This window comes from Mus musculus, chromosome 13 (assembly GCF_000001635.26).
Source record: "Mus musculus strain C57BL/6J chromosome 13, GRCm38.p6 C57BL/6J".
In the NCBI taxonomy this organism is placed as follows: Eukaryota; Metazoa; Chordata; class Mammalia; order Rodentia; family Muridae; genus Mus; species Mus musculus.
Window position 1 is genome coordinate 3,858,626 of NC_000079.6, and position 144,179 is coordinate 4,002,804.

At 43.0% G+C, this 144,179-nt stretch overlaps 3 protein-coding genes across 8 annotated transcripts; 1 reads left to right on the forward strand and 2 right to left on the reverse strand.

Annotated features, from left to right (window-relative positions):
* Window positions 1–23,392: 23,392 nt before the first annotated feature.
* Window positions 23,393–59,595, reverse strand: Net1 (neuroepithelial cell transforming gene 1). 3 transcript variants are annotated; one of them, NM_019671.3, is made up of 12 exons: window positions 59,313–59,595; window positions 54,243–54,309; window positions 49,172–49,231; window positions 30,246–30,353; window positions 29,730–29,897; window positions 29,353–29,415; window positions 28,946–29,042; window positions 28,746–28,822; window positions 27,913–28,170; window positions 27,423–27,593; window positions 26,178–26,364; window positions 23,393–25,848 (listed from the first exon to the last, which is right to left on the reverse strand). In NM_019671.3, exons 1-12 carry the CDS (start codon window positions 59,438–59,440, stop codon window positions 25,445–25,447), a joined length of 1,788 nt encoding a protein of 595 aa, NP_062645.2. In that variant the 5' UTR covers window positions 59,441–59,595; the 3' UTR covers window positions 23,393–25,444. The 3 variants fall into 3 exon arrangements, with proteins under 3 accessions (NP_062645.2, NP_001040624.1, XP_030103192.1); NM_001047159.2 differs by lacking the exons at window positions 49,172–49,231; window positions 54,243–54,309; window positions 59,313–59,595 and adding an exon at window positions 34,668–34,956; XM_030247332.1 differs by lacking the exons at window positions 49,172–49,231; window positions 54,243–54,309; window positions 59,313–59,595 and adding an exon at window positions 30,717–30,821 and having other exon boundaries at window positions 23,936–25,848.
* Window positions 59,596–66,028: 6,433 nt separating this feature from the next.
* On the forward strand, window positions 66,029–76,652 carry Tubal3 (tubulin, alpha-like 3). Of its 4 annotated transcripts, NM_001033879.3 has the most exons (4): window positions 66,070–66,112; window positions 69,464–69,707; window positions 71,912–72,060; window positions 73,993–76,652. In NM_001033879.3, exons 1-4 carry the CDS (start codon window positions 66,110–66,112, stop codon window positions 74,935–74,937), a joined length of 1,341 nt encoding a protein of 446 aa, NP_001029051.2. In that variant the 5' UTR covers window positions 66,070–66,109; the 3' UTR covers window positions 74,938–76,652. The 4 variants fall into 4 exon arrangements, with proteins under 4 accessions (XP_006516542.1, XP_006516544.1, NP_001029051.2 ...); XM_006516479.2 differs by lacking the exon at window positions 69,464–69,707 and having other exon boundaries at window positions 66,029–66,112; window positions 71,912–72,001; window positions 73,993–75,105; XM_030247255.1 differs by lacking the exon at window positions 69,464–69,707 and having other exon boundaries at window positions 66,076–66,112; window positions 73,993–75,105.
* A 5,410-nt stretch (window positions 76,653–82,062) lies between these two features.
* Window positions 82,063–86,724, reverse strand: Ucn3 (urocortin 3). The gene is made up of 2 exons (NM_031250.5): window positions 86,216–86,724; window positions 82,063–83,031 (listed from the first exon to the last, which is right to left on the reverse strand). Exon 2 carries the CDS (start codon window positions 83,023–83,025, stop codon window positions 82,531–82,533), a length of 495 nt encoding a protein of 164 aa, NP_112540.2. The 5' UTR covers window positions 83,026–83,031; window positions 86,216–86,724; the 3' UTR covers window positions 82,063–82,530.
* Window positions 86,725–144,179: the final 57,455 nt, after the last annotated feature.

Below are 144,179 nucleotides of genomic sequence, written 5' to 3' on the forward strand. Positions count from 1 at the left end.
AGATGAGCAATGGTAAGTGTTCCCTCACATGCCTGGAATGAAACACAAGTGGCCTAGCAATATCCCTGCCTTTTGTAAGTGAATGTTAAGTACTAGTGGGTGTTTATGGGGAGCCATTCAATTCCTTAATACTGCCTTGGGTGTGAGGGCGTTAGTCAGCCTTCCAGGACTATAACAAAAGACCTGTTGACAATCAACTTAATAGAGACAATCAAATTAGAAGAGAAACAGCTTATGTTAGTTTATAGTTTCAGGGTTTTTAGTCCGAGTTCTCTGGGCCTCAGCCCTGTGGGCCTGGGGATGCACTGTACCTCTTGGCAAAGCTACTTACCTTCCTGCAGCCTGGGAGCAAAGAACAGATGAGGAGAAGGTGAGATGCCCCTGGGGGGACAGGGGGTGAGGCACATTCCCAATGACCTAATTTCCTTCCACTAAGCCCCACCTCTTAAAGAGACAACCACCTCCCATATGGTGCCTTTAGGGCATGGATATTTAGGGAAGCCATTGAAGATTTAAACCATAAGAGAGTAGAAGTGGGGTGTGCATAAGTCTCTGGAGTGAGTTTGGGGTCTCTCTGGCCCTATCATAGATATCATATATATGATCATAGATCATTTCTTAGGAGTTAATTTGACTTCCCAAAACCCTTCCTCTGGCCCTGTAACGTACCTGGTCCTAGAGAGGTCCAGTGCTCACATCGCATCCCTGTGGCCTTGCCGCTGGAGCTGAGGAGACCTAAGAGCTCTGTTGTACCTGCTAGCACTCAGGAGAATCAAAGAGTGGCGTAAGCCTTAGGTACACAGTGTCTTCAAGGCCATCCTGGGCTGTAAAAAATAAAATCCTCTCTCTTTCTCTCTCTCTCTCTCTCTCTCTCTCTCTCTCTCTCTCTCTCTCTCTCCACACACACACCAAAGAAATGATAAAATGTATCTTAGAGGACTTATTTTTGACAGTATTTGTAAACTTCTTTGAAGTTTTATTTATCCAGTTTAGAGTTTTGGTTTGAGTGTAGCAAATTATTTTAATCATAGTCAACTCACCTAACAATTGTAGTATGACCGGACAGACTAAAGTTCTCTGGGTTTCTGTTGTTTGGCTTTGTATTTTGAATCTCTGATTTGGGAGCGCTTTGGGCTTGTTTTGACTGACTTGCAATCTTCCTGCTGAATGCTGGAATTGCAGGTGTGTGCCTAACCAGCCTACCCAGCTCTGAGTGCCTCTCTCAATTCACAGCTGCTTTTTAGGCTGCTTGGTCATTATCTGATGGGTTCTTAGGGTCTAAGATCTGAATCACACACAGGCACCACTGACCTTTAGCTGATCAGAACTGACCTTAACAATCTACTGGAACTGTCTCTGGTGAAACAGCTGTGATGAAAATGAAACATATTAAACCAAAACAAAATTTCCCCTCATCTTCCAAGTCACTAACTAGCAAACTGATTTAAGATGAACTATTCTGTGTGTTCTGAAAGCTATGTCTTAAATAACAAATGGTTTTTGTTGGCTTGCCCCGAGATTATTTAATCCTCATTACAGGATTATGGGTGTGCTCCACCACACCTAGTTTATGCAGGGTTGAGATGAGCCCAGGGCTTTGTGCATGCTAGGCAAGCACTCTAACAGCGAACCGCGTGTCTACTCGTAGTGTCTACCCCTCGGGTCTACACCCATTCTTGACGGCCTGGGGAGCCAATCCCCCACTCAAAGTCCCTGTCTCGAATCTCCTCCCCGAAGCCTTTCCAAGCAGAGCCCTGGCACTCAGTTGGTCCGGAGGGAGGCCTTTCTCTCTCTCTTTCTTTCTTTCTTTCTTTCTTTCTTTCTTTCTTTCTTTCTTTCTTTCTTTCTTTCTTTCTTTCTTTCCTTCCTTCCTTCCTTCCTTCCTTCCTTCCTTCCTTCCCTTCCTCCCTTTTTCTTTTTTTTTTTTTTTTTTTTTTTTTTTTTTTTTTTTTTTGGTTTTTTGAGACAGGGTTTCTCTGTGTAGCTCTGGCTGTCCTGGAACTCACTTTGTAGACCAGGCTGGCTTCGAACTAGGAAATCCACCTGCCTCTGCCTCCTGAGAGGGAGGCCTTTCTGATTGAATTCTCTTGTCCTTTGCACATTTCTTGGCCCAGTTGTTCCCGTGTCATTATCCCTGGTTACAGGGCCTGTTCTTTCCAGAACTCCACATAAGAAAAGGAACCTCACTGAACCTCATCAAGCCTGACCTAGATCGTGAACTCTCCAGGCTGTAAGGCACAACCTTCCTGGTGCATGCTCCGTGATGGCAGGCCAGCCTGAGTTCCAGTACCTCCAGGCACACGCTCCAGTCTTGAGGAGGAATGGTTTTTATAATGTTGTCAAGGTAAAAAGGGATTGAAACATGGCTGTACTCAACAAGAAGGAGAGTGTGAGGTGACGCTGGAAAGAGGGGCTTCTTCTTGGACTCTGCTGCCTGAGAACCATGACTATGTACTTGTGGAAGCCTCCATATCCAGCCAGTCACGCCTTGGTTTAGCGATGTGGAAGAGTCTACACTAGGTGGGCTAGGTAAAATGAAGACATCAGACCAGCAGGGTGTGGTTGTGGGAGCCTGAATTCCAGCACGCTGGTGGTTGAGGCAGGAGGACCGAGAGTCTGGGGTTAGCCTGAGAGGACACAGAGGGAGTATCTAAAACATTATAGAAAACCAGGGGGTGGGGATGGGCAGCCAGACGGCACAGCTGAGAAAGATGCCTGCCGGCAAGCCTGAAGACCTGAGGTAGAGTCCTGGCATCGCCGGTGTGAAGAGGAAGAGCAGCCTCCTGTAAGTCGTCCTCTGGCTGCATTGCCCAGGCCCTGACACGGGGACACTATCTCAAAAAACACATGTGAAATACAAACACATATGTGATAACTCATACAGACTGGACTCCTTGGACCTAGTGGTAGAATTGTGGGTTGCTGGTTTCACTCCTCATTTGTGCTCGTGTGTGTGTGTGTGTGTGTGTGTGTGTGTGTGTTACATATGTGTGTCATGTATGTGCATATGTGTTAATGGACGTGAGGACCTGTGTGCAGAGGCCAGAGGAAGCTACCAGGAACCCTCACCTCTCATTTTCCATCTTGTCTCTCTGAGATAGAGTCCCTCACAGAACGAGGATCCCCCCCCCCCAGGCTGGCAGCCAGCAGGCCCCAGTGATCTTGTCTCCACCACCCTTACTGTTAAGGTTGCAGGCATGAGGGGGATCATGTTCAGCCTTCATGTTGATGCTGGAATCTGAACTCTGGTCTTCAGAGTTGGATGTCAAGCACTGTTAACCGTTGAGACACTTCTCCAGCCTCCAAATTATTATTTTAAATATTTTATCTCTTTGTGTGTGTATGTGCCGCATGTCTGCGGGTGCCTGTGGGAGCCAACAGAGGATGGTGGATGCTCTGAAGATGGAGTTACAGGCCATTGTGAGCCACCCACTGTGGGTGCTGGGAACTCAGTTGTGCTTCTGCTCCTCTGGAGCAAGCAATATAACCAGAGTGATCTCTCCAGCCCTCAATCCTGGTAGATGTTCTAGAGTCTTAGGAACAATTTAGATAACTTCATCTGCCTTTGCACGCAGGCCCTCACACTCATTTACACATACACACACACACACACACACACACACAGAGAGAGAGAGAGAGAGAGAGAGAGAGAGAGAGAGAGAGAGAGAGAACAAGTGCACGTGCAAAGAACTTCATGCTATTTGGGAATGAAACAACAGCCTAAAATTCTATTCTATTTTCTCAGAAATTGGAAGGCCATTAACTGAGGCTCTCAATTCATACTCTCAGTTTCACTAAGAACAGACTCAGTTGTCCTGTAGAGGGCGAAGAGGGAGTCTTTTTTAGTGACTTCACCCTGCTCAGCCCACAGGTGACCTCACCTTGCCCCTCCCTGGGTTTCTCTCTGGCTTGCTGAAGATCTGGGAAAGGGTCCAAAGGCCACTTTTGCAAGCTGGTTCTTGCTCATCTACAGGTGTTTGCTGTCTCCAGGGATGAGCAGCTGCTCCCTTACCCCAGCTGCTCCCATCTCTACACTGGGGGTGGTGGCCGAGTCCCACCTCAGCTCAGCCTTTCCCAGTGATCCCGCCATTGTGCTCCACTGACTTAACAGCATACCATCAACCTTGGTGGTCAGGAAAAGAAACCTGACTGACTTAACAGCATACCATCAACCTTGGTGGTCAGGAAAAGAAACCTGAAGTTCTCAGGTCTTGACGAAGCTGGTCCCTAGCTGGCAACTTTGAGTAAGACTGTAAGACTCACATGCCTCGGTTTACTCAACTGTAAAATGGGATGAAGGTTATCAGTTTTAATGCTGTAAGGTCAGCGGGAGGATTTTAAGACCTGTCCTTATTTAATACACAGAAACACCCAGAAGCTTTGGAAAATGCCACCCATGTGTTCCCTCCTATGCTGACTCTCCCTCAAACCGTAGGTACTGGGAGACGCCTGGGTGTGGTTGCTCAGCCAAGATTGAGAAGGCAAGATTAAGAACCTCTGCTCTAACTTGCCTCTGGAAACTATGACTATATGAGGCACACCCAACACCCAGCCTCTCTTTGGCCCCCTAGGCGAGTTGCTTCCGAGGGGAGGGGAAGAAAGTAGGGGCAAGCATTCAGCTCCATGGATCTCCACTAGTGGGAGATCTGTGGGCTGGCCAAATAAGTTTGAATCACATTGGGAGCACGGGGTGTTGCCTTGGCGGCCCACTGCCAAAGCCCACTCACCACCTGGAGACAGATTTCTGCCTGGTGCTTTTACTGATTGATGCTGGAGCTCTGTCTTCACATTCCAGCTGGCTTTCCATCTAAACGGGCACTGGCTCTAAGTGCTCCCAAGGAGCCACCTTCAGCCGCACTTCCCTGCATTTTTGGAGCCCTGTATCGGGGCAGGGTTGCAGAAGTGGTGATGGTCCTCATTCACCCATTTGGTGATTTCTTAGATGCTCCTCATTCCTGTGGCACTTGGAGGAAGGTCCTATACTCACCTGTGCCTTGTAAGGGAGCCGCGATGAGATGTAGCCATGAAGGAACATATACAGAGAGAGGCAAGCACCTGCTTATAGAGTCCAGGCCTAGGAGATGGCTCAGCAGACAGCAGAGACCTGGGGGATGTGACAGCACTCCTGCGCAGTAGAGGTAGCTTTGACCAGGCACGGGGTACTCTTGGAAGGGTCCTGGGCTGAAAGCAAACAGCTTTGTGTGTAGTGGTGGGAGTGGAGTTACAGGCCTGGAGAAATGAGTCCCAGAGTGCGAACTACTATGGAGAGTCTCCTTGGTCAGACAAAGGAATATGGGATTCTTAAATCTTGATAAAGCCATTCACTGCCTCTGTAACCTTGTGCAGGCCAGTGATATACTCATGTGCCTTAGTTTACTGGAATCTAACACAAGGGGTAAAAATCATAGCCACCTTGACTTTGCCAAGAGGAACTGAGCAAAGGAAAGGGAGGACACACACTGCGGTGTCTCGGTGCTGTGAGATGAGATGTCTCAGCCATTATAAAAATGTAATGCTTTCATGGGTATTTTGTTCCCAATTCTAAGGAGGAATGAAGTATCCACCCATTGGGCTTCCCTCTTCTTAATTTTCTTGTGATTTGCAAATTGTATCTTGGGTGTTCTATGTTTTTTGGGCTAATATCCACTTATCAGTGAGTGGATATCTAATGACTTCTTTTGTGACTGGGTTACCACCAAACCCAGACACTATTGCATATGCCAGAAAGATTTTGCTGAAGGGACCCTGTTAAAGCTGTCTCGTATGAGACTATGCCAGTGCCTGGCAAATACAGAAGTGGATGCTCACAGCCATCTATAAGATGGAACACAGGGCCCCCAATGGAGAAGCTAGAGAAAGCACCCAAGGAGCTGAAGGGGTATGCAACTCTATAAGTGGAACAACAATATGAACTACCCAGTACCCCACAGAACTCGTGACTCTAGCTGCATATGTAGCAGAAGATGGCCTAGTCGGCCATCACTGGGAAGAGAGGTCCCTCGGTATTGCAAACTTTATATGCCCCAGTACAGGGGAACGCCAGGGCCAAGAAGTGTGAGTGGGTGGGTAGGGGAGCAGGGTGGAGGGAGGATATAGGGAAATTTCGGGATAGCATTTGAAATGTATATAAAGGAAATATCTAATAAAACATAAATAAATAAAAATGTAATGCAAACTTATAAGCCGATTAAGAAGCACAGCACTGACATCTCTACATTTCTCATCTTTCTGACCCAATACAGAAAAGAACCAATGTGAAAGTGGCTGAGGATGGGCTGGGCTCAGGCTTGAGGAGGGTTTCCGTTCATTACGGAGGGGAAGGAGGGAGAAGATTCTCTCAAGCGGCAAGAGCCTAAGGCAGGACGGGGCAGCAAAGAACGCAGGTGGGAAGCAGGGGCGTGTAACCCTCCCGAGGCTTGTCCCTAAAGTCTTACCTCCTAAGGGCTCCCCAACTTTCAAAATAATGCTAGAAATCAGAGCCCGGGGTTCAGAACATTCACTTTGGTGGATGGTCTAGATCCAAGCCACATAAAACTCAGAACCTCCTGCATGCTAGGTAAGTATACAGTCGTTGAGCTCTATCATCAGGCCTCTGCTGAGGTTTTGTTTGTTTGTTTGTTTTTGGTTTTTTTGAGACAGGGTTTCTCTGTGTAGCCCTGGCTGTCCTGGAACTCACTTTGTAGACCAGGCTGGCCTCATACTCAGAAATCTGCCTGCCTCTGCCTCCCAAGTGCTGGGATTAAAGGTGTGCGCCACCACTGCTGGCCTCTGCTGAGGTTTTAAGAATGCCTTTGTATTACATTTGTTTCTTGTGTGTGTGTGTGTGTGTGTGTGTGTGTGTGTGTATGTATGAACATATGTGTCACAGTGCTCACGTGGAGGTCTGAGAACAACTTGGAGGAATCAGTTTTCTCTGTCTGTGTGGGTCCTGTCAATCCAGGTTGACAGTAAGCAACTCTAACCACTGGGCAGTTTTGCTAGCCCTCAGATAAGATTTTTAGTCAGAGATGTGTGGCCACATTTGTGCTTTAGGGAAATGATTCAGGATGAAGTAAGGAGTGGCGCGAAGACCATCTCCCCCTCCCCCACCCCAGGGTGTGGGGTGAATGTGGTCACTGGAATCTGAGCAGATGAACACCCACCTGGAGGCTAGAGGAAGCAGAATGTAGCATGAAGCTAGCCCAGGGAGGGCGTGGCTTCAAATCGGTGTCTGTGAGAGGTGAGAGCTGAGTCAGAGGAAGGGCTTCTAGGAACGGCCTGAGTTAATAATCATCTGCACCTAAGCCTTTGGAGTTTGGGAGGAGGTGAGTGTGAACTAGGCATTACAGGGACTAGGCTGAGCCTCACCCCTGCACCCACCACTGGGCAGGTCAGGTGTTCCTGCTGTGCTGGCCAGGACGGTGGCTTCTTGCCTCATCCGATGGTGAAAGCCCATTAGAGTTCTCAGAATCCTTTAGCTACTGAGAAGCCAACGGGTGTCTCTGTTCAGCTTTTTGATAGAAAACAGGGCAGAAGGTGCTGTTTCTAAGCCTTTGAGGCGAGCCCAGGATTTCCCTGGGGCCTGGCCAATGTTGGCCAACAGCTGGGAGTGTGGGAGGCACCCGTTTCCTCATCCTCAGCTCCTGGCTATGGGGCCTAGCCTGCCTCATTCCTCCCTGCAAACCGAGGCCTTTCCGCCTCTCCGTCACTGCGGACCTGAGACAAGTTCTGAATATCACACTTTTGCCCTCCCCTAAGCTAACATCTTTAGAGGGAAAAGGGAATTTCTGAGATACTGCCCACAACTGTCCCGTGGCAGGCCGACCAAAGAGAGCTATGATTAGGGAGCGTTTCCAAACACGAGGACAAAATGGACGCTCAGGCCAGAGAGGAAGTCTGGTGTGGGAGTGGCAGGGAGCTCTCCTCTTTCTTCCTCCCTCTCTGCCTTTCCTCTACTTCTTTGTTTTTCTTCTTTATCAAAGAAGCACCACTACCCGCCACCCTGGTCTTATCACAAAGAGTGCTTCGCCCAGCCCTGGGGATTCAGGAAGAACTCTCCATGGGGTAGCTGGACAGAGAACAAATGACTGGAGCTAGGGAAAACTACCAAGATTAGAGTTTCAAACTGATTCTGCTGTTGGGCTGTTGGAGGTTTCAGGTGGTTCTAGGTTGGCCTCAAACTTGTTAGGCAGTCAAGGGTGGCTCCGAGCTCCCCACCTCTGCCTCTGAAGAGCTGGCATTAATGTATCACCATGCCTAGTTTATGCAGTACTGGGGATTGTACCCAGGACCTTATGTATGCTAGGCAACACTCTAGCAACTGAAATATATATCTCCAACCCCTTGGCTGGTTTTTAAAGCATCCAGTAGTTTTAGAGACCAACTGTGCATGGTAGGCTTAGGGCAGCCTGGAGTTTCTTAGAGATTTGGGGCTGCACTGTACTTTATTTCTAAACTGTCTCACAGGGAAGTAGACAAAGTAGAGCGGTGGTGACTCTGAGAAGATCATCTGTTTGCATGTAAGTGGAAAAGGGATTACACTGCCTTTAAGCTATCTAATCCTTTCTTCAAGCTCATTGGAATTCTAGGCTGAAATTACTATTATTAATGGTATCCGGAGGGCTTGTAAAAGATGTACCTCCTTTCCAGTGTGATTATCAGGGCGGGTTTGTACCTAGCCGTTCAGCCACACCCTTCTGGGTTGGTCCTGTTTGGGGAGAGTCCACCCGGCCTGATAGTCTGGAGGGATCTCAACCAGGCTGGCTCAGAGCCCTGGGAGATAAGTCATCAGGAGGGGAGAGGATGGGGTGTTCCTCCATGCCTTGCGGGCTCTCTGTTTTAACTGGCATTACCACCAGGCTCTTTACCTCAAAGATCTCAGCATAACTGTCAGCCTCTTAGATTGGCCGGACAGACCCTTTAATAAGAGCTGTCATCTTGCTACTCTTTATTGTAAGGCCAGACTTAACACTGCCAGGGCCTCCTCTGCCTTTTTTTTTTTTTCTTGTTTCTCTATGACTTTGTCACTCCCACTGGCACATGAGCAACGGGATGGCTTGTCTTTGCTCTGTCAGCTTATCCCAATGCCCAAGATTCGGCTCTATTTGACAAAAAACCTTGGAGATCTCCTTTGCTCTCCTTCTGAGTCTACCCAGACAAGAATGTCAAGAAGACCTATTGTGTGTGTGGTAGTGGAGATATTGGGAAAGGATTCAGCTAGCCTGGAGAAGACCTGTACAACAGTAATGGGACTGAATGAAGAGCAGCTGCCTTGGGAGGCAATTCCTACCTGCGTCCCGTAGCCTGCAGGCTAAAATCAGGACTGTTTGTGGAAGTTTCTTCTGGGTGCTGTGTACTAAGTCAGCACAAGGATAGGGGTGCATGGTCCCTTAGGCAGTGGGTAGGTAGGAGGGACCATGATAAGGAGGGACCCAAACATCTGTCCTTCTTCTGAGATTCATAGATTATTTCAAGAGCCTTATTTTACTGAAAATAATGAGTGTGCTCTAAATCTCAACATTGAGTTGAGTCTTTGCAGCTACTATAGTTTCTCAGACATATTCTTCTTCACAATTAATGGATGTTAGGATGGGACTTTTGTAATTGAGAGCAATAGGTTCCCCTTTTAATGAACACAAAGTCAAAGATCTGCACAGTCAAGAGAAGTAGAGACTTTTGCAGGAGGTAAGCAAAGCATGGGGCCTGTTTTCAAAGTAATTTTCTCCCTCACCCCATTATGTAAGCTAGGCTGCCAAGTGGACCTGAAGATGACCTTAAAGGTCTGATCCTCTCACCTCTAACTTCCTAGGAAACCAGGCTGAAGTCACCATGCCTTGTTCATGTAGTGTTGGGGCCTGAACTCAGCCAGAGCTTTGTGCATGCTAGGCAAACACTCTACCAACAGAGCTACATCCCCAACTGCTATTCTTATGTTAGAATGCACAACAGATATACTATGTACTCTTTCCATTGGGACTGAAAAGTCCACACCGCCTTTGAGAAAATTCAAGATGTCTGTAAACACCACTTAGTGGAATTCTCACACTTGAGATTTTTTTTTTTTTTTTTTTCCGAGACAGGGTTTCTCTGTGTAGCCCTGGCTGTCCTGGAACTCACTTTGTAGACCAGGCTGGCCTCGAACTCAGAAATCCACCTGCCTCTGCCTCCCAAGTGCTGGGATTAAAGGCGAGTGCCACCACTGACCGGCTGAGAATTTAACAAAAATAAAAAAATAAATAAATAAAAATGAGTTTTCAGTTTGCAGGGAATCTTTGTCAAAATCACTTGTTTGTATAAGATGTTAGTTACTTTCCATGTTGCTATGGTTGCTCTGTTCTTTCTTACATAACATCTGCTTTCCCCTGTCTAGCTGAGAAGTCAGCCACAGCTCCACCATGTGCCCCTTGATTTGTTGCATTAAGGATCCAGCCTGGTGTGGGCAGGAAGGTAACAGAAGGAAGTGAAGAGAAAGGAAAATATTGGTTATGGGGTGGAATTCAATGAGGTGTCACCCACCGACTTCAGTTCAGGAACCAGTTACCTAGAGTGCCCAGCACTTGATACACTCCAATAAACACTCTCATGCAAACATTCCCAGAAAATGGGAAAAAAAAAACCAAGAATGTGGTATATTGTGTATGATATACAATGTAGGGTGAAGTTTGGGGAGAAATAACGAAGGGCAAGCAAGTATGTTCCTTCATCCACACTAGCTTCAAGACAGTCAAGATCACCATCATTACTAGCATGAACAAACTGGACATGTTGCATGGTCAGGCTCATGTTGCCCAGACCCTGTGGTCCAGATGAGGTGGGCGATGTTCTCATTCCTGTGACAGATCATTACTATATTCTTTATGTGAGGGCACAGATGGCTGGATAGATATTTATTCTGAGTCCCTTTACAAACAACTTTGTGGTTCTCAACTTTCTGGTAGTGAGACTCTCAGAGAGTCTCTACATTTCAGCTGCTATTTTGGAGTCTCTTAGTTCATTTGATGTTGCTATCACAAAGTACATGAGTGGCAGGTACTATAAAAAATATGAGGTTTCTTCCATTCACAAATTTGATGGTTGAAGAGGCCACACTAGGCAGCTATTTCTTCTGGTGAGTGCCTTGTGGCCTCTATGATAGCATGGTAGATGGCATCGTGTGGTAGGAGCCTGTGGGAAAGCAGTTAGGGATGCCTAAGAAAGACACTGAACATTTTGTGAGGTGGCCTTGTTTCATAACAACTCACTCCCAGCAACGAATCCAACCCTAAGAGACATAACCCACTCCTTTAGGATGTGCATTAATTCCTACTGTGAATGGTAGCCCTTGACCAAATCAGGCCTCAGGGTTTTGGGAATTGGTTTTTGTATATAAGTGGAATGTATATATGTGTGTATATATGTTGGCATGAGTATGAACCCAGGTGTGTATGGAGGCCTGAAGTTGATGTTAAGTATGTTTGTCATTGCTCTCTACTGTGCTTACTGAAGTAGGCCTCTCACTGAACCTCACTGGGCCTCATTGTGAGTCAGCTTGCCCTAGGAATCCTCCAGCTCTGTTTTTTAAGTGTTGGGATTCCAAGAAGTCCTTGAGCCTGCCTAGTTCTATGCAGATTCTGGGGTTCCAAATTGAGGTCCTCACACTTGTACAGCAAGAACTTTAGCCACTGGTCTGCTAGATATCTCCACCTTTTAAAGGGTCCATCACCTCTCCAGATCATTACATTGGGGCTATGCTTCTACCACAGGCTCTCAGGGGCATAAACTATATCTAAACCATAGTAGAAATTACAGCAGCAACTTCCTGCAGCCAAATAGGATTCTAGCCTGTGCTGCTGGAAAATGTTCACTTATGGAAGCCTGGGTGGAGGCTAGTTACCTTCACGGGGCTGCTCCATTTCTTTCTCTAGGTTTTCCATAAGGCAGAAGGGGATTTCCTATCGGGAACCACTATGATATCTGTCTCAGCCAGCAGGAGGGGATTTTGGAAACAGGGTCCTTTATCTCACTCAAAACACAGTGCTGGTCTCTTCTTGTATGGGCTGGCTGTGGAAAAAAAAAAATAAAGGTCATTTAAAGCATCTATACTTGTAGACCAGGGAATTGTGGTTTTTGTGTATGTTATAATTATTGCAGGAAAGTGCCAAGAGCAGTTGGGAAGGAGACATGAGGTTTGTAATCAAGATGGCAGCCCCAGAAAGACTGCAGAGATGTTCAGATGCAGTTTTCTCCAAACTGGGGACAGTAGTGGCCTCTAAGGTGATTTGAGGGCTCACGTGGGCAAACAGAAAAGAGGCGTGCGGATCTTACAGTATGAAATCAGCAAATGTAGCCAGATCTTATTAGCATGATTTTGTCTGCAGTAGGTTATTGTTGCTTGCTGTAGGTTATTGTTACTCTTTTCTTCTATTTTTAGTAAAGGAAACTAGCTTTTCACTTATAACAATGACATACAGCGTTCTTTTAAAAATACATTTCTTAAAAACGGGAAGTGTAGATGAAAAAATGTCAAGGAGATAATGTATTTTAAAGGTGAAAGTGTAATTGTGCTACTCCAATGAATGTGCTTTTAAAAATAAATAATCCCAATCTCTCCTGCTCCTGAGAAAGGTTAAGGCCAGGGCCACAGAAGGAGGGCTGAGGGTGGCTGGCCAGGGTCTCCTGGAGAGAGACAGGATGTAAGGGATGTGGAACAGCTAAGGTCATGAGTTTCCCACTTCTGACTTTGGTCCTTCACACTGTACCCCAACTTGGCTCCTGGCACACCTCCAGGAAGGTGTCTCAAAGGGGTCACAGAAATACTTGTTTCCTGTCCATTGCTCAAATCCAGTCAGAGGTCATGACCTGTCTCACTAGTGGTACAGATCTGTGGCCCCAGCCACGGAAGGGACTTCATGAAGCATCTATTGCAAACTTTCTGATTCATTTCACCTAAGCTTTCCCAGAATTCTTTGATACCTCAAAATTGCTTTGTGTTGCTCATCAAAAAAGGTATAGCAAGTCACTTTTTATGTGTGACCTGCCAATTTTCAGCATACCCAAGGGGACTCAGGGATAAGGGGCCTTTGGAGCTTGACACTGTTTGGCCTGAATAAAAAAAGGAGAGATACTTTTGTCCTTCAGGTCCAGGGAAATTTGACTTGAAGAACAATTTAATGAAAAGAAGAACCTGGGGTAGATATCCAACCAATCTCAACAGCAGCTGAGTCATCTGGTAACATGTGTGAATTCTGAGGGCAGGTGACTGGAATAATGCCTTCTAGAAGTATTATTATGCCCTAGAAGTTGCTCAGGATAGACGTTTCTGAGGGAGGTGGCTGGGGAGATCTCTCAGTCAGTAAGGCGCTGGCCATGTAAGTACGGAAGATATGAGTTCAATCCCCAGCAACTACACAGGTAAAAGGCTGAGTGTGATAGGGTGCACCTGTAATTTATGCTAGACAAAGGGTAGACAAATGGATGCCTGGGGCTCAATGTCCCAAAGAAAGAACCTGTCTCAAAAAACAAGGTGGGTGGTTACTAAAGAACAATACCTATGGTTGATTAGTTGGTTGGTTGAGTGTTCTCCCTCTCCTCCCTCTCCCTCTCCCCCCTCTCCCCACCCCACACCTCCCTTGAAGGATGTGATTTTTCCAAGGCCAGTCCTTCTCTCTGCATCTTATATTTTTTGCAGGTGTGAGACCCAGTATGAGTGTAGATAAGACAGGCTATCTAAATGTATGGGCTCCCCAGGGCCTCAACAGACATTTGTAGAGGACTAATAGCCACTCAAGGTGTGAGGCCAACATACTTCTGAAATCCTGAGCCTAGGACCAAGTGAACTGTATGCTTTCTTGGAGGGATCCTGGAGGACAGGCAAACATGGGGGGCCATGACCACCCCTGGAGGCCTAAGATCTTCAGATCACAGGAGTCTACAGCCAAGCCAATGATTTAGCCCATGTTTAGTTGTATGGATTAATATCTGTATGGAAGAGGTCTCTTGGTTAGGGAGGTGGGATCAGGAAGGGTGTGTGAGGTAGAGAGAAATCAGTGAGCCTGAAGAGGAGATGAAACTGAACTCACCCCAGGTGATCTGGAAGATCCAGTGCCCAGGAAAAGGGGACTTGACTGAAATTCTTGCTGCCTCATCATTTCTCATGTTACCTGAGTACAAAAGAAGTTTGCTTACGTTTTGTGAGTTCCCTTAGTGTCTTCGTTAGGGTTTTACTGCTGTGAATAGACACCATGATCAAGGCAACTCTTATAAGGACAACATTTAATTGGGACTAGCTTATAGGTTCAGAGGTTCAGCCCATTATCATCAAGGCAAGGAGAACATGGCAGCATGTAGGCAGGCAGGTGAAAGAAGAGCTGAGAGCTCTACATCTTCATCTGAAGGCTTTTAGCAGAATACTGACTTCCAGGCAACTAGGCGGAGGGTCTTATAGCCCACACTCACAGGGACACACCCACTCCAACAAGGCCACACCTACTCCAATGGGGCCACACCTTCTAATAGTGCCACTCCCTCGGCCGAACATATACAAGCCATAACACTTAGTTTTCGTTATACAATTCCCTCCTTCAGATATTAAATATTTTAGCATTGGTGTACCTTAAAAAATTTAAATAGGGTCTGGTGAGATTGCTCAGTGGATAAAGGCAACCATTGGCAAACCTGATGACCAGAGTCCAATTTTTAGGACCCACGTGGTGGAGGAGAGAACCAGTTCCTGAGAGTTGACTACTCACTGCTGTATATGTGCCCCCTACCTCAAGGGATAAATCATTATTTATACAATAATAAGCAATAAGCAAATGTGCTTATAAATAATGAACATAAATAATAATAAAAAATAAGCAAAGCATGTTAAAAATCAAATCATGCATGGAAGGATGCAGGGAGAAATGGTTAGGGATTGGTATAAACTTATTCTTAAGAGCTAATCTGTAATGTAAGCTTGGGATGAGCTGGCTTCCCTGGCCCTTTCAAGGAGAGTCATCAGATGACACTCACGAGGTTTGCCCATTGCTTCTCACCTTGAGGAAGCATTGAGTGCTCAGTGCTATCTTTTTTTTTTTTTTTTTTTTTTTTTTTTTTTTTGGTTTTTCGAGACAGGGTTTCTCTGTGTAGCCCTGGCTGTCCTGGAACTCACTTTGTAGGCCAGGCTGGCCTGGAACTCAGAGATCCACCTGCCTCTGCCTCCCGAGTGCTGGGATTAAAGGCGTGCACCACCACATCTGGCGGGGTGCTTAGTTTTAATTTTCAACTTGATACAGCCTAGAATCATCTAGGAAGAGAGTCTCCAGAGACAAAATTCAGATCAGGTTGACCTGTGAGCATGTCTGTGGTGGATTGTCTTGATGATGGTGATGGTGATGATGATGATGATTTTGGATTTTTGAGGCAGGATTTCTCTGTGTAGCCCTGACTGTCTTGAAATTCCCTCTGTAGACCAGGCTGGCCTCAAACTCAGAGCTCCACCTGCCTCAGCTTCCCAAGTGCTGGGGTTAAAGGTATGAGACACCCCAAGCCCCAGCTGTCTTGATTATTTTAATTGATGTGGGAAGACAACTCTTTGCAACTAGAAGTTACCAGTCCCAAGTTTGGGACCTAGATTGGACAAGAGTAAAGCAAGCCAATCAAAAACTAATTATGGGCCCAGTGTGGTGGTGCACACCTTTAATCCCAGAACTTGGGAGGCAGAGGCAGGTGGATTTCTGAGTGAGGCCAGCCTGGTCTATAGAGTGAGTTCCAGGACAGCCAGGACTACACAGAGAAACCCTGTCTCGAAAAAACAAAACAAAACAAAACAAAACAAAACAAAACCCCCAAAACAAAAAACAAAAAAAACTAGTTATGGAACTAGAGTCCCTGAGTTTCGGTCTTGAGTTCCCCACTATTGCAGAATATAACCTGAAACTGTAAGTCCAATAAACCTTTCTCCCCAAAGTTGCTTTTTTAGGGTATTTTATCACAACCACAGAACTGAAACTGGAACACATGGCTTAGTCAGGAGGGAGGAGGGGTTGATGACAGGGGATTTCAGGACCTGAAGATGAATGTCAAGGATGTTTCACCGAAGAGGCTCTTCAGTCTTCCAGCGTGGATATGTGGCTGCCCCTTGCATGATGAGAAGGACTTTGTATTGTTGCTGTGCATTGAGGGTTAGGAGGACCAGAATGATCCCCTTTTGGAGAGAGGTAGGCAGAAAAGAAACAGGGTAGGGAAGGAAAAGAGAGAGGGGAGGCAGGGAAAAAGCTCTCTCTAATAGGTAGCCACCTTGGCTTCAGTAGCCAACTTGACACACAAGTGAGCTATTGTCTTCACCAGATTGGTCTGTGAGCATGTCTGAGGGGCATTTTCTCAATTGCTAATTGATGTGGATGGCCTAGCACACTATGGGTAATACCATGCCTGGGCAGGTGGGCCTGGGGTGTGTAAGAAAGGTAGCCAGAGGGAGCAAGTCACTAAGCAACATTCCTCCATTTCCTCTGCTCCAGTGTCTGCTTCTAGGTTCCTGTCTTGAGTTCTCGCCCTGACTTTCTTTCATGATGGACTGTAAACTATATGCTAAAATAGACCCTTTCCTCTTTAAGTTGCATTGGAAATAGCAACAGAAAATAGGCTAGGGACATCCACTCAGCAAGAACCAGAGGCAGGACTACTGGGGCCATATGTTCAGGAACAAACTGACTCCCTTCAAGGTCTGTTCCCATTATAACATGAAGACAGAATGATTGGGAAATTTTAGCTCAGGTTAATTGCCTGTGTTCCCTGAGACACAGGATTTGGCTACCGAGGATTTGGGCCTCAGGCTTTAGGCCATGAGCAATACCCAGCAGATATGTGGCCTGTTCCTCTGTTTCAGGCCTCAGGGTCTCATCCTGAAATTTTCTTCTTATTCATTTTCTCTCACTTGGCCTGGATGTTACAGGGTTTTCTACAGTTCAGTTACCACAGGTACAGCCTGGTATGGTCTTTAGGATATATATTTATCCAACATCACGAAAGATTCATGGCTCAAAGAAATAAGAAACACATAATCTGTTTATCTAATGCAACTTAGAGCTGTTCTATTCTGTCTTAGTTTGGGCATATTCAATCCACCACACATTTCAACAGCTTCCATTAGCAGCTGAGACACCAGTGGGTGGAGTGACATTGGCCTAAAGGCTTGACTGGGCTTCTTTGCTGTCTGTCTGCTGTAGGCCTTGGTTTCTCCTAGCACAGACCTGGCAGCTTGAGTGTCTTCAACAACACAAAGGTTTTCTTCAAAGTAGAGATTTAAAACAAGAATATCAACTTTTTTTTTTTTTTTTTTTTTAATGATCTGGCTTCAGGAATCATACTGCCACTTCACCATGTGCTACTGGTCTTATTCTGATGTGTTCACCGCAGTGCATTGTGGGTATGCATACGTCTCTGGAGATGGGATCCTTGGAGGCCATTGTGAAGACTAGCTCCACAGGGTGGTCTCAGGTATAAAAGCTTAAGTCTCTAATCAGCTTGCTACTTATGATATAAACTCCTGTTAAAGCTACAGCTAAAAATCATGCAGCCTTTGCAGTTTGTTCAGGGAACAACTCTGAGCGCATTCGCTACATCAGGAAAAATGTTGAGTTGGAGATTCAGAAAGACCTATAAACTTGTAGATCAGCAGAAGCAAAGCCTAGCCTGAAAAGAAAGATTGATGGAGACTGTGGCAGGGTAAGGCGGGACCAGCATTGGCAGTGGCCAGCTCTGCAGAGCACACAAGGAAGGCTGTTTTAAAGAGAAAGGCTCAGTTGGATGCTGAAGCTGGGCAGGAGATCACTGGCCAGTGGGAAGCAGAGAAGACACATAGATGGTTTACCAGGCTGGAGCAACAGAATGAGAAAAACTATAGAACCATCACCGCCCCACCCCAAGCCTTGCTGGAGTTAGCAATCGCTAACTCTAGAATCATCTCCAACAATAAATATCTCATCCTGCGAAGCCAGCAGCTGCTCTTGTCTTTTATGGCAAACAAGAAATTCATCAGAAAGTCCTGGAGCTATTCCATGGTGTTGGGCCTGCCGCCTGTCATGTTAGCACAACAGGGGATGACAGAAACAGTTTCCATTGTGGAAATGACTGTCTCATGCTCCTTGGCTGGAGGCAAATGTAGTTCCATCATTTGGGACCCCTCCCCACTTGCCCTCAGACAGGGAGTGCATGTATGTGTATTTATAGGCCTACGTATTATTTTCCTTTGTTTTGGAAGAGGGCTCTACCGGCTGGGATCACTGGAGGTCTGAAAAGAACACATGGCACTCACAGACCCACTGGACTGGAGAGCTGAAAAACTGTTTTGGGTTTCAGCCACCTCAGAAATGCAATTCTACATGACTTTGCTTGGACCAAAAAATGACCTGTGCTCTCCTTCTAATATTTACTCTGTAAGCCTTGCAAGGCTTTCCCTGTGACCTGCTTCGTTGCTGCCTTAGCTTATATATTCTGTCAGGGCAGTATCTCCACTAAACATCTTCCTTCTGACCTGTGTACTGAGGGCCCTTAACACACATGTGAGACAGGACAGAAAAGGAGAAGAAAATGCAGGCCAGGGTCCACCCTATCTATGCCTCCTTCCCTAATATCTGCAGTCATTACGCTCACTTGCTTCCCTCTCCCTCATCACTTGTTTACACTGCTCCTCTATCTCTTATTCTATACTGAATATCCATGGCCCCCAGGGTGGGGAGCTGAGGAGCTGAGCACTGAGCTCACACCTGGCAGTGCCCCAGGATAGACTTGTTCAGGCCTGAGACTTGGGTAGGGAGATGTGAGGACCAGCAGGCCTGTACTCCACGGTTGGCAGCAACGTCAGATAACAGAGGCCCCTTTCCAGCCCTGAAGCACTCACTTTGCAGGTGTGCAGAGAGGCTGGATCCTCATGTCAACCTCCCAAGTCACATTCAACTGACAGATGAGGTTTGCAGTGTTGAGAGGCCTGGTGGGAAGAGAGAGACGTCCGACCACGGACAAGTGGCCTGACGGCCCATGACCCCACCATGCAGGCCTTCTATGGTGGGAGAGGTGGTATCAAGTCCAGTCCCAAAGGGTGCTTGTGACCTCAGAGAGATGACTGCTTCCCTCTCCCCTCACAGGCAGGAAAGAGACAGGACACACAAAAACAGACATAGAAGCCGAGAGAACAAGTCAGCCAGAAACAGATTAACTCCTGTCAGACTTGACTGGAGGAGGTTAAAAGGGGTCACGAGTCTCCTCATCCAGATGGGGTGCTGCTCTGAGATTCAGGAAATCTGTTGTCTCTCTTCCCCTGGTTGTTCTGCCCTCTCCCTTGAAGAACAAGCCCAGGCAGATTTCTGCACATGGAAGGAATCCGGCACCCGCAGGCTACTGCTCTTTCAAATGCTGTGCTTGGCCTTGGTTAGGCACCAGGGTCCCTGATCCTCTGGATAGAGAGTTCTCTCAGGATCCATGGGAGAGTGAAGGCTGTGACCCAGATAACCAGGGGGAACAAGCTCACCCAGATATCCAGAAGGACAAGCTCAGACAACCTTGCTGTGAACTGACATTCAGTTTCTGCCTATAGAGCTTAGATAGTGTTATTCCAGCACATGGATAGTAGCTGAAGGAAATACAGACATGGTCCTTGAGTCTGGGTCATTTCTTTTGTTAAAAAGAGACTGTCTTTTGGAGGCTGAGGAGGTAGCTCAGTGGGTAAAATACTTATGCAAGTATGAAGACATAAGTTCAAGCCCAATACCAGTGTAAAGGAAATGGTGGTACATGTCAGAAATCTTGTGCCAGAGGGGCAGGGACAGCCAGACCAGTGAGTCAGTGAGCTTCTGGTTCAATGAAAAGATCATTCTCAGAAAATCAGGTGGAACGACAGAAGGAAGACATTCAGCATCAGTCTCTGGACACACACACACACACACACACACACACACACACACACGCAACACAGTTGGAAGGAGTTGCTTTGTTCACTTGTCACTCTTGCTGTATGAAGATACCCATACGTATTCCGATGTGGACACATCTTGAAAGCAAATGGCAACCCTCTTAAGCAGCAGATCTGTTTGCACGTTGTAAACAGACTCCAGAATGATAAGAAATGAATTTGTGTTCTTTATAAATTATCCAGTCTCTGGAGTTTTGTAACAGCAGTACAAATGATCTAGCAAGGTAAGACAGCACACATAGAAGCAGACCAAAGCTAACAGAAAAGATTACTGATAGATTTCAAATATATCACATAGAAGAAGAAGCAAAACTATGGAGGCAATAGATTAGTGATGGTTGGGAAAGGGAAGAGGGCCAAGCAGAAAAGGGGGAGTTATGGGACAGTGGCAGTGTTCTACACGATTTCTTGAATTTGTCAAAGGACATACAATGCTCTTCACAGAGTCAACTGTCCTGTAAACCACGGCTTCTAGGCAATGGTGAAGTATGATCTATTGGAGAGGGAAAGCAAACATACCTCCATGGTGCACAGAGCGCTGTGCCTGTGTGTGAACAGGAGCGTATGGAACTCCTCTTCTTGTGAGTGCATGGCTGTGTGTGGGCTAGAGTCATCTTCCAGTGTTGTCTCTCAGGAATGGTTCACCTCTTTACAAAGTAGACTCTTTCACCAGGACCTGGGAATCACCAGGCAGGACCCTCCCATCTCCTCCTCCCCAGGACTCATTGCATACCACCACACCTGGCTCTTTTACATGGGGATTGGAGATAGAAATGCAGGTATCCCTTGTGGGAGTGGGTTTTCTCCATCTACCATGTCGGTCTCAGGGATCAAATTCAGCTCACTAAGCTTGGCAGCAGGAGCCTTTGCCAACTGAGCCAGCTCACTGGCCCACAAGCTTTTAAGTAATGACCTGACTCACCTTGTAAAGGCCCTTTCCTTCCCTTAATGCTATCAAACTGGCCATTAAGTTTCAGCATATGAATACTAGGAGATAAGTTCATAAAAGGGGCTAAGAAAAGGTGCTGAGGAGGAAGGAGAACTCAGAGAATACCAGGAACAAAAGACAAGAACACCCCCACCCACCCTCCCAACAACAGAGCAAAGCATACACAGCAGCCCAGCCCAGCAAACGGCTTTGGGAGGTGTGAGCTTCAGGCGTGGAAGGCACATTAGGTTACCACTTGCAGGTAGCAGGCAAGTTGAGATGCAGGAGTCCGGGAACACGGACACCAGTGGGATGGAAGGGTAGTTGTGAAAGCTCAACATGGTGGGGACTGAAGGAGATGGAAGAGAAAGCAGCAGTGACTTAGGAAGCCAATCGCGGAGTTCTGGGTGGTGGCAGCAGAGGTAGGAAGTATGCTTGCTATTTAGGGCATTTGCCTAGAATGGGGCTCACTGAGTAGGGTATTTGCTGGTTGTCTATCTGGATACCACAGAATAGGGTAGGGAGGAGACCCCACAACGGAAGGGAATGTTGGCAAAGACTACACAGCAGGATAGCCTATGGAGAGGACAGGGTCTGGAGGAGAGACAGGCAGCACAACTCAGGGGCCTGAATCTTCAGTTTGGTCTCTGCCAGTGGCCAGTGTATAAAGGGACCTGGAAACCTCATCTTACCAGACTTGTTGGCTGATAAAGACCCTCTAAACAGCCAAATGGGAAAGGAAAGCACAGGGCCTTACTAAAACCCCTCATTTTCAAGATTTTGATTTAGCTCCAAATGGGGTTAATGTACTGTAACTGTTCGACAGATCTTAAGACTTCCATTTCCTGCCCATTTCCCTCTTACCTACCCACCTCCACCTCTATTTTGTTGAAGAAAGTTTGTTTTAGCTTTCTTGGAACTCAACACAGGCTTGGCCTCGGCAGGCCCGCCACAGATTCAGTGGCCCCTGTTTACCTGTGTCATGTCCTTTATGAGCTACAGTGAGGTCCATTATCCATGAAAGTTACTAGATGGTGATATATTACTTCTTCACTTAACGAGCTAGGCTCCTGCTGTGTAAAACCTTCCCTTCCTTACCCACTGGCTGCCCTGAATACTTGTATAGGAAAAGGTAGGAGAGACGCTTGATTATTTTCTTTCATTAAACAGTTATGAAACCAACAAATTGGTCCATTGAAATACTCAATAGTGAATAAGACATTTAACTAAAACAGATTTATTTTTCTTGTATGTGTGCATGTGTGTATTTGAGCATACATAGGCCATGGTGCATGTGTGGAGATCAGATGACAACTTGTGGGAGTCGGCTTTCTCCTCGGTCACAAGGCTTCTATCACAACCACTAGGTTGTTAGGCTTGGTAGCTCGTGCCTCTCTAGCCACTGAGCCACTTCCTTGGCCCCAAATTCATTTTTTAAGACTCATAAAGCTATGGGCTTTGAAGTGTTGTAATTCATTGTAAGTTTATCCTGATACTCAGTTGTTTCAAGATCTTTTAAATCAGTTCCTGTTTTCCATGGCAGTTACGCTCTTGGAAGTTACCAGACTGTGGCTCATCAGGGCCAGGGAGAGAATTAGGCTCTCTTCAGATCCACATCTATCACCTTCTGGCAGCCCATCTTCTGTAAAAGCAGAGGGAGGACACTTTGACAAGGCTCAGAAAGCCACCATTTTGAAGCTATGACTTGTCGCATCAACTTCAGTTTTACACAATAAGAAAAATACTACTTCTGTTTTTTTTATGGTATCTTGGAGAAAATTACATCTACAACAGTCAAAACATGTCACAAATGTGTAACAGTTCACAGGTTTGACCGTGGAAGATGATACATTTCAAACAATCATTTGAAAGTGAGGGTAGAGTGATGCTTTGAGAACCCATGGGAAAAACAAATTCTTACTCTCTAGGCTGTAGGGCCCTACTAGGACAGACATGCGCAGATCTGACATGGGCAGGGTTCAGAGGGATTCTGGAGAATGCCTAAGGCTCTTAAGTTGTGTGGATGTGTAAGCATGGCTACACTTCTTCCTGGAGGAAGGGTCCATGACTTTGACTAGAGTTAAACAGTGTGATGGCATACACCTATAATCCCAGCACTTGGGAGGTAGAGGCAAGAGGAATGACCCACCATGAACTTGAAAGCAGTGTGGGCTATAGAGTGAGTTCTTAGCCAGGCAGGGATACTTAAAAGGAAGACGGCTCAGAAAACCATTGCACACACATAAATGTAGTGGCCTTATGTAACCATAAAAATTCAAGGTCAGCTCTCTGTTCCCTTCCAACGTCTGGATACAGTGAGATGGCGACGTCTGGCTACAGTGAGATGGTGACGTCTGGCTACAGTGAGATGGTGACGTCTGGCTACAGTGAGATGGTGACATCTGGCTACAGTGAGATGGTGACGTCTGGCTACAGTGAGATGGTGACGTCTGGATACAGTGAGATGGCACACACGTCACTCACTGGTGGTGATGCCCAAACAAGTCTGAGAACCGAGACTGTGTTCCTGAGTGCTGTCCAACAGAAATGCTGCTCTTGAAGAACGTCATGACTGTTTATTTTCTCCCGAGAGAAACCAAGCAAGATACCTTTAGATCAAACATCATTCCATTACCACATCTGAACCATTTGTTCCCATTAACTCTAGAAGCTGAACAGAGCCACTCTGAGAGAAATTAAACTCCACATGACAGCCCTAGACAAGACCACTGTCTTGCTTTCCTAAGCTGCAGATCACAGCACTGGATAAGGCGCCCTTCTGAATTTGAATTTCCAAAATAACAAGGCTCAGGTACCTACCTCAGACTTTGGATTTAACCACATTAATGAAGATGTTTGCTATTTGCTCTACTACTGTATCCAGAAGATGAGCATGGTCAGCTGTCTGCAATACAATGGTGACTTCAGATGACATCATGTCCTTAAAAGATCACATGACTCCTAAGAACTAAACTATGGACTTTTCTTATCAACAAATTTCAAAAGGGTAAATTATTTGGGATTTCCTTAACCATTAAAGGTTTAGCTAAGCCCTCATGGCCCAGTGGATGGCCCCCCAAATAACCACCAGGAGAGAAATGTTTTGGGTTATTATGTGTGTGCTTTTTTTTTAATTATATAATTCTTTTATACAAAGAAATCATTTCATTGATCTATTTACAGCCTTTTCCAATTTTCATTTCCACTGGAGATATATTTCACATATAATGGTTAACAATGACTTGAACTGATTGCCAGTATAACCCTGGGCTGACATGGGGTCTCTGTCCTTCTCCCCCCTGTAAAGAGCATGACCCCATTTTTAACACAAACATTTTGTAGTCAAGAATCACGGGTTTTTTTTTAAATGAAGAAAACCAACCAGAATTAACCTAATATAGTCAAATTTCCAACACACTGTACAGTTCTTTTCAAATGTAGCATTTGCAGGTATGAGAAACCAAAGCAAACACAGTTCACATCCCCTCTGCCTTCTACAACTTTCTACATCCCTCAGGCCAGGCTGCTCCTGGCTCCTCCTCTGGTTCAGCCAGACAATTTACTTTAGACAAGCTACTCTTCTCTTCTCTTCCCTTCCCTTCCCTATCCCAGACTCCTGCCTTCTCTCTTGCTTTTCAGACAACACAAAAACTTCCACCCAACCCTTCCTGTGGTTCCTTTCAGTAGTCTAAAATACACTAAGTCATTTCATGGGACTTTACCACACATGATACACTGTAAAAACTGCACTTTTCTTAATTGGCTCAAACAATATGGCTTGGTTTCACTTGATAAAATTAATGATTCACACACAAACACACACACACACACACACACACACACACACACACACACAATTAGGAGGAAAAACTTCAAGGACATGCCACTTTAAAAAGGCATCAATGTAAAAAAATAAAAGCAAATACTAAAAACTACTTTACAATAAAAAAAAAATTAAATAGTTGGCAGAATAAATGAATGCAGAAGGCGAACCGTGCAGTGAGACTGCCACGGGTGTTTGTTCATTCCAGTTGAGACAAAGGGGGAAGACATCCAGCTTCACGCTTGTTCTCAAGGAAGCGGGACTTCACTGTCAATACAAAAGATTTCAATCTCAAATCTGTTCCATGCGGATCGTAGGTGTCACTATTACAATTCCATGCTCCCTCTGAGGTTTCACAGAGAACACTGATGGAGTCTCAGCATTTGCAAGCGTTTAAGCCTGGCAAACACTGTGACATTTGCTCAGTCATGGGGAACCAGGTGAGGACAGCACCGGCTCCACACACACTGCTTCTGATAAAATACACCAAGTTGGCATGTTCCAAATAATCCATGAAAATACCTTTTTAAAGTCTCCAATTTAACAGTAATCTGTGTATCTGTAGCTGCCATTAATAACAACGATGACGATGACAACGAGGACGACAAGGACAACATCAATGACATGACGACGATTGGGGGCGGGGGGAAGGGAGAGGGAGAGGATGAGAGAGAGACCCAAACCATGAACACATTACTTCTGGTACAGAGTAACCCTTGATGCTCCCATTATAAGAAAAACTGTACACATTTATAAATAAACAGCTCCCCATCAGGGAATACACACTTTACACCAAAGTCTCTTTCTTTTTGCCACCTGACTGTGCTTTGTCCCTTGCTCTTCGTAAGCCAGGCTGAGGCCGCTGTGCCTTCATGTTCCTGGTGTCTTCCACTGTCTGTACACTGGAGCCACAATCCAGGGCGCTTTCCTCGTCTATCTGCATGACACCAGGAACCACGCATGACCGTCGCTGGGCTCTGAGGTTCCCAGCAGAAGGGTTGTTCTCTTCACACTCTTCGTGGAGGTCTGGCAAGCCCTGAAGCTCTAAGGGGCTGGCGGCCCGCTGGAAGGGGGCAATGGCCGCGCGAATACAGTTGAACCACTGCTGCTTATGGAACACATCATTGGCTTGCAGTGTGTGGGAGTGGCCTGGAGAAGGGTCTTGGAAGCGGACCCTAAAGATATTTTTAGCTGAAGGGAGGAAAAAAGAAATCAAGACTGAGAAAGTGGTCATGCAGTAAGGAAAGTTCCAGTACTTATGAGACACACACTGTTAAAGACAGCTGCTAGTTAGAGGTTGTTGACCAACTCCATGCTGTGCCAGCATATGACTGGGGAATGGTTGTATTTTCAAAATGCTAAGGGTTGAGTCTAATTTCATTTAGGGACATTTGTTTCTTCTTTTCAGTGTTGTTTGTTAAGATGGGGTCTCACTCTGTAGCCCAGGTTAGCTTCAAATGTGTGGCCATTCTGGTCCACTCCCTTCCTCCCCGTCTAACCTGGCCCCCTTTAGTAACTACCTTTGTCTGAGTTGCCGAAGGCCCCTCGGAAGGAGCCACCCATGCGCACATCCCCGTCCTGCAGGTCTTCCAGCACCAGCTCCTGGACTGGGATGGGCTGCCGGTAAACCTGGTACAAGTGGCGCTCATTTCGGGTGACAGGCCGAGTCAAAACCAAGATGTCTTGAAATAGGAAAATGTACAGTTTCTGCAGAAATGAAGGAAAAAAAAAAAAACCTAAAACTTCCTAAATAAAAGATTTAATTGCTAAAGAACTGGATTTGAGATTTAGATTTTTCTAATTTCTCCTTTATTCACGGCATAGAATAGTGATCTCATGGCTTTCCAGGTCTAACTTGGAGCAGTCAAGCCCAGGCTACCTAGAGCTCTTCTCTTTCTTTCATCAGGCCACACTACCAGGCTAGGTGACAGCTGAGCAAATGCCACCTATCTGAGAGACCTGGTATCAGCAGAAACAGTTTCAACTCCAGTATTGTTCACTGCAGTTTCCAAAGACACAGGGATCCCAAGTGCGTGCTGCTACAATGTTGTTCATGGGTCAGTTGTGTCTACACAGGTCTAAGCCTTCACAGAACAATCAGGCTCTGTGACAGAAATCAGATAGGCTGCATTTCAACTTTTTCTTGAACAACCCCCAACTTACAAATGGAGCTGTTGGAAAGCACATATAAAGCAAAAATAGCATTCATGACTCCTTAATTCCAGGAGGTTCTTTTGTAATAAATATTAAAAAAAAATAAAATTGTTCTTGTTTAATCTGCTGCAAAACTTGAGTGGTGCTAAAACCTCTGGCCCTGCTAGAAGACACCATTCTCACAGGAAGCGCTCATGAAACACTGTGGAAACACAGGAGACTCATCACACACAGGCTGACAGTTCACAAGCGGAAAGGACTGCTAGTTGAGATGTTTAAGTCTTCCTACCTGCTTTATTAAAGCTGGTCACACACAAAAGTGCTAACCTTCCTGCTGCAAGCTGCAGGCTTATTTATTTGTTTGTTTGTTTGTTTTCCAGACAGGGTTTCTCTGTGTAGCCCTGGCTGTCCTGGAACTCACTTTGTAGACCAGACTGGCCTCAAACTCAGAAATCCACCTGCCTCTGCCTCCCAAGAACTGGGATTAAAGGCGTGTGCCACCACCACCCGGCTGCAGGCTTATTTTTAAAAACCTGTCTCATAATTTGCAAAACTTGAGGTGGGAATGAGGAAGCAATGGCCTCCTTCCTGTTCACACTGGAAGCACTCACATGGCCGCTTTTATTCTTCAGCTCCCCATGGCACAGCAGCACTTTGCTCGCTTCGATCCTAGGGTCCTTCTGCTTCTCGTCCAGGTACTCCAGCTTGTTGATGTAATACTGACACTCAGATTCGCCTTTCTTCAAGTTGATATCAGAAAGAACTCCTTGTATTATCAATATCTAGAAATGATAAAGACAGAAGAATAAAGCCATATGGGGCACCTGCTGTCTATCAGCCTGTCCTTCCTCCCTCCAGAGCAAGCATTCACACAAAAAGGCAGAATCTAAAGCTTGAATTGGCTCCAGAGGTCAGTCCAGTCAGTCTCTTCATTATACATGTGAACAGCCATACTGGGCAACTAGTTCAAGGCTACCAGCCAGTGGAAGGGACTAGACGAAAGCCCAGTCTCTTGATGGCACGAGACTTGAAAGTACCACTGTATGCTTTTCTAAGGTCACCCATGCTAGACTTGCGAGCCTGCTCTATGGGTTTACTTACTGCCTCTTCTAGAAGCTGAACATCACGGTGGTCTTTGGGAGTGTGTCTAAGGATTTCTTTTAACAGTAAGGGGTACTTGACGAGGCGACTTCGAGGGATATCTAGGAAACTCCAAAGATCTAGTTTTCGACTGAAAGGAGACTCCAGACAGCGCTGGAGGAAGTCTTGGACTCTTGGGTCTTGTTTCTTCTGATCCAGAAGAGCCTTGGCCGCCAGCTGGTTACTGCAGTAGCCTCTGTAGGCATTCAGGCCTGGTAACTGCAGAGCAGAGACAGGGCATGACATAGCCTACATGACTGGGTGCATGAGTAAGCCATGAGCACAAACCACAAAAGAGAGCATGAGGCCACACGTTTACCCGGCTGTGGAAATCTTCCTGGCTCTACTAAGGCACATGGCCTCACTAAGATGTTAGGTATCTGTGTGCCCAGGACACCGAGTTGCTTCTATCACATGACACAACCATGACGCTGTGGGCCTGTTCATTCTCTTGTTTGAGGTCATAAACACAGAAGTAGCCTTCATTACCCCATGAATCCTCCTTCAACAGGGCCTGGCATACAGCAAGTACTTAAGCATTTATTTACATGAAAGGTTGCATAAGTACCATAGCATTATGGAAAGCCTGCTCAAGCAGGGACATTACTTATAAGCAGATCTATAACTCAATGAAGTTCTGAACTTTATTGAGTTACAGATCTTTCTGTATTTACAAGGCTGTAAGTTCTTATCACCATAACTTTGCTGGACTTTAAGGTTTCATTGCTCTTAAGAGTCTGTGGCAGACAAAGCTGCTATGAGTGACATTGCAGGCCACATCACTGCTCACGTACCCAGTTCACGAGAATGTGACCGATCTGCTCCACAGTCCCATCAGGCTTGGTTGCTTCTCCAATTCTTGCTAACAGATCTGAAGGGCACAAGAGTAGAGAGAGAGCAGTGACACACTGACTGGAAAGAAGCGGTGAGTGTGACATCATCGTTAATTTAAATGGCTGCTCAGAGACAAATGGAAGCGAAGAGCAAAGCTGACCTTCGTGCAGAGGTATATAAGCATCCAAGTCTCCAAATATGTGCGTGAGTTCCTCTTCTGACATGATAGACAGCTTTAACATGGGGTCATGGTAGGCCTGTCAGAGGGGAAGAGAAACATCACACAAAGAATGAGCAAGGAAAGCCCTTGGGCACCCCGTCCTCGAGCACACCCTAGTAAATCCATATCAGGGACACAGCTTTGGGAGAAATGCTACAGTTTACACTCACTCCAAAAAGTTTACTAGTGGTCACATTTGAAAAGCTGTGCTTCATTCAATCTCAAGTCAAAGATGCAGCCATCAGTAAAACTCTGCTGCTTTCCACTTCCAAGGTTAAGGAGCCACCCTTTAGAAGCTGTGAGGTGTCCTTTGAAGGGCTGGCACTTTGTGGTAAAGTGACACTGACCTTTCTAGCGAGCTTGAGATCCTCAATCAAGTCCTGTTCCCCTCGGGACAATTCATATATGGCCTAAAAACATGCAGCAACACCACAAGTCAGACATGGGAATCAGGTAAGTGATATTCACAGTGCTTGACTAAGAGACCTGGTCTGAAAATTCTCATTCAGCTTGAAATGTTTTTCCATCCTTTTGCCCACTAGAGCTGCTCAATCTCATGGCGACCACCACGCACTATAAACTGTTGCAGACTGGGTGGATGTTACCCAAATAAAAAGCATCAGATATTAGTTTTCCATTCCTCTGGCAAGACATATATGTAAAAGCATTTCTTCTTCCTTGGTCTAACTCAATAAATACAGTCCAGGTACTAAGTGTTGCATACCTCCTGACGTTTGATCTCTCGAGTGGTCAAGGACTCCTTCATATTGATGTCTAGCATTTCCGACCATAGTGCACTGCTTCTTCTCTTGGTGGGTGTGGGGACGGTGGACCTGCTGAATGACTTCTGGGCAGAGGCTGGGGATCTGTGGTCACCACGAAGGGTAAACGACTAAAGAGGCAAGCAAATGAGAAGGTGAGATTTGAAGGCAGCAACAGCTATCCTGCATTTATTTAAACAATGCATTTCTGAGGATTTCTCAATATATAAAGCAATCACTTGAGTTCTAACCTAACAGTAGTTGTGGGGAATGTAAAGGGTCTTAGAGGAGCCTGACAAAGGATCCTAATGCACACGGCTTATAAAAACGCTACTCTACTAAAGTACTCCCCACAAGCAGACTCCAAACCAAACACCATGTATAACAACGCAAACATGTTTGTACAGCTCAAAGGAAAACACATCTTAGGTGTCCATAAAACATGCTCTCCCTTCCTTCTTCCCTCCCTCTTTTTTTACCTGTATGGTCTGACCGAAGCGCCTGACTGCTCCATTTCTTACGGGAGAGATTAAGTTTGCCAAAGATGTGACCCGAGCTAGAGGCCGAACTCTCTTATTGCTTGGCTCCTGGGAAAACAAAACCAGATTATAATAAATATGTGTTGAGGTGTAATGATTTCATACAAGCCCAGACAACATTAAACTGCTTACAAAACAGTGCTTGTACAAGACAGGGAGACAGGGAACTAAAAAAAAAAATGATTGTTGTTTTTTACGCTAAACTAGAACACCACCAAGTAACAACAGCTTAAGAAAACCAAGGTTTTGTCTCTGTCCCTGTCCCTGTATTGTGTATTTCCACTTTTAACTACTTTAGTTTGAGAATAACCTTTGAGCATGTCTAATACTGAAATGGGTCAAAAACTGCTCAAGCCAAGGCAGAGGGGAGGTTCAAAGGCCTCCTAGGCTCTGACAGGCCTAGAATCCTACCTCCTGCTCTTGCAATGGCACAGTCAGGGCTAAGAAGCAGCACAGCTTTTAAAGCAGCAATAGCATAGCAAACAAGCACTTAGCATCCTTGGATCTCAAAGCTTCACAAAGCTAGTATGAAGGACGCACTGTCCAAAGACTTTAGAGTTCCTGAGATAACGAACTCCAAATCAAGTGATTCTACAAGAGGAGCATACACTGTTTGTGTCTGGTGCCTTTAACAAGTCTCACACGTGATAAAATGTGAGATAAATGTGATAAAATAAAATGTGAGATAAATGGTGAGAATTTGGAAGGCTGGACAAGGTGGTGTACAGCTTTAATCCGAACACTTTCGAGGCAGAGTCAGGTAGATCTCTTTGAGTTCAAGGCAAAAGGCCGGTCAGGACTACATAGTGACACTGTCTCAAAAATAGATCACCATTAAATTAAAAAGTAACAGAAAAACATTCTTTCCCCTAAAATTTCTGACAAGAACAAATTACTTTAAAAGAGAGGGGTGCAAGGAAACCAAGTAAAAATAACTCTCGTATAATTTAAGAACAAAGTGGGAAAAAAGGACAAAGTTAGAAAGAAGCATAAATGAGTCCACAGCCCACGAAGCATCTAGCTCCTGAGTGTGCACATACACGCACCAGAAGGAACCTCAGAGACTCAAGGACTTCAAAGAGAATCCAAACTCTGGAGGCTTGAAGAGACAGGGTTGTAAACCACTCCCTCCTCCTCCAAATAACTAACTGGGAAGCAAAACTTAAACTACAAACCACAATGAGCTGAACAAGAAGCCTTTGAGCCACGCAGTAAAGTGGCATATGCCGTCTGACAAGGGCCTTCAGCACACATCTGTGCAGACTGAGTGACACACGCGTGTGCAGGGGCAGCTAGAGGCATTCCTTTCCATTTAGTAAAGACGGCACAAAGCGTCTCCTGTTTGAATGGAGATAGAATTACCTCACAAAGCAAGATATGCCACCATGAACTGGAACCAAAGCAGCTGCCTGACTCGTGTGCTTTGGAAGCAGAGGTTAGCACCTCTTCCCTGTTCAAAGCATAAAAGTTTCACTTCCTAGTAAATCACCAAATATTTAAGCTCCGTTTGAAGGTCTTTAGAAAGGTGCACCTCCCAGTGAGTCAGAAAGTAAAAGTCAGTTTACCTAAGAAGACATTTTGATATTATCATACTAAATAAAATTGTCAAATTCTTGCCTTTTAAGATTAGTTAATGTAAAACTTCTAAATTCGTGGCAATTACAAACTATGTTATGCTTGGGAGGCAGAGGCAGGTGGATTTCTGAGTTCGAGGCCAGCCTGGTCTACAGAGTGAGTTCCGGGACAGCCAGGGCTACACAGAGAAACACTGTCTCAAAAAAAAAAAAAAAAAAAAAGAAGCCAACAACCCCCCCCCCCCCCATGTAATGTTTAAAATGAAAAAGAAATGATTCTGATTGACTAAGCAGGTCCTGTGAGTATCAGGCAGGCACCCTCTCACTAGAGAACTACAACATGTAGACTTAGGTAACTAAGTGTCTATCTAAAAGCACTTGTAAGGCACTAATATAAATTTTGTGTATGCATTTCTTCAGACTGCACTTGGTGGCTAAACACATTCACAGTTCTTTAAAAATAACTACAATATCACTTCTTTATAAAGCATATTGCTATTCAATAGTCAAGTCTAACATGTTTGGTAAGAAAGTATAGTGTGTGTACTTGGCAGGTTTAAATAGAGCATTGACAGTAGTTCCAGGCTAGCCTGACCTAGCCTGGGCTACCCAGTGTGAACTCAAAAAAAGCAAAAACCAAACCAAACCAAACTAAACCAAAAAGAACTAAACTAAACTAAACCAAACCAAACCAAACCAAAATGGCAAACATGGTGGAACAACCATTTGGGAACTCCTTTTCAAATAATGAAAAATTTTAATGAAAGGTAAAAACATATCACTGTCAATTTCAGGATACAGACACTAGTTGAAGAAAAGATCAAACATAATTTTATTTTATTTTATTTTTGGTGGAGAAGTGAAATGGATTAGGCACTTAAGAGTCAGCAAAAAGGTAGGGGCAAAATCTATATCTTTGGGAATATGGATTACAATTTGAGCTAGGAAAATTATAAGCAAAGCAGTCCTTCTACAGGTCCAAGAGAACTCCTTCAGTTATCTGATTTATTAAGGACAAGAACATCTGCACCATAAGACTGTTGTTACACCTACACGCACCTCTCCCTGGCAGGACTCAGCAGTGATATTTGGACTTGATGAAAGTACACACCCACACTCCCCCACAGGCACAGACACCCAGCCCCCCAAGGCCAGGCTTAATTATATAATGGTGGTGACTTGCTTATCGAGCTGGAAGGTTGTTACAGTGAACACTAGGATTCATAGACACTGATGCCTGTCTCCCCTAAAGACAAGCAGCAAATCTGGGAGAATAAACATGAATGCTAACAAGGCTAACGTCGAGCAACTTCTATCGCAACAGGCAACCTTTTATGAGGGCTAAGGTTCACTTGGAAGGGGCAAAGCCACTCTCAGGGGTCTACGCTGTTTACTTAGGTTAATCTTTAATCAGACTATCTAGTTCAGCTGGCCAGAGCATCCGTCCTAGTAGGAAAGCTGCCTGACCCTGCTGGGCTTTGAGAACTCAATTTGAGTTCACCTCCCCTACTTAGGGGAGGTGTCCTAAAATATTTCCAAAGTATCTATAAGAAAGTTACGTCTACTTTCATGCTAGCTTTCCTGGGATGTATCTTATTTATAAGCACAGCCGCTTGGGTAACCTTTCCCCCAATGATGTCATGACAAGGCATACTTCAGGGTCAGTCAAATCATGGAACTTTAAAGGGCAGCCTGCGTCTCGGTTTTATTCCTTCCTTCAAACATAATCGCTCACTTGGCAACAACTTTGAAAAACAGAAAAACAAGAATAAAAAAGGCTTTTTGAGAGAGATAAAGGCAAGTTTTGATTACAAACTATTTTTCCTTAGGTCATGAGGGCTGTGTTCTGAAGCAGGGACTCTGACCCTGGTTATTTGGATGCTCCAGGAAAATAGCCCATGTCTCATCCTACGGAAAAGGCTCAACCTTGAGGGCCTTGAAAGATAACTACCTTGGGGATTTTCACTCACAGCCTTGTAGGAAGAAGCATTCTCTTGTTGATTTTATAAAATGTAAGAAAAAGTGAACCCAAACAAATAACAAAATTCAGTATCAACCCCCAATGGCGCCCCAATGATTGTATATAACAAGCTGTCTCCTTGAGGCATGTGATTAAACTGCTCATTTAAAAAATGGACAATTACATATATATTTTTCGTAAAAAACCATCACTATCTTCAAAAGATTTGGTAGGCTGAACCCATAACCATTTCTACTGGCAGCAGGAAACACCGCAGCACCAATCAACTGCCAAGATTACAAAAAAATTGCATGAAATAATTTTTTCCATAAATGTTCATAAAGACTTTAGAAAGCCAGGCAGGCAGTGTTCCCCCGACTCAAATACCCTTTCAGAAGGAAAAAGGGAACGGCAAGCCTAACTACACAGGGAAAGAATGAACACGCATCCCAGGTCGGACTTACTCACTTGTTCACCAGCATCGAGAGGAAAATATTTTTCTTTTTCTTTCCTTTCTTAAAACAGTCTCCATGACTTAGTAATGCAAGTTAGGGGGGGGGGGGGAAGCACAACCATATCGAACATGAGAAATGTTTACCCAGAGACTCATATATTTAAAATCTCCTTTGTATGTAACTTTTCACAATTTTAGCTATGCTATAGTAAAAAAAAATTGCTTAAACTTAGACCACAGTTCTTAAACACATTTCAGCCTTGCTTATAATAGTTGCACATTTTAGGATGTAATACGATTAAAAGTTTGAAAGTGAAGTTTAAAATCTTAGAAGTTCTGCGGAGTTGGAAAGCATTCCTTCGGTCTGCTCTTACCTCCTGCTCCCGGAAGGGCTGGTTATTAACATCTAAGACTCGGATCGTCCTTTTAATGGGCAGGAGACCTCCGATCTCATCATGCGCCACCATGCTTTACAAGTGTCCTTTCAAATCTTTCGGGTTAGTCCACATGCGAGTCAGCCCTGCAGGGCAACGCCGCCAAGGCGCCGGGCTTTTCTTCTGAGAGCTCAGCCTGGCCCGGCAGCCATGCGCCCATGCCTCCGCTCGCGGTGGAGCTCTGCTTCTGCAAAGGCAGCGAGCACGCACGCAGAGCTCAGGAGTCCGGGGCGGGGCCAGGACCCACGTGACTCCCGATAACTGCGGAGGGGCGCGCACCTAGGCTGCTCCGCGAGAGCCCGGAGCTGCCTGAGCTAAGCCGGTCCCTCGCAATAAAAAAGGCACTGGAACTTGCACAGAAAGAGCCGAAGCCCACAGGAGGCCGAGTGAACGCCAGAGGAACCTATCTCAGTTACTTCTCTAGCACTTAGTTACTGACAGAGAACCTCTAAAATTTAGAGATTTCTCTAAAATTAGTGCCTTGGAAAGGGCTGAGTATGTGTTAAAAAACTACGCAGCAAAGACTTGTGGGTTAAAAAATTATGTAGTAAAGAAGAGCCTAGTTACCCAGCAGCACCGGCTTAAGCACAACGGTAAAATTACCTGCCTCTTAAAACAAGGTTCCTATGGGGGCCAAAGGATTCATGGGGGAGAGGCCTATATGAAAATGTCACAGTACATCTGTTACTTTGTGCACAGAAAATCTAAAGTAGTTCCTGCTCCCCCCACCCCCTTTTTTTAAATTCAAGGACTGACAGGGAACCACAGAGGGCACCTTCAGTCCACTCTATTCCTATTGGACCACCTGGTCCTGGGAAAAGCTAGACGGGCCTAGTTCAAATTTCCAGGATCAGTATACCGATCTTGGTGTGAGACATTTATGCCATAAAAACACACAGCAGGATCCTCCCCTAAACTTATCTTGATATGGTCTTCATAGGTCCAACAGTCCAGCTTACAAAGCCTGGCATTTTAAAGGGAAGAACAGCCCCACCCCAGGGAGAGCCACCCAGGAGAGGCCAGCTGCCAACTTGTCCAAAACTTTCCTATATGGAAGGGCACTATTTCTCAAGTTAGGACCTGAGATATAGCGGACTTCCTCCCGGATTTGTTTTGCACAGTAGGTAGGCCCATCTTAATTAACAGTGTGCAGATATTATATGCTGGGAAACTGGAAAGCTACAGTGAAGTATTTACAAGTGTAAAATAAGCCCTGTATGAAAAGGCACAACTCTAGATTCTTGGGTGATAAAGTGTAGGCTTTGTAGCCGAGACCCTAGTGTGTAACGGCGGAAGCAGGCTGTATGGAGAGGCAGGGGTAAAAGCTTTTGCAAGTCCAAGTAAGCCGTGTAGTTAGCAAGTGCCATTCAGGGCTACCCTCCTGCCTGACACGTGGGTGGGAAAGCTCGCAGGGAAACTTCTAAAGGTTGGGCTTCCAGGTTGGGCTTCCGTGAACCTCCAATGCCTCGCTGCTTCACCCAGGACTGAGTAAGAGCACAAGGATGAGGAGACAGACTCCTTCCTACAAGGCCACAGGCTGATGACCTTGCAGGCACCTGGGGCTAGAGGTGTTGAAGGTGATTAAAGGTGACTGGGAAACCAGGCAAATCTCAGAAGGCATAAGGTACCAAGAGCTTGAGGACAAATGCAATGTGTCAACGATTTTAAACATATGAGCAACTGTTTCACAAGTTGAACAATGATTTTGCAAGAAAATACTAAATTTCTTTTGATCCACTGCATCTGAAGGAACAAGAACACACAACTGAAGCCACTCAGTCAGATCTGGAGTCATTTGGGAGGGGTGTGGAGAAGATATCTGCATGGATTTTCTTTGGAAAAATCTGAACTAAAACACAGTCCAAGGGGTAAATACTGGAGGAATGACCACCGGGGAAAAATAATTCTGTAAACGAAAGAGAGAGAAAGCAAGAAGGAGGGGAAGAGGGAAGGGAAAGAGCTACAGATCTTTACTGAGCATCTCAGATCTGTCAGCAGGGACAGAGGTAAATCCTGGCAAGGGGGCGGGAGAATCAGTGGCAAACAGTGAGGTGAGACTAAAGCATGATTTACCAATGTACAGCCTAGCACCACCTTGTCCAGGAAGGGCCATGGCTATGTCTGTATCTACACATTCAGGCCACCACCAGGGTCTCGCAGGGCTCTGCATCTTGCTGTTTGAGTGGTGGAGCCTGCTTTAGAGTTGATGACTATTTGTAAAAGCAGCTGGTACACGGCTTCACTTGGAGGCACGTGAATATCATGGACTTTCAGGTAAGATCAAAGGTCCTTCGAGATAATACAAATAAATAGTGTAGGCCAGCAGGACCCGCTGAGACACTTGGTCCAGTTAGCTTCCTCAGTTAAAAACCAACGCAAGTGAGGCCAACAGCATGGCCACACAGTCCCAGCAGGGAAGAGAAGGAAGTGCAGTGGGGTTAGGAAAGAGGCTGCCAGGGATTCTCATGGGTCTCTTACCCAACGTCTTCTCAAAACTGTTTTTCCACTTAGCTCTGTGTGAAGTATGGCCAAGATAAGGAGGGGAAAGGATAGTTTTCATTTCCGTCTTTCAGCTGGGACCCTAGAGGGAAAGACTGATGTCTCAAGCAGAAAGTCTATGTGAAACAAACTGGATCTAGCATAGTGGACCAGTTAAAACCAAAACAGTTTACAGCAAACAAACGAAAACAACAAACCTTTGGCCAGTAAACTCTTAGTTTCATTTTAATGTGTAGGTTTGTGGTCTAATCTTGAACAAGACAACTAGATAACGTCCCAAAGTCACAACATGGACATGTCCACGTTCAGCTGGCACAGACTAGTGACCCATGCTCTTCAGTTTACTCAAGAGGAAACTTAAAGGGAGGGGTGAAGAACAGGAAGGGAACTCTGTGTTACAGCTCCATGCATGTGACTTTATTTAATAATGCTACAAAGCATCACTGCTGTCACCTTGAAGACGGAGAAAGATGGGAATTTAAGAAACTTATCCAAAGGTGCTGGTGACTCCGTGCCTGGAAAGAGTTGAACGTGTTCAACTTTGTTGTGGTATATCTTCCAGACAAGAGACCAGGCATAAACCCCTCAGCATATGTTCTGGTAACCTACACAGTGCGTAGAAAGCACTAGAACGAGGTTCAGAAGAGCGAGATTTCAAATCTAAACCTCCTGAGTCCTGTGCCGATGTTCATTTAATAATGGCTAATGTCTTAAAGAGGAGACCACAGGCAAAGGCTGGGACTTCAGGTGACTTACAATAACAGGATAGGCACAGAGATAAATTAGTTGGTTAACGTTAGGAGAGGCCTTATTTCAACCAGTGGTCATGCCCAGTGAGGCTCTCAACAGCAAGGTTTTCCCAGTTCTTGACTGATGGTACCATGGAGGTAATCAGCCGGTTGAATTTCCATTGTGTGGGGAATAAGATGTGAAAAATTAAAATTTATCCTTCACTTATCTAAAAATAGCACAGCTTGGTAAACAGAATCAAGTTTCTGATAAAGTTACTGGTTTGCAAGGCCCAGCTTTAGTTAGAGAACCTTGTTCTGCCTGGATGGAAAGGTCACACTGCGTCCTCTGTCTACCAAAAGGGGACTGTTAGGCTATCCTTATGCCTACGGTGAAAACTCAACCTACATTTAGTATGAAGTAAACTCAACCTTGAAAGTAAAAAACACTTTTTGCTGTAGGTACTGCTTCCTTTTATCAGGTAAGTTGGCAAGCAGGCTCAGGACTGCCGAAGACCAACTAAGTTCTCTGCTGCCCTCTACAGGAAATACTGTGAAATGCAGGGGCAGCCTGCTTTTCTCAACATGGTAATCACGTTTGTTTAGGTTACTATATCGATGATTACATAAACAAGTTTTTCATTTGAAGAAAAACATAGATTATTTATACCTCTGACCCTCATGTAAACATTTATTTAAATGTTGTATAGTGCATAAAACACATTCCACAGATCATAAATACTTCAGGACCTTTTCTAAATGCAAGGAACTGTTCTATTTTTAAAACTCTAGACTTAAAAATCACAAATATGTAACATGTATTATTTTTCTACTAAAATAGATAAGTTATAAATAACATTCAAAAGTGTTACTAAAAAAGGAAGCACCAATAAAGAAATGGGAACTTTTGAGAAATCTACTACTAACAAAAAAGTACAGAAACATTATGAAAGAAATGAGTAATGAAGTTATTTGTGGATTTGTTTTTTAAAAAGTCACTGATTTAAAAAGTGTGTGTATTCAAGCTTTAGTAAGTACTTTGGTGTAGAAAAGAGCTTAGCTGAGGTCAATTAAGTGCTATTGAACAAGAGTACAAAAGATGATGTTTGCATCTTGTTCTTTGTAAAGATAACACAAATACCAAGTAAAATGAGTACTGCTGTTTGTGGTGACTTTGTCTCAAATACACAGGATAATAATAATTTCCAGTAGAGTGTATTAGTTCCTATCTTGAGATTTATTATTATTATTATTATTATTATTATTATTATTATGTGTGTGATATGTATGTGTGCAGATATGAATCAGAGGACGGCTTTAGGGCCTGGTTCTCTCCTTCCACTGCGAGTTCTAGGGATCAGACTCTGGGTGTTTGGCTTGTGTGACCAATGCCTTGACCTCCTGTGTCATCTTGCCAGGCCACATCTCTTCTGATACACTAGGATGCTGGTTCCTCCCATTTTCTCTGAACCTAAACTGGTCCAGGTTGCTGCATCTTCAGCACTCTTCCCTCTCCTTACTCTGAGTTCAGCCCCTGCTCCTGCACTGTATCGTGCCTCACCTGCACTGCACAATGCCTCACCTGCACTGCACTGTCCTTCACCTGCACTGCACAATGCCTCACCTGCACTGCACTGTCCTTCACCTGCACAGCATCGTGCCTCACATGCACTGTGTCATGCCTCACATACACTGCACTGTCCTTCACCTGCACTGCACAATGCCTCACATGCACTGCACTGTCCTTCACCTGTACAGCATCGTGCCTCACCTGCACTGTCCTTCACCTGCACAGCATCGTGCCTCACCTGCACTGTATCGTGCCTCACCTGCACTGTATCGTGCCTCACCTGCACTGCACTGTCCTTCACCTGCACTGCACAATGCCTCACCTGCACTGCACAATGCCTCACATGCACTGCACTGTCCTTCACCTGCACTGCACAATGCCTCACCTGCACTGCACAATGCCTCACCTGCACTGCACTGTCCTTCACCTGCACTGCACAATGCCTCACCTGCACTGCACAGTGCCTCACATGCTCTGCACTGTCCTTCACCTGTACAGCATCCTGCCTCACCTGCACTGCACAGTGCCTCACATGCTCTGCACTGTCCTTCACCTGTACAGCATCGTGCCTCACCTGCACTGCATTGCTTGCCTTCCACCGTGCTCGTTAACTGTTGCTGCGTGTGGGACAGGTGACACAGAGGGCATCTCTGACTAAAAGCCCACAGGAGCTGGCAGGTAATAAGCTCCCCTCTTTAGAGTCTCTTGAGGAAACAACTCCACGGTGCATTTTACATGGCTCTTCTGTATGTCCCAGCAAGAACAGCTCTGCCAGGGGTGGAAGTTGGCTTAATTACACACATCACATGTTCAACTCCCATTTCACTGTCCATCTAGTACCTGAGAACACATCTCAAGATAGGCCATCTGTCAGTGAGAGCTCATTCCATGGTGGGATCCCAGGCATCGTCATCTACACTGTGACTGGCCTTACAGACAGGACGCACAGGGTTTCTGCAATCGAATCACTCAGTGTCACAACAGTGGAGAGCATGGTTAGGCTGGATTGAGATAATGCAGGGCAAGGCAGCAGCTTTATAAAAAGTGCCGACAAGTGACTAATAGGGGAAAACTGTAGTTTTAATGAACTGATTTACATTTTAAATTTTAATTAATAAAATTGATTTTTACCATTAATCTTTAAAAGCTCTGAAAAAATATTCAGCAGATTCTTCTTAATGTTTTCTGAATCGTGGTGGCAACAGCCAACTTCAGCGTCCTTGCTGTCTGAGTCATTACATTTACGCTAAGATCTGAAGCAGTACCGCATGCTAGGAAGAGACACTGACAACAGCCATTAGGCAAGGAGCAGACTGGGGCACGGTGGCCTCCTGCATGCACACTCAACTCATGAGAGCTTCTTGTAGGGCAGTGGCGAAGGACAGTGGCTCGTGGTACACGGGAGTGGAGCTTCTTACTCTGTCCACTGGACAGACGCTCACCCTCACTGGATAAGATCCTTTGGCATCTGGTCTATGACTATTTATCTGCTCTGTGTTCTTGGAACCTTCATTGGATGACCACAAGAAGCAGTTAGTTTATGAGGGGAGGATAGCAGTCCATATTCTCTTTCATGTTCTGAGATTAACTGTCTTGTTGCTTGCCACAGACTTTGCAATGACCCCGATAGTCCATAAAACATTATGTTAGTCTTAGGAAACAGGAAGTGTTCTGGATGCCTTAGGAAATAAAAAACATGGCATGAAAATTCAGAGGTTACCACACTGGGGAAGTTTTAATAGAGCTAGTGGCTGGAGGCTTTCTGGACTCTCCTTTGAAGGACAGGCAGCCCTAAATTTCATCCACCAATCCTAGAACACAGCAGTAGGCAGGGCCCAACAGTTTTTGGGGGAGCATTCTGCTGCATCTGGGAACTCTTTGATCCGATAAGGAGACAGCCTGAAAGGGTGACTATCAAGATACTTTCAGAGTCTTGAGGTTTGGGTGGGACTGTGAGCAAGAGAAATCTCTGTGGCAGGCCATGATTTAAGCTACCTGCTTTATACAACTGATCCAGTCTGATGAGTTAATAACAGATAAGAATGCTGTGTGATACCTCTGGCAATGTCAGGAACAGTTTCAGAATGCAGAGCCCTAGGATGTTAGAGCAAGGTTAATGCCTCCCACGATACAAAACTGCTGGTTAAAACAGCTTCGGTGTGCTGGCGAACCAAATAAGGACTTAGCACCCTATTACAAATAGCATGTCATGACATCAGAGCTGCCCATATGAGCAGTGTCAGGCAGAGTGAAATTAAAGATTGGGCAAGTGTCAGAGCAACCTATGATATGACGGAAATGGCCAATTGGAATCATGCTTGAGCGACAGTACAGGACACCAGTAAATTATATTAATTCATGAACCAGACCACCACGTTACCTGGTGTACTGATACTTTAACTATAATTGGTGGTAGGGCAGCCATTCTCGACAACAAATTGACAGAATATAAATGAGCTTCACACATTGCTGTGAGCAGAAAATGGACCACCAGCACATTGTATACATTAAGACAATTTCCTAAGAGATGCGTTAAAACATCTACTTCCAGGAGGCAGATTGAAAAGGTGCACACTCACCGGTTCCTTCCATGGAATGGGGGCAGGGTACGGGGGGGAGACGAGGCACAAGAGCAGATTCTTACAGGCTCTTGAGCAGTAGCAAACACTTTAGCTAATTGGTAAGGGGCCTGAGGAGCCATATTGAAAAGCTAGAAATAGGAATCTGTGAAATAGACACATGGATGAATGCATGACAGTGGTCACAAAGTAAAAAGAGGCTTCTGTTTCATGTTAATCAGAGCTAGGGAAGAGGAGGGTTCTGTAAGAGAAAATGTATCTTTTCTAGGTCCTAGGTCTGATGCAGTGATCCAGGATGCTAACAACTGGACACAGCACCCCTGCAGGCAAGGGCATTAACTCACTCCCGTAGGATAATGTCCTCCTGTCTGCCTGTGCTATAGCGTGTGTCCTAAGTGCCTTCACCTTTAGTTTTGAATAGTGTTCTACTGTGTGTATCTGTCACTTGGCTATCCTCTCTATTGCTCAGTAAGGGGTGGGATCCGTGCTATGGACCCACTCTGTTAGTATCTCCCTGCCACGAATGATATCCATGCTATGGACCCACTCTGTTAGTATCTCCCTGCCACGAATGATATCCATGCTATGGACCCACTCTGTTAGTATCTCCCTGCACGAATGATATCCGTGCTATGGACCCACTCTGTTAGTATCTCCCTGCACGAATGATATCCATGCTATGGACCCACTCTGTTAGTATCTCCCTGCCACGAATGATATCCGTGCTATGGACCCACTCTGTTAGTATCTCCCTGCACGAATGATATCCGTGCTATGGACCCACTCTGTTAGTATCTCCCTGCACGAATGATATCCGTGCTATGGACCCACTCTGTTAGTATCTCCCTGCACGAATGATATCCGTGCTATGGACCCACTCTGTTAGTATCTCCCTGCACGAATGATATCCGTGCTATGGACCCACTCTGTTAGTATCTCCCTGCACGAATGATATCCATGCTATGGACCCACTCTGTTAGTATCTCCCTGCACGAATGATATCCGTGCTATGGACCCACTCTGTTAGTATCTCCCTGCACGAATGATATCCGTGCTATGGACCCACTCTGTTAGTATCTCCCTGCACGAATGATATCCGTGCTATGGACCCACTCTGTTAGTATCTCCCTGCACGAATGATATCCGTGCTATGGACCCACTCTGTTAGTATCTCCCTGCACGAATGATATCCGTGCTATGGACCCACTCTGTTAGTATCTCCCTGCACGAATGATATCCGTGCTATGGACCCACTCTGTTAGTATCTCCCTGCACGAATGATATCCGTGCTATGGACCCACTCTGTTAGTATCTCCCTGCACGAATGATATCCATGCTATGGACCCACTCTGTTAGTATCTCCCTGCACGAATGATATCCGTGCTATGGACCCACTCTGTTAGTATCTCCCTGCACGAATGATATCCGTGCTATGGACCCACTCTGTTAGTATCTCCCTGCACGAATGATATCCGTGCTATGGACCCACTCTGTTAGTATCTCCCTGCACGAATGATATCCGTGCTATGGACCCACTCTGTTAGTATCTCCCTGCACGAATGATATCCGTGCTATGGACCCACTCTGTTAGTATCTCCCTGCACGAATGATATCCATGCTATGGACCCACTCTGTTAGTATCTCCCTGCACGAATGATATCCATGCTATGGACCCACTCTGTTAGTATCTCCCTGCACGAATGATATCCGTGCTATGGACCCAGTCTGTTAGTATCTCCCTGCACGAATGATATCCGTGCAATGACCCACTCTGTTAGTATCTCCCTGCCACGAATGATATCCGTGCTATGGACCCACTCTGTTAGTATCTCCCTGCACGAATGATATCCGTGCTATGGACCCACTCTGTTAGTATCTCCCTGCCACGAATGATATCCATGCTATGGACCCACTCTGTTAGTATCTCCCTGCACGAATGATATCCATGCTATGGACCCACTCTGTTAGTATCTCCCTGCACGAATGATATCCATGCTATGGACCCACTCTGTTAGTATCTCCCTGCCACGAATGATATCCGTGCTATGGACCCACTCTGTTAGTATCTCCCTGCACGAATGATATCCGTGCTATGGACCCACTCTGTTAGTATCTCCCTGCACGAATGATATCCGTGCTATGGACCCACTCTGTTAGTATCTCCCTGCACGAATGATATCCGTGCTATGGACCCACTCTGTTAGTATCTCCCTGCACGAATGATATCCGTGCTATGGACCCACTCTGTTAGTATCTCCCTGCACGAATGATATCCATGCTATGGACCCACTCTGTTAATATCTCCCTGCACGAATGATGTTTATAAGATGCTGGCTTATTGTTTTTCTTGTACTTCTTCAGCTTTGATGTCGAGGTGATTCTGGCTTCAGAACGAATGAGAGAGCAGTCCCTTTTGCTTTCAGTTGTTTGGTTTGGTTTGGTTTGGTTTGGTTTTGTTCCTGGAAAGTTGGAGGACATGGTAATTCTTGAAACATTGAGCATAATTTAACCAGTGAAACTGTCTTGTTCAGGGCTCCTGGCTCAATCAGTCACAGGCGTATCCAGCTTTTCTCACTGCTGTGTGGGTTGGTATGTCACTTGTCTAGGTGGTCCAACATATTGGTGGAGTTTCTCATGGGGTTACTTTAACAATGCTTTACTTTTATACAGTTGGAGGAATGTTCTTTTCCTATATTTATCATTTTCGTCACTTGGGCCTTCCCTTTTCCTTGCTCAAGCTATATAAAAGTCTGTCAGTTCTGTTAAGCTTTTTCAAGAAATGCATTTTGGTTTCACTGATTTTCTCTTGCCCGCCTCTCCATGCCCTCGCTTCCTTTTGCCAGCTTTACGTGGAAACCGATTTTCTTTTGCTAGACCCTTAAAGTGAAGTTAGGTGGTAGCCGTAAACTTGCGATTCTCTTGCCTCTGCTGTTCTGGAGTCCGGGCTGTGCCTCCAGGACCAGATGTGTTCTCCTTCTCCAGTGCCTGCCAGTTTTACACTCTGTCATCTGTCCTTCAATGCACTGCTGTGCTATAAACTCTTTCACATACTTGGTGGATTTTCTATTTTTTCCTTGATAATTGTTTCCTTGTTTTATTTTATTAAGACCAGAAAAAAACAGTCTGTGTTATTTCAGTCTTAATAAACTTCAGTAAAGTTTATTAAGGCTTGTTTTCCAGTCTAACATGGGGGAAAATGTTCTTTGTGCATTTGAGGAAAACGTGAATTCTGTTATTGCTGGGTCAGATCCAAGTGGGTTAAGTGCTGTTTAAGTATTTGATTTCTTTACAGATTTTCTGTTTGGGTACTTATGCCAAAGTTGGGAAAAATCTAAAAAGCCATAAAATTCACAGTAAATAAGAATGCAGTTGTGTGCTTGTTATCAGAAGCTGATGGCAAACTGTGAAGCTATAATGTTTTTGGAAGGTAAATGCACAGAATTAGCAAACTGAAACTTTCAACTTTGTAATTATAGCTTCAATTACCTACACTCCAGACTAAACACACGTCTTCCTGACACAGAGAAGTCAACTGACACAGAATGTTTAGTACAGATATACATACATACATACATACATACATACATACATACAATGGCTCTCTGAAATGGTTAGTTAGTGGATTATGATAGCCTATGTAATCCTATTGTATAAAGGGATTCATACATTGTCAAGTGATATATGAAAAGAAATTGCCTTGGTAACAGATTAAATAGCTGGCTACTTTTAAAGGTTTTCTGTGGTCAGAAAAATGTTCCTGTATATTAAAAAGCACAGTACAAATTAAAAAGGTATAAACATATACCCAGCAGTCTAAGCTAATCTACACTCATACACTGTGGGCACAGCAATGGTTTCTTAGAACATTAGTCTTGGTCTTTGATTTTTATTTTTGACTAAGAACCACAATTTTCTTGTATCTATCTCTGGTTTTCTTTACTTTCATCACTGGCACCAGCAGCTGGCTTTACTTTATGAAACTTGTCACAGGGAAATAATATTTGCTATTTTAGAAGACAGTAGGTAAAGATCAGCTATATCAAAAGGCAGATGGCATGCACAGGCCATTTATCAACCAAGACCTTTTTTTTTTTTTTTTTTTTTTGGTTGTTTTTAGACAGGGTCTCTCTGTGTCGCCCTGGCTGTCCTGGAACTCACTCTGTAGACCAGGCTGGCCTCGAACTTAGAAATCTGCCTGCCTCTGCCTCTCAAGTGCTGGGATTAAAGGCATGCAGCACCACTGCCCAGCAATCACTAGCTTTCTCATGCCAGCCACATACAACTACCTTCAACTGTTCATATGTGTGCCTAGGAAGGTTACCAAATTACTTTCGATGGCTCCAAGAGGTCACTTATCAAAAGAGGTGTTTACAGTATTAAGTTGAAAGCTGCCAAATCATTATTTTCATTCCTGATATCTTAAAAAATTAATCCTGATGCCTTAAAAATAATTTCTCATGTGTGTATTATTTCATTATACTTAATCCAAAAATGGCAGCGTATACCAATACGTAGAATGTAATCTCTGATACACTTGTAAACTGTTCAAAGAGCTGAGCTTCCTACACATGAACATTACAAAAAACCTAAACACACAGGTAAAAATATGTTTGGAAGCCCTCTGTGTTTTTTTAATTACCTCTCTACTTAAAGAACCCTTCCATGGGGCCAGCAGAAAGAATGGAAATAGGCAACCTTGGGAGGTAGAAGGTGGGGTTGGGGGTACCCTCTAGAATGTACCTCAGACCTGGGAGGTGAGAAACTCTTAGAACTCAAAGGGAGGGACGTTAGATGAAATGCCCTACAGTGGGGAGAGCGAACTTGTAGAGTCCATCTCCAGTAGAAAGACAGGACATCAAGTGGAGGGATGGGGTTGCCACCCCACAATCAAAAACTCTGACCCAGAATTGTTCTTGTCTAAAGAACTGCAGGGACACAAATGCAGAAGAGCCTGAGGGAAAGGAGGTGCAGTGACGGGTCCAAATGGGACCCAGCTCAAGGGGAGGCTTCTAGGGCTGACACTATGACTGATGCTGTGATTTGCTTACAGACAGGAGCCTAGCATGGCCGCCCTTGGAGATGCCCAACAAGCAGGTGAAAGAGTCAGATGCAGATACTTACACCCAACCAATGGACAGAAGCCAGGGACCCCTGTGGTTGAATTAGGGAAAAGCTGGAAGAAGCTGAGGAGGAGGGCGACCCCAAAGGATGATTAGCAGTCTCAGCTAACCTAGATCCCCAAGATCTCTCAGACACTGAGCCACCAACCACAGCACACACCAGCTGATATGAGGCCCCTGACACACACACAGCAGAGGACTGCCTGGTCTGGCCTCAGTGGGAGAAGGTGCACCTAACCCTCGGGAGACATGAGTCCCAGGGAGTGGGGAGGTCAGGTGGTGGTGGGGGTTGGGGGAGATGACAACATCCTTTTAGAGACAGGGTGGCGGGTGGAGGGGAGGGAAGTATGGGATGAGGAACAGTTAGAGCATGGACTGGATAAAGACTGGACTGTAAAAAAAGATCAAAGAATAGTATTGTTCTTAATAACAAAATCAATGGCCACTTTTGACATCATGTCAAAAGACAAAGGCAAGTTTATAGCTAGTAGCAATATAGAGGTGAGAAATGCCTTTAAAAAAACAAAACAAAACAGGTACCCCTTATATGAACTATTTTACATATGATACAGAGTAAGTCTCTTTAGCCACACACACACACACACACACACACACACACACACACACACACAAATGTGGTATGATTCTACCTGAAGAAACAACAATCACAGTGATAGGACCAAACAGGCAACAATTTCTAATATGAAAATTCGATTACTATCAGTATGAAATTCTAAATACAAGATGCCCCAAATCAAAACACATAACCCAATGATCACATTATCTACTCAAGGACCCTGGTCTTTTTTCATTCCTCTGACCTTTCTTACTTGATACATTCGCCTGCCAAGTGTTTTTCTGATTACTTATTACACATCAGGGTATGTGGCTAGGTTACTGAATATAAAGATAAATAAAGTAACCAGGTCTCGGCAATGGGAGAGACATAAGTGATACACACTGGCTACATCAGAAAGGCAGTGCGGGAGCTGCTGGAAGAAGAGCAAGTTAGTGTTTCCTAGAGAGCATCTCGAGAATGCCATATTCTAACCCACGGGTTTTCTATTCTGACTACTTACAAAAAATCATGTGGACAGAGAAAAAGGAAGCCCACCCTGTAAAAGTGGATGGATGTTCCCAGGTCCTGTGCCGTGCCACTGCCTACCTTATGCCCCAGCGTTTACCAACTGACAAAACCTGGTTAATTCCAAGGATACTAGTTCTGGCTAAGAACAGTTTTAATAAAAGAGTACCCAAGTATTTTATATAATTTTGAATGCTTTACTACAGGCCACATATTTGAGGCCAGCTGACTTGTAGGCTTGCTTAGTTTTTGTGTTAAAGGAAACAAAACAAAAACCCAATTGACCCAGTACTTAATGTTTGGGAGATTTTACACGTAAGTTTTGACTCCTTTGAGTCTTGAGCACACCAGCAGGCCAGAGTCGTCTGGGAAGGGCGTGGTGCTCTTATGACCAGCCCTTTTTGTTTGCATAGATCATGGCCTTGGCTATTTACTATCACAGCTTATCACTGTTTTGAGAATGGTTTTCCTCTTACTCTCAACAGGAAGTAGAACCACAAAAAGAGGAAAGACACATGACCAAGGCAATCTGTGAGGAACAGAGAGAGAGAGAGAGAGAGAGAGAGAGGGAGAGAGAGAGAGAGAGAGAGAGAACTCAGGACCACAGTACTGGGCCTGGTATGGGGTTTTGAAACTCCGAAGCTCACCTCCTAATCCTTCCAAACTGTTTATCAACTGGGGGCCAAGCGTGAAAATCTGAGACTGTGGGGACTACTCTCATTCACACCATCAGAGGGACTCTGTAGCAATCCCGTTCAGTTTTCTACTTAAAAGAAATGACACCTTTCCCCTCCCAAACTCACACTGTTCCCACAGCATAGGAACGAAACGCTGTTTGTATGCTAACACGGGAGCAGGGCTTACCTTCAAATCAAGGCTGCTAAGGCTTACAGCATCATCATCTTTCTCTCTTCGTTTTCTTTTCTGTAAGGAAAAAAAATGGCTCATACATAAAACTATGTTACTGTATCAAACAAAGATTTCATTCACTGGAAAAACCACTTCAAGGAGCTGGGGCAGTTCCCAGACCTATGTCAGCAGCTCATTCTCTCCTGGGGATCCAATGCCTTCTTCTCACCTCTGTGGGCACCTGTACACACGCAGGTGCATATGTAAATAAGATAAATATTACTTCAAAAGAAAAACGTTATTTTGAATAGGGAAATTCCAAATTGTCTCTGGACTAGGCATGGCTGAGTGCTTTCTTGCAGAAGTGACACTACATTACAAGAAACCTTACTCATGTGGCATTTGCAGACTCTAACTCTTTATTAAGTTATGAGCCATCTGAACTGGTACAAGAAGAAAATATTTTATGCAGAAATGCAGTGGGTTTCTAAAAAGGAACTTAATGTCTATCAAGGGGTGAGGGAAGTCTTTTTTAGGGGGAAATCCTTTTCTCACAGCCTAAACTCATTTATTGCCTAAGCAGGATTTATCAAATGCAAGAGGACCCGCCATGTCCTGGAATAGTTTGAGCAATCACTCAGCTCTGCTTGCTGCCAGGGCAACTATGTAACCTAGTACATAGTTCCTAATCAACACTGAGCAAACACCCTGAAGTAGCATTTTATCTTTCCACACCTCAACATAACAGCACATTCTACTTCTTGCAAATACCCAAAACTGACCATCTACGGCTCTTTTCTGGTTCTTGACGCCAGAAGGGCTTGGGGTGCAATTAGAACTGAGCAGAGTAGTCAAAAGAGGAAGGAAAAACGCCTTGGTAGATGAAGGAGGAATGATAGAGCCAGAAAGCTAAGCAGACAAAGCAATCCACTGTGAAAATAAAAGGAGTTCTGTGTGGTAGAAAAGCTATCTAGCCCCCCTCCCACCTCCCTCACCTGCACAAAGGAGAAACAAAACGTAATTTAAGTGGGGGGAAAAATCTCAAGTTCAAATCCTACAAAAATCACCCCTTGGAAGCTGGAGAGATGGCTCAGCTGTTAAGAGCTCTTGTTGCTCTTGCAGGGACCCAGGTTTGATTCCCAGCACCCACACAATGATTTATAACCACCCATAACTCTATTTCCAGTGAATCCAATACCCTCTTTTGACCTCCATGGGCACCAAGCAGGAATGTGGTACATATACACACATGTAAGCAAAACACACATAAAACGAAATGAATAAATTTATATATATTAAATATATTAAAATAAATTAATATATTAAAAATTATAAACAAACCCCAATCCAAAATTATTCCCAGAAAGAAACAAAAACAAACAAACAAACCCCAAACCCACTACTAGGGAATGAAGGCACACTAGAAAGAAACATTCAAGCAACTACTGCTGCAACACAGCCTTCCCAATTGCACTTAAAAGGCACTGAGAAAGTGATAGAGCAATGAAGGAATACTCTAAGTAGTCCTGAGAAGAAACTCCAAAACCAAAGTGACAGATTGTAAGCAATCTTCACTCATTGGAAAGTCACGGTAACCGGATGGTGGTGGTGCACACCTTTAATCTCTATACTTGGGAGGCAGAGGCAGGCATATCTCTGTGGGTTTGAGGCCAGCCTGGTCTGCAGAGCAAGTTCCAGGACAGCCAATACTACACAGCAAGTTCCAGGACAGCCAATACTACACAGAGAAAACGTACCTTGAAAATCTAGGGGGAAAAAAAAGGGCCTTTTTTTTTTTTTTTTTTTTTTTTTAAAGCATGACTTTGCAAGGCCAGCTAACCCTAACTCCTAAATATTTCTGTGTGGGGAACCTGTGTATTAGCTAGCCAACAACTTGCAATGGAGCGCTGACATGGGTTAGGAGAGACTGCAGATGGATAGACCTGCATAGGAAGGACAGGAGGAATGAGAGGAGGAGAGAACTCCTAAGGAGAGACTGTGGGGAAAGAGCGCACACAAGATCTGTGAGTACACATGACACATGACCGTTTGCACTTGTGCTCACAGGAGTAGAGACAGATGACAGGATATGAGACGGTGGACCACTGCTCCTTTCAAATACATTCAGCCTTCATTTCCATCTCTCTGGAAGTTAGCTGTTAGTATGCAGCATGTGGACACAGACTCAGCATGTGCTCTGACAATCAGCTGTTGGGAACAGAAATAAGGGGGCCCTGCGGGCCCTGGGGAAAAGTGGCCTAACGTCCGGCCAGAGTTCCTGTGCTCTGGGCAGGCGGATGCAGGCAGTGCTGCCGGACGCTTTTCCACATGTCCCCGGGTGGGTGAGCATGCCTGACCCACACGGCAGGGGTGGAAAAGGGGCAGTCCCCGGCCGGGAACCCCAGTGCTACCTTGCTAAAGCCCCAGGGTTGTAGGAGAGAGGAATGAGGGAAGAAGTTCCCAACACCGACCAGAGTGCTCAGCGGGTCTTAATGGAGCAGAGACTCGCTAAGGTTTAAGAGCTTTATTATAGAAATGCAGGGAGAAAAAGAGAAGGTAGAAGGGGGGGGGGGGAGAGAAAGAGGAAAGGCTAGAGAGAAAGAGAGAGAGGAAGAGAGGAGAGGAGAAGACAAAGAGAAATGAGAAGAAGAGAGACAAGTGAGAGGTGAAGGAACAAAGGAGTAAGAGTAAGAGAGCAAGAGTAAGAGACAGAGGTGCGTGCGGGTTGAACAGCCCTTTTTATAGTTTTCACTGTTGCTAGGTAACTGGGGAGGAGTTTAGCCTGAAGGTCAGTCGCTTGGGCCATTGCTTACGTGACTATTGACCATGCTTCTCTTGTGGGAGCTGTGGGAAGTGGTACCATGTTCCAGGAGCATGAGGGAACTCCTACCCTGTCATGTAGGTGAATTATGACCATTGGGGTTCAGACCTCAGCTTGACTGGAGACCAGCTTGCAATTCGCCACTATCAGCTGCTTCCTCCCGCTCTAACCCGATTTGCCAAGAGCTCTGTGCTCTCATCAGACCGGTAGATAGAGTAAATTCTCAAACGTGTGGGTTGTGGTCGGCAGATTGCTCATGAATGGAAGGCTTGGTCCAGAAGCAAGCAGTGTCTGGGGGGCTGGGGGGGGGGGGCTCGAGTGGAAACAGCTGCATCATGAGGGTCCTACCTTCATCAATGACTACTCCAACTATGGAAGGAGGGTCCTAGTTGGAGAAAGGTCTGTGGGAGTGTGCCCTGGAAATGCAGACTGTGTCTGGCCTCTCCTGCCTTTCCTGTTTCCTATTCATCACAAGGTGAGGAGACCTGCTCCTCCAGGTCTTTCTATTCAATATGGCTCAGAAATAATGGAGTTGCCAACACTGGCTGAAACCCTGGAAACTGACAAACAACATTTCCTCCTTTCACGTACCTGTTATAGTAAAGAAAAGGGTCGAAGGCACGGGATCATTTTCTGGATTCTCAGTTTTGTTTCTAGGTCTACTTACCAAATGCCACTCTATCTCATAGCACGTCTTAATCACTTAGAGCAGTTACAGGATTCCTAACTTGTACAGGTGTGGTCTGGGTCTCCTTCCATGAGAATTATAGAACGGGGACCAGGAAACTCTACTCAGATCTCTTTTAAAGCCACACAAAATGTGGAGTAATTTGAAGAAAAGTGACTTTTTTTCCTTTTTTTTTTTTTGTATTTTTTTTGTTTTTTTTTTTTTAAATGACAGTCTTTTCTTGTATGGAGAGAGTATCTCTCCACTCAACCAGGTCCTCTATATTCTTCAACGCTTTCAGGATTTCCCCATAAATGTTGCACACATCTTTTCAAGGACTTATTTCTATTAAATTTGATCCTATTTCCACAATGAAAATATTTCAAATGAGTGTACAAATTGTGCTAAAATCATAAAACTTTCTATGTAACACTGGATAAATGACACATGTAATGGGTAAAAAAGTATTGGAATGCCCAACAGAAAAATGAAATGCAGAATAGAATACAGATTAATCTTGTTTTGTTGAATCCATCTAAATATCCAGACATAACAACAACACTTGGCAAAACTGAAAATGAGTCATTTTTTATTATCTTCCTTATATAAGAAAAACACACAAAAAAAATCATGATTTAATTATATGTGCATTACAGTATACTAAGTTTTAAGTACCAAAAAAAAAATTATCAATTTTCTTCATCGTATCACAGAAATTTAAGTGCCTCTGTAAAATCTTGTCCTAGGTTTGGAGAGATGGCTCAGTGGTTAAGAGCACTACTGGCGCTTTGACATGGCAACTAACAAGCACGTGTAACGCTGGTTACAGGGCATTCTGGTTTCCATGGCAATGTATGTACATGGTACACAGACATGTAGACATGCAGGCAAAACATCCATATACATAAAATAATAAAAAAAATCTTGAGGGAACCAATAGAAGATAATTATTTACTCATACTATGTGTGTGTATATACATATACATGTATATATATATACTTGTATACACACATGTATAAATGTATGTATATATAAATATATAATGTCGTCAAACATTTTTATATTTTTAACATAGTATAAAAACTTGTTGGAGCTGGAGAGATGGCTCAGCAGTTAAGAGGACTGACTGCTCTTCTGGAGGTCCTGAGTTTAATTTCCAGCAACCACATGGTGGCTCACAACCATATGCAGTGGGATCTGATGCCCTCTGCTGGTGTGTCTGAAGACAGCATCAGTGTACTCATAAAATCAATCAATCAATCAATCAATCAATCATTCAGTCAGTCAAAAAGAAGTTGTCAAAGAATATACATAAAGTAGTATCTTACTTTCTAACACTCAAAGGAACAAAAAAGTTCAGTGTTAAAGGTGAATTTATATGAGTACTTTGAGACTATTTTATTTACTCTTAATAAAACTTTCTTCAGCTTGCTGGGAATAAAGGGCTAAGTACAGCTATAGCAGCTCTGCTTCGGAAGTATACGTGAGCTGTGCAGCAGAATGGAAGATAACCCAGGAGTGGATAACCCAGGAGTGGATAACCCAGGAGTGGATAACCCAGGAGTGGTTGGAAATGAAAACTCAGGTAGCTACTCACCAAAGTGAAGTCCCAGTGTGGGCCAGGGGTTAAAAATGTGAAGGAGCTGCCTCTCCGAAGGGAGCATCTACGGACAGAAGCGTCAGACAGAGAGAGTAATTTCAAAAGTTTATACTTGCCAGATAAAGAGCTATCATTTTTACAGTCTTAATCTCAAACCTAGTTAAAATAGTGATCCAGTGTCAGCAGCTGCAGAGAGCAGTCTTTCCTGATAGCATCAAAATATGACAGGGTACATGCCATCCTCAGAATCTTTACACTGAAAGGAGACTATATAATCTATATAATTAGTGGAGAGATTACTATTCAAAATAACTTTCTAAAATAAACACAGTTCATCTCATGAGTAAATATACAACTCAAAAATATAAAATCTACTACTATGACAGCAGCCTTGATAATTATATTACTAATAATGAAAAACCAAATGAACTCATAACTCTATACTTGGTACAATTCAAAACTTATGGCTAATATTTTAATATAAGTAAAAAAAAAATAAAACCCAAATCCTCTTATTTACATTAATGTACATTTCTCCTGATTTGTAAAAACTGGAGTTAAAAGCAAGAGGAACCTGCTTTTACCTTTCTAAAATACAGGCCTGTATATTCACAAAAATGTTAAGTGTGTACATTGACAAAATATATATATATATAAATCAAAACATGACATAGGTGATAACCATGAGCTATACTGTTAATCACTTAAGATGTATAGAATGCAGAACAAAGATATTTTTCCAACATGGATAAATGACAGCCAAAGGAAAGCAGAAACAGTCCCGAGCTTGCAGGAGCAAGGGATCTAGTTATCATCACGTGCCTTTTGGCAGAGGTTCAAATGATAAAGGGAGGATAAGCTTTATAACAGGACAAAGTGGGGAGGTGCAAGCATAACCCGGTTGGAGCTGTCCTGGGGAAGCTATTGGTGGGCTAACCTAAAGAGAACATGACGTGATAACTGTTGTGACTAGAGATAAAGTGTGCATCTGGCCTTTTCTGGTTGATTCTGAGATGTCAGGGTGGGGTTGGAGAGACTCCTGTAGAGGACTTGGGTTCCCAGCACCACGTGGTGGCTCTCAAAAACCTTAACTCTAACTCCAGGGATTCAATGCCCTGTTTTTGGTCTTCATGGGTACTAGTCACACACATAGTGCATATACATACATGAAAGCAAAATAAAATTTTATTAAAAATAAATCTTAATAAACAATTTAAGAAGCAGGCCAAAACTTTAAAGTAGACAGTTGCTAATAAAATTCTAGCTTTTTTACATCAACTTTTATACAAATTATTATTTAGCTTTTTAGCCAGGTCATGGTCCATTTATAAATCTGACTCTTACCTTGACCATACATTATCTTTACCATACATTATACTACAGATGTATGTATGTGTGTATATATCACAATATGAATGTATATATCACAATGCTACAGATGGCAAAAATTACAAGCTTTTCTAAGTTAAAGAGAAAGCAGAAGTGTGTATATTTCAGCAAAGACAATAAAGGAAAGATGGCTACCAGAAAGGCTTCACCAAAGAACAGTAAAACTGACTGTCAGGATAGCCTGTAAAAAGCACCTGCCACCCTGTTTGATCTCTAGGGTCCACATGGTGAAAGAAACACACACATGCCTATACCAGCTTCCCGATCCCCCAAAACCAGCCAAACAAATAAAAATGAAATAGGAATGTTTCTTCCACAGAATATACTTTGATCATACTTTTCCCTTTCCCAGTTCCTTCTGGATCTTTCCCACCTCCTCACCCACCCAACTCATGATCTACCCCCACATCAAAACAAACAGGAAAAACAACAAAACACAGAAAATCCAAAGAAATGAAAAAAAAAAAAGACATTAAGACAAAAAAATACTAAAACAAACTTAATGTGCAGGATTCATATTTCAAAATAACCAACCAATCAGACAAAAACATGGTGTCTGTTTTGTGTGGGCCAACTACCCAAGGTGTGGTGGTCTGAATAAGAATAGCCCCTATATGAAGTGGAAATGCTGGTTTCTTCGAAGACTCATCGTGTCATGTGATATTTTTTCTGGAAACTGTCTTATGAGAGGATGTTTTTGCTGAAGCAGACAGGAGAAGATGTTTTGCTGAGAACAGACACATGGTGTTTTTCTGGAAGCTGCCTGGAAAAAGAACATGTGATGTCTTGCTGGAGCAAATGCTTGAGAGGACACGTGATGCTTGGAAAGTGTATATTTATAATGCAACAGACAGTGGATGACACTCCACCATGGTTTTGTTTTGCTTTCTTCACTGGTTACTGCTTGTCATGACTTTGTAGAGAGAAATTCACCAAAGAACTTCTCATGATATTTCCATGGCTTCTTGCAGCTTCCTTGGACTTGGGCTGACTGGCGACTGGCAAAGCCTCATGGTTTCCTCTGGATCAAACAGCCCTTGTTAATTCGTGAACGGTGTTTGCCAGTGGATCCAGCTACCACTGCTGATTCATGAGAACTGAGCTACAGATATCCTGACATTGAAGATTGGAATCACCCCTTCTAAACAGGTCTACATCTGCCTTTGCCCTATTAACCTTTTCATTACTTCTGGTGGGTGGTAGGTTAGAATGGAGGTTGAAGCATTTAAGAACCCTTATTAAAGTAAGTTTTGAAAATAAGACAACACCTATAGGCTTATATATTTGAATGCAAACTCTTGAAAAGGATTAGAAGGATTAAGAGGTGTGGCCTTGTTGAAGGAGTATGTCACTGGGGATGAATTTTGGGGTTTCAAAAGCCCATGCCAGGCCCTGTCAGACTGTCTTCTGCCTGCAGATGGGGATAAAGCGCTCTGGCTACTTCTCTAGCACCATGTCTGCTTACATGCGTCCCATGATGATGATAATAATGGACTACCCTCTGAAACTGTAAGCCAGGCTCAGTTAAACCTTTTCTTTAAGTTTTGCCTCGATTATGGTGTCTCTTCACAAAAATGGATCAGTGACCAAGACACCTGGGCATGGGCCTTGCTCTGGAGTGTGGTTGATATACCAATACTCCACTGGAACAAAACAAAACAACAATTTTCCTTTTCCCAGGAGGTATCAATTGCAAACAGCTTCTTGGTTCTGAGTGGGATGGTGTGTCAACTCTCCCATTCTCAGTGCTAGGATCTTGTCTGGTTTGAACCTGTTGCAGGTCTTGTGCATTCCTTCAATCTCTGTAAGTTTAGATGTGCATCAGTGCTCTTATGTCTGGAGGATACTGTTTCCTTGGAGTCATCTACCAACTCTGGGCCCTAGAATCTTTCCTCTTCTGCACAGAATCAAAAAGGCTTAAATTCACTGCATGATGTGACCAACGCCTCCCAAGAGAATCTAAGGTTCCTGAGAGCAAGCGCTCCATCTGCTTTTGTTCACCTGAATCCCCATCATCCTCAACAGTGTCTGATGCTAGGGCAGGTGCAACTGTATTACACTGAGCACACGTGGAATGAAGCACTGCTTCTGTTCATCTTCAGGAAGTCCTCCTTTTCTGCTCCTTCACTAGCCCATCCTAATTCTTGTAATTCTCAGTCTCAAAGATGCCTTCTTTCTGCACTCTGACTTCTTAAACACACGGTCTGATTGGAAGAGAGGAAGTTTCAGAAGGCAAGAATTCTGGTAAATATTGCCTTAAACTTCAAACTCATAAAAATCAGTACTAACTGAAAGAATCTAGCTCTTTATAGAGTTACTTAATACAATGGGTTTGCCCATGCCTTGATAATGAAAGTAAGGTGTTTGCTTTTTCCTCAAAACCATTTGTCATGATTAGATTATAAGCTATATAAAAGATTAATTTAACATCCTATCAAATGACCTGGGCGTCGAGGTTCACACTGCAATCCGAGAACAGGGGGAGGCTAAGGAAGAAAGACCAGTTTTTAGGCAGAACGGTTTGGAGCCTGCTTGGTGACAATTCCTCTTCTCACCAATAGTCCTATGGATGTAAGACCACCTACAGTCCACCAGTTTCCATGGAGAACAGCTCTGGTACAGAAGTACAATATGAGTTTGTGGCCAGCGTCTCTACACAGGTAGTGAGTTCTGGGGTAACCAAGTTACACAGTGAGAACTTGTCTCAGAAACAAAACCAAAAAAACCCTGAAATCATGTCAAGTGGACCATGGGGATGTCTGAAAAGATGGAGCAGACACAGCACTGTTACTTTAACAGATTTAAAACTGACAGACAAGATTTCTGCCGAGTTTTCTGCCGAGGCCCATGATAAGTACTGATGTTCACACAGTGCCTTATATGAGGCAGACACTATCATAAACTCACTATGTAGACGTAGATTTGAACAAAGTTACATACTTTGTAACTCAATGTCTAACGTTATAATGGGAAACCATTGCATTCAGTACTTTGAGACCATTTCTCATATTTCGAAGGGCAAAAGAATGACAGAGTAGTCCAGACAAATGCCATTTCAATTTCCTATTTAATAAAAATATTATGACTCCCACAGCCTCTCTTCCAGACACAGATTTCTGAAATCAACCTAGTGTTTGCCTTTCCCAGACACATAGAAATGAAGATACAACACAGAATGTGAAAATGTGCTAATAACTGAAAAGCCAGAAAGAGTCTTTCTCTGATCTCTTCATTCCAGGAGCCTGTCCTGTTCTGGTCTGCAAAGGACATTTCATTTGAACAGCCGCTTTTAGGCTGAAAGGGTTGGTATCTGTTCAGGTGACAATTCCTCTTCTCATCACAGGGTCCACGACAGTCTTGATCTGAGCGCCTGCATCCACAACTAGTTTCTGGTAGAGAACAGCTCTGGTGCAGATGTACGGTTCCCCAGGGACGGGGTTAAAGGAGATTGTCAACAAGTCCAACGAGTCCACCCCTTCTACGCAGGGCCGAGCAGTCGCTGTGCAGCCCTCGGTGCAGCCCGCCGGGCAGCGCACTCTCCTCCCGCGGCATTTCTGCCCGGCCTTCCCCAACCTCCCCTACTGCACTGCCAGTCCTTGGTCACCCACCGTCCAGTCCATCCCGTCCTGAGTCTCCAGACTCGGTCCCCGGCTCTCACCCACCTCCCGCCACCCTCACCTCTCGTTCGCCGCCGGCCCGGGTGTGTCGGCCGGAAGCCCCGCGGCAGGTTCCTCGCTGAGCATTGAGACCCTGCGGCTTCTCCTCCGAGGTCGGGGCTGCTTCTGAGCCGCCGGCTCTGGCTCCATGTCCGGAGAAGGGGGGTTGGTGGGGCGGTGGCCCAGTGCCCAGGAGACCGATCGTGGCGGGCACAATGCCCGCCAGCTTCTGCGAGGCAGCAAGTCGCCTTCTAGCAGAGAGCGGCTACCGCCGTCATCCGGGGATTTGAAAATGGCGGCTGCCCAGAGATCGGCCAATCAGAGAGTGGGAAGCGGTTGCTAGGCTACGTGGAGTCCCGCCCTAATCAGAAGACTTCATACCAAACTTTTAGGAGCTCCAGTGACAAAGGGAAAGTGGTAAGGTGAAAGTTAGGAATTTGGGGATTTATTTTAACTACACACCTTACTCCTGAAAGGCAGTCTCTATTCACTAGAACTTTCACTTGCAGGGCAGGAAAATGGATCGGAAGCTGTTTATCATTTGTTGTTGTTTAGCGTTAGACAGGATGAAGGTATTGACCCCAAAGCAAGAGGCAGTTGGACGTATAAACACTAAGTTATACATGTGGAATATATTCCCAATTGCCAAAGACAATACTTTGTTCTCCAGGATGTCTCTAGAGAACCAGTGAAATCTAGTTATGTACTCCTGTCTTTCAGTAAGTAGGACACAGTCGCTTTACCGAATGGAAAGGGCTGCTTTCTCTGCTTGCAAGACTGCAAAACGTGCAGCATGAAACAAGGGACCCTGCTCAGGTTATTATGTGAAGATTGGTAAATAAAAACGTTCTCTGATTTTAAATATCGCTAATGGTCTTAAATGTAGTCTCTCTTGTATACAGGGAGATATTAATGATGTTGTGTATAATAGAAAAATTAAAGGCAATCTAAATGAATGACTGGGAGATGTCTAAATATAACTGATTAACTGTGAAGACTGCATTCAGCCGATAAAGAAATGGTCTTCTTCAGGGAATACCATTGGTTAGCCAATACTAACAGCTAGCCCTGAAAACATACAAATAACATCATACAGACTGAGCTGGCTGTATTTGTGTATTTAGGAACATATATGTATAACATATTGTTACATATTGACTATGTAACAATAATTAATAAAAAGAGTCCATGAATGTGAAAGATAGCAAGAAGGGGTATAGGAGAGAGTTGGGAAGGAGAAAAGAGAAGGGAGAAAATGGTGTGATTATATTATAATCTTGAAAATAAAAGAAAATTAAAAATAAGAGGTATATAGTAAAACAAAACATTGTGATTTTAACTGAAAGCATAAAATATGAAATATAGAACAATGATGGCTAGTTTTATGTCAATTTAGAAAAATTCTGTTTTAGGGTTTTACTGCTGTGAACAGACACCATGAAAGAGACAGCCCTTATAAGGACAATATTTAATTGGGGCTGGAATACAGATTCAGTCCATTATCATCAAGGCAGGAACATGGCAGCATCCAGGCAGGCATGGTACAGGAAGAGCTGAGAGTTCTATATCTTCATCTGAAGGCTGCTAGCAGAATACTGGCTTCCAGGCAGATAGAACAAGGGTATTCAAGCTCACACCCACAGTGACACACTTACTCCAACAAGGCCATGCCTCCAAACAGTGCCACTCCCTGGGCCAAGCATATTCAAACCATGACAAACCCTCTCTAATATTAGGCGGTAGGTAAGTCTATAGAACATTTTCTTAATTAGTAGTTGATGGGAAATAGGCCAGCCCATCATGGCTATACCATTCTTGGGCTGGTAGTCCTGGGTTCTGTAAGAAAGTAGGGAGAGGAAGACATGACGAACAAGCTAGTAAGCACTCTTCCACGGCCTCTGCGTCAGCTCTTGCCTCCAGGTTCCTGCACTGCTTGGGTTCCTGTCCTGACTTCCCTTGATGATGAACTGTGATATAGAAGTGTAAGCTGAATAAACCCTCCTCAAGTTTTTTTCCCCCTCTGTCACAGTGTTTTATCACAGTAATAGAAACCCTATGACAAATCATGAAGTGATTTGTGAGGGGAGTGTGAGTAAAATAAGCCCTCCCCCCTCCAAGTTGCTTTTGATAATGGTGTTTCATCATAGAATAGTAATCCTACCCACAAAAGAACTATAATTAATTATAAATCACTCTTTGTAATTATACAGAATAGAAAGTTGAGATTAATTAAATTTTTCTAGGTGGTAAGACTTTTGGCACTTAAAAATGCTTTTTATTTTTATTTTCTTGATTTAAGAATTCTTAAACAGAGTGAGATACTGGAGAAAATATTGCGTTTAGCAAATACAATGTAAATACAGAAATGTCATCCAAAACAATTGATCTCTATGCCGAGTTTGGTAGAATGAAGATATTTTAGTGGAACCACACACTTTTACACACAGAAGCAAGTTAGTTTGTCTCTATTCCTGAAGATACTGAAGCTGGTTTTGGTGTTATCACCAGAAGTTATTAGGGAACATTTACTATCAATGTGATAGATAATAAAAGATGCTGATATGGGGACTTCATGGAAGTTGTGCACTGCATGGAAATTGTGCAGGAAAATTCTTTCAATATTCATTCACTTGGGAAGTTGTTACTTTTTTTTTAGCTACTCATACATATCTATTGAATATCTACAATAAAATACTAGACTTTCAGCTAGGTTGTACCATAAGAAAAGGAATTGAAGGCCCATGGTATATTGAAGCACGTGGAAGGAAGCTGGACTTTTTACTTGTTGATGTTCTGTTGTAATAAAACACTCTGACCAAAGCAACTTACCAAAGGATGAGTTTATTTGGGCTTATGGTCTGTTGTTGTTGGGAGATGTGGCAGCAAGCTTCAGGAACAGTGTTAGGAGAAAAAAAATGATCATATCTTTGACTACAACTACAAGGTAGAGAGGGAACTGGAAATGGAGTGTGCTATGAACTCCAAAAGCCAGACCCTAGTGACATACTTTCTTCACCCAAGGGTCCACCCATAAACATTCCTAAATGGCACCACCAACTGGGGACCAGGTGTTTGAAGACTAGAGCCTATGAAGGACATTTGTCACTCAAATCACCATAACTACATATTGAGAGTTGGTCACAAAACCTTGGAAAAGGCCAGTGAAACCCTACAAATGTATAATAGATTGATCTTCTATTGTCTAAATGACCTGTCCCTCTGCTTCCTGGATTCAGTATTTTTCACTGTCTAGGACAGAACTAAATACATGACCTGCGAATCATTGAATCTTCAACTCTGGACAAATGGTTCCTCTGTTATAACATAGTTTTTTCAGGTTAGGGTGGAGAAAATTGGTAGGCCTGTAGGTATTTTCTTAATTAGTGATTGATGGGGGAGGGACCAGTCCATCATAGGTGGTGCCATCCCTGGGCTGGTGGCCTTGGGTTCTATAAGAAAGAAGACTAAGCAAGCCATGAGGAGCAGGCCAATAAGCAGCACTCTTGTGTGACTTCTGCTTCAGCTCTTGCCTCCAGGTTCATATACCGCTTGAGTTCCTGTCCTGACTTCCTTTGATGATGAACCGTGTTGTGGGAGCATAAAATAAACCCTTTCTTCTCCAACTTGATTTTTGGTCATGGTGTCATTGCAGTGTGTGTGTGTGTGCTTGACTATCTTAGTAAAAGACATTGAAGACTTAAAAGTCTGAGTTATGTTCCTAATGGGTGGAAAGGATGGAAGGAGATGGGAAGGATTTGGGTGAAATAAGGGCAGAACGACAATGGCCAGTGATTTCTAGAGCCCATCAATGGAGGATCATCAAACAGTACTTCAAAAATGTTCAGGATATTAGTCAGAATTATTTTTCAGAGCTGAGTGATTTAAACAAACAAACAAACAAACAAACAACCCCAAATCACTAGTTTGTTGCTGAGAGGTTTTTTTTTTCTTAGATAAATAAGGTTTCACAAGCTCGTAATCTCAAGACTTGGGAGGTAGAGGCAGGAAGATGGGGAGCTCAGGTTAAATTGGTCCACATGTTAAGACTTTGTCTTAAAGAGCCAAAACCAGAGCTGGAGAGGTAGCTCAGCAGTTAAGAGAACTTGTTGACCTTGTAGAAGATACAAGTTTGGACTTCAGTATCCACATTGAGTAGCCTACAACTGCCTTTAACTCCAGTTTAATCCAATGCCTTCTTCTTACCTACACTTGTGCCCACGCATATTGGGCCCATGGCCATACACACCCACACACACAAAATAAACATAAATCTCAAAAACAATGAACTCAAACAAAAACAAAACCCAAAGCCAACAGAAATTCAAGGCGGCTCTTTTGGTTGGTTGTATGTGAAGAACTGGCCACTGAAATTACATTTACTAAAAAAAAATACTAAAATAAAAAAACCTTAAGAAACAAATGGTAATGAAAGGGAATCCTAAGAGCAAGCACCATGCTTTTATCAGCTTCATTTTCTTCATTCTTTGAAGACTTAAGCATAGCTACCAAGTGTGTCTAAACCAGTGCTGTATGCATATAGGATTTATTTCAAGGATTTGCTGTATGTGGTTGTAGAAGCTGTGGGATCTGCCATCAGCAGGTGCTCTGTGGGCTGGAACCCTTGACTAGGAGCTGTTGAAGACACAGATGCTGTTATCTACATCAGAATTTTCTTTTTTCTTTGGAAAGTCTCAATGTTGGTCTTGCAGCTTTTCAACTAATTGCACAAGGAAAACATACATTATGGAGAGTTGCTGTAGTTTATGTGAGAGATGCTTCCATAAAGTTTTAGGAATTTGAACTTGCTTACCAAAGAAAATAAGTATAACAAATTAAAATTAAAGTACTATATTAGCAAAGTAATAGCACAAATCTAGAAAATTCGCCCATGTCTGGGAGTGCTGTTGGACAAAGTGCATGTGTGGGAGGTGCTGGTAGAAAGAGTGCATCTGACCAAGCAATGGCAATGCATGGCTGTAGAGGTAGATTTGGGCTACACCACTTTGTGTTCTCCGAGGGTTATGCACTTCCAGCCACCCTCCCAGAAACTCTTTGGATTTATGAATTGAACACACACACACACACACACACACACACACAGCCTGAATTCTCACACGGGTGGTTGGCTTTCTCTCCTGCAGCTTCTGCATCCATCCATCTCCCACCACTTCATGGCGATCTCTCCGTCTCCTCCCCTCTGTGTCCTAGCTCACACAACTCTAAGGGTCCTGCCCCTTCTCCTTTTGCCCAGTCATTAACTGCTGGCATCTTTATTATCTATCAAAAAACAATTGGGGACAAGGACCTTTAGCTTTTGGAATCACAAAGATTCCCCATTGAATCAAAAGCATTAGAACCAATCTCCAACACATGGCTTTAATCCCAGCATGTAAGAGGCCAGTCAGTGTGAGCTGACTGAGAATTGGAATTTCATACAGTCTACATAGTAAGAGCCTGTCTCAAAAAGAGAGGGGAAAAAAAAAAACAAAGAAAAAAAATGATACTGTCTTTGTTCTCTGTAATTCTTTAGGACTGATTTATGTTTACACCCAACTGAATGTGTCTGGTCTTGTCTGTTTTGAGAATGGTCTGAACCTTATTCAAGGAGAAGATACCTATCAAATCCATATGGAGCAAATGGAAAAGGTTGATTTGGGGCTGGAGAGATAGCTCAGTGGGAAGAGCTCTCGCTGCCTTTGCAGAAGACAGGAGTTTGGTTCCCAGCACTTCCAGGCTGATTTGCAAGTGCAGCAAGTGTTACCCATATGCTTTCGTTTTCTTCATGAACATTGACTCAATTCTTAACACCAAAGGAAAAACTTTGGAGGACATTTGTGAGGGTTGTGAAGATAGTCAGAAAAGTGCTTGTTATACAAGCATGAAAGCCTTAGCTGTATCCTTCATTATACCAGTGTGTTGGTATATTAGTATGGTGATTTGAATAAGAATGGCTCCCATAGACTCATAGATTTGATTGGTTGATCGCCAGGGAGTGGCGATGGAAACATTTCAAAGGATTAAGAGGTGTGCCCTCTTGTTAGAGACAGTGTGGCACTGGGTTTATTTCTCTCTGATGCCTGTGGCCTCTGGTGCCTCTCTAGCACTATATCTACCCGCATGCTGCTGTTCTTCCCACCATGATAATGGACTGAGCCTCTGAAGCTATAAACAAGACCTGGCTAAATGCTTTCTTCTATAAGCGTCATCTTGGCCATGGTGTTTCTTCACAGCAATAGAATAGTTACTAAGACAATCTGTGATGTATAGGTGGGGGCAAATGGATCCCTAGGGCACACACACACACACACACACACACACACACACGTTTGCCAGTTAATTTTAAAATGCCTTGGCTACCTCAGCCAACCAGCCTAGCTTAATCAGCAAGTGCCAGGCCAGTGAGAGACCCTGCAACAAAAACCAAGGTGGGTGGCTTTTGGGGACCAACGCTGGAGTCTGTCCTCTGGTCTCCCAAGGCATGCGCATACACATGAATGTGAGCTCTCCTCCCACAAATACACACAATGTAATTTATTATATTCATCATACATATAGTTTAGAAGCAGTTACAGTTAAATAGTCACTAACTTAGAAGACTAAGGTGTAGTTGGCGCAAACTTCATCACACCTTGTTTAGGCCCAGTATGGCTGGCTTGCCATCAGAGAGCTGAAAACCTTAAAACCTGGGTGTGTTGCTTTAAGTGAAGAATGTTTTCAGCCCTCAGGTGGAGTCATTTCCGGGCCCTGTGATAAGGCTGAGCTAGAAATGACTGCTCCTCAATCGTCACCAGAGGGTTGTAGGGGCACCTGCTGATCATCATGGTAAGTGAACATAGGACGCGATTAACAGGGTTGGGATGGTGGCAGATTTTGTAGGTTGTATTTAGGTACATTCCTCCAACCTAAATCCTTAATAAATTGATGAGGTGAGGCAGGATAAAGACACAGCATTTCCTTCTCCCTTTCATTAGTTCTGTTTGAGAGTGAATATAGTTACTTCTTATAGTTCTGTTCTGGGACTACATTTAGAGAATCACTTCCCCTCTAATGCCCCCCTCCCCTTTGTGGAAATCACAGTAGTTCTTAGTATCTTAGAATTTTGAATTTTTCAGTGGATGCAACCTTTAAAACTATTTTTTCTTCTCTGGCTTGCCCCAGTGGGCTTTCTCTCCACCATTAAGTTTGCTTAAGTTGTTTCTACTCTTAACGAATCCTGGCTTCCAGCATGAAAGATACTTGTGGTAGAGGAATGTTCTGTGTCTTGAGTGGACCAGTGTCAGTGTTCTGGATATGATGTTGTCTTGCAAGATCTTTCCCCTGAGAGCAGATGAGTGAAGGGTATGAGGGCCTTTTGCCCTTTTTCTTAGAGTTGCAGGTGAATCTACAGCTATCTTAATATTAAAGGCTTCATTGAAAAATTATGCTTTCTCAGTAACTTAAAATCAGTTTTGGAATGGCATTTATCAGTGTGCTGAGACTTTTTGATGTTGATTTTTAGCAGATAGTTACAATCTTAGACTCTTTAATACTATGATGAGTGTTCTAAGAGAGAACCAAGTAAGGCCACAGAGGCTGAGAGAAAAATAAAATCAATCTAGTCCTCTCTACCCTTGGATCTTCTGAAGCCAGGAACAGGGTAACAGGCCAACTTATTTGTGCTGTTTTGAGAAAGAACAGTACTACTTACCGTGTTGTCTGAGCACCCAAAGAGCAGCAATGTATCTCTGTTGGTGATTGTTTTTACTGTGACTTACAGTCAGCAAATATGCCTCTCAACAGAGTTCCTGAGGTGGTAACTGGCAGCTGGGGAAGGGAGCTTCTCAGAGCTGTCTGCCTGTGAATTTCGTAGGTGAAGAGGTTCTGCGAGGTGCAGACACTATGAACAACCCTCCTTTTGAAATCGTTCTTAAACTTAGAGGACAAAGGTCTGGTTTGGTTAATGCGTTTACAGCTTTTAAAGTTCATGAGGAGGGGAGAGGAATGAAATTGCTCTTTGCAGATAAGGATTTACAAATCTTGTTCGTAATGGAATGTATGGTTTTGATTTTCACATGTCAATAGTTGAAAGGCTATTCGTTCAAAGTAAAGTGAAGTTGATGTTAAGTTCAGAGCTGTTGACGCCAGAAACAGAGTTGCACAAAGAAGAAACGAAGATGAAGTTCTAAGTATTGAACCTGAAATTCTCTTGAAGAGAATACGTCTATGGTGGTAGGACATGTGCGTGGAGACAAAGTACAAGGTTTGGTGCTGCTGAGGGCAGCAGAATCCACATCAGATTGCCTTGACCTCTGCCTCCTCACCCACACTGGAGGCCTGTGGATACCATAGGCCAGTGATTGGTGGGAGGTCGGAGGTCTGTAGTTGAGTTCAGACTTTGAGATAGTGCATGTGCCATTGACATTGCTCCTCAGGTTACAAGGCCAAGCAGCTTGAAGCACCTGAGAATGTAGAAGGTAGTGCAGCCCAGGGCAGACTTGGTCCAGGATGCACACCTGCATGCGTGCGTGTGTGTGTGTGTGTGTGTGTGTGTGTGTGTGTGTGTGTGTGTGTGTGTGTATGTGTGTGTGTGTGTGTGTGTGTGTGTGTGTGTATGTGGGAGTTCATGCATATGGAGGCCCAAGGTTGATGTTAGCAATCACCCTCAATTGTTTTTCCATTTTATTCCTGAGTCTTGGTTTCTCAATCAAACCCAGAGTTGACAGATGCAGCTGCTTTTGCAAACAGCTTGCTTTCTGGGGCTTCTATCTCTGCCTTCCCAGGCTAGAGTTATAGGCAAGTCATTTACCCGCACAGTGATTATCTGGGTTCAGGGGATCTGAATTCCTATGCACATAGACACACATAAGATAATAATAATAAAAAAGTATTTTAAAAAAAGTATTTGAAAAATACTCTTTATATAATTATGCGTATGATAGAACTTTTAAAAAATGATCACATTTATTTTACTTATTGTGTGTAGAGGGTGAGGACATTGGTCTGGGGTCAGAGTGCAACTCGAAGGGCTTGGATCTGGTCCTCTCCTTCCATCATGCTGTTCTGGAGACCAAACCCCTGCTCCTCAGGCTTGATGGCAAACACCTTACCCACTCAGCCACCTCTCTGGCCACCGATTTTTATGCATAGCGACTTTCTTGTTTGGAAAATAAGTGAAGATGTCTAGCAGTTTTAACCTGAGAGTATTCCTCCTTGTGGAGCGCATATATAAATAACAAAATTTCAAGGCATGAAGAGATGATGTCTTTGATTTGTTTGAAGTTGTACTACTTGTTATAGGTGGTTGATTTAAAATTTATTCTCTTCTAATAACCCACTTATCACATCTCCCATTTTACCCTAATTATAGTTATGTGTAGATTATATAAGACTATACATATAGAGTCCTAATTCAATCATTTATCCATTGCACAGTAGTAAGTGCTTTGTTTATATAGTAGACAGATTTTAAAAACATTTTATCCTGTTTATTATGATTGTGTGTATGCATGCATCTATGTGTATGATGTGCATATATGAACACTGTATATCTCCACCCACTTTGTGGAGTCTCTTCTCTCCTTCTGCCTTTACTGGGTTTCAGGGACCCAACTCAGGGCATCTGCCTGTCAAGGCAAATGCTTTACTCATGAGCAGACACACCAGCATGAAGGGATGTAAGCAGCATTTTAGTCCTTGGTTCAGGTTTCCATGAACTGTGGCTGCTCGTTGGAATGTGTTTTTCCTGGGACTCTGCTGTGGAGATGGTTATCTCCTTGCCCCTGTATGTGTGTTCTGTGGATTAAATTTATAGTGTCAGGTTTAAGTGGCCAGCAATTTGCTTTTACCTGCTGAGCTACCTAGCCCCTTTCCTAGAACACTTTAGAGGAGTGTTTTTGTAACCTGGGGCGGGGGCAGGGGAGTGGGAGTCACAAGGGTTGGTTACATTATGATCCATAACAGTAGCAAATTACAGTTATGAAGTAACAACAAAACAATTTTATAGTTGAGGGTACCTGCAACAGGAGGAACTCTATTCTAGGGTCGCAACATTAAAAAGGTTGAGAGCCACTCCCTTCGATGATAAGGAACTTCCTTTGTGATTTCTAAGCTACTTTGGTCTTTGACACTTGTATCCAGTAGTGCTTATGCAGTCTAAGTTTTGACTATGTTTTAACTCCCTGTGGCTTATTCCAGAGGGAGTGTCTCTCCATTCACATTGGTCAAGCTGGTGTCCAGATCGGGGATGCTTGCTGGGAACTGTATTGCCTGGAACATGGGATCCAGCCAGATGGCTTTATTCTGGACCATCAACATGATAATTTGGAAAATCCTAAAGTGGAACATATGAATGCATCTTTAGATACCTTCTTTCATGAGACAAGAGCTGGGAAGCATGTGCCCAGAACACTTTTCATGGACCTAGAACCAACTGTTATAGGTAATCTAAATTTGACTTGCTAGTGCTTTTAACCAAGACCCCAGTCAAAAAAACAAACAAACAAACAAAAAAAAACCCAAGTAAGATTATGAGGTTGTGCTAATCTCTATGAACAGGATCATGTAGACCTTTTCCAAGCCTCAGTCTGTAACATGACAGACATACTCAAATGGGGGACTTAGGTTGGCTTTCTTTCCTGTGGGGTGAAATTATGTAAAGCTCCTATTTTACCCATACCCTTACTTCAGCCAAGCATTGAATCTTTTTCCTGGTTCTGAGGGCAAAGCTAGAAGCTATTGGGAAAGAAGTTGAAAATTTGTCATTATCTTCTATAAAAGAGTAGCGTATTCAAAAAATTATCCCACAGGAAAAAGGTACCATATAAATCTTAAAATTATAGGAGACGCTAATGCTATTTTTTTTGTTTTTGTTTTTTTTTTTGTTTTTTGTTTTGGTTTTTTGAGACAGGGTTTCTCTGTATAGCCCTGGCTGTCCTGGAACTCACTTTGTAGACCAGGTTGGCCTCGAACTCAGGAATCCACCTGCCTCTGCCTCCCAAGTGCTGAGATTAAAGATGTGCGCCACCACGCCCGGCTGCTAATGCTATTTTTAAAAATGTATGTTTATTTATCCTCCCTCTCTCTCCCTTTCCCTCCCCCTCTGTTTCCATGTCCTTCTCCCTGCCCTTCTCTACTCCCTCTCCTGCCTTGTGTGTACGCATTTGAACACATATGGGGCATGGTGGTGCTTGTGTGAAGGGTGGAAGACAACTTGAGTAGTTTTTCTCCTTCTACCATGCAGATTCCAGGGGTCCAGTTCAAGCTAAAAGGCTTGGTAGCAAGTTTGCCATTTTGACAGCCTAAATGCTATTGTATAATTAATAATGACAGATTTTCTAATAGCCTGTCATAAATCTTCTAAAATGCAGCTAGAGAGATATTGGAGGTAGGAATTAAGTATTGTCTTATGATAGCAGCTAGATATGGGAGTAGATTTGGATCTGATATGTGTTATCTATTCCTACAAAACAAACTTCCTTCAAACACAGTAAGTCAGGAATAACCATGATTTTGTTCATACATTTGTAGTCTCTTGTGGGGCTCAGAAGGTATAAATTCTCACTGTTCCACTTAATTCTAGATTTGAAGACTCAGATGGGAGCCAGGGCACTCACTTGGATGGTGGTTCACTCACCTATGGGTCAAGTTGGTGTTCTAAGTCCTGAGACATGGATGTTGGTGGGGCTTTTAGTCCTTGTCACATGGCCTGTCTCTGAAATGCTTAGATCCTTGTCATAGCATGGTAGTCAGGTCTCAAGGACAATTATCCCATGGGTACATTGCCACCTAGCTCTGGAGGTCACCTAGTGCCCTTTCTTCTGTTCTCAGATAGTCAAGGTAGTTATGAAGACACCAGGGATGGGATATGGACCCTACTCCACCTTTTAATGCAAGCACAGAAAGTTTCTAGAATCAAATGTATGATAGGAAGTGTTTTTATGGTCATCTTTGAAAACTAATCTGCCCTACCAGAGAAATACAATCTGCCTATACTAGGTTAGAGTTGCTTTCCTTATTAGATTTGAGTTAGAACACATAACAAATTGGTAGGACAAAATGGATTCATGTCAAAGAATGTTAATGTAATGCAAAGCTTAAACATTTTACTAGTGTATAGGGTCAAAAATGGTAAGGCTGAAGATACTTACATACAGGCTAAGTATTACTCTGCTGGGTGTTATGAAGAATAAAACTAAGAAACTATTGGGGAGTTGTAGTAGAGTGCTCACCTAACATGCACAAATCTTGTAATCAGTTCTTTAATTCAGCGTTAAAGCAGGTAAGGCAGTGCACACCTGTATATTCCAGACTGCAAGGAGCAGAGGCAGGAGGATAAAAAGTCTTTTTGGAATATATAATACCTTGCCTACCAACGCCAACCAGAAAACTTCTTTGGTTTTTTGTTTGTTTGTTTGTTTGTTTGCTTTTGTTTTGTTTTTTTTTGTTTGTTTTTTTTGTTTGTTTTTTAGACCAAGAAAGACCATTTCTACGGGATAAATTCCATTTCTTTTCGATACCATGGGAAAGGGACTTTGCCATACCACAAGAAAGGGATGGGGACCAGAGTATAGAGTTCTATCAGAGTTAGAAAGAGGCCAGCAGGTAAAGTGCATGCAAGCACTGACTACCCCTCCCTCTCTACAGATGGGATCCGTGTGGGGAGGTACCACTCACTCTTCCACCCAGAACAACTTGTGAATGGAAAGGAGGATGCTGCCAACACCTACGCACGAGGTCGCTACTCTGTGGGTTCAGAGGTCATCGAGCTTGTTCTAGAAAGGATCCGGAAGCTGGCAAGTAGCTGCTCTTGCAGCTTGATGGGTCATGCTGGATACTTGTGATCTTGTAGCAGCATCCATCAGCCTTACTTGCTGCCACCCCCCATCCCTAAGCTTCTCACCCTGGGCCTCCTGTAGATGCTTAAGGGGAGGCTTTAGTTGACTGGGAAGCCTTTACAACTGCTGGGTGGCTTTCTGTGTCTGCTATTGTATGATATGTGCTGTGTGTGTTAGCAGACACTTTCAAAGCTCTCTAAAATGTATTCTTTTCCAATTGTCACCACTACTTGTGAAGATGATGATGGGCAGAAAATTTGTGAAGGTTATTTACTGAATTTTCTAATAGTTCTGTAAGGGTTGAAATCTGTAGGTCCTTTGTTAGGTAAGTGGTTTGGTGTAACCACTGGTAGCATATGGCCTATCACAGTATCCTGAATATACTGTATAACTTAAGAGGCACTTTGTCTATTGTGGAGGGGAATTTATCTTGCTTCTGTATTTTGCTGACTTTCCTTTCTTTACTATTGACAAAACCTTCAGATCCTATGTAGATAAATTCATAGAAAACAACAAAAAGTAGCCAAATATTTAAGCTTTGCTTTTATACACTGAGCCTCCCTTATCTGTCATGATTGGGACCAGAACTACTTGGATGGGTATTTTCCAGGCTTTAGAATATTTGCACACATGTATGCGCACACACATGCTCATGCACACACACACACACACACACACACACACACACACACATGAATTTTACGGGACCCAAGTCAAATGTAAAATCTACTTAAGTGGGAGGCTGGAGAGAAGGCTCAGCGGTTAAGAGCATTGATTGCTCTTCTAGAGGTTCTGAGTTCAATTCCCAGCAACCACATGGTAGCTCACAACCCTCTGTAATGGGATCTGATGCCCTCTTCTAGTATGCTTGAAGACAGCTACAGTGTACTCATATACATTAATAAATAAAAAAAATCTTTAAAAAAATTAAATTTCAAATATTCCTTATAGACATAGGCTTCAGACAGCTTTACGAAGTACGTTTAGTGTGCCTGTGTGCTGATTGCCACCCATTTCTGTGAGCTCAGATACAGAGTTTTCATTAGTGGCATCATGTAAGTACTCAAAAAGAAAAAAAAAGACGGGGGGGGGGTTTGGAGCATCTTGGAGTTCGGGATTAGGGCTACTTAAGTGGTAGTAAAACCCTAAAGACTTTCCCAACTCCAGGGGTAATATTCAAGTGTATTTCAAAGTAACTATGTTTGTTGTGTAGCTGAGGTGGCCAAAGAAGACATTCTGAATCATTTTAAAGTGTGTGTATTCCTGTGTGTATTTGTGTACACAGGTGAATGTGGGGACCAGGGGACAAACTTGCCTGTCATCCCTCAGATATCATCTATTTTGTGGTTTGTTTGAGACAGGGTCCCTTAATGACCCGGAACTGGCCAACCAGGATAAGACAGAGTCACCAAGCCCTGGTGATCTGACTACCTTCACCTCTTTAGTCCTGGGAGTGTAATCATCTGGCACCGTGACTGACCAGTTCTGTTCCCTCCTCTTCCCCCTCCTCCTCCTCTTCCTCTTCCTCCTCCTCCCCCTCCTCCTCTTTCTGCCCCTTTTCCTCCTCCTCTTTCTGCCCCCTTTCCTCCCCTTCTCCCTCCTCCTTTCCTCTTCCTTCTCCCCTCCCTCCCTTCCTCCCTCCCTCCTCTCTCTTTCTGAAGATCAAACTCAGACCTGCATGCTTGTAAGGCAAGCACTTTACTGATGGAGCCTTTGCCCTAGCCTCCTTTCTGAGTCCTTTGTTCTTGGGAAGCTATGTTCTACCATTATCATGGTAAACAAACAAGAAGGCACTTTCAGAGTTTGGATATGAGTATTCTTCAAGTAAGAAAGTACTGATTCCTTCTAGTTAACTGACTGTAATTCTCACTCCCCCCCCCCCGCCCCCAGGCAGAACAATGCAGTGGACTTCAGGGATTTTTGATTTACCGAAGCTTTGGAGGAGGCACAGGGTCGGGATTTACATCTCTCTTGATGGAGCGACTCTCCGTAGAGTATTGCAAGAAGATAAAATTGGAGTTCTCTGTCTACCCATCTCCTAGGATCTCCACTGCCGTGGTAGAACCGTACAATGCCATCCTCACCACTCACTCCACCATAGAATACTCAGATTGTGCTTTCATGGTGGACAATGAGGCTCTGTACGACATCTGCCAGCACAAACTTGGCATTGAACGTCCTTCCTATGCTAGTATCAACAGGCTGATTGCTCAGGTGTCGTCTTCCATCACTGCATCACTGCGTTTTGAAGGACCTTTGAATGTAGACTTAATTGAATTCCAGACCAACCTAGTACCTTATCCAAGAATCCATTTCCCCATCACAGCTCTTGCCCCCATCATCTCCGCTGAAAAGGCGTACCAAGAGCAGCTCTCTGTGTCTGACGTCACTGCTTCTTGCTTTGAGGTCTCCAACCAGTTGGTCAAGTGTGATCCCAGGCTTGGGAAGTACATGGCTTGCTGCTTACTGTACAGAGGAGATGTGGTCCCTAAGGATGTAAATGAAGCAATTGCAGCCATGAAATCTAGGACCTCTGTTCAGTTTGTTGATTGGTGTCCAACTGGTTTCAAGGTGGGCATCAATTATCAGCCACCTGCAGTGGTACCAGGAGGGGATCTAGCTAGGGTTCAGCGTGCTGTGTGCATGTTGAGCAACACCACAGCAATTGTGGAAGCCTGGGCCCGCCTGGACCACAAATTTGACCTCATGTATGCCAAGAAGGCATTCCTGCACTGGTACATCACAGAAGGCATGGAGCTTGGGGAGTTTGTAGAGGCCAGGGAAGATCTGGCTGCTCTGGAAAAAGATTATGAAGAAGTGGGTCTGAGTTTCTGATAAGAAGATGACCAGGCAAATGAATGCTGAGTTAAAATCTCATGTTCTGTTTTTTATATATCTAATGAATTAGAGGAAAGCAAAAACCAAATCAGCAAGATGCAAAATTCAACATTAAATTCAATGTATTAATATCAACAATAAAGTAATGTTTTCTTGTGTACAGTAGAATTCACCTTTGCTAACTGAGAGCCTTCTGGGGATTAGGATCATTTGAACTACTGGGTCTCCTCTAGGTAGAGTAATTTTATGTTAGTTCTTATTTCCTAGGACAAGACTGGCTTTATTCTTTCCCCTTCCCTAAAACAACGCATTAAGGGAGTTTGGAACCGTGATGTTTCTGCTTCCTCTTTTTTTGTCCTGAGGCAGAAAATACACAGATTATGAATCCCATTTCTCCATTATTTATGCACTTACTATCAATTAAACCATAAATGCTTTTAGAATATTTCTTTTTCTTTTTCCAAGTGTGGGCTTTAAGTCCCCAGTTTGCTTTTCAAACAAAATAAGGAAGAAAGCCAACAAACAAGAATACTGCTGGTCACTTTTCAGAATTTGGATATGAGTATCCTGCAGGTAAGAAAGTACTGATTCCTTCTCTAGGTGGCCTATTCTGGAGGAAGATGTATTTGTTTTACGTGTGTGTGTGTGTGTGTGTGTGTGTGTGTGTGTGTGTGTGTGTGTGCATGTTTGTATGTCTGCAGGAGTATGGCATGTGGCCATGTCAAGTGGCAGCCAGAAGCTTCTAACAAGTGATTCTCTCAATCTCTTTCCACTTTGTTTGCTGAGGCAGAGTCTCTCCATGAACTGAGGTAGCTAGTCCAGGCAAGTTCTTGCTCTCAGGTCCAGGGATTAGAGGTGGGCAGCCATGCCTTCTTTGAATTTATGTGGATACTAGAGGTCTGAACTCTGTTTTTTTTTTACACTTGTTCACCAAGCACTTTATCCCCTGGACCATTTCTCCAACCTCTGAAGGTTATTGGCAGTTACTTGATTATTGCTATGAGAATGGATTAGACAAAAAACAAAACAAAACAACAGCAACAAAACCAAAAACTTTAACAAAGGTTGTGAGCCACCATGTGGTTCCTGGAAATTGAACTAAGGACCTCTGGAAGAGCAGTTAGTGCCATCTCTCCAGCCTGACTCCCTATTTTTTTAGGCATAAGGTATAAACTTCTGAAAATGATGAGCAGAGTCTTTCCCAACTCATACCAACTACAATCCACTCCTATCTGTCATAATGGTATCATAAAATCCAACCAAGATAGTCTCTCTCGGTTTCCAGAATATACTTGGCCTATGGCCAGTTATGTAATTCCGAGGTCACTTGTTCCCAGAAACCTTGGAACTCTTCTGTCTTGAGTCCTTTTTGAATCACCTGAGCAATGTGGAGCCTCCATTTCTTCCCACCCAGGATTTAGGGATAGCTGAGCTATGGAATTTCTCTGTATTAAATGTGGTATTAAGTAGGAATTGATGATTTTTCCCTGTGCATTTTATTAGGTCCTTTTATTTTTAAAGCTAAAATTTATTACATTCTTTAATGTACCTTTGTTAGCTCTTTTTCTTTAGCCACTAGAGGGCATTAGTAAAGTACACTCTCTCACTCATGCACAAAACATTTGTAGATTTTATTTTATATTAAAAATTAACTTCATAATATTCAAGTGAAAACTGTTTTTTAAACTTTAAAATAAACCTTGTGAATCCCACTCTTTGTAAGTCTGGTTTTTCCTTTATTCATGTGTCTATGTGAGGTGTGTGTGCTTATTTGCATATGTGCACTCATATGTGGGGAAGCACGTGTATGCACAAATGTATGTGCCCATGTGTGCACAAGTGTGTGGAGGGCAGATGCTGAACTGGGTGTGTGCCTTCCTTGATCACTCTCTTCATTGTTTGCTCAGATAAGTTCTCCAAGATGAGCTCAGGGCTTGCTAGTGTAGTACCCAGCTTGCTCTGTGATCTCCATTTTTCTTTTTCTGAATGCTGAGATTACAGGAGCTGCTACATCTGTCCAGCATTTCAGTGAGGCAAACCTATACACTTGTTTGTACAGGATCCACACACATTGTTGGTACTGATTTTATACTTCAGTAAATGGTGTTAAATATTTGAGATTGACTATGAATTTAATATACTCCATTTCTTTTTAAGGACTGTAGTGGTATGACAAACTCTTTCACAAATCCTTAGTTATACTTTTTAAGTTTAAACTATAAGTACACTAATTATCCTTAAACTGTCTGAAGAACGTTCATAAACTAGAAAAATCATTACTCAACATTACAATCTTTAACTTATTTGTGAAATGTTCATAATTCAATTATGAGTTAAAGGGCTTAATGTAATTCTTCTAAGTCAGATGCTCTTAGATGTTGTGAACACTGTAGTTTAAAGTCAAATGTGTGTAACCTTTTTATACTACAAGAAGCTTGAGATGTCTTCATTCAATTTGTTAACCACTTATATACCATATGCTTATCCTTAGTGTAGCTCCTAGGGACATAACACTAAACAACATAACCCTTGTTCTCACAGAGAGCCGACTGTAGTGAAGGTGGAGAGGGAAAGAAATGAGTGGAATATAAAAGTCTGTTAGAGGCCAGCAAGATGGCTCGACTGTCAGAGTGCTTTCTGCCAAGCTGTACGACTTGAGTTCGATCCTCGGGAACTCCACAGGGGAAGAAGAGAAGAGAGTGGCTCTTGTAAGGAAGAAGAGAAGAGAGTGGCTCTTGCAAGTTGTCATTTGCTGTCCACATTTGTGCTCTGTCATCACATGCTTCTGTGTTTGCATGCACACTATCAATAAAATGTAATTTAAATGTGAGTTACGTGGCATAATAAATGTATTCCACCCAATTGGGTGTCCTCAACACCTTCTTGTTTGTCCATGCCACAGTTGCAGGGTTCTGATCCAGACATGGCCCTCCAATATTCCTTAAGACATGATCAACCAAAACCTACTCACAGAGGGGAGGCCTGAAACCTTTGTGCACTTCTGCATTGATCAGTAATTTCCTCCTACTTGATTGTAGGAAACCTAAGTGACTCCTTTGAAACCATTATTCATAAGAGGGCGCATGTCCATTATTAGAGGTGACAGTTTCTCTGCGAGTTCTCAAATACTGGGTGATATGTTAGGCTCCCTCATCAGATAGTCAATTGTTCGTGCACATCTGTGTTACAGAATAATTCAAAACTGTGTCCTAGGAAAATGGCAAATTATTATCTGTCTAGAGCTCATGGAAGTTCCCAGAACAGTGTCTAATTCTTGTGTGCTCATAGCTCCCTTCGTGTCACTTACTGATTACCATGGCTGCTAAAGTAGTTAAACACTCTTTAGTCATAGTAGTTTACCACTGAGCTGAATATCTATGCTATTGTGCTTGGTGAGGCTATTCCTCACCTGTGCGTTAGTTCCCCTCTGATTGGGGGGAACTCAGGCGGACCAGGGGACTTCCTCCAGCGGTGACTGATGGCTGTCCTCCAGTTACCAGCACCAAGTGAATTGGGCATGTTGGATAAAAGTGATGGTGGTCTTTGGATATGGCCATCTCTACCTCCCACACATCCAAGGGATTATGGTTCATTTGTTTAGAGGTTCTATTTAATCTCAAGTCAGAAACGGTGTGTGCAGACAGACAGAGCTGTTGGGTGGAAGCTCTCTGAAAGGAAACCTTTGGTTTTATCTATTCTCAGTGATGAGTTTCAGATTTGGACAACTGTCCTAGTTCATGAGTTATCTGCACATTTTCATTATCTGTGAACTCTCATGCTGGGGACATACTATTAACTCCCTGATTGATATGATGCTTTTTTGTAATGCTTTCACATTTGCAGCTCATTAAGCTCCTAGTTCTACGAATTGGAGGATGGCTGGTGTTTCTAGTGCTCGCAATACTGATTAAAAGAGAGTTCATGAGCAGATGAATGTGACTCTGTAGTTCATAGCAGAGTCACCTTGGTTACCATTTTAATGTCTCTGGTCTTCAATCTCTGACTCCAAAACTGAAAAACCAACCTGCAAACCTTTTAATATACTCATTAGAATTGAGTAAGTTAGTACTTAGATGCTTAGCAGGCCTGGTTTCAGGAACACTAGTGACCTTACAAGATTTTCTCATGCACATGTAATATGCAGAAAAAAATAATTTTCCTGTGCTTTGAGTGTTAATCTAAGGAGATGGTGGCATTTAAAATTTAAAAATATTAAATGTTTAAAATTTCCTGTAATACTTACTAAAATGATTATTAAATCAAAGAATGTAAAACTTTATAATTTCACTGCATATTGCCAAATTCTCTCTCTCTGACTTGCAGGGATGTTGGCAAATAATGCAGAAGAGTGGCTGTTAAAATCACCAGTGTAGTGTGTTGTGAAACTTACAGACACTTGCCCATATGGGATATGAGAACATTATGTGTGGTAGTTGTAATAGTGTGGCTGTTATGAAGTTGAACTTCTCAATAGAGTTAAAGCTCATTTGTCTTTGCACATGTATGTGTGTTCATGTGATCTGTCATGTCCTTGTTTTTCTTTTGGATTCCTTCCTATTAATTTCAGTTTTCTTTCTTTCTTTTTTTTTATTATTATTTTTTTTCCATTTTTTATTAGGTATTTAACTCATTTACATTTCCAATGCTATACCAAAAGTCCCCCATATCCACACACCCCCACTCCCCTGCCCACCCACTCCCCCTTTTTGGCCCTGGTGTTCCCCTGTACTGGGGCATATAAAGTTTGCAAGTCCAATGGGCCTCTCTTTCCAGTGATGGCCGACTAGGCCATCTTTTGATATATATGCAGCTAGAGTCAAGAGCTCCGGGGTACTGGTTAGTTCATAATGTTGTTCCACCTATAGGGTTGCAGATCCCTTTAGCTCCTTGGCTACTTTCTCTAGCTCCTCCATTGGGAGCCTAATTTCAGTTTTCTAAAGTAGCTCTTTATATATCTGATCAGAAAACTGTGTATCTTTTACACAAGTGGCAAACATTTTCCAAATGTTTTCATTCTATCTGCCTCTCTCTCTCTCTCTCTTCCTCTCTCTGTCTTCCTGTCTCCATCTTTCTTTTTCTCAGTGTACTTGATTTTAATTAAGGGCCTTGCAAACAACTAGGCAAATTTCTATCATTGAGCTACACTCCAGCCTCATTTTCATAAGATGGATTTTCTCTGTGTAACAGCTGTGGTTGTCTTGGAACTTGTTTTGTAGTCTATGTTCATTTTTATTTTGACTTTACTTTTTTTTTTTTGGTAGTGATGCTAATGCTCATGGTGTGTGTGTGTGTGTGTGTGTGTGTGTGTGTGTGTGTGTGTGTGTGTGTGTATGGTGTTAGGTTGTGTTTTTAGTGGTTTGTCACTGTGTAGAGGTCAATAGGACCATGTTTTCTTTTCTGGGAATCTGGCCATTGAGTCTTGCTGCCAGGAGGCCACTAGAGTTCTTAGTGTGGTCCAGTTTTAGAAAAATTTTGTTCATATTAAATATTCTTAATTTTGGATTCTTCACATGAATCTATGAATATGTTTGTAATTTTATACAACTGGCCTCCCTCTCAAGTTCATCATTGGTAGCATTGTGGCAGCATTGACTTCTTTCCAGATTTGCTCCTGTTCATTCACTTAGAATATTGGCTTTCAAAAAGCAGAAGCCCCCAACCCCTTGCATCAGACAGACATCAGGATCTGCTGCAGTGCCCTGTACTGTATTGGGTAGGTATGTGGGTTCAAAGAGATTTTAGTGAAGGGGTCAGGGAGATGGTTCAGTGAGTAAAGTACTTGCCAGGTGTGGTGGTTGGATTTATAATGGCTCACATGCTCATATGTTTGAATACTTGATTTCTAGTTAGTGGAACTGTTTGGGAAGGATTAGGAGGCATGTCCTTATTGGAAAAGGTTTGTCATGGGGGTGGGGGGTAGGGGGGGCAAGCTTTGAGGTTTCAAAACCTGCCATTTTGCCATCCTCCTTTCTGGCCGTGTCTCAAGATGTTAACTCTCAGCTACTGCTCCATACCATGTTTTCCTGCCTGCTTGCTGGCATGATCCCCACTATGAGGTCATGGGCTCTAACCCTCCAAAACTGTAAGCAAAAAAATAAATGTTTTCTTTCATAATTCACCATGGCCATAGCGTCTTATCACAGCAAAAATGAGGAAAAAAATTAAGACACCATGCAAGCTTAAGTACAAGTATTTGGATTCCCAGTATCTCTATAAAAATGCTGGGGGGTGGGGTGGGGGATGTTCGTGGTGGGTTTTCTATACTCCTAGATTCTGGGAGGGGGAGACAGAGGATCCCCAGCACAATCTAGATAACTATACTATCTGAATCAGTGAGCTATGGGTTTAAGTAAGAGACCCTGCCTCAATTATAAGGTGTGTGTGTGTCTGGGGGGTTATCCAGGAAGGCGACTACATCAGTCTCCACCTTCAACATGCACACACACGTGCAGGCACACCCATTGTACTGGCTAGTTTTGTGTCAACTTGACACAGCTGGAGTTATCACAGAGACAGGAGCTTCAGTTGAGGAAATGCCTCCACGAGATCCAACTGTAAGGCATTTTCTCAATTAGTGATCAAGGGGGAAAGGCTCCTCCTTGTGGGTGGGACCATCTCTGGGCTGGTAGTCTTGGTTCTATAAGAGAGCAGGCTGAGCAAGCCAGGGGAAGCAAGCCAGTAAGGAACATCCCTCCATGGCCTCTGCATCTGACTAAGACACCCATCAACACACAGGTGCCCCCTACAATTCTAACATGCTTACACATATGCATGTGTAACATACATATATTCGCACACACAGAGAGACTAAAACACACACATACACCAAAGGGGGAAAAATTCGTGGCTCCATATGTGGGAGGTAGTTGAATGTTACAGTTTCCTGCTCTTCCATAGTCCTGATGCCCACTCAGAAACAAACCCTAAATTGAGCTCCTTTTGTGGGACCATATTACAGAGACGCCACGAAAGCCTATTGACCAACTCTCAATTGTTCCTTTCCTCTTTAGCAGATGCTGTTCCCCGGAAGGACTGGGAATTCACCCGACTGCAACATCCCTCATTAGCCTTTCCTATTCTAAGATCAGAGTTTGGTGGAAGAAAAGCAGAGACAAGCACAAGTTCAAGAAGCCACTGACTTTAATCCAGATGAGGAAGTAGGGGAGGTATTTGGTATCAAGAGGGGGAGCTGTGCATCTCTGTGTCTCTGCCGAGGCTCAGACCAATGTGGGACAAGGAGGGAGCCTGAAAGCTCTCTCTGCAGACATGGTGACACCAGGGAGGAGCTTGGGAAGGAGGGGCACCACATGAACTTGTCTGTTGTTACAGGGAACCAGAAAGCAGACACAGGATTCGGGGAGAGACGTTAACCTCCATTGTGGATATGGGCTGAGCAATACTGCGCTTGAGTGTGTATGTACTGAGAAGGGAAACCGGACTGGAAGCAAGAGAGGATCAGAGGGGCACAGTAGTGGAGCAGCCTGGGAAAACAGACTGTCCTTTGAAATTCGAGGGCACGTCCTCAGTTTCCTTTACCCTTTACTCCGGGGCCCTTGTCTTGATGTGCCACCCTCATGCCTGGGCTTTGCTTTACTTCTTCTTCCCAATCTGTGCCATGAGCTGAGCATTGGCAGCTGCCTTGGCTCGCAAATTCTTGGCCTTGTCGATGTTGAAGAGGATGTTCATGATGTTAGTGGGAACATCAAGGGAAAGGGTGAACTTGGTGCCCCGGTCGCTTTTGGGCTTGTCTGGGTACAGCTTCCCCTTGTGCTGTGCCTGGGATTGGTATCTGTACCGGGTGCTCCCAGCTCCATTCCCACCCGCGGCACCTGAGAAAGTTCTTTTGATCTGGAGGTGCGTTTGGTTGTCATCTTCTTCCCCTGAGGGGTCTTGTGTGGGCAGGTGGCCAAAGCTCTTCTTGCTCAGCAAGGGCACATCTTCCAGCTTGTTCTTCTTGACCTCAGATAGGGCTGTGTTGAGGCAGCTGAAGACTGGTCCAGTGTTGTAGAACTTGTGGGAGAGGCTTGTCCTTGGACCTCCTAGGAGCAGCAGAAGTGGCAGCAGGAAGTAGGTGGGCATCAGCATCGCTCCCTGTAGTAGAAAAGAAGGATGTGAAACCAGGTGTGAGAGGGACTTCGGTCTGAGGAGGACACGGGGTATATTGTCCAATAGAGTATTTCTAACGATCACCTGGGAGGTTTCTTTTCCTCTTCTTCTTCTCTCCCCCCACCCACCCCAGAAGAGGTGGCTTGGCTTCTTATTTTATTTTATTTATTTACATTTCAAATGTTGTCCCCCTTTCCAGTTTTCCCTCTACAAACCCCCTATCCCAATACCCCTCCTGCAGATTCTATGAGCAAGGTCCCCAACCTACCCATCCACCCACTCCTGCCTCACCACCCTAGCATTCCCCTACGTTGGGGCAACAAGTCTCCATAGGACCAAGGGCCTCCTTCTCAGAGGTGTCTCAAAGCTGATCCTCAGACAAGCAGCATCAGCATCTCCTGGTAATTTGTTTCAACTACAAACAGTTCTCAGGTCTTTCTCTACAACCAGCGAATCAAAATAAAGAGACCAACAATCTGTGTTTTAACACACCCTTCTGACATTTCTGGATATGTACTGGCTCCTGAAGGCTTGTGGATTTGAATACTTGGTGTGTGGTTAGAGATACTTTTGGGAACTTCTGGAAACTCAGAAGGTGGAGAAACCAAGTCACTGGGGGACATGGGTGTTCCTAGGAGGTATATCACCCCTGGATGCTTCCTGTCTGAATTCTTTCTATCTTGATGAAGCTTCTCTATTCTGCTGTGCCATGATGGGCTAAGACATCTGGGACCGTGAGACAAAATAGCCCTTTCTCCCCTGAAGTTGCCCACGTCAGGTATTTTATCAGAGCAATGCAGAACCGTTAGCCGTCTATTAGTACTGATGATCTTTACAGTCTGAGAGTTTGTCAGTCTGGCATTTCTAGCTTGTTTAATTTAGCATTGCTACTGGCCCCAAAAAGCTAATAACACATGTACTAAGTAAATATGTGGCCACCTTCCTAGTCTTCAAAATTAGTCATCTGTGCTTGTCCTTTAGAACAATTGGCAGAAGTGGGGGGTGGGGCTGGGGGAAGGAGGAGGTGTGTATGGGAAAGCTAGGGGGACTGGAGGGAGGGGAAACTGTGGTTGGCATGTATTGTATGAAAAGAGGATCTATTTTCAATAAAAATGCAAAAAACGTTCTGTAAGTAAATCAACATAGGGATTCTGCTGGGCCTTCAGCAGTGAGAATGGCTGTCTTGTTATCTGAAGGTATGGTATATAGCGAAGACAGGGGACATGTAATCGCAAGCCTGGGTTCTAAACTCACCTTAATGCCTATATGACCTTGACCATGCCCTTTCCCAGTAGATGAGTAGGAATGGCTCAAGGCAATCTCAGACTTCCTTAGGCTGTAAAAATGAACCCTACTCTTTAGTTCAGGTGGGTATGGAACTCAGTATGTAGCCTGGGCTAGTCTCAAACTCCTGCTATAGACCTCCTGCTTCAGACTCCCAAGTACTGGGCAAGTATGCCAAAGTCACCAGACCCAGCTCAGACTGCCTTTGTGCTTGAGTTCAGTTCTCTGAAGAAACCTCTGTGTCCCACACACATTCCTCACAAACACATTCACACATATGCATTTATATAATACACACAGATTCATGCATCCACATTCATATATGCACACATACACACGGACATACATACAACCCCCCTGCACTCATTATAGTTTCCTGTAACAATCCTTCATTCCTAGAGGCATGTTGTAGCTGCCGCCTTTCTTTCCTTTTAAAGTAATTTATTTGCTTCTTTGTTTAGAATCATAAGCATTTTATATTTTATAGTATTTCATGACAAAAATACATGAACCTTGCTTTAAAGAATCCGAATACATACACAGGGCAGCTATGAGTGTGTCACAGGGTTTAGTGACAGCACACACTTCAGAATGAGACAGAAATCTGGTCCTTTGTCTGAAGCCCTCAGACAGATTCCTTAGCCCTGTGAAATTCAATGTCCTTGTTGGGCAAATGGGGTGACCACACTGTCTCACAAAGGCTAAGTGATGAATTAAAGTCAAACAGCCAATGTGTGAGAGTGTATGCTCTAGCCACGCACTCCCCAGGCTGGTTCATCACAGAGCTGGTTCGACTCTAAGTGAGTGTACAGCCGTGAGGAGATTCTAGGGCACACACAGCCTCGATGGCTGGATCCTTCCTACACTCTGATGCTCACTCCACTTGCTCTCCCTAAGACTGCAGGGACCAGCTTAGATTTTTATACGAGAATCACAAATACTGCTGAAAACTCAATGTATTTTGTATCCATGCCCATCTTGGGACTGACCCCACCCCTACTGGTTGCTCCTTCAGTCTGAAGTAAGCCCTGAATTTACAAGCCAGCACCTTAAAGACCTGGGCCACTTCGAATTCTGTATTTCTTTGGCCTTTCCTTCTGCGATGTGCCAGACTTTTGTGATGTGGAGATTTTCTCTCCCTGTGGTTCCTTGGGGCTCTTGAGAACCTCGGTAGCAGCAGAGAGAGCCAACAGAGCCTTAAACTAAATCACATCTTCAATAAATATTTGTTACATAAACTGACATTCAGATTAGCATTTAGGCACTTAAGGAGATTAATTTGCAGGAAACCATAGTTTCCATTCTCCTTTTAGATGTATTGTCTGTGCAGATACATGCTATTACCTGTTACTGAGGGAGAAGCGTGTTCTTTGAGGCACAGGGCTTTTGTTGTTGTTGTTCTTACTTTGAAGCCACACATATGTGTTTCTGCACACATATGTGCAGAAAACAGTGCTGCAAAATTACTGTCTACAGTTTTCCCAGGAAAAATTTTAAAAGTTTCCTCTCTTGCTATGACCTGGCCTCCCTGGAGGCTCCTGCTGTATAGGTTTACCTATGGATTTGTGTCCTGCTCATCTCATGGGCTGAGAGAGAGAGAGAGAGAGAGAGAGAGAGAGAGAGAGAGAGAGAGAGAGAGAGAACAAACTGCATTGGATCTGCCACTTCTTCAGAATGGTCATTTTGCACCCTGAATAATTTCTCCCTGGTGTCTCTGGTACCAATTTCTGCGGATTTAACACAACCCTGGCCATGGAGTTCAGCACTCTTTTCCCATGAGTTCCCACCGGGAACTGCTAACAACTCAGCTGTCTAGTTACCAGCCAGCCCTTGTTGAGAGAAAATACATTTACACTTCATAAATCAGTCCCGAGGACAACCTTACCTGTAAGTGGACTTTGCTCTGGAGTGGAAATGCTCAGGTCGAGGGGCACAGCTTCCGGGCCAGGAGGCTACTCCCTGCAGGTCCTCTGAACTTCTGACTGTTCAGGGTTGCAGCTTTGTCTTCTCTGGTACTGATTGTAGTGGGCTGTGATCGTTCCTCTCTATGGAAACCGCTCCACTCCCCTGTGCATATATGTAAAAGTGGCAGATCACAGGGTGGATCGTAATTCCAGATGTAGTGTCTACATTAGGATGAGATTTCATTTAAAATACAAGAGCCGGCTGTGCACGTCACAGAGATGACAGGTACTCAGGAGACTGTAACCCCTCCTGCCTTCCCCTCCTCTAGTCACCTCCTTCTTCCCCTCCTGCCCTTGCAACTTGCTTCATTAATTAAAGACAAAAGAAAACAAATAACAACAGAACCCAAAACACAGGTAAGCCGAGAAGCAATGTCTTTGGACAGAGTTTCATTACTGATTTTAATTCCAGCTAATTCTAGCCTCTTCTAACCTCTCCCTCCCGCTCACCCTCCCAGTGGAAATCTGGGGCTCCAAACTGCTTTGCAAGCAGAGAAGGTGGTTTGGAGTTCATCTGTTGCCTTGTCCTTTTGTGGGTTCTGACAGCAGTGTTAGCCAGCTACTCATACAGCTCATTATCACTGTGTACTTGGCAAAGACTTCTGTGTCCAGAGATTTTTAATAGGAAACCACTTGAATTTTACCAGTCTGTGAACACACTATTTACTGGACACCTACTGTGTGCCAGGCATGGTTTTCAGTCTCTGAGAGAATTCAATGATAAGGAAGTTGGGAGTTGGGGCTGGTATAGAAAAGAGGTTGAGGTAGATGAGAGAGAGAGAGAGAGAGAGACAGAGACAGAGAGAGAGACAGAGAGAGAGACAGAGAGAGACAGAGACACAGAGAGACACAGAGAGAACAACTATCAATTGGCAAATGCCTTAGTTTAGAAAGGAGCGTATCTAAGCACTTGAGAGCTCCTTATGCTCAGTGAGGGGAGAGCAGGAGGTGTGAACACAGTAGGTCAGTGATCTGGTGTGGACAGAGCTGAGGGGCAGAGGCAGCGGGGAAGGAGCTAGGCAAAAGGAAGTTAGGTCTGGCCCATACTTAGAAGTGCTCTGAAGACCTGTTTAAAGAACAAACATCACTTAATATGTCCTAGAAGATTCGAAGGGGGCAGGGTCCATATAGGTGACCCTTAGTTCATAGATGAGAAATAGTTTGCTGGTGGTACCACATAGGCTTAGGGTAACAGAATAAGGTTAGAACTAGCCTTACTAGGCACAATGCCATTTCTAATCCACTTTAGACTTTGGGCTGAGAAGAATTTTTAAAGAGCCGTGGGACTGACTGGGTCTCTGTAGTCTTCGTGTCAAACCCAGAGTCCCCAGCCCAGGTGATTGTTCCTTTTGTGAAATTCCAGGTGAAGAGCTAGGTGGGCTTCTCAGATGATCAAGGCTCCTTCATGCCCATAAATCTTTTGAAGGAAAAGTAAAGAAGGGGACCAAGGTACCCAGTCTCTTCAAACACTCTATCTTTCTTTATAAGATATGAAACTAAGGGCTGTAGTGTAGCTCAGTGATAGAGCACAAAGCCCTGGGTTCTACCCACCAGTCGGACAAGTTTCAGAGTGATATGAAATTGAACCCCGTTTCTCAAGAGGTGTCTGGGATGGGATTCCCTGGAGGTCAGAGGTAAAGTGCAACTAGATTTGTGTTTGATTCAAATCTGCCAGTTCTATCATCAATTAATTAGTATATACTAGTCTAGGAGAAGGTTTTCTGTTTGTTTGTTTGTTTGTTTGTTTGTTTTTTATTAGACAGCCAGGGAACTCAGGCAGATGGAGAGTAGGTGGTTAGAAACTTGAACTTGAGTATTTCTCTTTCATGAGCTCTGTGTGGCAGGGAGGAGAACTTCTGAAGAGTGTAAGCATGGGCACATGCAGATCAGGATGTCTCTACCTTGGTTGTACTGTCATTTCTGTCAGACAGTCTCATGATGTCTTTACAGAGCCCAGTATTTAGGGGCATCTGTCTCTTCTGTTCTCTGTGGTAACAAAACCACCCATCCACATATCGTTTGTGGTGACCCAAACAGCCTGGGGAGGGGAGACACTAATCCTTAGCTACTTTCCTTTCCTTTGTTTTACTTTATTTTTTTTTGTATGTGAGTACATGGTACCTGTCTTCAGACACACCAGAAGAGGGGATCAGATCCCATTACAGATGGTTGTGAGCCACCATGTAGTTGCTGGGAATTGAACATCAGATCTCTGGAAGAACAGTCAGTGCTCTTAACCACTGAGCCATCTCTCCAGTCCTACTATTTCTTTTTTTTTCTTTTTAAACTTTTTATTGATTCTTTATGAATTTCATCTCATACACATCAGTCCCACTCATCTTCCCATCCCTTTGGTTTTGCCCTTGCTATCACTTCCCTTAAAAGAAAATAAAAAACAAAAATAACTAAAAAAATAAACAAAGCAAACCAACCAACCAATCAACCAAAATCATCTTGCCTTGGAAGTTGTAGTTTGCCACTGTTGCCATGGGAGTTGTAGTGTGTCACTGTTGCCATGGGAGTTGAAGTGTGTTACTGTTGCCATGGACATTGTAGTGTATCACTGTTGCCATGGACGTTGTAGTGTGCCACTGTTGCTATGGACGTTGTAGTGTTCCACTTGCGTGTCCATGCATCCTCACTTGCAAATGTTTATTGCAAGAAGTCATTGGTCTGGTTCAAGACTTCTGGCTTCTGCTACACTATTGTCTTAGTTAAGGTGTTGTGAGCACCCGTGTTGCTTTCTTGAGTACTGCATCGAGCAATGGGTGGAGCCAATTCTCCTGCTCTCTTGACCCTGGGGCTAGCTCTCCTGCCTACCTCAGATAGAGAGAGGCAAGAGAGACTTCTTTTCTTATGAATTTTCCCTATTTCCTATGGACTTCCCAGAAACTCTCCTCTCTTGAAGCCAGACCCCCTCCCCCTCTGTGAAGATTCAGGCATCTTTGTGACTGTTGTTGTCTCTGGAACCTAGGGTTTTGACAATGAGAACAAGCATATCAGTTTCCATTGGCTGACAGGACTTGACTTTCAAATCAACCACTAAGAGTTCAGCTTCTAATGGTACATAGACCTGGGTGGTATGGCACATGTAGTCTTGGTATATACTTCTGTTCGTGATGAAAACATCACTAAGTGATCATTTGCTTTAGAGTTTTAAGGACAGTTCTGAGCAACAAGAGGATGATTAGTGAATAAAAGTTCTCAAGTGTCACTTAGAAGCAAGGAAGCCATGTTTTCCCTCCCCACCCTCTGCTGAAGCCTTAGCAAGGTTTCCTGCTGTGCTCGCGCTTTTCTCTGGCCCCTGTGAGCTGTTAGGATATTTTATGAGTTAGCAGCAGCATTTAGGATGCTGTTTAAGGGTGTAAACACTCCGTTGAGAATATGTGAAGGGCTAAGGTGAGAAGAAAAAAGCTACCTCCCCTCACATAGGAGTTAGAAATGGTTTGTATTTATAAAGTGTGCTCAAAGCTCTTACATTAACAAAATACAACTATTAAAATCTGAGCTTGACAGTGGAGAAAAAGGAGCAAGACTTTAGGGTACTGGAAGAAAGTGTCACTGATACAGAAGGGTTTAACTTGGAACCAGGACTGTGATGGTTCCCTCTCTGCTGAGTCTCAGACCAAGACATAATACTGTAGCATGAAAAGTATGTTGAGTTGAAGACAATTAAGAAGAGGCCCAAGAAAAGCTCTCTATCTCTTTATGTGCCTGTGGCTAATTTTTGTCCACGTAATTTTTGAGTCTCCATTATGAGCACCTGCCTCTAACCGACTGATCTCTTCTTATCAATTGATGGTTTTGCTTTTATAAAATATTCCCTATCTTTGATAACATCCCTACTTCCCTTCCTCTTTCTTTTCTCATCCCTCCTGCCTCTTCTCTTGGGGCAGAGTCTCACTGTTAACAGCTTACAGGATTCCAGGATCAATCCTCAAATCTCCATCTCCAGAGTATTGAAACCGCAGGCGTGTATTGCCATCATAATTTACTTGTATCTCTCTTCAAGTTTGTTTTCACTGATTGTGTGTGTGTGTGTTTGTTGCTGTGTACCAAACCAAGTACCTCATGCATGCCAGTCAAGTGTTCTACCAATTGAGCTACATCCCTGGTCACCAAAATAACTTTTGATCCTCATATGTTGAAAGGAAAATATGATTAAGCTGGGAGTGAGTAGTGACTTACATACATCTTGGGAGGCTGAAGCAGGAGGATTGTCATGAGTTTGAGATGAACCTGAGATACACAGTATGTTCCAGGTGATCTTGGGCTGCAATATGAGACTCTGTCTCAAGAATCAGAAATAAAACAAAGTGAAACCTTTTCCAATGGTAATGAACTTCCCATGAGAACATGCCTGTCGAAAAGGATCTCATTCACCTCTCCCCACTTGGTGTGGAGCCCCAATTCCTTCTCCATGGATATGGAGAACCCAAGATACTATAAACTCACTCTATCTCTATCTCTGCACAAACTGTAGCCCTGTGTGTAGACTTTAGGAACTGACAGAAAGGAAGCAAGGCTTATTGGAGGATGTTCTTCAGGGGAAAGTGGTCCAAACAGCAACATGAATCAAGAGGAATGGCAAACCATCAGAGTAAACATACTTTGAATCTTTTTTAAAGACAAGGTTTCAGGACTGGAGGAGAGATAGCTCAGAAGTTAAGAGCACTGTCTGTTCTCCCAGAGGCCCTGAGTTCAATTCCCAGTAACTGCACGGTAACTCATAACCATCCATAATGAGATCTGGTGCCCCCTTCTGGCACACAGGCATACATGTATGCAGAATACGCTATACATAATAAATAAATAAAAAAGACAAAAGAAAACAAACAAAACACAGCAAAAGCAAGGTTTCTTTGTGTAGCCCAGCTGCTACAGTATTTGCCTTGCAAGTAATCAGGACCCGAGGTCAATCTTCAGAACCTACATCGAAAAACAAACAAACAAACAAACAACAAAATTGAAGTAGGATAAAGTATGCTGGAAAGGCAGAGACAGGTGAATTGTGATGGCTGTTTTGTTAGTCAGCCTACTTGACCAGTTTCAGACCACGGAGAAATGCTTTCAAAAGAAGAAAAAAGAAGAAGATAAAGGAGGAGGAGGAGGAGGAAGAGAAGGAGGAGGAAGAGAAGGAGGAGGAGGAGGAGGAGGAGGAGGAGGAGGAGGAGGAAGAGAAGGAGGAGGAGGAGGAGGAGGAGGAGGAGGAGGAGGAGGAGGAGGAGGAGGAGGAGGAGGAGGAGGAGGAGAACAACTCCTGGCTGGCACTGGTTTTTTTTTTGGGGGGGGGCACTCAGGTATGGGGTGGACAAAAGCCTGTTCTTGTCTACATGGTCACTTCTTTGGAAAGATGTGCTCCATTTTGCCTTCCTTTCCAGCTCACCTCAGTCTTGAGTTGAGTAGAGCCACCTTTTCTCTTGTTTAGTAAAATGAATCTGATACCTGAGGAAAATCAATGATGTTTCTTCCCCACATCTGTGTAGATACATGTGCACCTTACCCACACGCACACCCTCCCCACCCAAGCTGGTAAAGGTAGCATTTGAAGATTTGATCTATTCATTTATTTTGGATGCTGGAAACTGAGCTCAGGTCCTTCTGTGTGTTAGCCAAGGGCTCCATGACTGAACTACCATCCGCAGCTCCACAGGCACTGTGTTTTTTTTTTTTTTTTAGCCCAGGAAGCAAGGGATTGATGACAAATGTGTGGTTCAGAGTAGCAGTGTTGGGGCTTGAGAGGAGGCTGGGACACCAGGGTCTTTTTGCTGTAATGGGCATATCTCGAGTGCCAGCTCCTTTTCACCTTTCTGTCCCACCCCTCCTCCCTGCACACAGCTTCTTCTTGTTTTTTGTTTTTGAGACAGGGTTTCTCTGTATAGCCCTGGCTGTCCTGGAACTCACTCTGTAGACCAGGCTGGCCTCGAACTCAGAAATCCGCCTGCCTCTGCCTCCTGAGTGCTGGGATTAAAGGCAAGTGCCACCACCGTCCGGCGGCTTCTTCTTTTTACCTATTTTTCTCCCAGGGGATGTTTTTAGTTCATGTAAGGGAAGCCTCTTGTGTTGACTTTATCAACCCTCTGTTCTTACCCCTGTACTCTCTTTAATTCTTGAAGGGTTGAAAGCCCAAGCCAGGAAACCTTGGTTTATCTTAATGTCCCATCCACCTCTTGAGAAACTGACAATAAAACTGGCTAATCCATCAGATGGGAGATGGTGATCAAGAAAGTTGTCAAGCTCGGTGTGGTGATGGCACAGGCTTGTAATCTCAGCACTTTGGAGACCAGGATAGGAAGATTACAAGTTTGGGGCTAACCTGGGCTACAGAGTGGAACACAGTTCCTAAGATAAATAGGTAAGTGAGAAAAACGCAGCTACTTCAATATCATCAAAACATTGTCTCTATATTTGTCAAGAATGAGAAGGAACAGACCTTTGCTCAGTAAACCGTCTGTCTCTCAGGCAGCAACACCATATGGCTGCAGGGTAATTAATTCCCTTATTTCATAACTGTGATAAATAAAATGAACTGTCATTCATACCAAACATACTGATCATTTTGTTAACAGGGAGGGATGATAAAGAGAGCAGTCTCATTATGGAAACAGGAATTTTTTTTTCTGAAATAGTCTGCAACTTATTTTCTAAAAATAATTAAATTCGTAGCTGGAGAGATGGCTCTGTGGTTAAGAGCATTAACTGCTCTTGCCAGGGACCAGAATTTGGTCCCTAACATCCATATCAGACAGCTCATAACCACTGGTGACTCCAGCTCCAGGGGATTGGGCGCCCTCTTCTGGTTACCATAGAGACTGCACACACATGACGAGCATACAGTAAGCAGGAACAACACATACAGAAATAAAAATTAAATAAATAAGTAAATTCTAGAGTTCTGATAATGGTGCAGGTGTAAGAAAAGTGTTCTCCCCATCCGTGGGAATTCTAAATTGAGACCACAAACCTATTTCTGCAGTGAATGAAGGAGCATCAGACATTCCTACAAAGATCAAGAGTGGCAGTGAGTATCTGTTCTTAACTGTGTCCACAACAGACACAGAGCTTTACTGGGTTAAGTTTTTCTATTATGTCAATCTTAGGTGCTTTCACTCAGAGTAAAACGTTCTAGACAACAGATAATGAAAAATGAAAAGCTGTTGGTTTTAGAATGTTAGTTAGGCACCTTTGTATTCAGAGTATGGTGTGAGCCTGAGCAGACAAACTGTATGCCAATAAACTTGAACTTGACTTGATGTGGCTAAGATAACAGAGGACTGAAATATGCCATGGGGCCAGGAAGCAGGAGTGGGTGGGTTGGGGAGCAGGGAAGGGGCGGGGATAGGGAGTTTTGGGGATAGCATTTGAAATCTAAATGAAGAAGATATCTAATAAAAATGCCTAAAAAATAAAAATAAAAAGAATATTTTTGTCTGTGGAAGACAGAAGGGTGAGGCCATATTGGAAGGGTTACACGGAGAAAACAAAGTAGACTATTAAAATAACATGACTCCAGTTTATAGAAGTATTTTTTTAAAGTTAGTTTTGGTGGTAGTAAAACAGTTTAGTGAGTAAAAGTGCCGTAGACTGGTGTCTGAGATTGGTTTCTCAGACCCACATGACAGAAGAACAGAACCAACTCCCACAACCTGTTCTTTAACATCCAGCTGTAGGCGATGCACAGATGCGCACACACGTATGCACATATGCATGCGCGTGTGCACATGCTAAAACCAAACCACTAAAATTACCCTGAAGCGCTGGGGTGTAACCTTGGTCTCAAGCATATTAAGCAAGAAGTATGTCAGCGAGCTGCAGCCCTATTCATTGGTTTCCTATTTGAGGCCGTCTTACTAGGTCATTTAGGCTGGTCTCAAGCTCACACTGCAGCCCAAGCAGGCTTTGATTTTGCAATCCTCCTGTCTCGGGTTTCTGAGTAGCTGGAGTTGTGGTCTACTTTATATAGAAATTGTTTTAGTTAAAAGAATCACCAAGGAACAGAATTGTTAGTTTTGAACCAATTAGGCTCATCTCCTCCCCATTTCCTCTCACTGGAAATGAACAATGGTCAGGGGGAGATGGAGGCAGTAGGCTTCCGTGAAATGTTTCTAACAGAGGATCCATTGGGTGCGATTTGGTGTGAGCTGAAGAGGGGACAGAAGGGGCGGGGTTTCAGGCTGCTTTCTGTGCAGTCATTAGGATTCCGGCTTTTCTCTGTTTTATATAATGGAATTCTGTGAAAAATTGTGTTTGCAACCCAGCTTTTATTACTAAATTAAATTGAATGAAACAAGCCCAAGCCAAACCCAAACCCAAATAAACTACTCCAGCCACAATTTTGAAAATACCACAAGAAAATTAGATCAGTGTAGGGGAAATGTGGTATTTGGGGGTGTGTGGTTGTATATGTGTCTCTATATGTATGTCTGCATATATATTGCTGTGTGTGCATGTGTGTATATTTCTCCCTGTGTATGCGCGTGTGTTTATGCATACAACTCTCTCTCTCTGTTTTTTATTTGATTCTCAAAATGGGTATCCATCATCAAGCAGAAAAGGAGGCAGTTCATTTGATCTATGTCTTTGAGGTTTATGTTTTGGCAATCTTGCTATGTAAAATGTGGGCTGGGATAGACTCTAATAAAATTGTATGTTTATTATAATCAAAATATATACCCAAAGAGATATTCTCTAGCAATTTTAAACGTTTTTGAGCTTTGGATAAACTTTTCTATAATCATCAAACACTTGATCCAAACATTGAATTCAATCTTTTTTTATTTTTCAAAAGAGGAAACTGAGGGCTAGATGTGTTAAATCACTTAGGCAGGGTCACACAGACTGTGTTACATCTCAGGCCCTGGACAGAGGCATGCTCTTTTTGGCTTTGTCTTTTGCAGCAGCAGTGACTCTGATCATGGCTTATCTTGAGCATGAGGGAGGAACTGAGCCCTGCTTAGAAGGTAAGTGATTGCTTTAGCCATAGAGCCTATAATTGAAGATAATATTATTGAAATAAGATAAAGACAAGAGATTATTAGATATTTACTCAGCAAGACAAGTGTGGGGAGTCAGATGGCATTGTGGTTATAGTTTATCTCTAACAATCCAGGAAGACCGCAGGAGGTATGGTTTGTTTTGTGAGGACCTGGTACTACACAAGAAAATAGCAATGCCACTAAGAGTTTGCTTTTGATAGTGAAACACCATGAAAAATTAACTTGCGTTGTAAAATTCGAAGGAGACTTTGTGTGTTTGTGAGCATACATGTGCATAGTGTGCATGTTTTGTGTAGAGGATGGATGTTGATGTCTGGTGTTTTCTTTAATCACCCTCCCCTTTATCTTTTGAGACAAGATCTCTTAGCAAACCTGGATCTCATCAATTCAGCTAGACTAGTTAGCTGCCATGTTTTAGGTACCCTGTCTCTCCTTCTCCATAAGGCTGGGATTACAGATGTTTGCCACCATGTCCAGTGTTTCTCTGTGGGTTTTGGGGATCTGATCTAAGGTAGTTATGCTTCTGCAGTCAATGGTTTACCAACTGAGCCATATCTGTGGCCCCAGCACTGCATACTTTTTTTCCATTTTATTTTTCTGTGTATCCGTGTTTTGCCTGCACGAAGGGCAGTGGACCATATGGATGCAGTGCCCATGGAGACTAGAAGAGGGCGCCAAATACCCTGGGATGAGAGTTACAGATGTTTGTGAGCAGCCATGTGGATGCTGGGAATCAAATCTGGGTCCATTGGAAGAGGTCAGTACTCTTACCTGAAGAGCTATCCTTCTAGCCCCTACATACCCTCTGAATGTTAAAAAATCCAATGAGAGGAAAAATAAAGGGTGCAACATCAAATAGCAGCTATGCAATGACTCCAAATACACTTAACTCAGATTTTCACAAGCTCTCCATCTGTATTGCTTATGTTCCTAGAAGTATCAGATCTCCAGTGTTACACTGTTGCAAATGCAGTAGGTTCTTTCTAGCCATCTAATATGAGCTGCTAAGAAGTGTCTTATATGGGCTGGTGAGATGGTTCAGTGGGTAAGAAGACTGCTCTTCCAAAGGTCCTGAGTTCAAATCCCAGCAACCACATGGTGGCTCACAACCACCTTTAATGAGATCTGACACCCTCTTCTGGTGCTGTCTGAAGACAGCTACAGTGTATCTATGTATAATAATAAATAAATCTTTGGGCTGGAGCAAGCAGGGGCTGAGTGAGCAGAATTGACCAGAGAGAGCAGAGGTCATGAAAATTCAATTCCCAACAACCACATGAAGGCTCACAACCATCTGTACAGCTATAGTGTACTCACATACATTTTTTTTTAAAGAAGTGTCTTTATTCTTCCACTTCCACCCACATATACACCATGGTTTCATAGGTGTTTTTTTCCAAAGCTAGAGATGCCTCTGAGACCAAGGAAATTCTCATCACTTTTCGCTGCACTCACCGCATCCAAATAATAATTTTTACTTTCATTACATATTAATATTTTAATAAACTTTATATTAAAAACTTGCAAATGAATAGAAATATCACATGCCCAAATTAAGCAGACCCTAAGCCTATACAAGTCAATGAATAAATATTGATAGATGAAGCATTCAAAATGGAAGCTCTGGAACTTCACACTACATTTTAGACTTTTGATGCAATTATATTTTATGCACTTATCCACTCCCGGCCCCCAAAGTCTGTGACTGAACTGGAAGTATAAAAGCGTTTAGTTTTATATCCTCTGTCCTCTACCTACATTCAGCCCTCCCCATCCCCTTACATTCTGCTGTTCTTGGTCTCTTTTTCTGTTATGTCGTACCCTCATGTGCATTGTTTACGTCTGTATGTGGATTATCGACTAGTTTCTGCATCCAAGAGAGAAGTTCTCTCTCATATAGTTTGCCTTCTGGAATGGTATGACGTCACTGAAAATGATCATTAACCCCCTCTCCACTCAGGCCTGCGATCTCTCAAATCAGTCTTCACAAGGATTCCTGTGATTATGCCTCTCTCCTCTGCTCTCCACTCTGGAGCTTCTCATCGCATTCATACTTCTCTTCAGAAAGGGTGGATTTTGGTTCAGTGGGTCTAAGATGACAGCTTCTGACAAGTGCCCAAGGATGCCCATGTTGCTGGCCTTCCAATCACTCTGAGTAGCCAGATCCAGATACTTAGAACTGATTGCTATAGTGTGCTACACTTCTGCTTTTCATACGTGTAAGTTTCCAATGAACATATTCTAACGGAGGCTTGGATTTGGTGATGGGTTCTATAATGGTAGATAAAAACCAAAGGCCTTACCAAGACATCTGTCCCCATTCTCTTCATGTTTCACTATTTTCTTGCAGTGATTAGACTAGAGCTCTGTTGTGTGGGAGAAGAAACAGCAAAGGTTCCTTTAGCTCTTGGTCTCTGAAAAAAAAAAAAAGAAGAGAAAAAACCAATAACCAAGGACTATCTCATTTTTCCCCTAGAGATCTGACATTCACTTTTCCAAATTATAATAGCTCCCCATTCTATGATCAGTAACTTCTGAAGTTAGTGTCAAATTTTTCAGAATTAGTCACAACTTATAGTCTCCCACTTGCCTATTAAAGAAGACACACGAACAAGCACACATACACACTCATGCAGACATACTTAGATGCACACATACACACTCATCACACATACATACTTAAATGCACATAAGAAACAGTTCTTAATGAAATATCCCCTTTGTGGGCCTGGAGAGACAGCTCAGATGGTGAAGTGTTTGTGGCAGAAGCAGGAGGACTTGAAATCAGATCTCTGAAACTCATGTAAAATGCTAGGAATGAAAGTGTTCCTGTAATCTCAGCCCTGGGGAAATGGAAACAGTTGGACCCCTCCCACTTGCTGACCGTGGGAGCCAGGTCCAGTGAGAGATGCTGTTCCAGAGAAGAAAACTGACACCAATTAGGTCAAAAAACCATCACCTCCCCATACTTGTTTCACACTTTGCATGTCAGGTGGATGGCTCACTGAGCCCCTGGGATCCTTGAGTTGAGTTTTGTTTTGGTCTCCATATACATACCTAAAAATGTGCATGTGTGTGTGTGTGTACATACTTATGTACACACACACACACACACACACACAATAATATAACACAGTGCCATGTCCAGTGGAAACACTTTTTTAATTTTTTGAATTTACATCCTTTTTATTTTTCCTTTCGTTGGGCATGGTGGCGCATGCCTTTAATCCCAGCACTTGGGAGGCAGAGGCAGGTGAATTTCTGAGTTCAAGGCCAGCCTGGTCTACAGAGTGAGTTCCAGGACAGCCAGGGCTACACAGAGAAACCTTGTCTCCAAAAAACCAAAAAACCAAAAAATCAAAACCAAAAAAAACAAAAAAAACAAAAAAAACCCCTTATTTTTCCTTTCATCCCTCTGGTCCATTGTACTCTCTTGATCTCCATAACTTTGTGGCTTCTTTTTCTTTAACTGTTGTTTTACACATGCACACGAACATACACACACACATGCACACACACAATATATATGACAACAATGGAAACATTTTAAAGCCTGCTTTTCTTTTTGCCTGAGTTTTGTTTTTCCACTCAGGGTCAAGAAACCATCACCTCCCCATACTCGTTTCACACTTTGCATGTCAGGTGGATGGCTCACTGAGCCCATGGGATCCTTGAGTTGAGTTTTTTGCTGGAAAAGAAGAAACAACAACCCAGGCAAGCAGCAGGTATGCTAATTGGTCCATACTGTTTGTAGAAGGTCAGCTGACATCATACCTGCACGGGATGCAGAGCAAACTGGGCAGAACTGAGCTGCTAATGAGAACTTCATTCCACTCTCTGGGAAGTTTGGAAGTGAAAATGAGATTTCCCCAAGTGACGCTTCGTTGCTTACCTCTGACTCGCCCATCCTTTGTCCCTTGGCTTGTCTTTCAAACCTCCAATGTTTAGTTTGAAGACAGAGCTATCTGTCAGGGCTCTGCCACAAAAGGTACATTACTTTCTGTTTTGTGAAATGAGGGACTTGACCAAATAACTCCTTACTCAGGATGTTTTTACCTCCAAGGTTTGGTTTCTCTACAACTGTAGAGAGAAGAGTAAGGTGAACGGCACCATGTGTTTCTCAAACCACCACTGCCAATGGGATTCTTTTGTAAAGTGGAAGATACAGGTCAGATATACCCAGATAAATTGAGATTACATATGCCGTTTTCTAACCATATTATTTATGTGTTTATTGGCTGGCATTATGCTGAGAAGATGTTACCTCCCACTTTAAATATTTTTTTTCATCTGCCTTTCTGTATCTCTGTTTCTGAATATTACCATGACATCAGATTTTTAAAAAATCTATCTGTTATTCATTATAATTAATTTTAAAACTCTCTAACAATTCCAAATGTTATGTGGTCTTATGTGGTCTTTGACATGATTTTTCCTTTTAAAAATGACTCTTACAACCACAATAAATGGACTCAGTATACACACTTACATAAATATGTAGCATGTATATGTGTGTATGTGTGTGCGTGTGTTATGTGTGTATTGCATTGCAATTTTCATTGGCCTTATAATCCACTTATCAACACTAAGCCAAAGGATATTGGGCATCTACAGCTCCTTCTCAGTAGGCCATATTTTGACTAATTCTTCAGCCAACCATTCTAACAGACTTTGGCACATTCTTTAACTGTGAACTTTAATCTCCACTCAGAGGGCCCATGTCGATAAACTCAGCCTGACTCAGTTTTATGCTCATTACACCATTATCCCACAATCTTAAAAAAAATTCCCACACGTATCCCCCAATTTCTGCTTAAATGAATTAGCAAACAGTTTAAGCTCTTTAGTGGTGTAGCACATGTCCTCACAGACTATACTTTATCTCTCTCCTTTACGAGTCTGCTTTGCCTTAACTCTGGTTACAGGTCTAGAGGCAGCTCTTGGTTGAGGGACATCAGTATTGTCTTACCTGGAACTTCCTTTGGAGAAGGTCACTGATTCTTTAGCAGACAATGAAGGGTGAATTTTATGCATCAAAGATGAAAAGGAGAATCTTCCAGGGGGTGGGGTGGGAGTACATTCTCTGCTGAGGGTAGAGCTCCTACTTCCTCAGGTGAATTAACCTTGAAAATCTGAGGATTCAAAGTTCTCAGCTTCAATAGGGTTCTCTCTAGCATCTCCCTATCCCAAGTTAGAGGATTCCATTTTATTTTAAACTACATAACACCCTTACTTTAACTGCCAACACCCTCTGAGACTGAGGCTTGAATTTTTGTTGTAATTTAGCCAACATTAAAATGAGCGTTTCAGTTTGATTTTCTGCAACTTGAGCTCTGTGACTGCGAGAGAGAAGATTCTCTCCCAGGGCACATTCAGAAACCTTTAGACTTGATGTGCATCTGGAGCTGGTCAATTTTATCACTATGTTAATTGCTGTCTTTCACTGTATTCTGGGACACTACAAGTTGGTTAATTTTATCACAGAGATTATTCCTACTCTTTGTTAATTTATGTAGCAATGCTAAGAACCGAGTAACCTCGTCGTGTTGTGGGATATTCACTAGAGAAGACTGCTCAGACATGGATTTAAGCCAATAGAAAATCCTTATTATCCGGCTGGTGACTAAACTAGGTGTTTGCTTTTCTCAGGGTGAGCTTTAATTCACTAAGACCCCCACATCCTGAGCGGGCATACTTCAGTTAACAAGAACATTACACAGACGCAGACCTACAGAAGCTAAGAAGCAAGGTTAGTACATTTTGAGACTTTCCCAGAATTATATGGGCTTTGATGGACTAGGTCTTTGCTTTAGTTTTGACAGGTGGTGCTGTCTATGTGCTGAGGTTTACAGCCTGAGTGATACGTTCACCACGGAGCCAGTTGTGCTATGATCCGGGGGCCTGCTAAGGTCTGGGGCTTTGCTGTGTTCCCTGCTGGTCTTAGTAAATGAGTCAAACCATGGACTCATCTTGTTTTAATTTAATATGCAAGTCCCTGCTGCTAATTCAGTCAGAATGAGAATTAAAGGGCCAACAGTGGGGACAGCAGAATAGTTTGCTAGGCAAATCAAGCCAACAATGATTGGTACAAGTATTTCTCCAACCATGGGCAAGATTTTTTTCTAATTACTCTGATCAATTAGCATATAAACAACAGTTTTCTCCCCAAACCATTCATAGTTTCCTTTATTTCATGAGAAGTCTAAGCAACTATATTTTTGTAGAACCATTTCTGCAAGGAATCTAACTTATTTTTAATTCAGAAATGGAAAGTTTTAATAGCTCTAGGTCCTTATCAATCTATCTTCTTAGTTTGAAGAGCATCCGGAGAGGCATATTTACACAAACTATTAGTACATGCCCACCAAGTAGTCTCAGACATCTGGAAATATTGTTATCCGCATGAACAGCACATCCATCAGGCAGAATAGCAGGTATCAGAATAAGGGGGGATGCTTAAGTTAAAAGTTTTGGGTGTTAGGCAATTTTTATCCCCTTATAAGTCTTGTAACATTAATTTGTGCTGCCTCCAGTCATAGTGAGTTTTGCTAGCCAGTGGGCTGACAGTCTGGTTAGTTCCTATCCCTAGGCAGTACAGGGGGTGGCTGGCTAAGTACAACTAGCAGTCTTGGCGGATTTTTGGCTGGGAATGATTAACTCTATTCCCAGGGTCCCTTCCTGGGCATGAAGTCTGATTCCCCAGGGGTTTTGTTTGTTTGTTTGTTTGTTTGTTTGTTTGTTTCATGTTTCCAAAGCCCAGCATCCTTTAAAAAATTTTCTTTAGGAAGCCTCAGTTTTACAAACCCAGTTTTTATAAAGGAAACTCCCTTGTACTCTGCAATTATGGAGCCCAGCCACAGGGCATACTCCGAATTGAAAATTCTGTATTCCTATCTCAAAGGATAAACACCCATATCTTTCTTCTTTCTGGTACAATCAGGCATTTAAAGTGAACATTAGCAAAAAAAGCTCAAGATGGAATAAGACTTGCTAGTTTGTAGTCACACTAGCTAATACATTTCATGTATCTGTCTTCCTCAGTTCCCAGGTCCAGGCCTGAGGTCCATAGGTTGGACCATAATCCTGCATTCATACCAAATACAAGTCTTGGGAGGAGGAAGAGTGGCATGAAGTTGAAAGGCTCAGGGCCCAGTGAAACCTTAATTTCAATGGGTCCATAGTTTGGACACAGCCCATTTGACAGCAGCATCTGTGGCTTCTACTTTCTTGACCCTGGGTATAGGCACATGGTGTAATGCCAGGTATCTTCATAGCCATAGCAGTGGAGAGAATCACCATGTAGAGCCCTTTCCAAGTTAGTTTTAGTGCCCCTTGGGCTACCTGCCTGACCTTGACAGTACATTGGACTGGAATAAGGGGAAACTGGTGGTGGGCTGGAGGTCAGCTGGGTGTCTCGGATAGTTTAGTGAATAGCCTTATGGAGGAGTGGAGTCATCTGTAGTGATTTAAGAGAAGAGTGGTTAGAGAATCCCGCCAGGAATGGTTAGAGAAAACTGCTGGTTTCTGAGCACAGAAAAGAGACTGGGGAGTGCGGGGGTGTCTTTCAAACATAATGTCCTCTACTGGCTGCAGCACTCAGGAGAGCTGGCCATGCCTCGCCTAGGCAACATAGTAGAGCTGGCCCTGGTGACATGGGAGCATGTGAAGTGGTCCCAAGGGCATGACAGCTAGAGAGTTAGTCCAGCTCCTTGGTGGCTGTACCATTGGGTGAGCTAGCTGGGGCAGTACTGGAGAGCTTGTCCTTGATGGTGTGGGCGTGGCAGAACTGTGGGCTGACCAGCTCAGCTACTGTAACCCAGGCTTTGATCCAGGGCTTTGAGCTGGCTAGCTCCAACATCTACCCTATCTATGGACTGCTGGAGGATGTGAAAGGGTCAGTTCTGCAGATCCAAAGCTGCAGGATCTCCACAACACAGGGCAACAACAGAATATTCAAGGAGTTCTACTGAAGATCCAGTAGTGATAGTGTAGCAGAAGCCAGAGGCCTCTAACCATACCAATAACTTATTGAAATGAACATTTACGAGTAAGGCTATGTAGACAAATGGGCATATTGTGGGACACACAGTGACACGCTGCAGCTTCCAGTATGAGATATTTATTTATTTATTTATTTATTTATTTATTTATTTATTTATTTATATTTTGGGGGGTTGCAAGGGTATTGGGTAGATATGAAGGGATGAGATGAGGATTGGGGTGCATAATACAAAATTTACAAAAAAATCAATAAAACAACCCCCTATATCATTGGGATGGGGAAATCCCTCCTTATCTGGGGTGCAGTAAAGTTGAAACAAAGCAAAAGAAGGAGGTCTATCCATCCTTTGGTAGACTCTAGTGAAAGTTTTGTTGAAGTTTCTTTTAATGTCCTGTTTTTTGTTTTTGTTTTTGTTTTTTAACTTATCCAGACCTCTGAGGTCTATAGGCACAATGAATGTCTAGTCATTCTCTAATCTACGTCTAAAGTTTTAGCTAGTAATTGAGAGGTTTTATCTATGAAAGTCAGGTCATTGTCTGACCCCATTGCTAGGAGGAGACCAAAGCAGGGAACCAGTTCCTAGAGGAGCTTTATTGCTACCATTTGAGCAGTTTGAGTCTGTAGGGGGATCACTTCTACTCAGCTGGAAAGGGATCTTTAAACACTAGCAAGTACTTTTATCTTCCCACACGAGGCTAGGTCTTGGGTGAAGTTAGTTTTCCAGTTTGTGGAAATGTTTGTCTCTTTTGGATCCCTTTCTGGGATCTCTGTTTTAAATTCACTCCAGCACAAACCTGCTATCTGGCTGAGACATCCCAAGTTAAGCTGGCCAGTCTAGCTTACCAAGCTAACATACCAAGTCTGAGCAACTCAGAAAGTTCTGCGGACCCCAGATGAGTAGCCTGGTGAAGGTTAATTACCCACCTGTCCTTCCAGTTGTTTCCAGAAGAATGATCTTTCCCTCTGACATCCCCCATCAACCTGTGTGGTTGAGCTGTCCATTTCTTCTTTCTGGCATCTTAGAAATTCGGTGTTCTTCACAGATTTCTGTTTTTTCATAAAGAGTTTTATTTTTAATTCTATGTATCTGAATGGGGTTTTGTGCATGTGAGTACAGGTGCCTCTAGATACAAGAGGGTATTAGCTCCCCTGGAGCTGGAGTTACAGCTGGTTGTAAGTCATCTGATGTAGGTGCTGGAAACGGAAGTCTAGTCCCCTGCAGGAGCAGTATGTGCAGAGCCATCTCTCCAGCTTGCACAGAACTCACATACTCATATTCCAGCTTGTCTTACTGTTTGGATCTTTGTGGGAGGAGTCTGAGTAGCCTAGATTCTAGCCTGCCATCCTCTGCTGTATGACAGTTCATTCTGAGGTTTCAGTTTAGGGCTGTCTACATGGAGAGTCTGAGACTTCATATCTAACATAACTATCTATGTGCATAACTAGCATAATATAGCCATCTACATATAACTATGATTTAAAAACAGGTCAAATTCAGCATTTCTAAAATTGAGTCTCTTATCTTCTCAGAGACTATTAATTTCTTTTTGTTTCTCTTCACAATAGCCATGAATACCATTTCAGTGGGTTTTGAAGGCATTATCTTCAAAGAGTTTCTAGAGAATAGAAACAGAATCACAGGGTGGCTTCTGGGGGCCACCTGACAAGATTATAATTGATGAAGTAAAACTGAATTACAAAGATGTAGGAAGGTAGGAAGCCTTCACTGTAAGCAGAGTCAATGGTCTCATCAAAATAATTTCTTCCTTGGCTCCTCGTACTCTAAATGACATCACAGTATCCTTTCAGTTGCTCAGATATTGGGAGAAACCCTGCATTTGACTCTTTTATTTTCAGCTATGAGCTAAACAATGGTCAAGTTTGATGGACTAAGACATTAGCGTTCCTGTCAACACTAGTTGTATCCCATTTTCAGTGTGAATTTCCTCCCCTGACCTTCCCTGTGGGAGCAAAATAGTTGGGTTGAAATGTAAACCGTGGATTTTGGGATGAACACAAATAGCCTCACTAGCTGATACTGGGTTCTCTTTTAGGAAGAAACAGTGTTTATTTAGCAAAATACTCTGAGGTTTCAGAACAGAATGTCAAAATCACAGGCATGAATTTCAGGAGAGAGCTACTCTATTACTTTGGCATAAAAAAAAAATAAAAATTACACTGGGCACTTGTCCCATTTACTTTGAAGGAGACTGAGTGAGACAGGACCTCTTGAGGTCTATTAGACAGATGTTAATAAGATCACTTACTTCTGAGATATAGTAAGGAAAATGAAAACAATCACAACCACAACAACAATAAAAGGAGCCTAGAGAGGAATCAAAATGTATGTTGCACATACACTAAGTAAAAAAATAAAAAATATTTCCTCACTTAAGTGTGTGTGTGTGTGTGTCTGTGTGAATGTCTGTGTCTGTGTCTGTGTCTGTGCCTGTGTCTGTGCCTGTGCCTGTGCCTGTGCCTGTGCCTGTGCCTGTGCCTGTGCCTGTGCCTGTGCCTGTGCCTGTGCCTGTGTCTGTGTCTGTGTCTGTGTCTGTGTCTGTGTCTGTGTCTGTGTCTGTGTCTGTGTCTGTGTCTGTGTCTGTGTCTGTGCCTGTGCCTGTGCCTGTGCCTGTGCCTGTGCCTGTGCCTGTGCCTGTGTCTGTCGTCTGTGTCTGTGTCTGTGTCTGTGTCTGTGTCTGTGTCTGTGTCTGTGTCTGTGTCTGTGTCTGTGCCTGTGCCTGTGCCTGTGCCTGTGCCTGTGCCTGTGCCTGTGCCTGTGCCTGTGCCTGTGCCTGTGCCTGTGTCTGTGTCTGTGTCTGTGTCTGTGTCTGTGTCTGTGTCTGTGTCTGTGTCTGTGTCTCTGTGTCTCTGTGTCTCTGTGTCTCTGTGTCTGTGTCTGTGTCTGTGTCTGTGTCTGTGTCTGTGTCTGTGTCTGTGTCTGTGTCTGTGCCTGTGCCGTCTGTGTCTGTGTCTGTCGTCTGTGTCTGTGTCTGTGTCTGTGTCTGTGTCTGTGTCTGTGTCTGTGTCTCTGTGTCTCTGTGTCTGTGTCTGTGTCTGTGTCTGTGTCTGTGTCTGTGTCTGTGTCTGTGTCTGTGTCTGTGTCTGTGTCTGTGTCTGTGTCTGTGTTTCTGTACTGGAGCAGGCTTGGAGGCATCCAGGGCTCACCCCAGTCTTTTCATTACATCATTGCCCTCCAGATAATTTTCTCAAGTTTATTTCTGTGCATGTCAATTAGAAGCAAACTTTCTGAACGTCCTAGAGACCTCAGGGCTGTATTAAGCTTTGCATTATGGTTCAACAGAGCATATTTGAAAGCAGTCTTGTTATTCTGGTGCTTACAAATCTCTGCTCCACAGTCAGTAGATCAAAAGTAGATGCTGGAAGAGGATATTAAACTCTACATCAGAGGCCATTGTTTAAGAGAAACCTAACCATTAAGAAAAAATATTTGTTAAGAAAGTGCTCTGTACTTAAGAGAATCATTAAGATCAGAAAAATATTCTCCGGTCTTTGCAGAGGCATAAAAATATCTTAATTCTGTCTAGATCTGTGTGGAGAAAAAAATATCTTATATGAGAATTTACAACTGGAAGCCCAAGTACTGTGGTAATATGGGTTGATAATTCAAACTTTCAAGCTGACCAGAAGTACTCTGAGAAAAAATAGAAAATGGACAATAACACAGCTCCCTACTTGCTTCAGAATACGAACTATGGCAGCTGGGCATGGTGGCTGGATCAGCTTCCATTGCTGTGGGCCAGTCTCTGACAAGAGCTGGTTAAAGGGGAAAGAGCTTAGTCTGTTCATGGTTTGAGAGTTATGTGAAATTATGGCAGGAGACATATAAATCTCCATATTAAAATCATTTTTCTTATCTAGATAATTCATACCTTATCTAATTTTAAGTCATAATTTTAACCAGTCTTGAATTGTTTAGGGGTGGTGGTAGAGAGTGTTGTGAACCTAGCCCTTTGTGGCTGAGCCATCTTTCCAGCCCTACCTAGACTTGGGTGTTTTAATCACAATTAGACTGATAAAGCCATAAGGAATTATACTATTATTTACTCAAAATCTATAATACATGTAATTCCAAATATAAATATACATATATATCTTAATGAGCTCTTCTCATCTGGGCTGATTGTGTCCTCTCCCAAGAGCCAAAGATCACTTAACAAAATCCAAAACTAGATATGAGAAAGGACTCTTTTGAGTTGCTATCCAGGGCTGTCCATGAGGCTTCAGAAATGTACAGCTTATTGCTATTGCGTAGTCACCTCCTAGAGGTGGAAGATAAGTCCCTACTTCTGAAGATACCATGCACTTTAAAAGCAGGGCTCAGAGACCCCTGAGCTGGAACTGCCCTGAATATCTCCTCCCTGAAGATTAGATATCACAGAACCAGAGGCACTATGCAAGCTTCCAAAGGAAAGAGACAGCCACCACCTCTAACTATGATGCTTATGGACCACACCAATGGCTAGCATGCTATGATAACCCCGAGAGTACCATTAGTTTAATGGGTACCTTGGTGGTAGCCAACATCTCTCTAACTTGACATAAGATTTGCTCAACAAGAGGAAGACCATGCCTGGCACTTACAACCTAACAACTGAGTTCTAGTGAAGTCATGGTTATTGTAAGAGAATCTACAACCACTAATTGTTGAACTAGCCTAATCTTCAACAACAATCTAAAGATATTTTTCCTTAATGTCCACAGAGAAATAAAGACTTCACTCCCATAAAGGAAGCTTCCCTTGGCAATGCAGAGACAACTACAGAAAACCATAACCAACCAATATGCAGAGTTGTGGATCCCAGTCCCAACTGATACATCTGCAAAACACCACCACACCTAATGCTCAAGGCATATTGCAGAGGAATGCAAAGATTGTAAGAACAGAAGATTGGGAGGTTTGCTGTCAGAGGATGCTTCTTGGTAGCATCAGGAGCTACATCTTAGCTACACAACTGCCTAAATGTGAGATGAATGAAGAAGACACCAATGGACATGTGAAACTGGGCAGAGAAAGCCCACATGGCTTTAATCCTACACAAAAAACTATAGACAACTGGGAAAGCTGGGAGAGGGAGAGATGGTCTTCCCTAGAGTAGAGCATCCAATTGGTTGTTCAGTATCAAATGGCCAGTCTCCAAAGCATGCAAGTAATGTTATATGGACTGAACAGGTTATATTAACAATTAGTGAAAAAAGAGGCTATGAATTTGAAGGAAAGCAAGGAGGAGTAAAGGAAAGTTCGAGAGGGAGGAAAGAGAAGAGAGAAATGTGACTGTATTATAATCTCAAAAATAAAATAAAATAAAATAAAATAAAGTAAAAGAGAAACAAGCTTTCACTTCTTTCAGGAAGTGAGGTAAAGGTGCAGGAAGGAAAACATTAAGTCTGAAGTGTTAGATCATTTTCCTACCCTTACCTTACTTCCATAGGAAATAGTACTTGGGGCAACATTTCCAAGCTTTTCAGTAAAAAAAAAAAAGTCCCAAATGTTTTCAGGATTGTAGAAATGTGACATCAATTTCTGAGGGTTCACTGCTATTTAACTTCACTAAATATCAACTGATTTTTAAAATTTTCTTTATCCTGTGGGCTCCATGGCAAATCCATTAGTAGTTTATTAGCTTGGATTGTAAGAGCTGAGCTGTTTATAATTAAGGAAAATTAGTTTGTGGAGATTAAGCTAATTGTGGGAATGATCCCTGCCCAGCCTAACAAGAGATTGATAAATGCCATAGCACAGTTAGCAAATGTTGGCAATCAGAAGCAATGAGACCATTAATGGCTTTCAATGCTTCAGCCATAAAAGGTCACACGTTAGTCAGAGATGGGATGAGCAGAAAGAGAGGATGGAGGAGTTAAAACCTAATCTTGTCAGGAATCCATTCTCAGAGTCAGGGAAAGAAAGTGAAATAATATTGAGCACAAAGTTCCAGGGCAAGCAAGAATGCAGTGAAGGATTCTTGCTAGATGGTAAAGAAGCATGTTTGTTCCTTTTAACATTTATGAACTTGGAATCTTCAATTCTAGGATAGGAGTGATTGTTGAGTTTGAATGCATAATAAAGAGTATAGAAAGGGACACTTCATGTTATTGATAAGCTCTGACTTAACTTCAAGGATCGGCTACTTGAGTCTACTCTCTTGCTCTTGTGTCTTTGCTGTCTATCCCCATAACAGGTGTGCTAAAAGAGCCATGCACTATGGATAGAGGAGAGCTCACTCATGTCAGCCAATCATTCCCTAACCCCGTTGCTGAGGACAACATCTACATAACTCTTTAAACACAGAGAAGTAGAGCTAGGGTCTACACAGAGATCTCATTCCTATGTGCTAGGATCTTTAATATATAAATATACTCTGCACTCTACCAAAAGAGAAACACAAACACCAATCCAGCCAAAACTCTTTGATACATAATAGAATCCTGCCTACAAGATACTCTGGTGCCATGGTGGCACAAAGTCTGTGAGTGACCAACCATTGTCTGATTTGACTAAAGAGCTACTTCCTGTGATGGAACTCATAGCTAACACTACTTGGTTGATCCACACAAACTCAGACTAGCCAGTCCAAGAACTTAGGGTAAAACTAAATATTACTGTTCTTAAAAATATAGCAATAAAATAATTGCTAATAACATTCGGCTGTACTCATAGATCAATGCCTTGCTTAGTCACCATCAGAGAAGTTTCCTCCTGTAGCACATGGGAACAAATACAAAGGCCCAAAGCAAGACAATGTGAAAAGAATGAGAGACCTGGAAACATTCAACTCTCAGAGATTGATTTTCCTATGGTCTGCACAGCATACAGTGTCTTCAACAACATCTTATAGTGTAGTTCCAGTGGGCACCTAAGGGAAATGGCAGTAATCTGTGTTGTTTTGACACCTCTGGGCCCCTTTGGAGAATAGCTCATAGTGAGGTGTCCCCTGCCATGTACTGCAATTTTGATTTAATAACTCATATCTTCTGGGAGCAGCATTACCCATCCATGCACGCTAACTCCATTCAAACTCCTCTTTTTTAAAAGTCGTACTTTGAAATTAACTTCCTAACCAGTTGCTTTCTATGAGGGTTTAGCACACTTCCTTAGTTTTGGGTAACTCAGCCACTTCCCCTCCCTCCCATTGAACTTCCTCCTACTTAATTCTTTACTCATCAGCTTACTCCAAGTTCTTCTGTCCTATCACTTGTTTTAAAATATTTTTCTAACTCATGGTTCTCAATCCTTTCTAATGCTGCGATCCTTTAATACAGTTCCTCATGTTGAGGTAACCCACAACCGTAAAGTTATTTTTGTTTCTACTTCATAACTGTCATTTTGCTACTGCTATGACTTGCAATGTAAATATTTTTGGAGGTAGATGTTTGCCAAAGGGGCCATGACCCACAGGTTGAGAACTGCTGCCCCAGCTATACTTTTTAATTGGATTATGAGGGAGTGGGTTTCAATATAAGTTTGCATATACCCTTCCTTCTGATTACCACTCCTATTACCCCCTTAGCTCCCCCATGCCCCATAACTTCTCCTTGCTTAAGCCTTTCCATGCCCATAATTTCCTCTCTTTGCTTTTGATGTAGCTCTGCTTTACTCTAGTCCCTCCCTTACTGAGTTCGCATTTGCTTGGCTAGCTCATTCTTTCTAGTCTTTCCATTTCCCTTCCTGATTTGCATACAGATGTTGAAGTTTCTGGATGAACAGTGGATATTGTAGATATACTGTCAACACAAGATTTAATTTTATTTGCCTGAAAAGTGATTTTTTGTTCTTATATATTATCAGCTGGACTTCAGAAATTTAAAGTATACACACACACACACACACACACACACACACACACACACACACACACACCTGTTTGTTTACCAGGAAGGGAGTCAGCTTTCTTCAGAGCAGGGCTTAGTTTGTCCACTGTGTGCTTTGCACCTAGGATGAATAAGAGATGAATAAGTCTCTTGAGGACTGAGCAGCAAACAAGCAAATAAGCAAACAAACAAATTCAAAATGCCACAAGATCTGTAATTGATCCCAGCAGGGAGTCAGAAGAACCATGAACTCAAATCAATCACCCACAGAATTGTGACCAGAGAATGCTTTGTAGGATAGCACATTCCCAGAGGTACAGAAAAGTGTCTGGCTTTTCTGGATCTCTATTGTGTTCCTGCATAATATCTTTTTTTTTTTATTAATTTGTGCTCTCTTAAACAGTGTTGTTTATACCATAGAACACTCGCTAATCACATAGCATGCAAAACACAAGAAAACAGGCAGTTGTCTTAGCATGTGTTTTATCCAACACATCTGCATTTGCAGTAGTCTGAGGAAGCCATGTAACCTCAGAGAAAGGTCTGTTGGCACATGTGAAATTCTACTTGAGCTGTGGAGTTGACCACACTGTGTATAGAACTGCTCCCAAAATAATGAGGACATTTTCTAAGGGCCCAGGGACGCTAGAGTGAGCGTTCAGAACCACACAAGCTAACACTGGTTAGAGTAGAAGTAGCAGCAAGATAGGAAAAAAAGAGCTTCAAGAGTCAGAAGGGAAAAAGAGGGGGGAGAGGGAGGGAGGGAGGGGAAAGAGAGAGAGAGAAAGAGAGAGAGAGAGAGAGAGAGAGAGAGAGAGAGAGAGAGAGAGAGAGAGAGAGAGAGAGAGAGAGAGAACAGCTCCAAGTTAGATGCAACAAGGGGTATTTATGACCACTGAAAATATATTTGGCTCAGCTTCCATGTGTGGATGCAAAATCTCACGATAATGGGCACAATAAACAGCTTATTCTTGAATAATGTATGAGTAAACATGGTCTGGGAAGAGATTCAGGTGCCCAGAATAACGTTTCAGTGTGGAAGCAGCTTCATGATGTTTATAGTGGCAGAAAAGTATGAAGTCATAAATTAAGACATTTTCCCAGTACAATTGTAGGAATACCAGACAGGTTATATTAGCAATAAAAGTAGAGAAGTCTCTTCCCTAGTCTTCCCTAGGTCTCTGAAGGTTTGTGATGACTTTCTTAGCTTTTTTTTTTTTTTTTTTTTGGCTGAATCGAGTGGCTTGTTAATACAGTCTAATTTATTTTGCTTGATCATTGAAAGGGTTTTAGATCAGACACAGGTGGGTAATGAAAGGTTATTAAAGGAACTAAAGATAGTCCAATATAATTTGGCTCTGGCTCAAGCATCCCAACTTGGAACATTCAAGAAGTTTTAACTAGCTAGTCAGCATTTTTGTCTTTGACATAGCAGTGGTTTTTCTCCCTTGAACTTCAGTTTATCCTTGCATCACCAAGGAAGGCGTGATTCAGGCTCCCTGTCAGGGTGTGGTGGTTTGAATATTCTTGGCCCAGGGAGTGTCATTCTTAGGAGGTGTGGCCTTGTGGGAGTAGGTGTGGCCTTGTTGGAGTAGGTGTGTTACTGTGGATGTGGGCTTTAAGATCCTCATTCTAGCTGCCTGGAAGCCAGTATTCTCCTGTTTGCCTTGAGAATGAGATGCAGAACTCTCAGCTCCACCAGTGCCGTGCCTGCCTGGATGCCACCATGCTCCCAGCCATGATGATGATGGACTGAACTTCAGAACCTGTTAGACAGCCACAATTAAATGTCCTTCATAAGAGTTGCCTTGGTCATGGTGTCTCTTCACAGCAATGAAAACCCTAACTAAGACAATGGGGCTTTTTAAATGAAGGCAGGAAAGCAGATTATTCCTGATCCACCCTGGGGTGACCTCAGGCTAATGTCCAAAGTCTTTGCTCTCTAGTCTATTAGTTTCTGCCTCCTCTCCTACTTTTCTTTTGTTAGAATATGTCCAGAGGACATAGATTTTCTTAAAACCCTGCATGATGATAGATCTGTTTTCTTTGTGTTTGAAATCAAATCAAATCATGGTGGATCAGGAAGACACATTTCAGTCACATTCAGTCCCAGAAGAAAGGAGAGTGGTTCATGGATTCTGGAAAGGAGGTAAAGGTTAGGAAGAAAGACTCACTGTAGAGTCTGAAATAAAACAACGATTAAGCCTGGGTCATAAACAACACTAATGTTGCTTCCTGCATATATATATAATTTGTTTACTTGCTGGGGAAGGACCTAGCATCTCAAATATTGTAGGCAAATATTCTACCACCAAGACACAGCCATCACCAGTTTGGAACGCTTGTTCAGAGATGACCTATATTCCAAACAGTGGGAGCAAGGATTTCCTGAAGTGGTGTTTGAAGTCATCATCAAAGGAGCCATGTCTGTGGCAGTCCTGCTCTACAGAGGCTCACACTAAGATGTATAAGTCTTTTGGGAAGACATTCCCATCTTGTCTTTGCTAAATGTGGAAGCCACTTCCCTGAACTCTCTGAAAATACAAGCTCAGAATTCGGGTATAGTTCAGTTGTAGAGTGCTTGCCTAGCAAGAGTTCAACTTCAACACTGAAAACAGGATATAAGAAAGAGTTAACTTCAGCAGACAATCCTGTATTTTTATTTTTTCACTAAGACTGTGTCTCCAGCACAAGGTTACATGACAGTAAATATGTCAGAAAAAAAAAGTTTGCAGTTTCATTTTTTCAGTCTATAACACCTCTGATAAAACTAGTCCCAATCTTATCCAAGGCAAATGACACTTGAAATCAGTATTGCAAGTTCCAAAGGACAGTTGATTGAATTACAAGTGGTTTTCAGCATTCCATTTCTCCATGTTTACTTTTAAAGTAATGGATCTGTTTTCCCAAATAAAATTTTTCTTAGTCTGTTATCATGATTATACATCTATCTATCTATCTATCTATCTATCTATCTATCTATCTATCTATCTATCTATCTATCTATCTATCTTTATGGCTGTTTGATCAGTTTGTAATGGGAAAGCTCTCCTGCATTTCCTTTTTCAATACAGAAACAGTACTCATCTTTTTTTTCTAGACTTTTTTATTATATATTTTCTTTGTTTACATTTCAAATGTTATCCCCTTTCCTAGTTTCCCCTCTGAAAATCCCCTATCCCCTCCCCCGCTCTCCAACCCACCCACTCCTACTTTCTGGCTCTGGCATTCCTCTATACTGGGGCATAGAACCTTCACAGGACCAAGAGCCTCTCCTCCCATTGATGACCCACTAGGCCATTCTCTGCTACATATGCAGCTAGAGACACAATTCTCACCATGTGTTTTTTTGATTGGTGATTAGCATGCAGACGAATGCAAATTGATCCATTCTTTTTCTTTTATTTTATGCTATCCCAAAGGACCCCCATACCCACCCCCCCAATCCCCTACCCACCCACTCCCCCTTTTTGGCACTGGCGTTCCCCTGTACTGGGGCATATAAAGTTTGCAAGTCCAATGGGCCTCTCTTTGCAGTGATGGCCGACTAAGCCATCTTTTGATACATATGCAGCTAGAGTCAAGAGCTCCGGGGTACTGGTTAGTTCATAATGTTGTTCCGCCTATAGGGTTGCAGTCCCCTATAGCTTCTTGGGTAATTTCTCTAGCTCCTCCATTAGGGGGTGTGTGACCCATCCAATAGCTGACTGTGATCATCCACTTCTGTGTTTGCTAGGCCCCGACATAGTCTCACAAGAGACAGCTATATCTGGGTCCTTTCAGCGAAATCTTGCTAGTGTATGCAATGGTGCCAGCATTTGGAAGCTGATTATGGGATGGATCCCTGCATATGGCAGTCACTAGATGGTCCATCCTTTCGTCACAGCTCCAAATTTTGTCTCTGTAACTCCTTCTATGGGTGTTTTGTTCCCATTTCTAAGAAAGGGTAAAGTGTCCACACTTTGGTCTTCGTTCTTGAATTTCATGTGTTTGGCAAGTTGTATCTTATATCTTGGGTATCCTAAGTTTCTGGGCTATTATCCACTTATCAGTGAGTACATATTGTGCAAGTTCCTTTGTGATTGGGTTACTTCACTCAGGATGATACCCTCCAGGTCCATCCATTTGCCTAGGAATTTCATAAATTCATTTTTTAAATAGCTGAGTAGTACTCCATTGTGCAAATGTACCACATTTTCTGTATCCATTCCTTTGTTGAGGGGCATCTGGGTTCTTTCCAGCTTCTGGTTATTATAAACAAGGCTGCTATGAACATAGTGGAGCATGTGTTCTTCTTACCGGTTGGGACATCTTCTGGATATATGCCCAGGAGAGGTATTGCGGGATCCTCCGGTAGTACTATGTCCAATTTTCTGAGGAACCGCCAGACTGATTTCCAGAGTGGTTGTACAAGCTTGCAATACCACCAACAATGGAGGAGTGTTCCCCTTTCTCCACATCCTCGCCAACATCTGCTGTCACCTGAGTTTTTGATCTTAGCCATTCTGACTGGAGTGAAGTGGAATCTCAGTGTTGTTTTGATTTGCATTTCCCTGATGATTAAGGATGTTGAACATTTTTTCAGGTGTTTCTCTGCCATTCGGTATTCCTCAGGTGAGAATTCTTTGTTCAGCTCTGAGCCCCATTTTTTAATGGGGTTATTTGATTTTCTGGAGTCCACCTTCTTGAGTTCTTTATATATATTGAATATTAGTCACCTATCCGATTTGGGATAGGTAAAGATCCTTTCCCAATCTGTTGGTGGCCTTTTTGTCTTATTGACGGTGTCTTTTGCTTTGCAGAAGCTTTGCAATTTTATGAGGTCCCATTTATCGATTCTTGATCTTACAGCACAAGCCATTGCTGTTCTATTCAGGATTTTTTCCCCTGTACCCATATCTTCGAGGCTTTTCCCTACTTTCTCCTCTATAAGTTTCAGTGTTTCTGGTTTTATGTGGAGTTCCTTAATCCACTTAGATTTGAACTTAGTACAAGGAGATAGAAATGGATCATTTCGCATTCTTCTACATGATAACCGCCAGTTGTGCCAGCACCATTTGTTGAAAATGCTGTCTTTTTTCCACTGGATGGTTTTAGCTCCCTTGTCAAAGATCAAGTGACCATAGGTGTGTGGGTTCATCTCTGGGTCTTCAATTCTGTTCCATTGGTCTACTTGTCTGTCACTATACCAGTACCATGCAGTTTTGATCACAATTGCTCTGTAGTACAGTTTTAGGTCCGGCATGGTGATTCCACCAGAGGTTCTTTTATCCTTGAAAAGAGTTTTTGCTATCCTCGGTTTTTTGTTATTCCAGATGAATCTGCGGGTTGCCCTTTCTAATTCGTTGAAGAATTGAGTTGGAATTTTGATGGGGATTGCATTGAATCTGTACATTGCTTTTGGCAAGATAGCCATTTTTACAATGTTGATCCTGCCAATCCATGAGCATGGGAGATCTTTCCATCTTCTGAGATCTTCTTTAATTTCTTTCTTTAGGGACTTGAAGTTCTTATCATACAGATCTTTCACTTCCTTAGTTAGAGTCACGCCAAGGTATTTTATATTATTTGTGACTATTGAGAAGGGTGTTGTTTCCCTAATTTCTTTCTCAGCCTGTTTATCCTTTGTATACAGAAAGGCCATTGACTTGTGTGAGTTAATTTTATATCCAGCTACTTCATTGAAGCTGTTTATCAGGCTTAGGAGTTCTCTGGTGGAATTTTTAGGGTCACTTATATATACTATCATATCATCTGCAAAAAGTGATATTTTGACTTCTTCCTTTCCAATTTGTATCCCCTTGATCTCCTTTTGTTGTCTAATTGCTCTGGCTAGGACTTCAAGTACAATGTTGAATAGATAGGGCGAGAGTGGACAGCCTTGTCTAGTCCCTGATTTTAGTGGGATTGCTTCCAGCTTCTCACCATTTACTTTGATGTTGGCTATTGGTTTGCTGTAGATTGCTTTTATCATGTTTAGGTATGGGCCTTGAATTCCTGATCTTTCCAAGACTTTTATTATGAATGGGTGTTGGATTTTGTCAAATGCTTTCTCAGCATCTAACGAGATGATCATGTGGTTTTTGTCTTTGAGTTTGTTTATATAATGGATTACATTGATGGATTTCTGTATATTGAACCATCCCTGCATCCCTGGGATGAAACCTACTTGGTCAGGATGGATGATTGTTTTGATGTGTTCTTGGATTCGGTTAGCAAGAACTTTATTGAGGATTTTTGCATCGATATTCATAAGGGAAATTGGTCTGAAGTTCTCTATCTTTGTTGGGTCTTTTTGTGGTTTAGGTATCAGAGTAATTGTGGCTTCATAGAATGAGTTGGGTAGAGTACCTTCTGTTTCTATTTTGTGGAATAGTTTGTGAAGAACTGGAATTAGGTTTTCTTTGAAGGTCTGATAGAACTCTGCACTAAACCCATCTGGTCCTGGTATTTTTTTTTTTTTTTTTTTTTTTTTGGTTGGGAGACTATTAATGACTGCTTCTATTTCTTTAGGGGATATGGGACTGTTTAGATGGTCAACTTGATACTGATTCAACTTTGGTACCTGGTATCTGTCCAGAAATTTGTCCATTTCGTCCAGGTTTTCCAGTTTTGTTGAGTATAGCCTTTTGTAAAAGGATCTGATGGTGTTTTAGATTTCTTCAGGATCTTTTGTTATGTCTCCCTTTTCATTTCTGATTTTGTTAATTAGGATTTTGTCCCTGTGCCCTCTAGTGAGTCTAGCTAAGGGTTTATCTATCTTGTTGATTTTCTCAAAGAACCAGCTCCTCGTTTGGTTAATTCTTTGAATAGTTCTTCTTGTTTCCACTTGGTTGATTTCACCCCTGAGTTTGATTATTTCCTGCCTTCTACTCCTCTTGGGTGAATTTGCTTCCTTTTCTTCTAGACCTTTTAGGTGTGTTGTCAAGCTGCTAATGTGTGCTCTCTCTAGTTTCTTTTTGGAGGCACTCAGAGCTATGAGTTTTCCTCTTAGGAATGCTTTCATTGTGTCCCATAAGTTTGGGTATGTTGTGGCTTCATTTTCATTAAACTCCAAAAAGTCCTTAATTTCTTTCTTTATTCCTTCCTTGACCAAGGTATCATTGAGAAGAGTGTTGTTCAGTTTCCACATGAATGTTGGCTTTCTATTATTTATGATGTTATTGAAGATCAGCCTTAGTCCATGGTGATCTGATAGGATGCATGGGAGAATTTCAATATTTTTGTACATGTTGAGGCTTGTTTTGTGACCAATTATGTGGTCAATTTTAGAGAAGGTACCATGAGGTGCTGAGAAGAAGGTATATCCTTTTGTTTTAGGATAAAATGTTCTGTAGATATCTGTTAAGTCCATTTGTTTCATCACTTCTGTTAGTTTCACTGTGTCCCTGTTTAGTTTCTGTTTCCATGATCTGTCCATTGGTGAAAGTGGTGTGTTGAAGTCTCCCACTATTATTGTGTGAGGTGCAATGTGTGCTTTGAGCTTTACTAAAGTTTCTTTAATGAATGTGGCTGCCCTTGTATTTGGAGCATAGATATTCAGAATTGAGAGTTCCTCTTGGAGGATTTTACCTTTGATGAGAATGAAGTGCCCCTCCTTGTCTTTTTTGATGACTTTGGTTTGGAAGTTGATTTTATCCGATATTAGGATGGCTACTCCAGCTTGTTTCTTCATACCATTTGCTTGGAAATTTGTTTTCCAGCCTTTCATTCTGAGGTAGTGTCTATCTTTATCTCTGAGATGAGTTTCCTGTAAGCAGCAAAATGTTGGGTCCTGTTTGTGTAGCCAGTTTGTTAGTCTATGTCTTTTTATTGGGGAGTTGAGACCATTGATATTAAGAGATATTAAGGAAAAATAATTGTTGCTTCCTGTTATTTTTGTTGTTAAAGTTGGCATTCTGTTCTTGTGGCTGTCTTCTTTTAGTTTTGTTGAGGGATTATCTTCTTGTTTTTTCTAGGGCGTGGTTCCCGTCCTTGTATTGGTTTTTTTCTGTTATTATCCTTTGAAGGGCTGGATTCGTGGAGAGATAATGGGTGAATTTAGTTTTGTCGTGGAATACTTTTGTTTCTCCATCTATGGTAATTGAGAGTTTGGCTGGGTATAGTAGCCTGGGCTGGAATTTGTGTTCTCTTAGTGTCTGTATAACATCTGTCCAGGCTCTTCTGGCTTTCATAGTCTCTGGTGAAAAATCTGGTGTAATTCTGATAGGCTTGCCTTTATATGTTACTTGACCTTTTTCCCTTACCGCTTTTAGTATTCTATCTTTATTTAGTGCATTTGTTGTTCTGATTATTATGTGTCGGGAGGAATTTCTTTTCTGGTCCAGTCTATTTGGAGTTCTGTAGGCTTCTTGTATGTTCATGGGCATCTCTTTCTTTAGATTTGGGAAGTTTTCTTCAATAATTTTGTTGAAGATGTTTGCTGGTCCTTTGAGTTGAAAATCTTCATTCTCATCCACTCCTATTATCTCTAGGTTTGGTCTTCTCATTGTTTCCTGGATTTCCTGGATGTTTTGAGTTAGGATCTTTTTGCATTTTCCATTTTCTTTGATTGTTGTGCCGATGTTCTCTATGGAATCTTCTGCACCTGAGATTCTCTCTTCCATCTCTTGTATTCTGTTGCTGATGCTGGCATCTATGGTTCCAGATTTCTTTCCTAGGGTTTCTATCTCCAGCGTTGCCTCACTTTGGGTTTTCTTTATTGTGTCTACTTCCCTTTTTAGGTCTAGTATGGTTTTGTTCATTTCCATCACCTGTTTGGATGTGTTTTCCTGTTTTTCTATAAGGACTTCTACCTGTTTGGTTGTGTTTTCCTGTTTTTCTTTAAGGACTTGTAACTCTTTAGCAGTGTTCTCCTGTATTTCTTTAAGTGAGTTATTAAATTCCTTCTTTATGTCCTCTACCATCATCATGAGATATGCTTTTAAATCCAAGTCTACCTTTTCAGGTGTGTTAGGGTGTCCTGGACTGGGCGAAGTGGGCATTCTGGGTTCTGATGATGGTGAGTGGTCCTGGTTTCTGTTAGTAGGATTCTCACCTTTACCTTTCGCCATCTGGCAATCTCTGGAGTTAGTTGTTATAGTTGTCTTTGTTTAGAGATTGTTCCTCTGTTGATTTTGTTACCTATCAGCAGACGTGGGAGACTAGCTCTTTCCTCTGAGTTTCAGTGGTCAGAGCAGTCTCTGCAGGCAAGCTCTCCTCTTTCAGGGAAGGTGCACAGTTATCTGGTGTTTGGACCTCCTCCTGGCTGAAGATGAAGGCCCAAAACAGGATCTTTCCCAGAAGCTGTGTTGCTTTGGCCAGGAAGGTGGCCGGTTGTCTGGAGCCGAAGATAGCGAAGATGGCGCCGCCTCAGAAGCTCTGTGGCTCTCGCCTGTCCCAGAAATGGCTAGCCTCTGTATTCCACACCGTCACCCGTGCAGCCTGCCCTCCGAGGAGTTCCAGAGCCAAGGAGGCTCCCGCCAGGGCCTGAGGCACAAACTTCTCAGGCCGGGCGGACCCCTGTGCTCTCACCAGGAAGGTGGCCGGTTGTCTCAAATTGATCCATTCTTATCTCCTTGTACAAAACTCAAGTCTAAGTGGATCAAGGAACTCCACATAAAACCAGAGACACTGAAACTTATAGAGGAGAAAGTGGGGAAGAGCCTTGAACATATGTGCACAGGGGAAAAATTCCTGAGCAGAACAGCAATGGCTTGTGCAGTAAGATCAAGAATTGACAAATGGAACCTCTAAAATTGCAAAGCTTCTGTAAGGCAAAGGACACTGTCAATAAGACAAGAAGGAAACCAACAGATTGGGGAAAGACCTTTATCAGTCCTAAATCTGATAGAGGGCCAATATCCAATATATACAAAGAACTCAAGAAGTTAGACTCCAGAAAACCAAAAACCCTATTAAAAATGGGGCACAGAGCTAAACAAAGAATTCTCAACTGAGGAACCAAATGGTTGAGAAACAGTACTCATCTTAAAACGGTTAAGAGGTAGTTTATTCTGCCGCCAAGTATGAGTGACCAGGGCCCAGGAACACAGATTCTGGTTACTCTAAATACCATGTGCCCACATAGTAATAGTGTAACAGAACAAATGAAAGTTATAAATCAAAGCTATTTCCAATCCATTGGTGGGGGTTTTGGGTAGGCAGTCACTGCTTAGTGGGGACATCTCTGCTGTAAGCCTCAGGTGCTATTTATGCCACGCAGCCTTTGGGTTGTTGGAGGTTAGTGACCATCTATCATTTTCCCTCCTCCCTTCCCCATTAGCTCTGAGCAAGTAACACTTTTCATTTTTTCAGAATGTCATATAGTAGATTTGTGATCTATCTATCTATCTATCTATCTATCTATCTATCTATCTATCTATTTCCCTATCTATCTACAGCCTTTTCAGATGGACTTCTTCCACTTAGTCTAGTGCATTCAATTTTCCTCCATGACAATTCAGGACTTGATAGATAATCTTTTAGTTCTGTATCATATATCAATGTTATGTGTACCATAGTTTAACTGTTCATTTACTAAAACATAGCTGTTTTAAAGTTTTGACAGTTATCAATGAAGCTGATTTAATACCCTCAGGTAGGGGTTTAAAATATTTATTTTATTTTTAATTATGTATATGTGTGTGTATATGTGTAGTTATGTTCACATGAGTTCAGGCCCTAGTGGGGGTCAAAATTGGGTATTTGATGACCCTGAATCTAGAGTTACAGGCAAATGTGACCCACCCTACATATATGTTGGGAACCAAATTGAGGTCTTCTGCAAGAGTAGTATATTCTCTTAACCCTCGAGTCTTCTTTCTACATCCCTTGCAATTAGGTTTTGTGTGGACACCCGTTTTTAATTCATTGGAAGTATTGGTTGCTGGATTGAACAGAGCATGTTTGCTTTAATAAGAAAGTAATGAAGTGCCTTCTAAAGTAGCTTATCATTTTGCATCCTCATTAGCTACATCTTGGTGCCCAGCATCCTTGTCATCAGCAATTATTGGTGTCAGTGTTCTGGACTTGCACTGTTGAACAGAGTTATAGAGGATAGAATCTTATCTTATTTGATACAGTGTCATACATGGCCCAGGCTGGTTTTGTACTTACTATGGAGCTAAAATGCCTTAAATTCCTATCTTTCCTGCCTTTAGCTCCTAAGTGCTGGGGTAACAACAACATACATACATATGTGATATATATATGGTTTGTTCTCTCTCTCTTATATTAACAGTTTCTTTTCACTTTGTATCCAGGTTGGTCTTTGAATTCATGGCAACCTTCCAGTATTCCAAGTACTGAGATAAAAGATATGTGCTTCTTTGATAAGCTCAAACTAATAAAATTTTAATATAGGAATTTGAAGTCTACAAATAGTGGTATGAAAATCACAACATGATTATTACCATATATATAAATATATAGTGAACTATCATACGTTAGGACACAGTTATTATATGTCAATGGAAAAGAAAACAAAGACAAAGTTCGGAGCAGAAACTGAAGGAATGACCATCCAGAGACTGCCCCACCTGGGGATCCATCCCATAAACAACCACCAAAACCAGACACTATTGCAGATGCCAACAAGATTTTGCTGACAGGAGTCTGTTATAGCTGTCTCTTGTGAGGCTCTGCCAGTACATGGCAAATACAGAAGTGGATGCTCACAGTCATCTATTTTATGGAGCACAAGGTCCCCAATGAAGGAGCTAGAGAAAGTGCCCAAGGATCTGAAGGGGTTTGCAGCCCTATAGGAGAAACAATAATATGAACTAACCAGTATGTCCAGAACTTCCTGGGACTAAACCACCGATCAAAGAAAACACATGGTGGGACTCATGACTCTAGCTGCATATGTAGCAGAGGATGGCCTAGTCAGGTATCAATGCGGGGAGAGGCCCTTGGTCCTGTGAGGGTTCTATGCCCCAGTATAGGGGAATGCCAGGGCCAGAAAGTGGGAGTGGGTGGGTTGGGGAGCAGGGGGACCAGTCCGAGGTTCAAGGCTGTCCTGTGCTAATGACAGCGTTCTAGACCAGCCTGGGATTCATGAGATCCAAACTCAAACAAATAAAAATTTTGAAATGAAAATGAAAATAAAAGAGACAAAGATTATAAAAGGCAGAAGACATGACAAACAAACCCTTGAAAAACTTTTTTCTTCTCTCTGCTAGATATTAATTTTTCTTCATATTTCACTCGTCATGTATTCTCAATATATTCAATATTTTGCTCATTTTCCCTGTCTCTGGTCTCTGGATCCTTTCCCCATATTATTTCTTCTTTCTGTGCATTTACTAGGATTCAAGGAAGCAGAAATTGTCACATTTAAGAAGCCCAAGAATGCAGTCTTTATATTTTATCAGTATCTTCTTTCTGGAAATTGTTCTGTGCATCTAATCCTTTGGGAAAATGAAGACAAGTAGGACCTGGGGTCAGAGAACATTATGGCTGAGACTCTATTGAATCCCCTGCTGAGCATCTGTCAGTGCACTAGAAATGGAAATGCAGACAGGATGTATCTGAAGCAGTAGTAGTTATCAACCATCTGTTGGCTCCTTACCTGCAGCTAGGCACTGAGATTAATATTTTAGTCATATGATTTTGATTAAAGGTTCTTGTGACAGTAAGTTGACAGGATACTACCAAACTACGTTTGCCTTGTGATGGAGTCATGATGGTTATTCTCCCTGGGAGACGAAGAAGCACTATATTTACCTGGGCTTAGAGAGTAGGCGGTGGAGGAATTGGGACATTAATTCAGACTATTTTTGAAACCCATGATTGCTCTTAACCTCTGTGCTGAACTGCCCATCCTCTGCCTCCCTTATGGATAAGAATGGGTCATGCTTCCTTTCTCTGCTCCACCTTAACACACTGTTTAGTGGGATTGGGAAGAACCCTTCACATCTTCTTTCTGTAAAGGTCCAGGTCACCACCTCTTCATCTCTTACCTATTCTTCCCTGTACAATAGCCCAGTTACTACTATTGTTATTTTTAATTACTCACATACTCAGTGCTTAATTACGAAGTGTGGTGGGATGAGTGACGATATCTGATGATGGATTTAGCACTTGCTTTTGCTGTAATCTTCCCCACCCCTTGCCCTTTGTATTAGCTGATTCACAGGCAGTTTCTCTATTACCATGAAATCTGGGGGTGGAACAACCTATTTCTAGTTGCCATTAACATGTCTATTTTGAAGACCATTGCTTGATAGGTGTGGCACACTCAAAGCATCTCTTTGAGATTCAGGTGGAGTCTGTCAAAGGAATTTCCAAGCATAGTCTAAGAGAAGAGAATAGCTAAACTTGGTGCCTATTTTCCAATTCACTTTTGATTTTGGAATGCAGCCTGAGTTCTCTTCCTCTGTGGGAGGCATAAGCAGATGATTTATCAAGATGGTGGATACCACAAAAGATCACTGGCAGGAAGGACATCATGTTCTTTTTTCAAAAAATTTTTATTAGGTATTTTCCTCATTTACATTTCCAATGCTATCCCAAAAGTCCCCCATACCCACCCCCCACTCCCCTACCCACCCACTCCCCTTTATTGACCCTGGTGTTCCCCTGTACTGGGGCATATAAAGTTTGCAAGTCCAATGGGCCTCTCTTTCTAGTGATGGCTTACTAGGCCATCTTTTGATACATATGCAGCTAGAATCAAGAGCTCCAGGGTACTGGTTAGTTCATAATGTTGTTCCACCTATAGGGTTGCAGATCCCTTTAGCTCCTTGGGTACTCTCTCTAGCTCCTCCATTGGGGGCCCTGTGATCCATCCAATACCTGACTGTGAGCATCCACTTCTGTGTTTGCTAGGCCCCGACATAGTCTCACAAGAGACAGCTATATCTGGGTCCTTTCAGCAAAATCTTGCTAGTGTATGCAATGGTGTCAGCGTTTGGAAGCTGATTATGGGATGGATCCCCGGATATGGCAATTACTAGATGGTCCATCCTTTTGTCACAGCTCCAAATTTTGTCTCTGTAACTCCTTCATGGGTGTTTTGTTCCCAATTCTAAGACGGGGCAAAGTGTCCACACTTTGGTCTTTGTTCTTGAGTTTCATGCGTTTAGCAAATTGTATCTTATATCTTGGGTATCCTAAGTTTCTGGGCTAATATCCACTTATCAGTGAGTACATATTGTGTGAGTTCCTTTGTGATTGGGTTACCTCACTCAGGATGATGCCCTCCAGGTCCATCCATTTGGCTAGGAATTTCATAAATTCATTTTTTTAAATAGCTGAGTAGTACTCCATTGTGCAAATGTACCACATTTTCTGTATCCATTCCTTTGTTGAGGGGCATCTGGGTTCTTTCCAGCTTTTGGCTATTATAAATAAGGCTGCTATGAACATAGTGGAGCATGTGTCCTTCTTACCGGTTGGGACATCTTCTGGATATATGCCCAGGAGAGGTATTGACATCATGTTCTTATTGAGTGTGGGAACAGTCAAAGCCAAGATGGATGCCAGAGTCTAACTTGGCAGCCCTCAGTTAAGAGTCACTTCTCTGTCTGGTGAACTCCTAGGTTTCAAGTCTTTAAATTTTAGTTCTGAAGGTTTAGTGAATTCTGCTATGTTGTATTAGCTTTCTACTAAAATCCTGAGAAAATGAACTTAGAGGAGGAAAGGTTACTTTGGCTTTAGACTGCAGAGATTTCGGGCCATGGTCAACTGTTCTTTCTCTATGCAAGCTTAAGCAAAACAAAAGGAAGATAGGGATGGTAGGAGAAAGGTGCTTACCTTATGCCCCCTTAGAAGGTGTGTGTGTGTGTGTGTGTGTGTGTGTGTGTGTGTGTGTGTGTGTGTGTGTTTGTGTGCAGGCTGGAACATATTCCTTTCAAAGGTAAGCTCCCAGTGACCTACTTCTATTCAGGATTTGTAAGACCCCTAACCCTCAGTCCGTGGTACTTACTTTGAAATGCCCACTGAATGAGACACCCAGATGCAGATCAATGCAAAAGCAAGATGTTTATTTTCCAGCACCTCAGGATCAGCCTTCAATTGGTCCCTCAAGACGAGTTATTAAGAAGGCAACGCCAAATGACTATTACAAACAGTTTTTATACTTTTTAGGGGCACAGGCAATATCAGCAAGATTACAATTCAAACTTATTGGCTAAGCATATTGACCTTTAAATCTATTGGCTAGCAAGCATGACATGAATTAGAACTCTACCTGGGGTTAGGCAACTATCAGTCACTACATTCTGAGATTTTTTTACTCAAGAATGTTCATGTGGGTTGAAAATGGAACGTGGCCTAGCCTTGACTCCAGGCAGGAGATAGAAGCTGTAAGGAGGTTGTGGGACTGAAAACCCCCTTAGGGTCCCTCAGATTCATCATTCAATAATTCATTCAGTTATGAATTCATCAGTGGCTGTGTCCGTCTGACAAAAGCAATGTAGGGAAGAAATGCAGGGTTTATTTCAGCTTGCTCTTTAAGTATGGAATCTATCATGGCAGGGACCACGTGTGGTCAAGGACAGTTCTAGGTGTGGTGGGAGGATTCTGAAGAAGTAGATGACATGGAGTTGGCAGCAAGGAAGCAGGGATCAGTGAGTACTTGTCCCCCTATTCTTTTCTTTCTTTCTTTTTTTTAAATTTAGTCACCCCACATTCTTTTGCCCACATTCTTTTATCTCCTCATTAATGCTTTTTAGAAACATAGTGTGTGGTGTGTGAAAAAGTAAATAAAAAGGAAAGGAAAGGATATAGATTCTCCTAGGTATGGCGGAAGCTGGAGTTTATTGTAGAGATGTGAGAGAGCGTAGCCAGAGGCAGACACATCTGGAAGAGTCCAGAGTGGTCATGACAAGACTGGGCTGCGCCAATGTGGGGAGACGTGTAGGAGGAAGGAGAAGGAAGAGAACTAAGTGCAGCCACCAGGAAATACAAAAGGGCTGGTAACCAAAATGTCTGGATTAAGACAACAAGAGTTTCTTGGGGGAAGGGCAACCCAGCCGCTGGGTTGGAAAGTCCAGGGTAGAGGACCCAGTGCAATCCAGAGACTTTCTCAGGATGAGATTTTAAGCACAAAAATCACATCATGTGTTGACATATCTTAGTGGAAGTAGAACTACAGAAGCCTAAGAGAAAGATTAACACATTCAGATTTGATGAATTTGGTATTTATTTTTGTTTTGTCAGGTGGTACTGCCAACATGCTGACTTCCAAGGCATGAGTGATGCTTCCATCCTGGAATCAATTGTGCTAGGACTGGGGCCTAAGCTCTGGGGACCTGTTACATTCTCCACTGGTTCTATGGACATCAGTTGTGGACTCATCTAGGGGCAAGAGGTTATACAGTCTCCTTAGCACTAATAGTTTAATTGAATTTACTCTCTGTTTTACATATTTAAGTAGGCAGTTGGGCAATCAGTATCCTATAGGGAGGGCTAGGTGCCAAGGGTTAATAGCCTAGCTATGGCTATAAGTAGTGTAATTAACCAAGGGAATCAGGAGAATAAAGATTGGTACCAGTTGTTAGATTCTTGACTTTCTTTTCTTTCCTAAAGGTTATTTCTGACTCTGGCTAAAGAATCTCCTCCCCCTGCCCCCATCCCTGCTCCATCTGGCCCTAAAGAATCTTCTTTATCTACACAAGGTCACAAGATTGGAATTTGTGAACAGGTTCAGATATGGACAAGGGCCCAGCTTTTCCAATTGTTTGATGAATAGCCTTAGGGTCTGTTGCAACACCTCTGAGGATTTTAGGAGGGGATGGTTCATAAATTTTGCCTTCTGAACCCCTTGACATGGTGTGTATCTGGCCCTTAGGGGGCAAATTGTGAGAGGTTGGTCCAATTTTCGTTGGTCTCAAGGACATACTTAGTTTACCTGTCTCAAAATTTGTAGATTATAGGCAAAATGGAGTTTTCAATCATCATTTAGGACTAGATTTATGGGAACTTTGGCCATGAAAGCTGGGCTATCGTTGGTCTCCATGGAGAGGAGGAACCAAAATTTATTATAATATCTGGACCCGAAGAACCTGGCAGTTTTAGTTGTTTGTAGATGGGTGGCCTGGTAGAGTTTGGTGACCATTTGTCTTCTGATAATGTCATGGAGTGTGGGTCTCTCATCTGGAAAGAACCACTACTCATTTGTCTCTTGTGTGGACTCTTTCTATTTTGCTTATTTGGTTTCTTCCTGTATAAATTGGGATATGATGTAGTTCAAGATCAGGCAAGATAGCCACAATATGGAGAGGCCACACTGGTTCTAGGAGTGTCTTCTGGGTGTCTGGATCTGCCATACTGTTCCCTTGGGCTTCTGGGAATTTTCCTTTTTATGTCCTTTGCAGTGGATAATGGCCACTTCTCTTGGCAGCTATATAGCCTCTGGTAGAGCCACGATTTCTTCTTTGTTTTTTACTTTTTTATTTGATTTATTTTATTTTATTTTATTTTATTTTATTTTATTTTATTTTATTTTTTGGCTGAAATGAGGAACCCCCTCTCTGTAGAGGGCCCCATGGACATGGGCCATGACAAATATATACAGAGTATCCAGTATGCAGTGATAGCTTTGCCTTTTCCCCCAGTGAGGTGCCTGGGTTAATGCCAGAAGCTTAGCCTTTTTTGCTGAACTCACTCAGCTGAGGAACTGGGCCTCCACTGTCTTGTCCAAGGTGAAAACTGTGATTTTGGAATACCTGATTTCATCTTGAATAAAAATGTTTCCATCAGTGCACAGAGTTTTGAGGCCTGTTACAAAATTCTCACAGACATATAGAGAACTGAGTCTCCCCATTGATTCTAAACTCAGTCCAGTTGACAGTGAAGATTGACCATCACAATGAGGTAATGTGTTGATGAGGTTAGCGCCTCCTGGATCCGTCCAATCACTTCTCAGAATTGCTACGAGTTAGGGATTGAAACTTTAATGCGTGGAATTTCATGCCAAATTTATAACACCCAAGTAGCTTGATAAAGTCTCCTGGGGATTCTAGAGCACACCCCTTAAGTAAGGTGACACAGCAGCCAGAGCTATCCAGTTGAAACAACGTGGGATGGTGAGTTGCCTCTCAAGTCTGAGATGCAGAGTGTATTATACAAGACAATTTATGTAAAGTGCTTAGCACTATACTAGTGTCAGTGAGTGGCAGTTATTACTGTAACTAGGTCAGAAATGGAGGGTGATTTCAGAACACAAACAGTAAGCAGGGGTTAAGAACACTGTATCAGTTATACATCATAGCTGTGACTAGGGTACCAGACCGAAGAAACTCAAGAAAGGCTTATTCTGGGTCATTTTCAGAGAGATTACAGCACTTCATGGTTCGAAAGGCAGCAGAGGTGTGGTGTGATTGTTCCCATTGTGTCAGGCTAGGTAGTAGCATGGGGGAGCATAGGAACAGAGCTGGGTGTAACCCCCCCAAGTGCCAGCCTCAAGTGACCTACTCTTAATAACCAGCTTCCACCTTCTGCAAGCTGCACAAACTCCTAAAATTTTGCCACCAGCTAGGGAAGAAGGGTTCAGATACAAGCCTGCGGAGAATATTTCAAATTCAAACCATAGCACACAGAGTTGGGGTCAAGTTGGTAAGTCAAAAGGAGCAAGAGAGTGGACAGCCTTGTCTAGTCCCTGATTTTAGTGGGATTGCTTCAAGCTTCTCACCATTTACTTTGATGCTGGCTACTGGTTTGCTGTAGATTGCTTTTATCATGTTTAGGTATGGGCCTTGAATTCCTGATCTTTCCAATACTTTTATCATGAATGGGTTTTGGATTTTGTCAAATGCTTTCTCAGCATCTAACGAGATGATCATGTGGTTTTTGTCTTTGAGTTTGTTTATATACTGGATTACGTTGATGGATTTCCGTATATTGAACCATCCCTGCATCCCTGGGATGAAACCTACTTGGTCAGGATGGATGATTGTTTTGATGTGTTCTTGGATTCGGTTAGCAAGAACTTTATTGAGGATTTTTGCATCAATACTCATAAGGGATATTGGTCTGAAGTTCTCTATCTTTGTTGGGTCTTTTTGTGGTTTAGGTATCAGAGTAATTGTGGCTTCATAGAATGAGTTGGGTAGAGTACCTTCTGTTTCTATTTTGTGGAATAGTTTGTGAAGAACTGGGATTAGATCTTCTTTGAAGGTCTGATAGAACTCTGCACTAAACCCATCTGGTCCTGGGCTTTTTTTGGTTGGAAGACTATTAATGACTGCTTCTATTTCTTTGGGGGATATCGGGCTGTTTAGATCATTAACCTGATCTTGATTCAACTTTGGTACCTGGTATCTGTCTAGAAACTTCTCCATTTCATCCAGGTTCTCCAGTTTTGTTGAGTATAGCCATTTGTAGAAGGATCTGATGGTGTTTTGGATTTCTTCGGGATCTGTTGTTATGTCTCCCTTTTCATTTCTGATTTTGTTAATTAGAATGCTTTCCCTGTGCCCTCTAGTGAGTCTGGCTAAGGGTTTGTCTATCTTGTTGATTTTCTTAAAGAACCAACTCCTCGTTTGGTTAATTCTTTGAATAGTTCTGAAAATGACCCAGAATAAGCCTTTCTTGAGTTTCTTCGGTCTGGTACCCTAGTCACAGCTATGATGCATAACTGATACAGTGTTCTTAACCCCTGCTTACTGTTTGTGTTCTGAAATCACCCTCCATTTCTGACCTAGTTACAGTAATAACTGCCACTCACTGACACTAGTATAGTGCTAAGCACTTTACATAAATTGTCTTGTATAATACACTCTGCATCTCAGACTTGAGAGACAACTAACAACTAACCTCATCAACACATTACCTCATTGTGATGGTCAATCTTCACTGTCAACTGGACTGAGTTTAGAATCAATGGGGAGACTCAGTTCTCTATATGTCTGTGAGAATTTTGTTTCCAGTGGAAAAAAGACAGCATTTTCAACAAAGGTGCTGGCACAACTGGCTGTTATCATGTAGAAGATTTCGAATTGATCCAGTACTATCTCCTTATACTAAGGTCAAATCTAAGTGGATTAAGGATCTCCACATAAAACCAGAGACACTGAAACTTATAGAGGAGAAAGTAGGGAAAAGCCTCGAAGATATGGGTACAGGGGAAAAATTCCTGAATAGAACAGCAATGGCTTGTGCTGTAAGATCGAGAATCGATAAATGGGACCTCATAAAATTGCAAAGCTTCTGCAAGGCAAAAGACACCGTCAATAAGACAAAAAGGCCACCAACAGATTGGGAAGGATCTTTACCTATCCCAAATCAGACAGGGGACTAATATCCAATATATATAAAGAACTCAAGAAGGTAGACTCCATAAAATCAAATAACCCCATTAAAAAATGGGGCTCAGAACTGAACAAAGATTTCTCACCTGAGGAATACCGAATGGCAGAGAAGTACCTGAAAAAAGTTCAACATCCTTAATCATCAGGGAAATGCAAATCAAAACAATCCTGAGATTCCACCTCACACCAGTCAGAATGGCTAAGATCAAAAATTCAGGTGACAGCAGATGCTGGCGAGGATGTGGAGAAAGAGGAACGCTCCTCCATTGTTGGTGGGATTGCAAGCTTGTACAACCACTCTGGAAATCAGTCTGGCGGTTCCTCAGAAAATTGGACATAGTACTACCGGAAGATCCAGCAATATCTCTTCTGGGCATATATCCAGAAGAAGCCCCAACCGGTAAGAAGGACACATGCTCCACTATGTTCATAGCAGCCTTATTTATAATAGCCAGAAGCTGGAAAGAACCCAGATGCCCCTCAACAGAGGAATGGATACAGAAAATGTGGTACATTTACACAATGGAGTACTACTCAGCTATTAAAAAGAATGAATTTATGAAATTCCTAGGCAAATGGATGGACCTGGAGGGCATCATCCTGAGTGAGGTAACCCAATCACAAAGGAACTCACACAATATATACTCACCGATAAGTGGATATTAGCCCAGAAACTTAGGATACCCAAGATATAAGATATAATTTGCTAAAAACATTAAACTCAAGAGAACGAAGACCAAAGTGTGGACACTTTGCCCCTTCTTAGAATAGGAAACAAAACACCCATGGAAGGAGTTACAGAGACAAAATTTGGAAGTGTGACGAAAGGATCTAGTGATTGCCATATCCAGAGATCCATCCCATGATCAGCTTCCAAACGCTGACACCATTGCATACACTAGCAAGATTTTGCTGAAAGGACCCAGATATAGCTGTCTCTTGTGAGACTATGCCAGAGCCTAGTAAACACAGAAGTGGATGCTCACAGTCAGCTATTGAATGGACCACAGGTCCCCCAATGGAGGAACTAGAGAAAGCACCCAAGGAACTAAAGGGAACTGCAACCCTATAGGTGGAACAACAATATGAACTAAGCAGTACCCCGGAGCTCTTGTCTCTAGCTGCATATGTATCAAAAGATGGCCTAGTCAGCCATCACTGCAAAGAGAGGCCCATTGGACTTGCAAACTTTATATGCCCCAGTACAGGGGAACGCCAGGGCCAAAAAGGGGGAGTGGGTGGGTAGGGGAGTGGGGGTGGATGGGTATGGGGGACTTTTGGTATAGCATTGGAAATGTAAATGAGGAAAATACCTAATAAAAATGGAAAAAAAAAAGGAGCAAGAGTTAAAATCAGGCATGACAGAGAAACTTAGTTTCAAATTTTAAGGTTGGGACAATAGAGGAAGGTATCCAAAGCCTTGGATACCTGATTCTGCCTAATTCTCCCTTGTGGAAGGCACAGAGTTCCTTGAGCTTATAGATAAATACTAGGGAACCAAGAATGTTAACATAGCTCTGTCCCTGCAAAAGGAGGGGTGCAAAGCCTGTTACCCTCCCAAAGGCTGAAAGTGGACATGGTTAATGACCTGGTGACCCTTGTCCTATCTGTGTGTCCAAGATCACAGTGAATCCTTCCTTAGACCCTGTCAGGGGCTTGTCAGTGTATAGAACCCATCTTTATGGAAGATATCACATGTACTTTACAAACAATTTCAATGTAGTCATGTCTAGGCTTCGTTATGCCCACAGGACTGAGTTAATTATCACCAGATAAGTTTTCAGCAAATTGTGCTGTGCTAAATATGCCTAAAATTAACTACTTGGGGCCAGACTCTCAAAGTTTGAACTTGCACCAGCTGCTGAGCTGTGCTGAACTGAATTACTTTCTTGCCTTTCTCAGGTTGTGCCTTGCTAGCCATGGTGATTTCAGGGGACTCCACCCTCTCTCCATCCTCTCTGCTTTGCTAGTTAGTGTCTATGTTTTCAGATTACCAAGTTCCTCACATGGTGACACCACTTCACCAGAGCCTTTAAGATCCAGACTTAGCAGGACATCAATTCACTCCTTATGCCTAGGGCATGGCAGGGTTCTTAATGCCGGGTCACCAATGTAGAAGTGGATTTTCTTCCTTCCTAGTCTCCTCACACACCCTTTTTGACAACACTACAGAGAAAATTAGATGAAACCATGAGTTAGATAAATGGATGGAGGTCAATGAAAAACTCAACAGTGGGCAGTGGGGGCCTGGCCATGATTAATGGCATGTGTCTCTCTTCCTGGATGAGTCAACACTTTCATTTAGCACCCAGTGACCCAGCTACCAAAGGAATTTAATGACTTCACTTGCCAACATGAAATAGATTCATCACTGAGGTTTGGAAAAATGAGATAACCTAGCAATGATGCTGTCACTCAAGTCTGGGTGCCAGTTAGAGGCATCAACTCCTCAGAGGAGAGATGAGGTGGGTACTTAAGGTAGAAATTATTCACCTTTGATTATTCACTCATCTGTTTAAAGCAATGGACCGAGACACAAATAGATTCTATTATCTTTCCCTGCTCGGGCTCTGAGGCTATATCCAATTGCTATAGTTTTAGTTTAGAGTGTTATCACAAGAACAAGTAAGCTGTTCATTTGCTTATGCAGGAAAGCAAAACTTGGAATTTTTTTTCTTATTTGTTCTTCAATGTTAACCATTTCCATTTTGATACCTGCCAACTAGAAATGGATGCATAAGTCTCACATACACAGTTGTCTGTGAACATTAATGTTCTTGGTAGGCTGATCTTGAATTTTTTAAAAAATATACTTTAATTGGTATTTCCTGATTACAAGGAGGCTCATCTTTTCATATGTTAATGCAACATTTTTACTTCCTTGTCTGTGAATTGCTGGCTGTATTCTTAGGCTGCTTTTTAATTCTCAGTCTTTTTTGAAGGAACTCTTTGTTTTCATGGCAATAAGTCGTCAGCGAGATATTTAATATTCCTCCTGATCTAGCCTTTGATTTTTAGCTTTACTGGTCATCTCTATTCTAAAAGATAAGTTTTATATCCAGAAGAGGTAATGCATTCGTGTTTTCCTCCATTGGCTTTGTTTTGTGTGCTTCTTAGCTTCCTCGAGAAACTGTCTATGATTTTCTTCTAATAGTTAAAAGACACTGTCTAATATTGACATATATGATTGAAGCCACTTCTCAGGTTCTTAAATGATTTATTTTATTTTTAAGCTTGTATGTGCAAGCACGCAGGACAGAGACACATGGGAAACCCCTAGAGCTGGACTTACATGCAGTGGTGGGCCATGCAACATAGGTGTAAGGAATCAAACAGGACTCTGCCTCTAGGTGGAGACATGCCCTTGTCGTCTCCCTTAAGGGCAATGGGGTAGATTAGGGACTGGGCTAGCGACTGTTATTTTGGGTTAACCTTAAGACCATACCTTGTCCTCAGTGGGAATGGAAGCACCTAGCCTCGCAGCAGAGACTTGAACTGCCGGGGTGTGGGGTCGAGAAGATACTCAGGGGGAGGGGGCTCCTATTCAGAGGAGAAGGGGAAGAAGGATGGGGGAAGGATTGTGAGAGGAGGTGACTGGGAGGGGGCAGTAGGTGGAGTATAAAGTGAATAAATAAAAATAGTAAATTACAAAAAGATAATATACTTTACCTTTCCAGAGTCCCTCTCGTAAGTATAGCAGCCACACTGCCACGAGGCTCCGTCGGATCTCCCTCCTTCCTTCCTTAAGCTTGACTCGGCTATTTCTTTTTATTTCCTTATTTCCCGTTGAATGTTGGCCAGAGCTTAAGGATGCTTTAAACATCTGTCTTAACAAGGCTTTGGGCTCCCTCATTCTTTCTCTAAAGCTCACCTCCGTAGGCACTGACCTCTGTGCAGCTCTATCTCAGGCAGTGTGGCTTTCGTCCACCATTTGATTTTTCCCTTCTAGGTTCAAGAGTGTAGTTTGCCTGGCCTGGGATTTTCCTTTGAAACTGAGAAATTGTCCTCCAATTTCCAGGAGTACATCCTGTATCCTTAACCTTCTGTTTATGCCTGCTCTTAAATCCTTTTATTAATGACACTAAGAACTCCTGCTGTGATTCCCCAAGATTTCCAGTAACTCTTCTTTCCTGGCTTTTAATTCTTCAATTGGCAGAGGAAAATGAGATGTTCCAGCACAACTAGACAGTTGGGTCTTTGCAACAACGGCATGGCACGCACTTTAAACCTCTGGGCCATCTCTCCAGCCCCTCAGCTTTTTTCTTTTCTTTCTTAAGAATGTAAAGTAATGATTTAAATAATAATAACTTCTGCCTCATATGTCCAGTCGGTACCAGTCATTTATTTGGTTTTGAGAAAAGGTTTCAGGACAGAGCTAAGGCTGGCTATACCCTCTTACTGCAGTCTTTCTAGTGCTGGGCTTATGGGTGTGTGCAGTCAGTCCTGGTGACTATTGTTGACTAGGTCATCTCCCAGCCACCTTGCCTGGGATTGAAGCAGTGTCTTCACCACACAGTGAATTCCATGTATATGCTCTCCTTTCATAGGCTTCATGAATTACATGGCCCTAATACACTGTTTTGGTCTCAATAGCATGGTCTCTAGCATATTTGGAATTTTGCTAATTTTGTCTTGTTCTCTTTAAAACTTTTTCTTAAGCATTTTTTGTGTCTATGAATTTTAGAATTAATGTTAGTTTTTGTTTTTGCTTTTGTATTTTTGAGACTAGATCTTGCCTGCAGTTTAGGTATGATGGTTGATACTGATTGTCAGTTTTGCAGGGCCTAGAATCACTAAGGAGAAAAACCTCTGGGGGGTGTCTGTGCTTTACTGAAGTGGAAGACTTAGGCTAAATGTAGGCAATATTATTCCGTTGGCTGGAGTCCTGGATTAAATGAAGAAGAGAAAGGTCACTTGGCCTAGCCTTCATCTCTCTTTGCTTTTGAACTAAGAATGTAATGTGACCAGCTGCCTCCTGCTGCTATGATATCCTCACTGTGATGGGCTGGTCCCTAAAACTGAAAGCCAAGATAAAACCTATCTCCCTTAAGTTACATTTGTCAGGCATTTTGCCACACTCCTTTGCCTCCGCCTCCCACATGCTTAGACCACAGACAGGTGCTGCTATGCTGGACAGCACCATTATTATTATTTTTTTAATTTATTATTTTAGGTGTATGGGTGTTTTGCCTGTATGCCTATCTGTGCAGACATGAGTGCAGTTCCCTCTGAGGCCAGAAGAGGGCATTGCATTCCCCCTTGGAACTCAAGTTAGGCTGCCGTGTGGGTGCTGAGAATAGACCTAGGTCCTGGGAAGAGCAGCCAGTGCTCTAAGCCCTGAGCCGTTTCTCCAGCGCCATCGGTGTTTGATGACGGTGTTCCCTTGCTCCTTCTCATCCTTTCTCTAGGTTACCCCCCCCCCCATTCTGTCTCTTTCTCTAGGTTACTCGCCCCCCACCCCCATTCTGTCTTTATTTTTAATTTGTCTCCTTTGTCACCTGTTTGCTCCAGCTTCTTCCATTTTTCTCTAGGGAGGTAGACAGGATGAAAATTGGTAAACTTGAGTTTGAGTTCTGTCGTTGAGTTAGCATGGTGTTGGTTAAGCTATCTGCTGTTAGTTTCAGTTCTTGTTTGTTTTCTTTAAAATGGGAGACAAATGCTCACTTCCATTATAACCTCTGCTCTTTGTCAATACGATGGCCTTCAGTTTGTATTATCCTTCCACTTACAGAACAATTTACACGTTAAAAAAAGCTCAATTTATACAATATGGTAAAAACAACATCTGTAATCCCTCTACCTCTTCTTTACTTCACCGTACAGAGAGGCCCTGCCATCCAGGTTTTGAGATTGTGTGGCCTGACACCAACATGCTAGTTAGGTAGTCAAGTTGGAGGTCATTGGTAATGGACGCCTCAGTCATACTCAGCTTTGGACCCCAATCTTCTGTTTCCTTAGTAAGACTGGAGATGGAACTATCAGCCTTTTCACTACTTGAATTTTTGAGTAACATATAGAAAAGATGATGGTCCCAAAGGGTTTGTTGATTCACATTTAAAAAACAAAAAGTTTTCTTCTGGTCAAATGACCAGAATTTGGATTCTACCTCTAGCCCTAGGTGTAGACATGATGTTGTAAGCTGTTCAAAATATTACGTACTGTTGTTTCTTCCCTTAATTGTTACCCCAGCTGAGCCTGTCAATAACTTGATGAGAACCAGTCACTGGGAAAACTGACTCACCTCGAGGCATGCTAAAAAGACAGGAGAAATATCAGTAATGACTTCTATTACTCAGACATCCTTCCCTCTATGCGGTTGCTTATAGTTCTACATTCTAAGGCTGCCTCCTTCTCTGAGTTTTAACTCAAATTGCATAGTCCCCCACCCCCTACCCCCATTTCTCCTTCTCCTTTGGTTGAAACATCACCCAGTGCTATTGCGATTTTTTGAGTTCTTAGCTCAAACGAGATGATTTTCTTCTTCACCTGCCTTCCCTGTGGCAGCTGCCATGGTTCACAGCCTATGTGGCTTCTTTCTCAAATTCTAACAAAATAACCTTGAAGCTTCTGAATACACTTTAAAATTCCTTTTATCAAAGAGATTAAGAACCCATAAAAGGGATCCCTGAATCATATGGAAACGCTTTACAGAACCTATTTTAACTTCCTAAAATATATACATATATAAAGGAGATCTAATAGGAATTACCAAATAATGAGAAAACAGTCTCACCTGGACATCTCTCACTACTAAATGAAAGTTTCAGTTTTGGGGATAAGTTGCATCTAATCAAGTTGTTGGCCAAAGGGGTCTCATCGGAATCCCTAAACAACCTCGGCTATTGTCAAGACTGTTGGTGGCTATAGCTGTCTCTTGTGAGACTATGCCGGGGCCTGGCAAACACAGAAGTGGAGGCTCACAGTCAGCTATTGGATGGAACATAGGGTCCCCAATGGAGGAGCTAGAGAAAGTACCCAAGGAGCTAAAGGGGTCTGCAACCCTATTGGTGGAACAACAATATAAACTAACCAATACCCCCAGAGCTTGTGTCTCTAGCTGCATATGTAACAGAAGATGGCCTAGTCGGCCATCATTGGGAAGAGAGGCCCCTTGGTCTTGCAAACTTTATATGCCTCAGTACAGGGGAACTCCAGAGCCAAGAAGTGGGAGTAGGTGGGTAGGGGAGTGGGGGTGGGACTTTTGGGTATGCATTTGAAATGTAAAATAAGAAAATGCCTAATAAAGAAAGAAAGAAAGAAAGAAAAAGATATGATGGCTCTCCACAAACTGATAGTAAGACCCTATTGCTGAAGACAACACATTTACAACTCCTTGAGCCCAGAGAAGTTGAGAAGGTGCCTTACTGGAGTCCTTACTCCTACTGTCTAATGTTCATGGTACTAAAGAAGAAAGGTCAACACCAACCCAGCTACAAACCTTATTATACTCTACAATGGTGGCCTGCATGTAAGTACACTAGTGTAATAGTGGCACAAAGTTTGTGGGAGTAACCGAGTGATGCCTGATTGGATTGAAGGCCCACTCCATGAGATGGAACCTGTCTCTGACACTGCTTGGGTGGCCAAGAACCTGAGACTAGACAGCCAAGAGATCTAGTGTAAAACCAAACACTACTGTTCTACTTAAGAAATATAGCAATGTAATGATTCGGAATGCCCTCATAGTTCAGTGTCTTGCTCTGCCATCATTAGAGAAGCTTCCTCCTGCAGCAGATGGGAACAAATGCAGAGACCCACAGACAGACAATGTGCAGAGAGTGAGAGACCTTGGAACATTCAGGCTTAAAAGGGATGTCTCCACCATAATCCCTCCCTTCAGGGCTCAGGGAACCCTGCTGAAGATGAGGTGGGAAGATTTACGGGTCAGAGGGGATGGAGAATGCAAAGAAAACAAGGCCTTCTAAACACACCAGGACTGGTACATATATGAATTCACAGAGACAGTGGCAACATGTACAGGGTCTGAATGGGTCTCTGTCAGATGACGTCCCAGTGATGAGAGGAGACATGGACACAAGCCCACATCCCTAACCCAGAAGTTATCTCAGGCTGATAACTGCTCTCAAGTGAAAAAATAGTTTTCTCTCTGATGGAGTCTCATTGAGTTTATAAACTGCCCTTAAGGACAGGCTGCATGCCCAGCAGTAGATAGCCAACACAGAATGAACTCAGTGGCGTCTTTGGAGCTTCTTTGTCTCATAATGCTTTGTCAGGGTTTTTTGTTTGTTTGTTTACACCTTATAGATCTTCTGTGTCTATATTATGGTTTCTAGTTTTGTGTTTTTATGGGATTTCTGTGTGTGCAAATATGTATGTGTGTGCATCTATATGTGTTTCTTGTGCCTTTTCTGCCTCTTTTTATTCTGTATATTTGTTATGTACTATCCTGATTTGCTAGTTGTTATACTGTTGCTGCTGCCGCCTCCTTCTCCTCCTCTTCCTCCTCTTCCTCCTCTTCCTCCTCTTCCTCCTCTTCCTCCTCCTCCTCCTCCTCCTCCTCCTCCTCCTCTTCTTCTTCTTGTGATAAGACTTCTCTGCATAGCCTTGGCTGTCCTTCTACAAACCAGACTGGTCTCAGACTCACAGAGATTCACCTGCCTTTGTCTCTCATATGTTGGAATTAAAGGTTTTTAACCAACATTGCCCAACAGTTTTATTATTATTATTATTATTATATGCCTGCTTATAGTCTAATGAGAGAGCCACACACAGAGAGAGAGAGAGAGACAGAGAGAGAGAGAGAGACAGAGAGAGATAGAGAGAGAGAGAGAGAGAATGGATTTGAGTGGATGGGGAAATGGGGGAGGATTTGAGAGGAATTTGAGAGGAAAAACCATAATCAGAATATATTTTGAATGGAAAGAAAACCTATTTTCAATTAAAAAAATAAAATAGAAAAGAACAGCAAACCCCAACCCAACCCAAACATCATCACCACCACCACCAACGAAAAGAACCCCCAATTCCTGAGAGGCACTGGGCCTGGAAGTTTTCATGGAAACAAAGATACTTTTAATAGTCTCAGTTTGCTGCCTCTGGGTTTGCTGGGTCCGGCTCCTGGAGCAGTGGGCCTATCAACCATGCTCTCTTTGGCAAACCCAAACTGCTGTTCAGGTAGCTCTATTGCAATGAGGCACCCATCCATCGGAAAGCTTGGCAAACAGTGAGGGCGTGTTTACCTTCCCCAGCTGCTGTGCTTGCCTTTCTTCCTGCTAATGGTCACAGGTAGAGGGCTAATGAGGCAATAGATGCTCTTCTATCTAATTATGCCCTCGGTAAGGCACAGCCTCCTGCAGCTTCAGCATAGATGGTCTCTAGGTTCCAACTTTGCCTGCAGGGACAAGTGAATAGAAAAACTTTCCCTTCTTTGTTTGAATTTTCTCAGAGCCTAGGAGCAATAGCTTGGCTCATAAGGGCTGGATGCCCCTCAGGTCATGTAAAAGGAAAAAAAAAAGTGTAGCTAGAGTGAACTTTAGGAATTCTTAGTGCCTGGGTGATTCTCAGCATGTATAATATTTGCCCCTTGAGAAGGAAAAGGCCTACCAAACTTGGCTACATAACTAGGGTGTGGTTCACTGATGATGGGTACATATACCTGAGGGTGCAGCCTCCCAAGGACCTACTTCATTCTCGAGTTTTCTATAATGTGAGCTACTACAGCTGCTCTGTGGGGCAGCTTCTCCCTTCATACAATTTTGTCTTTGTGTTTCCTTATGGCTGTCTCTCCCAGGAGCGCACTCCTCTGACCTTCTTCATGTACTTCTATAGCAAAGCTTTTGTGGAGATACTAAGGTTAGATCTGCAAATACTGCATCTCCATACCTCTCCTTCCCCCTCTCCCTCTCTCTTCCCCCTCTCCCTCTCTCTTCCCCCCTCTCCCTCTCTTTCTTTGTTTCTTTCTTCTTTCTCCCTCTTTTTCTCTTCCTTCCTCCGCCCACCCCGTTTTTCCTGTACAGGATTTGGAACTTGCTATCTAGACCAGGTTGGCTTAAAATTCACAATTCACAGAAGACCCACCCACCTCTGCTCTCAAAGCAGAGATCAAAGGCACCACACCCAACTTCTAACCTTTATTATTGGGGAGTCTGCTGTAACATGAATTTTGCCTGAATGATGGATGAAGACAAATCTTGACAAATAAGATGGAATTGTTTTGTGCCTTGGTGAACTTTCTGTTCTAATACTTCTCAATTATGAGAAAAGCAGAAAGAAATGAGTCTCAAAAGTGTCCATCTTAATGTATCTGGAGGATATCATCCTGAGTGAGGTAACCCAATCACAATAGAAGTCACTTGATATGCACTCAGTGATAAGTGGATATTAGCCCAGAAACTTAGAATACCCAAGATACAATTTGCAAAACACAAGAAAATCAAGAAGAAGGAAGACTAACGTGTGGATACTTCATTCCTCCATAGAGTAGGGAACAAAATAAAATCCATGGAAGGAGTTACAGAGACAAAATTTGGAGCTAAGAGGAAAGGATGGACCATTTAGAGACTACCCCACCCAGGGATCCATCCCATAATCAGCCACCAAACGCAGACACTATTGCATATGCCAGCAAGATTTTGCTGAAAGGACTCTGATATAGCTGTCTCGTGTGAGGTTATGCCAGTGCCTGGCAAATACAGAAGTGGATGCTCACAGTCATCTATAAAATGGAACACAGGGCCCCCAATGGAGGAGCCAGAGAAAGTATCCAAGGAGCTGAAGAGGTCTGCAACCCTATAGATGGAACAACAATATGAACTAACCAATACCCCCAGAGCTCGTGTCTCTAGCTGCGTATGTAGCAGAAGATGGCCTAGTCGGCCATCATTGGGAAGAGAGACCCCTTGGACTTGCAAACTTTATATGCCTCAGTACAGGGGAATGCCAGGGCCAAGAAGTGTGAGTGGGTGGGTAGGGGAGCAGGGCACGGGGAGGGTATAGAGGACTTTTGGGATAGCATTTGAAATGTAAATGAAGAAACTATCTAATAAAAAAATTGAAAAATAAGTGTTCATCTTAGGACAACTGCTGAGACAATAATGAAAGTCATTTTGGGGAACACAATGAGACAGTTTTCACAGCACTCTGATGTATTTAGTATCTGCTAAAGGTCTTTAGATTTGAAAGCTGGGCAGTGAGAATTAAGGCTGGTGATCTCACAGGAACCTATTCTAGATTCAGAAGCAAGTAATGAGACCTCAACACAAAGGGACAATGGATCTAATCTTGGCTGGGTTACGACGTTCCGTCCATTCTCTCAGCCCACAGCTTCCCTAGGCAGTGATGCAGAGCTGTAGGTCTGTAAACATCACCAACCTGGTTTAGGCGCAGTAGTTTCACCTCAGAGGTCCGGTGGCTGTGGCCATCGGCCAGACTTTCCAGGGAGCGTTGTGCTGCATTTTTATTTCTTTCACCTTGATTCAGTGTCACTTGTTCTTCAAGGACATATGTGTGGCACACTCACTGCAGCTCCTAGGACACCGTGACAGACCTGATCTGTTGTCTATACCATCTTCTGTGTGTGACTCATCAGAATTCATTCAGTAGATCACTGGGCTACCGAGGGCTGGTCGGGACAAGATCTTAGCAACACTTTCCAAGTATAGTCACTCTTTAATTCCCGGACTCAAATGTCTCTGAGAAACAATTAACCCAAAGTGATGCCGAGGGCGGCTCGCATGATGAACCAAACACATCTCAACTTATTCAAAGATTTCAGCATAGCTAAGGGGTGTTACTGTTGCTCCTGTTTTGTAGAGGTAGATGCTGACCACGAGGAACATGAAGTTTGTCCATTTTATTACAGATAAAGGCAGACAGGACAAGGTTAAGATGACCATAGTAAGACATTGAGTAAGTGGCAGGGCTGCCTCTTCAATCAGGGAGACTTGCTGGAGTGCGCCCTCTGGTGGACTAAACTATACTGCTTTTCTGGAAGGATCAGTGAGTTCATTGAGTGTTGCCCAGGACTGCCTAGGTTGTTTACTTGGGCAGCTTGGATGATTCTTTCTAGTTATAAAATCCAGAAACAATGCTTATTTCAACTTCATCGTCATATTCTTGATAAAGAATACTGATGTTTGGGAAGGACTTGCTTGCCAAAAGTGTGTGTGTGTGTGTGTGTGTGTGTGTGTGTGTGTGTGTGTGTTTGACTTGTGCCAGGGGGCTGGTATTTATTATTATCTTCTGGGTTATTGCGGGCAAACACACCATTGGCATCATCTAATATACCCTCCAAGGTAGAATCAATACATAGCATGAGATGGTCTTGAATTTAAGAGTCCCCTGCTTCTAGCTCCCTAGTGTTAAGATGATTGGCTAGTCATAGGTATTTTGACCACTCTTCCCAGTGTTTAATAGTACTAACTAGCTCACAAAGCTGCTAGCATTCTGAATTCTATGTCAATGCAGTGTTCCTAAATTTCCTTTAAGATAAAAACAAAAAATATTGTTTTGATGTTGGACAAGCCAAGCCAACAGGATATTAAAAGAGCCTTAAGGAAAGGCACAAGGGTCAGAGACCCACTCAGTGATATTCAAGTGTCCTAAACTGAAAGCTATAATATGCCCTGGTACAGACCTGTGCAGGCCCCGTGCTTTCTGCTTCAGTCTCTGTGAGCTTCTACAATCTCTGCTCAGTTTTTTGTTTTTTTGTTTTTTTTTTTTGTTTTTTTTTGTTTTTTGTTTTTAGAGGGCCTTGCTCTGGTATTCCCCATCCCCTCTGTCTCCCCAGCTCCTTCTGCCTCCTCTTCTACAAGTTTCTCTGAACTCTGACAGGTGGGATTTAATGGAGGACATTCTCATTTAGAGA

What these genes read in the sequence shown, in the direction of transcription:
- Net1 (NM_019671.3), bottom strand. Translation starts at nt 59,440, where the DNA reads ATGGAGCCAGAGCCGGCGGCTCAGAAGCAGCCCCGACCTCGGAGGAGA. An exon ending in GGGCCGGCGGCGAACGAGAG is followed by an intron (nt 54,310 to 59,312) that starts GTGAGGGTGGCG and finishes TTCTGTCCGTAG; the next exon opens with ATGCTCCCTTCGGAGAGGCA. An exon ending in CTTCGGCAACTCAGACAAAG is followed by an intron (nt 25,849 to 26,177) that starts GTAGTTACTAAA and finishes TCCTCCCTTCAG; the next exon opens with CTAAAAATATCTTTAGGGTC.
- Tubal3 (NM_001033879.3), top strand. An exon ending in CCTAGAACCAACTGTTATAG is followed by an intron (nt 69,708 to 71,911) that starts GTAATCTAAATT and finishes CCCTCTCTACAG; the next exon opens with ATGGGATCCGTGTGGGGAGG. An exon ending in TAGAAAGGATCCGGAAGCTG is followed by an intron (nt 72,061 to 73,992) that starts GCAAGTAGCTGC and finishes CCCCGCCCCCAG; the next exon opens with GCAGAACAATGCAGTGGACT.
- Ucn3 (NM_031250.5), bottom strand. Translation starts at nt 83,025, where the DNA reads ATGCTGATGCCCACCTACTTCCTGCTGCCACTTCTGCTGCTCCTAGGA.